Source organism: Cibotium barometz, chromosome 24, assembly GCF_041138505.1.
Source record: "Cibotium barometz isolate CiBa-2024 chromosome 24, ASM4113850v1, whole genome shotgun sequence".
In the NCBI taxonomy this organism is placed as follows: Eukaryota; Viridiplantae; Streptophyta; class Polypodiopsida; order Cyatheales; family Cibotiaceae; genus Cibotium; species Cibotium barometz.
This window is the reverse complement of record NC_141069.1, coordinates 34,626,802-34,756,818: the sequence shown is the minus strand read 5'-3', so window position 1 is coordinate 34,756,818 and position 130,017 is coordinate 34,626,802. Positions and strand designations below refer to the sequence as shown.

General features: G+C 38.2%; 1 protein-coding gene and 1 pseudogene across 3 annotated transcripts; one reads left to right on the top strand and one right to left on the bottom strand.

Annotated features, from left to right (window-relative positions):
- The first annotated feature begins 22,850 nt into the window (after positions 1–22,850).
- On the top strand, positions 22,851–27,444 carry LOC147625217 (uncharacterized). Of its 3 annotated transcripts, XM_086818484.1 has the most exons (4): positions 22,938–23,231; positions 23,700–24,305; positions 24,836–25,456; positions 27,194–27,444. In XM_086818484.1, exons 1-4 carry the CDS (start codon positions 23,199–23,201, stop codon positions 27,308–27,310), a joined length of 1,377 nt encoding a protein of 458 aa, XP_086674610.1. In that variant the 5' UTR covers positions 22,938–23,198; the 3' UTR covers positions 27,311–27,444. The 3 variants fall into 3 exon arrangements, with proteins under 3 accessions (XP_086674608.1, XP_086674609.1, XP_086674610.1); XM_086818482.1 differs by having other exon boundaries at positions 22,851–24,305; XM_086818483.1 differs by lacking the exon at positions 27,194–27,444 and adding an exon at positions 26,497–27,186 and having other exon boundaries at positions 22,856–24,305.
- An 8,832-nt stretch (positions 27,445–36,276) lies between these two features.
- Positions 36,277–74,058, bottom strand: LOC147625216 (uncharacterized; annotated as a pseudogene).
- Between the last annotated feature and the right edge of the window lie 55,959 nt (positions 74,059–130,017).

Here is a 130,017-nt window from a genome sequence, read left to right as displayed (position 1 = left end):
CACTACCTGCTATAGCAAAAAGGACAAGTCTACCTATCGTAACAGAGCAAGAGGCAAAGGAGATGAGAGAAGAAGAGCGCAGGAAGGAGGCCGAAGAAGCACAACGCAGGAAGGAAGCTGAAGAAGCAGGGCCTAGTAGAGAAGCAGAAGAAGAGGGGCGTCGAAAAGAAGCCGAGGAAGGTCAAGGGCAGCCACCGGAGATTGTTATTGAGGCCGACACCCTAGAACAGCTAGAGGTTATCTTACAGAACAGGGAGGTCGAGCTCTTGTCCTACGGCATCACGAAAGATACCATTGACAAAGAGTTTGCTCTTGTGAGGGCAGCTTGGGAGACAGAAATGCAAAAGAGACAGCAGCCCAAAGAGGACGCAAGGAGGGCAAGCCAAGCACAGCCAACAGGCAGCCACAACATCTAGGCGGCTAGTCAAGAAATGTGGTAAAAGAATGGAGGGCAAGTTTCGGGACCAACAACAAGAAGAGGAAGAGCGTGCACAAAAGAAAAAGAAGTTCAGGTCTGAACGACCACCGTGGGAGAATCAAAGACCACCACCGCCTCCACCAGTTACAAAGAAGAAGAGAAAATGGAGGCCAGGGACAGTCGCGCTACGAGAGATTAGGAAATATAAAAAAAGCACAGATCTTCTCATCCCCAAGGCACCATTCTCTCGACTGGTGAGAGAAACAATGGAAAAATATTCTGACAGGGTTGACCGCATACAGAGCACAGCTCTTGAAGCACTTCAAGAAGCTGTTGAAGATATTGTAGTTTCTGTTTTTGAAGACTCAGTGCTGGCTATGGTACATGCAAAGAGAGTTACTTTGAAGCCTGTAGATATGTCCCTAGCCCTACGTCTACGTTTAGAGCGTAGCCTTCTACCTCAATAGGCTAACCCATTTTGTAATTCTCCCTACAAAATTTTGTAATGTTCCCAGATTCCTTTGTAGCTTTTTCACACATTAATGAAAACTTTGTGAGTTGTGTTACATTCTTTGTTGAGTCCATTTTTTTTGTATGCTCAGTGCCAATGAACATTTCATTTAAAAATTATAAAAGCACTATACACACAGGACAAAACACACACAAACACACACACACACACACATATATATATATATACACACACAAACATATATACACACATATATATACATATACAAATATATATACATATGCACATATATATATATATATATATATGTACACACACACACACACATATATATGAATATTTATATATACAAAAAATGTAGATCCTATAAAGTCAACTAGAGAAACTTATAGAGTGCCTTATGAGCCTCAAGGCAAAAAAAATAAAAAAAAATAAAAAAAAAAGCCATGTGCGCTACGGTGCGTTAATCTCTTGTTTGACCAGGTCAAAATGGAGATTTACGCGCCGTAGCGCACATGGCATTTTTTTTATTTTTTTTATATCTATGGTCTGGTGAGGCTCATATGACCATTATAAATGCACCTAGAGACCCTTATAGAGTGCCTTATGAGCCTCAAGGTCAAAAAAATAAAAAAAATTTGCCATGTGCGCTACGGCGCGTTAATCGGCACTTTGACCAGGTCAAAATGTCGATTTACGCGCCGTAGCGCACATGGTATTTTTTTTATTTTTTTTTGATATCACATGGTCTGGTGAGGCTCATAAGACCCTTTAGGTGCCCTAACAGCCCTAAAATCTTATATATTTATATAAAATATTATATATATGTATATATATCTAATAATAGCCTTAAAATCTTATAATATCTTATGTCTTATATATATATATATCCTATACATCTTTTATATATATATATGTATATATATGTATATATATATCATTCAATAGCCCCAGAATCTTATATATATAGGTACACACACACACACATATATATATGTATATATATACATATATGTACATATATATATACATATATGTGAGTGTGTTTACATCTATAAATACAATATTTTTTCATACCGCTCTAACCCAATCTCGATTACTTTTTTTAATCACGATCACATTAAAAAAAAATCCTAAACAATTTTTTCTATGAACACATGAACAAAATCTTAAAATTGCGAGGCTTGAAATGGTATATCACAAGTACGCCAGGAAAAATCACAACTTACAATGCACAACAAAATTTTTTTATTAAACTTGGAAGAGAAGTTTGCATTACATCTTTTTAATAAGCTCTTGGAAGAGCTCAGGAGAGAGAGTTCTAGAGGCTGGTTTCTGGCCTAAGCTTTGGAATACATCACTCGGCTCATTGATTCCTTGAGCCTGAGAAAGGGCACAATGGCCTAAAACTGAGCCGGGATGGTTGCCCGTGAAGCAATACAAGGCAGCTTTCCTAGCTACCAAAATACATTTATTTATGTTCGAGGCTAAGGGGTTCTCCGACAAGACTGCACTAAGTGCTTTACATTTTAGGAGCTCGGCATAGGCGATCTCTGCATATTCTAAATGAAAAACCCACACTATGTCGGCCCTGAGGGCAGGTATGTAGTGCCAAAGGGATGCATCTCGACCCTCTGACTTTGGCCGCGTTCCTCCTACGCGCATAGCAAACTTGTCCACTTCAAAAGCAGTCTGTCAACATGTCAATATAGAAGTTAGGAAGTGTGAAATGATACAAAAAATAATTTGCTTTACAACTAAGAAGTAAGGACATACCTCAGTTGCATCATCACTTGCAACTAGTTGCTCATTCGTCAGGTTTATGCTTCCTTGGTCTTGAGCATCGCCAGCAACCAAGGGCATGTGTGGTTCAAAGGCAGCTACGCTCTCATAGAATTGCACTTCTTGCTTTATTTCAACGAGCACTTTGGCCACTACAACTTCCAAGGTACTGCTACCAATATCATATGCAAGCGCTTTTGTGAGGTTGTCATCTTCAAAAGAAATTTTCACTTTTCCTTTGTCTTGACCCCCAGCATTCACGGCAATAATAGAAAGTGCCTCATCCTCACGAAACCCGAGTGTCTTGGCAATGTCATCCAAAAACAAAAACTCTTTCCCATCAATAATGATTGGATGCAAAGACATGATAACAAGGTCTGGGACCTCCTCGAGTACTTCATCGCCCTCTAGAACTAGGTCCTGAACCTCCTCGGGGACATTATCTTGTAGAGCCACCAATGCCATTGAGGCCTCCCATTGTTCTGTAACATTCTCTTCCTCAGCATGGGCCTCTTGGACCTGCTCCATTAGCTTTACTTTGTCCTTTTCTTTTTCCTTGCCACTTTCTTTCGCCACACCCTCTTGTAACAGAAGGACCAAAACCATGTCCCAGCTTAGGAAAGAAGTGCCGATGTTGCCCATTTGTAGTTCCAGGAGTAAGTCTTCCTCCTCATTTCTGTAGTCCTTTTCTGTGAGGGATTTTAAAAACCTGGATAGGCGAAATCTAAAATTCTTCTCTTCCCTGATGAGGTCAACTGGAACCCATAAGCCCTCATCACCCTCAAACATGATGGAATACGTGCTGATGTGTTCATCCATATACTGAATGACATCTGTAAAAGCATCCGCGTGTAGATGCATTGTTGCACGTACATCAATTGCTCCCTCAAACATAGGGACAATCTCATCAACCCTATGAAGTAACTCAAGCTTTCCTAGCTGTGCAATAAGTGCATCAAGTAGAGGTGCCATGCTATGAGTGATTGGAGGAAATAGAGAGTGTGTGATACAGAAAGGTGTGCGAAATTGAGAGCAAGTGTTAGGAGAGAACGATAATTGTCAATTGATGTAAATGAGTAAAGTATCGTTTATAAATGGACGACCTTGTTATAAAATTTTTAAAAACTTTTAAAATTTGTAAGTACCAAATTTTTTTTAAAAAATGGTATGCGAAAGCAAGAACGTATCCTTCCATCGCAAGGTCATTTCCAATTTACTAGTGGCTCACGCCACAGATGCTTCTGTGACCAACCTTACACTATCACAAAAAGATAAAACTGCACAAGACAATTGAAAAACCTTAATAAGACAGTGAGGCAAAAAAATTGAAATTGTATTTACTTCAATTCAAGATTACATATCCAGTGGTTATCTGATAGCTACACAGCCAGGGAAAGTAATTTCTCTACAAAGAAAAGATCGTTCCTGCCTTTTGCGCACTACTCTACCATTGATTATCAAAGCAAAATCACCACAGAACTAAGTAGTCACGTAAGTTGGCAAGGGACCAGTCATCATTCACAGTAACATCTTCTACATCCCCACCTTGCATGGATATATGTAGCACACCCTGTTCTGTAGAGGTTGTGTCGGAGTCTAACGCCTCCCATTCTCCATTTGTAAGCTTCCATCGCCTGTAAGGAAACGCAATGGACAACTGTTGCTTGGCAATATGATAGCGCATCACAACCTTCTCAACAATTACTCCGCATCTGATGGTGTCTCCATTGTGTTGAACAACTTTTTTATCCCATGCAGGTGATAAGAAACAAGTCAGATCTCTCTCCCCCTTTGCAATCCATAAATTTGGGGTACGATGTGTGTCACTTGTACGGAACAGGTACACAAAGAGGTGTAGAGGTATGAAGCAGGTTATGGTTGCTTTGTGAGATCCATATGTGCACTTCATAGCATTTTGCACCTTGCTTTCGATCTGCAAACAAGCCATGGCCACTGAAGCATTGTCTGGAATTGGCCATTCAATAGATGTGAGAGTTGGCGTAGGTTTTACCCTCCAAAGATTAAACTACCAAGCTCCACATGGTATGCTTCAAAGGTTCCTGAAATTGCCTCCATAGGCTCCCATTCACTATAGTTTGAGGGAAAAATATCTACGCACAGGAACCCAAGAACAATCAAAGCAGTGCTCAGTATACCATTATTAGCACACAATTGATTTAAAAACAAGAATATAAAGTGGTGAAATAACTTACAATTTGCAGGAAATCGTTGATGTTGGTCATGGTCTGCTAGTTTCAGCTCTGTTGCCTTGTAAACATGTTGGACCTTGGCTAGCTTTCTTCCATCACGATTTTGTTTGAGCTCCAATATCCGCCCTTTCCAATGGTGACTTTGTATATCAACGTATCGCTTTGACACCTTGTGGCTTCCTCTTGTACTAGGCTACATCGTAATCCAGTTCCACTTCTCGTACTGTTTGATGTTCCAGTGCCCATCCTCATCTTGACCACTGCTACAAGAGAGAGATTGAATACTGATCGGAGGCCTTCGAGCTCTAGAAGAAGACATCAGATGTATATATTAGAGAGATTATAAACCTTGATGGCAAAGAAAAATAGAATGGTGAGAAAAAAACTTAGACTAGGGAGATGTAAAAAAGAGAAGGAGTTGTAGAGCAAGTTCCAAGGGCTTGGCTGTGCTATTACTGCACTTTGAAAGAGGATATTGGAGGGGATGAGAGGAGACAATGAGTAAGATTATGAGAGCCAAAGCATTTGCAACTCAAGCTTCCATAGCTTGGCTCCACTGTTACACTCTGTAAAAGGAGGTTGGACAAGGTAGAAGGATGTAAGTGAGGATCAAACTTCCCTAGCTTCTGAGAGGAGGTTGCAGATCAAGCTTCCATAGCTAAGCTCTGCTGTTACACTCTGTAAAAGGAGGTTGGACAAGGAAGATGGATGAAGTAAGGAAATGTAAGTGAGGATCAAACTTCTATAGCCTCTGAGAGGAGGTTGCAGATCAAGCTTCCATAGCTAAGCTCTGCTGTTACACTCTGTAAAAGGAGGTTGGACAAGGAAGAAGGATGAAGGAAGGAAATGTAAGTGAGGATCAAGCTTCCATAGCTTCTAAGAGGAGGTTGCAGATCAGAGGATCAAGCTTCCATAGCTTCTAAGAGGAGGTTGCAGATCAAGCTTCCATAGCTATAGATCTGGGTTTCTGAGTGAAGAGAGAGGTAGATCAAGAGGTAGATAGCTAAAAGAAGTAGTCTAGAGAGTGAAGAACGCCTTGCTATGAGAAAGGGGGAAGAGAGAGCGTTTTGGAGGGAACGTGGGAGAGAGGGATAGTGGAAAGTGAAGGGGAATGTGCATTGAATGCATGGGAACTCGTTTTTGGGCCTCTATCACTTTGGAGGCCTTAGTTAATGATGGCTGCAGGCTGCTGGCAGGCTGCAGCTATCCTTTTCTATATAAAATAGGGAAAAAATGCATATACGTTTTGAATTTTTGAGTTTTAGTTGATTTTGAAAATTTAAAAAGAGCCTATTTAGCCTATTATTCTAAGTTTGACCACTACCTTCTAGGCTCTTACAAACCATTGGTGTCAGTCCACATGTAATCTCCCTATTTGTCTATTTCTTAATCACCTCCATTAGGCAATGGCAAATTAAAGGGCCCAAAAGACTCCATTGAGTTCCTAATGAACATGTATTGAATCACCAGTTGTCCCAATTTCTCCTTGTTACACAATTCCACCATCAACTTGTGTACCTAAGACAAATCCAACTTTACATGAGTCTCCTTTGAGCATAGATTCTAGCACTTCAATGCCTAAATCCTCTTATCTTGCTCAAATTCCTCGACAATTGCTAACCTTCCCACCTCTTAAGAAGGACGTACCCAAAACCAAAGATAAGGCATTAACACTACAATTGAAGCTCTTTGGTAGATCAGTGTTTGAATAGTCTCACATTTACTAATGTGGTTCCTTATGCCTTTAGAGGATCGTGTTCTTTTTGAGATGATCTTATCTACAATATTTTTGATTGGGATTGTAATGATGGATATGAGTGTTTCTAAATTTCATTGTTCTACGACCAGATACCTCCTGATGGATACTTGGCGAGATACATGTCCACCATGCATTGACCCTGATAGTACTCAACCTGAACATCGCGCGGGTTATAGTGCTCCGCCTTTTCAAACTCATTCTAGGTACTTTTATGCTCCCTTAGGTGAAACTTTCTGTGGGCATCACTTTGTCACGTTATTCTATCAACAGCATCACCCATTTCCACATTGTCAAGAGTGTGCACGACTTGTATTAGGAGAAGCTTCACACATTTGTTGGATATGCCGCTCTTACTTTCGACGATATGGCACGGGCTTAATGAAACAAATTGTGGGAATTACACCCCAACGCCATAACCTTCTTAATGTGAGAGTACCACAACGAGGACCAAATCAATGTAGATTACCTGAGGAGGTTCAAGCACAACAATGGAGGGATACATGCATAAATGACTTGCAACCACCTATCTTGCAAGCCCTCTTTCCCCAAGCCCTCTTAATGTGAGAGTACCAGAACGAGGACCAAATCAACATAGATTACCTGAGGAGGTTCAAGCACAACAATGGAGGGATACATGCATAAATGACTTGCAACCACCTATCTTGCAAGCCCTCTTTCCCCAAGCCTCAACATGTCAATTTTGGATCACTATGAGTACCTATATTGAGCAGTTCCAAAATCAAAATTGTCTGCTTAACCTTCCCATAGAACCAATGCCATATTTTAGCGAAGGAAGCACTCCTTCCTCTACCACCTTCTCCAGAGGCCGGTTTTTGTACAGGGTTGTCCTTGCATCCTGAAGTGATTGATACCATCTTTCCAGCAGAAGTGGACACGGATCCACCACCAGTACAAGGGTAAGCTTATCGACTCCACAATAAGATCAACAAGCCAGGGCACTTTTCTCCCATAGGGTTTTTTCCCTTGGCTATATTCGATGATTGGCACCAATAATTAATTTTATTTTTTTCTTTTCTTTTCTTGTTTGTTAATAAAAAGTTTGCAGAGATCTCAGCTAAACAAGAGCATACAAACACGTCCCAATAGTCCACCTACCGTACACACAAATTAGGAAGGGGGGAGATATGCAATGCCTACAAAGAGCAAAGAGAAGCAATCTGCACAACATCAGCAATGTATCAATGCAAACGCACAACATCAACGAGCACTACAACAGGTGTATTCAAATCATAATCTTTTGTTCTTTATGTGCTTTTAACTTTTGGATACATTGTTTGCATGTTCACACATAGTTGGCTGGTTTAAGTTTTAAATTAGTTGTTAAAATGTGGTGAGGTGCTAGGATTAATAATTTTTTTTTACGAAAAATCATGCCCTAAAAAATATATACAAGTAAATCGAGACATGACGTGTCTACAGCCATGTGGAATGCTTGGTAGGACCCGGGGTTGTCTTAGCACCTTGAGGCCGATGCCTTGGTTTCTATGGGGTGAACACTGACGTCTAGAAGATTAAGAAAAAACCTTCAAGGACTCTATCGCCTTGATAGATGTTGGTAGGACTCTGGGGTACATTATGGGCCCTCGAGACCGATGCCCTCATCTTCATGGGATACTCCTTATTTCAAAAAGAAAGAAAAGGGTCTGTCACCCTTGAGATACTTAGCGGCCTTTAGATTCTCTTGGCGGAGGTCTCTTGGCCATTGCTTGGGTCTCATTGGGATGGAACCTTCCTCTTTATTCATCTTTTACACACACACTAAATAAAAAAATAAAAAAAAATAAAAAAAGTTATCCAATCACCATTGCTCATATTTAGGAGTAGGTTTGCCACTTAGGAATAACTTAAATACTTGTAGGACATTGAGACTGCGGTCATAACTTGAGGTGTACAAGCACACTTGCCTTTGCATAGCACTATCTACTACTTAGTCTCACTTTGACTAGTCTTTACTCACCTCTTTTAGTACTCTTTAAAACTCTAATCAGCCTTTCACCACCATCTACCACTTAGTCTCACTTTGACTAGTCTTTACTCACCTCTTTTAGCACTCTTTAAAACTCTAATCAGCCTTTCACTTGTATGCTCACGTGTGAGATTGTCATTGCTGGTTTTTTTCAATAAAAGGCTTTACTTGTATCCATTTATTTTTTGCAGCTTTTGCTTCTACCGCCCTCGAGGATGTGCGCAAAATAGGAAGGGGGAGTGTTGTGTGACGAGCTTATTTAGGGCTCTTGTAAAGAGTTCCAAGTTGTAGATGAGTGTGGGAGTGGGCTTAAGAATAATCCCACATGGGAAGTTTTGGGAGTTTTAGAGTTTTTGTATAAAAAGTGGCTCATTTGAGAGCTTATGGACACATTGGGCTAAACTCATGTTTGAGCTCTCTTGAGACTAGCTCTCCCTCTTTTTTCATAGAGGTGCAAGCTCTTCTCTCTCCCCATCTACATTATTGTATGAGCAATGTTCTTTTTTTCAATGCAATGAGATGATGTTTGTCTCTCTTCTCATGTCTATTCTCTAGTGTGCATGTTTCTTTGTTGATAGCTTCAAGGTTTGTGTGCATGCTAGGGAAGTAAGTTCTTGAGAATGAAGTATGCTTTGAGCTTGTGTATGCATTAGCTTAGCTTTCTTCTTGTATTGGATGCATGAATGAGTGGGATGATGAGTGAATGAGTTATGGCAAGATTGAGCTTGTGTGTGTGTTAAGTCTATGTCAAGGTAGTGGTGTTCTTAGCATTCTCTCCATTTGTGGATAAGCTTTTGTGCACTGGTACGGGTTGAATCCCTAGCTCCGAAAGGGATGCAAATCTCATTGTATTGAGCTACACGTGGATCATGCTACTCTTGCTACAAGTGAGAGAGTTTTTCGTCTCTCCAGTGAAGATGTGCATCTTTGGAATCTGATTCTTTGGATTCTGAGGAGGACCCTATCCAAAGGACTATGTGAACTACTCTCAAAGCTTAAGAGTCTCAAAAGGGACACATTTGCTTTTACTTTTCAGGATTATGATGGCAAAAAGGATGCACACGTCATACTCGGATGGTTGAGCCAACTTGATGATTATTTTTCTAGAAAGAATTTTTTAGAGAAGGATAAAGTGAAATGTGCTACTAATGATTTGGTAGATAGTGCAACTCTTTTGTGGGGGAATGTTATTAGACATGGCAAATGCAAGCCAAAGTCATGGAAAGAATTCCAAAAGGTGATCAAGAAGGATTTCTTACGTCCGTCAAATAAGAGTAAATCCATACAACAATGGGATATTTTTAGACAGCTCGAAAAGGAGAACGTATCAACCTATGTGGACAAATTTTGGCAAACTTTATTGCAACTTCAAGATATAGAGAAAGTGCATGAAAAAGAGTAAAGGAGGAAGTTCATAGGAGGTTTGAAGCCAATTACTAGAGTAGAAGTGAACATGTTTCATCCTCGTTCTCATACCAATGCCATCTCTCTAGTAACAAAATGCGAGAAGAAAAATGGATTTCTAAGGGACACTACAGTGAAAGATTCTCATATTCCTCGGTTTTCTCAATCTAAACATTTTGAGAAGTTTTAGCATAAAGATGAAGGAGAGAAGCACAATGGTCCACAAGTAAATGGGAAGAAAACTGAAGCTGCAAAGGGGAACAACATTGGAGATCAAAAATCTGGTGTGATTACATGTTACAAGTGCAACAAAGGACATTATGCATATGAGAGCCCAAAAAAGAGAAAGAACTGAGTTGCGGTCGTGAACGTGATTGAAGACGAAGATAACGGTAACTAACTAAATCAAGAGGGTACTCCAAATCATGATTTCTACCACTAGCAAGGTAAGCCTAAAACCCATACTTATGCATTGTTCAATAAATTTTTAAAAAAGAATTTAGAGTCATTAGGTCTTGCTAAGCAAGAAGGTGACCTTTTTGCTAAGCAAGAAGGAAAAAACTATAGTTAAATTCAAATATATTGGTCAAGATAGTTCAATGATTGATATGTACTTTCTACACGTGGAAGAAAATACATATTAGACCATTCACTATTAGGACTTGAGTGAACTAACAATCATTTCACATATGTTTTTTTGTCTAATCACACCGAAGAATATATGTAACTTATTGTTATTTCACATTCAACCTCTAAACTTTAACACCTCATTTAAAATACTTTCTTTAAATTATTCTCTTTTCTATTTCAAATAAGGTTAACGAGATGTCCATGAAAGATACTCGTGTTGGTGTCTGTGAATGAGACTCATCGAGTACTCATCTTAGTGTCTGAAAGATACATATTGGTGTATGTGAAGGATACTCTTTTGATGTCCGTGTGACGGATCTAATAATGGGATGAACTTCTTGACAATTGTATGTATACGGAACACCACTATTCCACCCACTTTTTTTAGGCTAGCTTTTATTAAATCTAAAGGTGGGAAAAGCAATGGTGGAGACAAATTATGCATGCATAGAGCTATGAATAATTTATGTATGCATGCATAGAGCTATAAATAGTTTATGTATGCATAAATGGATCATGCAGAACTCTATGTTTCTTCATTAGAAGAATGGGACAAAAGCATAAACATAGAATAAAAAAGCATAAAAGCATAAAACAAATCCATTAGGTTTAGATTTGGAGAGTTTACCTCAAGAGCTAGCTAAAGAGCGAGGATGCCCTAAAGAGTTTTCACATTATACATAAACTCGGAGCATAGAGTCTTATGCATAAGTCTATGCAGACTCTATGCATAAGATTATGTAATAGAGACATCTATGCATAAGACTATGCATAGACTTATTCTCTCTTATGCACAATCTTACCTATGGATCACTCTATGCAAAGTATATGCACAATACAAGGGAATGGTCGGTTACCAAACGGCCGTCAGTTATATCGGTGACTATTACGGATGTCGGTATAAGTGGTGGTAAATCAAAGGGAAAATGTAATTTTATGGGCACCGCTATGAACGTCGGTATCTACGCCGGTAATAATGAAATAATAATAAATTTTCAAATTTGTCTAATAGACTTCAAGAAAAATTCAATGGTCATATTTACAAATTCAAAGTTCATTGCTTATATTTATAATCAAAGTTACAAAGTCATAGATCATCATTTATTGTATCATCCTTGGCTAGATCCATGACCCCAAAAAGGTCAATTTCAAGAAATGTTTATGTATCCTTTTCAATGTCACCAAAAGAGTGTTGAACCATTTGGTTAGTGGCTTGCTCTTCTATAGGATAAAGGTCATCTATGTGCTCCCCGTTGGATGTACTTGGCTCTTCATCAAAACTCGATGAGTACATTTCTTCCATATGCTCTTGAATCTATCCCTCAGGCCGCGTAGGTTCCACAACTAATATACTCAAGGAAATCGGCTCTTGGATTTCAACATCAAGTCTATTATTTGGCTTTTGAGTTTCAATAACATCAACTCCATCAATATGACTCTGTTGTTCTTCTTCAAGTTGCTCACCTTCAAAAATTTGTTTCCTACAAGGAGCAACTTAGACTATAAACACCCACCTTTGATCCTTTGGATCTGTTTTAAAGATGACTTTCTCAGAATGTTCTAGTAGGACAAATGTATCCCTCTAGTCGGTCCAAAACTTTGTTGTGTCAACTTGAACAAAGGGCCACTCTTGTCCTTCCTTACAGTTGTATTTGGTCCATTTGTTACGACCTTGAACCGCTTCACATCAAAAATAAACATGAAAGCATCAAAAACTACTTTCATGATGTTTTGAATAGTTCCACAATGATTAAGCATGCCAACTTCTGCATTCAAGTCACTTGTACTTGACTAGATTTCTTGCATGATGTTAGCTTTGACACCACTATCAAAAGTTGTTCTTTTACGATCTATTCGTTCCACTAAAAAATGATGTCCGTGTGACCAAAGTGCACCATATTTACAATACTACAAGAACAAAAAGAATCAACATGCAAGGTGATGCATGATAAATAAACTCTCTTTTTTTTAAAACAAGATAGTAGTCAAGGAGAACTCTCTTTATTTATCATGCAAGGTGATGCATGATAAATAAACTCTCTTTTTTTTAAACAAGATAGTAGTCAAGGAGAACTATTACTTACATGCTAATCATAACCTTTTGCAAGATCTCCTCCTCCTCCTTTGTGATAGTCTCACTTTTATACTTTTCTTGTGTTATTGCTGCATCAAGCCATCTTCTCCAAAGAAAGGCAGGTAGTTGTGCAAGCTCTGGAGGGTATGGTAGGGTTCTTGTTGTTTGACTCCTTCTAAAATTTTATATTGCTACGATATGTTATTCCTTGACCTCTTGATATCTTTCAATCCATTTAACCATGGCATTTGAGTTCAAGATGCAAAATTTATTGATCTTATCTTTCGTAAGGTATTGTCCATTGCCCTTTATGATCCTATTTCCTTATGGCTCTTCCCTAACTACTTTATCATCTTCAAGATGTCTTCATAACCTAGGCATCTCTGGGTCAGATGTATTGAGATATTTTTTTATGTAAACAAGAGATTCTTGTACAAGCCATCCTTTAGCCATACTACCCTCTCGCCAAGCTCGTTGCCGCACAAATGCCTTTAAGGTTTTCATGAATCTCTCTAGAAAAAACATCCACCGACTATGGATAGTCCCTACAACTACAACCTCATCAACGACATGAACTAAGAGGTGCATCTGAATGATCAATATACTTGTTGGTAGAAACTTTTATACCATGCACATGGCTTCCAAGGAGTTTAGACGTGCCGACTCTAAGGTATCTTCCCTTATTTCCTTGGTGGATATCCAATGTACCAATGTAATAATCTTGTATATGGTAGCTCTTATTTCTTTGCTGAGGCATCCCTTTATTGCAATTGGAAGAACAAATTGTACAAATTTTTGCCATTAATCATGCGACTTTAAGCCATGAAGCTTGTCATCTTTTGTGAATGCACCCTCTAGGCTATGCATACATCCGGTTGGGGTGCGAAACTCTATAATGGTCCTCTTCACTTATGCTTTCTCCAATTTATTTAAGACCCAGGGTGATTTAGGTAGTAGGACCACCTTCCCATTGGGTCATGGTTATGGCCAAAATTCTTCCATATGACCTACAACCACCAGATCATCCCTTTGTCCCTTGCTTTCTTTGGCCCCACTTACGGTTTTCCAAAGCACCTCGACTACATTCTTGAATATGTGCATTGCCCGTCTAGTAGATGGTTTATAAGAAGATCACTCCAATAAGGAAGTCTGTGGAAAATGGAGAGACTCTTCATCCCTGGGGATGCAAAATTTCCATTTTCCCTCCATGCTTTCTTTCAGTCACTTGTCTTTAAACACGGAGGTGGTCTGCCTAGATTTCTCTCTCACAATTTGTGATTCTCAAGGAGATATCATGCATGACCCTGGAACATCTGCCTTTTGAAGTGATGTAGAGTAACGAGCATCCAAAGGAGGTCCACTAAGGGGCATGCATTGGAGGTCTGGCCCTTTCCTCACAGATAGAGGCGGTGACCCCATTTGGCATTACGGAGCACATGTGTGGTTGTTCCCCCCTGTATGAGATAGCCTTCTCCTCATAGAGTGGCCAACCAAAGGAGAAACATCCCTTCCCCTTATGAGCACTTGTCTCCTGCCCTCATATGAGATGAGTTTTTATTTAGCCATTCGTGGTTGTACTTAGCCCTTTGTGCTTGTATTTTATTTAACTAATTGAAGGATCTTTTTTTCAAAAAAGGGGCATGCATTGTATCCAGATGTAGTAAAACCTTTAAATCAACAAGAAAGGTGATTAGAGAAACCACACGTGCAAAACCTTACAAGTTTATTTAATTAAGTAACAATGCAAAGGAAATTGCAGGCTGTATGTATCAAAACTTGCCTAGGAATTCTCCATAGCCGGGCCAATTATGTATAGTCCACATTAGTATACCTTTGCCCATAGCGCTTGGACATATCATGATTGAACTTGAATGCCATACCAAAGTGTTTGAATATCCTCTACCAATGGGGCCAAGTATACATCCATGTTCTTTACTTTGTACTTCCCACGAACTATCAATGATAGTAAGAGGTGTCCCTTCTTTATTGCCAGCCATGGTGGAAGGTTATAATATACAAGGTAAATAGGCCATGTGCTTCATGATGAACTCCGTAGACCAAATGGATTCACATCATCCATTGCAAGCCCTAGATGCATGTTACGAGGCTCTTTCTTGAAAATAGGCCACTTCTCCTCAATGTATCTCCATGTGAACGAATCAGTTGGGATGCGCATGACATTGTCCATGGATCTAGTAGACCGATGCCATGTCATTAAACTTGCTATAGATTTACACTTGAACATATGTTTTATCCAAGGTATGATAGGGAAGTGTCTGAGAACTTTTGTAGGAACCTTTTTCCCTTGAACATCTTGCATGTATCTGAGCGCCCCACAACTTGGACATTCCTTGAGATGTGTGTATTTGTGTCGGTATAGGATATAATCATTGGGACAAGCAGGGATACAATTGTAGTCCATGCCAATTGCACTTAACAATCTTTTGAACTCTGCATGAGAGCTCAACATCTCATTATCCTCTGGTAAGATTTGGTCCTTTAAGAACCTGCCAAGATGAAATGGGTATGCTTAATCAACACTATGTGCATTATACATACAAGAACATTACATCATACTCATGTCATACATACTTCAATAGCTTTGTTATGCTTACAGCAGACCACCCAAACATTGATTATAAGTTCAACATAGACAGGCATGTACGTAATTTGGATATTCGAGCTAGAGGAATATAAAGTGGTAGATGTGCAAGGTTACACAATTCCTCTTCTTCATGTGTTGTATCTCGACGTCGTGCTGTGGTATCGTTCTCCTCACCAAACGTTCTCCTCACCATGACTCTTTGGTCTATTGCCAAGTGATTCTGTAAATGCATCCAATATCTCATCCATCGTAGCCTCCTCGAACATGTCCTCTCATTGTTGTTGATGTTGTTGGATGGGTTCCCGAGGAGAATTGCCCTCTATATTTTGGTTTGTTCAGTTTCTTGTATTGAAAATTGTATCTGCTAGTGTTCTATCAGGCTGGATTTCTATGTGCTCGACATGATCATCAATATTACTAGGATCTTTGTGAGAGTGAAAACATAGGTTTTGTAGATGTTCCACTAGATATATACCATACATGCGTACAAGGTTATTACAAATTCTCCATTTTTAAGTGACTAATGTGTGCACGGCCACATGCATCTCTCTTCAAGATTGATAGATTCCCCAGTGTTTCGAGGCTCCATGTCATGAGTGTATTGGGGTGCCATGTTGTCATTTTGGGATGTTTTTAATTTGGGCGAATGGGGGTCTCTTAATAGGGAAGACAATAAATTTAGAGTTTGTGAAAAATTGCAAGCGCCCGTAGCTATGCCAGTATATTTGTTGACAATTAATTTAATTATTTCTGGAGTATATATCGATGCTTATACCGACGCACGTAAAAATTATAAAACTTTGTCGCGTGACCATTTTTCTTGGTTCTTGAAGTATTGTGTTGGATTCAGAGGTGAAGAATCCTTACCCCCTCCTTTTTTTTCGTGTTTCCCTTGTTACCATAGATTTACTAATTTGTGTGTGTGTGGTGTGTGTGTGTGTGTTTGTTTTGTTTTGCATGTTTTGTTTCTTCTTCTCATTCTCTTCTACATCTCTCACTACTTAAGGTAATGGTGTCAAAATCAAGGACCTTTGTTTCCTTTGCCTTCTTGAGCTCTATTAATGGTTTGATTTGCACTTTTTTGTTTTCTTGTGTTGTGTGTATTTGTAGGTCAAGATCTTTACACAATCTCTTCACTTCCAGGTATGGACCATAAACCCTTGTTGCTTTTGTTTTTTCTTTTCCTTTTTTTACTTGTATAAAAGAGGCCCCGAGATGGAGAGGTGGGTAGATAAAGCTTATGCATAGGCTTTTTTCCTTGTATAAAGCTCATGCATAAAGCTTGCATAGGCTTCTTGCAAGATCTATGCATAGGCTTCTTGCAAGCTTGTATGAAGCTTATGCATAGAGCTTGCATGGGCTTCTTGTTGCAAACTCTATGCATAGGCTTCTTGAAAGCTTGCATGAATCTTATGCATAGATCTTGTATAAGCTTCATGCAAGCTTGCAAGAAGCCTATGCATAGCCATTGTTAGAAGCCTATGTAAGCTCTATGCATAGGCTTCTTGCAAGCTTTATGCATAGCCTTGTAAGCTCTTGCTTAGGTTTACCTCTATGCAAGCCTTTTTTTGCAAACTCTTGCTTAGGTTTACCTCTATGCAAGCCTTGTAAGCTCTATACAAGCTTTGGTTTACCTCTATACAAGCTCAATGTATGCTTCTTGCATTATTAAGGTAGATGCATAGAGCTTAATGGTTTGATTTGTGCTTGTTGGTTTACTTGTGTTGTGTGTTTGGTCAAGATCTTTACACAATCTCTTTACTTCCAGGTATGGACCATAAACCCTTGCTACTTTTGTTATTTTTTCTCTTTTTCAATTTATATACAAGAGGCCTTGAGATGGGGAGGTGGGTAGATAAAGCTTATGTATAGGATTTTTTCCTTGTATAGCGTTTTTTGAAGAAGTTCATGCATAGATCTTATCCATATAGATTACATACGCTTCTTGCAAGCTCTATGCATAGGCTTATTGCAAGCTTGCATGAAGCTTATGCATAGAGTTTACATGGGCTTCTTGCAAGATCCATGCATAGACTTCTTGCAAAAGCTTGCATATGAAGCTTATGCATAGAGCTTGTATGGGATTCTTACAAGCTCTATGCACAGGCTTCTTGCAAGCTTGCATAGAGCTTAATGCATGCATGCTTCTTGCATAAAGGTCTATGCATGCATTAAGCTTTATGTATCTAGCTCTATACATGCTTAATGCAGGCTCTATGCATTAGGCTCTTGCATCTAGCTATATGTAGGCTCTTGCATCTAGCTATATGCAGGCTCTTGCATCTAGCTCTATGCATGCATTAAGCTTCTTGCATTAAGCTCTATGCATGCTTCTTGCATACATGCTTAATGCATGCATGCTTCTTGTATCTGGTTGTTCTATGCATTAAGCTCTATGTATGCTTCTTGAATACATGCTTAATACATGCATGCTTCTTACATCTAGCTCTATGCATAGAGATTAATACATACTTCTATGCATCTAGCTCTATGCATGGAGCTCTTGCATCTAGCTCTATGCATAGAGCTTAATGCATGCATGCTTCTTGCATACATGCTTAATGCATCTAGATCTTTGCATTATTCTTGCATACATGCTTAATGCATCTAGCTCTATGCATGCATTAAGTTTCTTGCATTAAGATTTATGCATGCTTCTTGCATACATGCTTAATGCGTCTAGCTCTATGCATGCATTAAGCTTCTTGCATTAAGCTTTATGTATGCGTATGACAAACTCTAACTTTACATATGTGTGAAGGTTCATGGCCCGATACCCCGAGACATTACAGTCCCTTGGACATGCCACATCACACCTCTATCATGCCTAAAAGTAGTTCTTTGAGTTCAGCTCACAAGCTACCCTTTAGCAGAGAGCCATGGCACAGAAGTACTTTGGGGGGTGGCCCCTCCAATCTGTCCACTTGCTGCAGCCACAGCGATCCCCACTTCCTCCCTTACACCGACACACACCTCTAGCCGTCACTCGACTACACGTAGACGTAGTAGTGGTGGGGGTGGTTGTGGTGGTTTTTCTAGGAGTGGTGGCACAGATGCAGTGTCTCCTACACATCAGCGTCCACCCATCTCCTTAGCTAGTACACCAAGTACACCTAGGAGTCCTTATGCTCCTACCATGGCATCCACAGAGAGAAAGTGGATCATGTGCGCAATGGAGCCGTGCTCATGGATGACTTAAGGAAGAAGATAAAAGGGTGTATCTGCCAGCTCTTAAAGATTCAATTTGCATATGAAGTGATGAAGACATGGGATGCCCTAGATAAAGATAAGAAAAACTTCATCATTAAGGAAATTAAGAGCGAGTACACTCCCGCAAGTGATGTGATGCCAAATCAATGGATCAATAGTGTCATGGTTAAAACCATGGTATCACGTAGATCCGAGGTGTGGGATGTTGTGATGGGGGGGAAACCAAAATCTATATGGCTTGATGAGGAAGAGTGGCGAATGATCTAAGCCGATTATAGAGACACACTAAACAAGTACAACCAACTGAGGACAGTCGCACGGGCTTGGATGGAGAGTGTTGGCTCTTCACACCTTGGTAGTGAAGGTTACGAGTCCTTCCGTGAGAGTACTTTGTAAGTTTTTTTTACAAATCTTTTTCATTCGTTGTCTATGATGTGCATTGGTTGCATGCCCTAAACCTTGTGTTGGTTGGTTGATATAGGAGAGCATGGTAGGCCGTCCTCCATTTTTGTAGGAGGAGAGATATGGCTACAAGTTTGGCACGCAGGTGGTGCTGCTTGAGAAATTGGAGTCCGAGGGTATGCCTATCAATTAGGGAGCGGCAACGCATGTGGTAAGCATCCTACTACTACTTGCATGCATCTACTCATTTGTATTGGCATGTTTGCATTGAATACTTATGCATGCATTAATAGGATATGCCTCAGGCCGCCTCACCTGACTGGCAATGATTAGTGCGGTGCTACTACCCAGGTCTACATAAGGCTTGTATACATGTTTTTTTGTCGTGTTGCTATTCATCAGTGGGTCAACACATTCATATAAATGATATTACTTTGTTACACGTATTTTAGGCTGTCATTTTTACATGTACATATGATGGCTAGGACATACAGAGTACCATTATCCATGCCTTGGATCAACATCAGCATGTAATTATAAATAATGTAATCATCTTTTTAAATTAATACAAAATGCAAGTTTTCTCTCAATTCTAAGTACAGTTGGACAAGTATTCTTACCAACAAGCAAAATGGTGTAGTCAGTTGCAATCTGCAGCAGTTGGCTGCTGCACCATTTTGCCCAAACTAATTTTGATGCTGCACAGGACATTGGTATATTCGTCAGTATTGCATGCTAGTATCTGCGAGCGATGAAACTATACTTTTACCAACTCGTATACCGACACCTATACTAGCGCTAGCACCGATGCTTGTGTACCAGGGGATAACCCGATGCACATACCGACATTCATGGAATTCACCATGCCTTCTTCAGGCGCCGGTAAACCATCATTCCCTTGTAGTGGCATTAGGACTATGCATAGAGTCTAAATCAAATAGTGCATATAGAGTCTAAAATAAATAGTGCATAAAACAAATATAGTGCATAGAGTTTACAATAATAGTGTATAAAATAAATAAAACGTATTCTCCCATAGCACCTAAGGGTGTGTCATAAGAAAATATGGTGTTTTTGAGGTCCAAAATAAATATTGTATAATAAGAAATATTTCATAAGGTCTAAAACAAATAGTGCATAAAACAAATAAAACGAATACTCCCATAACAATCCGGGGTGCGCCATAAGAAAATATGGTATGTTTAAGGCTTACCCATTGAGAGCTTACTTTCTAGCTTCATGGACAACCTAGAAACAAAGGACCAAATTAAACAAAGAAGAAAACATTTTATTAACAAAAAAGATAACAAGAGAGGTTATGCTGACCCTCATGCTCTCTTGCATAAGAGCATGCATGTTTATGTATATTTCCAAGCCTAAAAAACAAACTCCTAAGTACCCGAGGGAGCAACATAACCATAACCATGATAAGAAAAGGGGATGCAAAGGATAATCTCTTACTTATGGATATCTTGGTTGCTTTAATGCTTGCACTACAGTACCAAAACTAAGAGAACCTAGAAAACATGTAAAGAAATGAGATAGCATATAGAAATATATATTAAAAGAAAACAGCATACATGCACAAGAATGATGAGAAAGAGCAGATCTTTGAGAAGGAAAAGGGGAAGGAGTCGGAGTAAAGAAACCATAACTTGTTTTCTTTTTCTAACATAAGCTTTAAAAAATTTAAAAAAGAAAAAAACAAGACCACATTAGAGAGAAGTTTAGAGAGAGGTTTAGCAAGAGAGAAAGCTCAATTGCATAATGGGAGAGTGTACTTGCATTATCCAATTTTCAGTTGAAATAGCAATGTGGGAGGGTAAACATGAGTAGAGTAAGGGGGAGAGCATGCACATTAGAAAGGAAGAAATACTAAGGCTCCTAACTCAAAGGTTGATTTACTTGTTGTAAAAAAGAAGTCAATGGTAAAAAAGGTAGGACATGGAAATCACAAGGAGGCAAATGGAATGTGGGCATTTATTGACACATGGATGGCACAAGGGTGCATGTATCTTGTGGATGCAGGCTCCTTTAAGAGCTTTAAAATCATGTAATCCTTTAAGAGCTTTAAAATCATGTAATCCTTGGCTCATTTTAAGAGATGGATTAATTAAATTTTGTGTCTTGGTTAAATGTGATGTTACTTAAGCATTCTATTATTACTTACTTTATTAGTTTAGCTTCTTAATAATGGAGTTTGTCTCTTATTATGATCCACCCTAGGTAGCACATATTTCAAGTTTTTTTCGAGTACAAGCTATCAGCATGGCTATATACATGGTTATAACCATGTTAATAGCTACACCATATTCAGTGTCTCCATTCACTTTGTTGGATGGTCCACTCTCTCACTACTTTCTTTCACTATTGCTACATGACTATAGTAGTGTGTAGCTATGTCCTCATACACTTGTAGTATAAGCTCAAGGTTTCATAGGTCTAGACCGTAAGAAAGCAAAGACTTTAAGGGTGTAAATAGGATCTTACATGCACTACACATTGGAAAGACTTTGTAAGATCACAACTTTGGCTCTAGATACTCCATTTGGAAATCACTTTTTGGGTTTAGTAGAGGTAGGTATTAAGAAATGAATTTGAAGAATCAAATGTGCATAAATTTGTAAAAAATAGATAAATCTAGAATCGAAATTTAAAAGTGGAAAAATGAGAAACTTATATGCAAAGAATTTAAGGAATATATTGGCACAAATTATCTCGACTAATGTACATCCACCCATGTAGCACTTGCAATGTACATCCACCCATGTAGCATTGACATCGTAATCTACATATCACTACTTTCTTTTTAAAAAAAGATTGAAAAAAACCTTTTACACACTTCTTGCATAAGCAATATTAATATTTGCTTTTAAAATCATTGTACATTGTGCCAAAATCTAAATTATTGATAAGCCTCAAATCTAAATATTTTAACAACGATGTAAATGTATAATAAACACTAATCTAGTAGAAAAAATCATCATCGACATTAGAAAAAAAAAATCTAATGAAACTTGTAAAAGCGTAGCTGGCCTCTAAGGTTGTTTGATGTGAGAAGAGTGCTAGTAGTGTTCAAAAAAAAAATCTCGATTTTTAAAATTAAAGGTAATGCTTAGGCTTAATCGAGATTTAGACTTGAAAATCAGATACAAATGCTAGGATTTATATAACTAAAATATACAAATTTTATCTTTTAAAATAAAAAACAACATCGAATTCCAACCGAGATTTCTGAATTACAACTGGGAACATTACACTACAAAGTGGGTTATGTGAGCATTGGTAAAGTAGAGAGATGTAGGTGGGTGTGTGTGGATTCGTGTCGTGTGGAATTGGAAAAGATGGAATTTGTTTGGAAGTCTAATCACCGGCGATTCACCAGATCACTGCTCAAAAAAAAAGTTTTTTTCAACTCTTAAAATTAAATGCAATGGGTAGGCTTAAGTAAGATTTAGACTTGAAAATCACTAGAAATCGTATAGGGATTTTTAACTGAAATGTGCAAATTTCAACAGTTAAAATTAAAGAGAACACCTAGATTTAAACTTGAAAATCACTAAAAATTGTACAAGTACGGGCATTTCTAACTAAAATGTACAAATTTCAACCCTTAAAAATAAAAAGTAATGTAAAAGAATTTGAATAGAAATTTTTAAATTTCAACCGATAAAATTACACTACCAACCGAGTTATATGATCAATGCACCAGATTAGATTAGATAAATCACGCCTTCAACGATATCATGAGGTTTGGCATAGGAGAAGGTGACTTCACGACTCCCGAAGCTTTTAGTTTCACGTGCATGGGGCGAGAGTAAAGATTGGTAGTTGATATGCGATGGTACGCGCATTCAATAGAGAGGAGGTGGGACAAAACACGGTGTTCGCGCTTTGTGTGTACGGGCGTCCCAGTGAGTAATGGTGGAGCAATGGAGTCGATCCTCGTTGACGGACCAAACCTTTTTGTGCCTGGCTCTAACTCTGGAATCAGTGTTGTTGAGATGGTGGATTCGTGTGTGTGTGTGAGTGAGAGAGAGAGTGAGAAAAAGAGAGAGAGAAAGAGTGTGTGTGTGAGAGAGAGAGACTGAGTGTGTGTGTGTGTGTATGTATGGGATTGTCGATTCTTATTTTTGTGCGAGACACTCTGAGCGAGATCTATGTGGGTATGTGTGTGTGTGGGAGAGAGAGAGTGTGTGTGTAAGAGAGACTTTGTTCTAAGGCTCCATCCCACGAGCTTCATATATGGCGTCTTCCCCTCCTACTGCTACTGTAGTGGTGGGCACTTCTAGTTCATCAACTTCCATTCTCCTCTCTAACGAATTAGATCTCAACGAGCTTTTGTGTGATCCAAACAGCCCTCAATCCCCTCTCCCTCTCTTCCCAAACGCTAACTACACTATCAAGCGTGACTGGCTATGTTCACCACAATTAGCAGCTAATTCTTGCCCTAATCAGGGATTTAGCGACGTGAAGCGTGATTGGCTATCTTGTTCTTCATCGTCATCATCACAAATTATAGCCACTAATCCTTGTACTAAGCCGGGATTAGCTCTATTATCGAAGGATCACTGGCTAGGCTCATCATCGTCACAATTAGCATCTAATTCTTGTACTTATTCTGGATTGGGCCCATCATCGGCTGATAACTGGCAATGTTCATCATCACAATTGCCAGATAATCTTCTTACTAAGACAGGATTAGGTCTACCATCAACTGATCATCATGGATTATTATTGGTGCAGAGCAATGATCAACCTGTTCGTTGCGACAGATCAGAGACGAATTTGGAAGGAATCCATGATGTGCAGCAGCGGGATCAGCAACACGAATTTCTGGCGCCCACTCACACGCGACGTTCGTACAGAGCCGCACTCCGCTTGTCGGACGTCGCAGCCGCTCTCGGAACACACTCGTCAGTGCCATTATCATTAAACGGTGCCATAAATCCTACTACCACGAAAAACCCGCTAAACCTCTCTACTAATCCTGCAAGAATTACTCCAAGCAACCACGATCTACTTACCAAAACCCTAAAAAATGTGGATGATCTGCTACAGAGAGCTCGTGGTAGCGCTAATCTTAGTGGTCGTAAAGCTGGATCCAAGCGGATTAACGCTAAGAAAGGCAAGAAATCAGGCAGATTCGCAAGCGTGACTAACAAGGGGATTAGCGACACGTTCTTGCATGGGCTTATAAATAAGCAGCTGGAACAGGTTCATTCAAATATAATTGAGGCACCACGCTCATGCAAAAGAGATGTCCATATTCACTCCGAAAGGCAACGGCGGAAGGGCATGACCCATCTCTATGCCACTCTCCATTCATTGTTGCCGGAAGCCAAAACCAAAGTAAGTTCTTTATAGCCGGCTAGTTATTGTCTGGTTACGTAATTCAGCTAGTTATTGTCTGATTACGTAAGTTCATTACTGCGGTTTAATCTATTTTAAAGTAAGTTTAGTGATAGTGCATGTTAATGTATGATCAATGTAATCACTGAAGATTAATCCGTGATGACGTTATATGATGCAGTTTAATGTATGATTGCCAGTCTAATGTTCGGTTTAGTTTAATGCTGCACATAGCTAGCACTGAGCAGAGTTTCGTTGGATGAAAGTAATTCAAATTATTTTTGTCGCTGGTCTACTTTAATTGATGGTCATTGATAGTGCGCAACATACTATTGCAGTAAATTCTTAAGTCGGATTAAACGAACAGATTACCTTGCACGGTTGATTTGATTAGGTTGCTTACAGAATTAATCATGTACTAGTCATTTGCAGTAGTACTGTTTGAGTCACAAATGCTGTTGAATCATCCCTTACATCATGCAGTAATTGGCTCACTAATCCTGGTTTTCCGTTGATGGTGCTGTAATTAGACGGACAGGTGTTCGGTGCTCACAGAGACAATGAAATACATCCGTTCTTTGCTAAAGAAACTTGAAGAATTGGGCCAACAGAAATCTGCGGTGATTACATCTATGGGCAAGGCGCAGAAAAAACACAAAAAAACCATTAGAGCAAACACTGACCTAGCACTAGCAACCCGTTTAGAAGAGAACGAAGAAGGGTTACAGTCAAACAAGGATCAGGAATCAGGAGGTAATCAAGCAGAGGTTGATTCTAAAGCTACCGTTAAGGAGGAAGTTAATGCAGAGATCAATTCTGAGGACACAGTTATGGAGTCAGTTAATGGAGAGATTGATTCTAAGGATGTCGTGAAGGAGTCAGCTAATGCAGTTGATGAGGCAGTGAAGCTGGAATTAGGCAATAAATTTGGATCATTAGGGGATAAAACAAGTGAGGTTAATGGTGATTATCCAATAACGGAGGTTGGCGTGCGGTTCTTTGGAGGGGACGCATTCATCACGCTGAGGACCCTCAAAACGAAAGGCCTTTGGTCCGGAGTGCTGGAGATCCTGCACAACCATGGCATTGAGATCATCAACGTCACCCTCTCCACGTGTCCCGAATCTGATTTCCACTGCATCCATGCAAAGGTAATTAATTGGCCATGTTAATTAATTAAAGTATTCATGATGACCGTTTCCAAACTTTAATGCCTGATATGACTGTGTCTAATCTAGTTTGAAATTAGCCTGCAAGAGAGTGGTCAAGCGTATTAATCATTAGTGTCCGAAGAAGCCATAGCTGAGGGCTGTACCTCATGATTGATTTGCAAGTCCTTCAACTCCCTCATTTAAAGCTCAATTTGAATTTGCATCAATGTTGGGCACCTTGTAGATTTTTTAAATGGCTTTCAGAAATTACACTAAAATACATTTTTAAAAAAACTTGCTATATTTTTCTAAACCAGTGAATTTTTGAAGGGCAAGCCTGCAAGGTGCCTTCAAAAATCAAGCCTAGGGCCGGCTCTTAGAACACCTTTAATCAAGGTTGCTTTTTTGATGAGAGTTATGTCTATTTATGTCCTAAATATAGGTAACTAAAAAATAAAGTGAATTGTGAAAAAAGGGACACATGCCACTTATTTTGAGCGATCATGCCGTAAATACAGCCATTTATTTTGAGCTACCTTTAAAAAAAAAAGTAAATTATTAAAAAGGGCATTATTTCTACTAAACCTTACATGCCACTTATTTTGAGCGATCATGCCGTAAACCTTCCGCATGGGATCTTGTAACCACATTTTTTTAATATATTCCACCGTTTTAACTAAAGTAAATACAGCCATTTATTTTGAACTACCCTAAAAAAATAAAGTAAATTGTAAAAAATAGACTTATTTTGAGCCAAAGAATAAAGGAAGTTGTGAAAAAATAGGCATTATTTCTACTAAACCCTTCATTTTGAAAGATGACCCAACCCCTTCTCATGCCTCTAATCTTTTATTTTTGTGTAGAAATTATATTAAATTCATAAAAGAAGAGCTCTAATCTCTTAATTGACATGCAATAATAATGATGTAGCGTCGGAATTATGTGCCAACACATCCATTAAAACTTTTTGGTCTGGATTTGTAGCTCTGCAATTGCTTTCAACTTTTTCCCCTTTCCTTATTGCATGTTATTTTTTGAAGTCTGTATGCAGTCGGAAACAGTAAAAGCACCTTCATTGTCGAAGGTTTTAACCCAAGTTCAGTTTATACGCAAGCACTGGCATGCATTTTCCCCAGACTGTTCAAATTTCAGGAAATTTGAACTAAAATCTCCCAGACATTCCAAACCTTCAACCATAATTTAGGAAGGTAATTTTCAGATTTTAAAGTTGAGAACACACTAAACCTTGGTTGTCTTTTTTCTCTCTACAGGTATTCTAGTTATAACTTATAATTATAAAAACATTTGAAGTTCTCAAATTTATCTAAATATTATCTTTTATCTTGATATATGAAGCCTTGTCACCATTTGGGTTTTTTATTTTTCCTTGGCACACTGGTAAGGATTAACTTTTTTATTAATTTTTTTGTTTGCGCTGGTTGGAGAGAAGGTGATCATTAGGATTGACAATTTTTATTTATTTACTCCCTGGTGAGCATTAGTTTTTTTTTCTTTTTTTCGGTTTGCACTGGTTGGAGAAGGCATGGATAATAATTGTTCTTTTCTTATCTAAACACTGGTTTTGGAGAAGGTGATTATCAGCATTAATAATCTCTAGATTAATCCATGCAATGAAAAATGATCATGTAATTAGGGATTATGATTTTTCTTTTAATCATATTAGTGCTACTTATAAATGAACTCGAAGCCTCTTTTTTCTTCTTTGATTTTGGACAGCTTCCGAGCAGCTGTGAGCTCCGCAGCTCTGAGCTTCACCAGGTTATCAAAGCTTTCGTGGTCGACCAACCAAAAGCAAGTCCAACTGCAAGGGATGAATGTTGTCCCCCCGTGTAAAAGAAGCTTTTAATTTAGACAAACTGATTCCTACTGCAACATGCCTTAATTTGCTTTTTTCACAACATATCTTATATAATGTTTATATTGTAAATATTTTGTTTACTCAAAGCTTTATTGATGACATTGGATGCATCTTCAGCATCTTTGCATTTCAATTATTTGTTGCATTTTTGAGGGAAGTCCCGCATGTACACCGTAAGTACCCCAAACCTCAAAGGACATGCACCTTAGCATCACAAAGGAGTAAAGTGGAAGTGAATACTAGTGTTTTTATCAAAATCCTTCCTTTCTTTGAAGGGTTGTTTTCTTTTTTAATGGTGATAGATAAACCCCTCTTATTAAGGGTATTACAACCTACAAATTCTAGTAGGATAAACCTCTTTTATGAAGGGTATTACAACCTTTTAGTAGGATAAGCCCCTTATACAACCTACAAATCCTAGTAGATAAACCCCTCTTATGATGGGTATTACAACCTACAAATACTAGTAGGATAAACCCCTTTAATGAAGGGTATTACAACCTATGAATTCTAACATTGATTCCTAGGTAGTGCCTTCATCTCTAAAGAATATTGATAAAATGCAACACTAAAATCGCCTTTACTAGTGTATAATTCAGTTTTGAAAGATAGCTTTGGCATTCCTTGAGTTGTCTTTCTTTGCTCACAATACAATATAGTAAGAGGTTTGATATTAACCATATTAAAATTGACTCATTTATTCTATTGAAGCTCACTCTTTGCTTGACCAATGTGGTATAAATTAGTGGTTAGGAAGCTAAGGATGGTTACACACTTTGGGTGCCCTAAGTTTTTAGGTATGTGCATGAAATCCTTCAAACTGGGAGAATCTTCCCACCCATGCTCATAGATGGAGTGTCTACAACATCCAACTTCTTGCCCCCCGAAGTTTCTCTAGTTTTCTAGAAGCATGCATTTCTCTACTTTTCATGTAGCATGTTTAGTGAAATGAATGTGTTAGCTGGTGATAAACATACATACATTTATCATGTTCGGTGAAATAAATGTTTTAGTTAGTGGTTGTTAAGGCTCACCCTAACCCTCCTTGAAACACATCCAAAAAGAGATTACCTGGTGAACTGCAACTATTGTGAGGATCTTTCCAATGGCCGAACTCGTAACCCTTGAGGTCTCCAAGCTCCACAACTCCTTGAGAAGCAATTCCACCGTGTCTCCTCGAGCGTTGTCATACCGCCGCGTTGCACTACTACGAATCCTCGTCCCTCCTCTCACCTCACTTCACTCACACACACTCACTAGCATGCACTAGGGAGAGAGATTAGCAAGAGCAAGACTCAATTGCACAATGGGAGCTGTATGTTGTATTATGAGAGAAATTCACTTATATACATGGCCATAAGTGTTCACACTCACTTAAACTGTGGGGCCGGCCGGGCACTTTAGGCTCATAAGAGGCCTAATGCTATTACAATAACTACTCTCATAATATATCCATGAAGTACATTGTAAGACGCCTCTACCCCCTCGGTGCATCGGATTTCCGGTTATTAGCACAGCGGAAGTAACTTTCTCTTGCACGGTGTCGTGCCATGGCACGTCTATGGTGTGAAACCGTGCATGTGAGGCCATCAAATACACATCCAGATGCATGGGGTTAAGTGCCATGACGAGTCATTATATGATGCCATGTACATATGTTCATATTGTATATGAGGTTCAATAAGATGAGCTGAGGCTCAGCCAGGTTTCGAAGCTTCTGACAGTGTGGTGTGAATTGTGGAGGATTTTTTTTTATGTTTATGGAGAATTTTGGAGCTAGTAGAGACCTTGTGCCTTGATAGGACTGGATTATGCTTGTGGTTCGACTGCTTTATTGATTCCATGAGATGGTGAATTGCTCATAAGCTGTGCCTAACATGGTTGAGTTGATACTAGCATTGAGACAGAGGACTTTATGGTACATAATGGTTGTGGTCTTGATCGTATGCTTTAGATGGCAAGGTCGTATATGCAATAAGGTTACCGAATGAAGCCTACTTTGATGTGGTATGGGAAACCTTAGCAAGGCTATGGTGTGAGAAAGTTAACTTTTAATGAATATTACTTGAAAAAAATACGCGTGGAAAGGTAGGTGCAGTGAGAAAAATTAAAATGGGAAATGCGTGATTTTAGCTGCAAAAGGTGGTATGGCGCCGACTTCCTCGCGGGAATGACCAGAAAAAACCAGAGATTTGGTGCGGTGCTTATCAGAGAGGTCTGCAGAAAAAAAAACGAGGGGAACAGAGGCGTGCCCGACCAGAGAGATTCATTTCTTGCAATCAATGACTGTCGATGGCGTGTTGGGGCTTGAATTAGAGAGCAGAGTTGCTGCTATCTATTGATATGCCTACTTCAAATTCACAAAAACCAGCTATGCGCCGGCTGTTCGCTGTCTGCAGCGAAGTGTGGGAAGAATATTTTTCAAAAGAAATTCGAATGAAAACGCTTTCCCCCGCCTTCAGATAAGTAAAAACATGATAAAAAATTTTCTCCTTCCTACCACGCTTGTTAATACATGGTGCCAATAAACCTTCAAAGGTTTGGTAAAAAAATAAAGAGTGGTTTGATATGAAGTGATGTGAGGTTATTGCATCAAGGGACATGGAATCCAAGAGTCAGAAATACAGCAACGACTTTAGTGAAAATTGACTTTGATTCTATCTTAGTGGATCTAAATGCAGGCCATGGATTTCTTTTAAAATCATGTGAATATGTTAAAGTTATGCCATATATCATTTGTGTTTGTGAGTTGTTGGAATTTTAAGCCAGATTTTCAGGTGATAAAGAACTTTATGAGATGTTGGGAATGGTGACAGTGGATGTATGGAATGAAAAGGGTCACATGTATGTTGGAAATACTTAAAGGTTATGTTATGCCTACATGTGATTAGCTGGAAAGTTTTGGAAAAAGAAGCCAGTGAATCTATGCTTGGAAAGGGATAAGCAATTGGAACATGAATTCAAGGATGGATTTGTCCTATGCTTTTTGGGAAATTTTGAATGTGAGATTCCTTGTTAGGTTTGGCACCAACTCTCACAACTAGAAGTCTCGTACTTTCCTGGCTATTCCGCACACGTCACGACAGCTTTTTGGTAAACCCGACGTGAAACTGCTGGGGTGAGAGTGTGGTGAAATATACAGGGAAGCTATGGCTGAGAATTCTGAGGGTCAGGGGGTTCATTTTGACCCCGGAGTTATGCAGATGTTTCAGATGTTTACCATGTACATGCAACAGCAACAAGCTGCTGAGAGGGGACAAATTTCCACGACCAAAGCATTACAATCAATTGTGAAAAAGGTGGATCAATTTGATGGGAAGGACATTACAAAGTACCTGCACAATTATATAAAGGAGATGGAGCTAAACAGGGTGACTGAGGAGGATATGGTTCGAAGTTTCGAGTTGGTATGTGTTCCTGAAATAAGAGAGCGCATAAGAGGATTGCAGACAGCACATGGTGGCAGAAATTGGGAGGAGTTCAAGCTTGCTTTAAAGGATGAATATTTCATGGAGGATTCTGAGCGAGTGACCAAACGAACTTTCTTGGAATGGGTCACAAAACCTAAAGTGGGAATTTCTGCCACAGAATTGCTAAGAGAGTTTGAGAAGCGCTATGCCCAGTTGTCAAGGATAGAGCGTGCAACTTTGGACAGAGAAAAAACAGAGCTCTTCTTACAAGCAGCTGGGAAAGATCTCCAAGAGAAATTGGAAATCCTCCTTGAGGATAAGGATACAGAGCAGGGATTAAAGAGTGATTGGAATGATGTTGAGGATGCAGTCACTATGTTAGCAAAGCGGCAGCGGAGGAGGGATAAAATGGTGATGGGCTCTGCAACCCCAATAACTGCTGTTACCCCTGAGAATCTATCCAAACCAGCTGCTACAATTTCAAAGATAGATGGGCCGATGGATGAGCTTATCAAGGGTATGCGTGACTTAAAATTGAAGATGTCCAGGATTGAAGAAAAAGGTCTACCATTGGGGCAGGCTTCTATGCAAAGGCCTCAAAGCAAAGAAGGGTTTACATATAGATGCATATGGTGTGATGACCCAGAGCATGCAAAGAAGGATTGTGCTAGCTATAAAGAAGCTCTTAAAAATCAACTTGTGTTTTTCAAAGATGGGAAAATCCATCTTACAGAGACTGGTCTTCCATTGAGTACAAACTTTGGGAAAGGAGGGATGAAAAAGCTGGTAGAGGATATGGCTGCTAGTCATGCCATTTCTATGGTTGAGGCAGCAACCTATGGATTAAAGGTTGGTCAACTAAAGCAAGGATTTGAGAATGATGAGGATTATGAGAATGAGGATTTTTGGCCATCAACAATGGATTTGGAAGAGCCATATGTTGCTCTAATTGATCATGGGTCTGAAATAAATCTTATGGCTAAAAATCTCTACAACAAATGTAAGTGGCCAATGGATGTGGATCATGGGTGGATGATTAAAGCAGCTAATAACTCATCTGGAGAGCTTTATGCAGCATGTCCAAATGTAAGGGTAACTATAGGGGATGTGAAGGATGATCAGAATTTCTTTGTTCAGGAGATGTCATCGTATCCCCTTATCCTTGGGCAACCCTACATTACAGCTGTAAGGATGGAAACAAAGGTTTTGGATGATGGTTCAGCATATGCAAGAATAAGGAGTAAAGATGGCAAAAAAGCTGTTCAGTTTTTGACAGTTTGCATTAACCATGAAAGGAATCGTGAGTCCCTTCGGGCACAGTCACTCCCAAAGATAAACAGAGAGTTCATGAATTACAGGGAGATGAGGGATTTTGGCCAGGTGCCATTGTAAAGCGGGATTCCAATGGTACAAGGGGAAATGAGTTCTCGCAGGACTCAATTAATGTAAATAGCTTTTCAGCAAATTTTCAGGGATTCTCCAGCTATGGGTCACTGGTTTTTGTAAAAAGCAAGGATTTGAAGCGTGGCATGCGAAAACATATACAAAATGAACAAAAAGGTTTTGAGCAGTGTGGTCTTTTGGGGAAGAATGAGTTTATTTCAGGGGTGCTTGATGAGGTGTCATTTGTAGATACTATGGATGTGCTTTTTGATATGGGAAGAGCATGCTTACAGGGTGGAAATAAAATGATAAAGGTGTCATCTGTGGAGATGTATGATATAATCCAGGAATTTGAGGGGGTGGAATGTAAAAACATGAATTGTGAGATGGATGCTCATGTTGATACAAAGTACAAAACGGTTGCAAAGAAGGTGAAACCAGTTGCCTTGCCCTTGCCACCAGGAAGCAAGGAGAAGATAGATGAAGCTTCTATGCAGCCAAATCTTAGAGATCCGAAGAAAATTGAGCATAAATTTACTCAAGAAACTCTAAAAGAGCTGAAGATTGGTGAGAAGGATTTTCTGTTGCCAGTTGAAAGGGAATGCTTTGAGGAGATGCTTGTAAAACATGGGAAAGCTTTTGCTTTTCAGCCGCATGAGATAGGCTGTGTTGATCCAAGTGTAACAGCACCAATGGTGATCTTTACTGTTCCACATGTGCCCTGGAACCTGCGGCCAATTCCAGTACCAAAGGCTCTCTTGCCAAAGTTGATGAAATTACTAAAGGAAAAGATCAGGATGGGAATCTTGGAGCCTTCATGTGCCCCATATTCCAACAGATGGTTTACTGTACCAAAGAAAAATGGGACATTGCGCTTTATTCAAGACATGCAACCTGTAAACAAAGTCACAATCAGGAATGTGGGACCAGGTCCAATTGTGGATGAGTTTGCAGAAGCATTTGCAGGGAAAGCTATATACTCTATGGGTGATCTGTATTCGGGATATGATCAGTTCCAGCTGGATATACAAAGCAGGGACTTGACCACAATGAGAACTCCTTTGGGATTAGTAAGGATGTGTACCTTACCACAGGGAGCCACCAACTCAGTGGCACATATGATGAATGGAATGAATAAAGTCTTACGAGACTTCATACCACAAAAAACTATGCCATTTTTGGATGATGTGCCAATAAAGGGCTGTGATGAGAAAGACAAAGATGAGGATTTGGATTCAAAGGGGTGCCGCAAGTTTGTGGCAAATCACATAAAGGATTGTGACATGATTCTATCCAGGCTTGAAGAAGTGAATCTTACTTTATCTGGGTTGAAATCAGTGTTTGGAGTTGGTGAAGTGCTAATAGTGGGACATCTTTGTAGTACTAGTGGACGCCGACCTTGTCCAGCCAAAATAGATGCAATACAAAGAATGAAAGAGACATGCATTAATGTTACAGAGCTGAGGAGATTTCTTGGAGCATGTGTCTTTTATGTTATTTGGATCCCACATTATGCACATGTAGCAGATCCTCTTTATCAACTTTTGAGGAAAAATCAAAAATTTTTGTGGAGTGCAGTACATATTAAAGCTATGCGGAAGCTAAAATATTTGCTCCAATCATCACCCATTTTGAGAAAGGCAGATTATGAGTGTGGCAGGCCTGTGATTGTTACAGTTGATACTAGTCCTACTGGGATAGGATGGGCAGTAGGGCAAGATGATGAGGATGATCATAGGTATGTAATTAGATTTGGAGCAAAGATATTAAGCTTTCGGCAACGAAAGTATCCACAGATCAAGAGAGAGTTATGGGGGATAGTCACTGCTCTAAAATGTGAAAAAGAATATCTTATTGGGGCATCTGTACTTGTGGAAACTGATTGCTTGCCACTTCTTGGGATGATAGCAAGTTGTACCACTCCAGATATTGCTATGCTTAGGTGGATTGCTTATATCAAGTCACTAAATCCTGAGTTTGAGCATATTGCGGGAAAAGATAATCCAGTTGCAGATATGCTATCAAGAGCCAGGTATGAAGATGAGAAAGAGATGATTAGTGACATTGATGATGTGGGTACAAAGTTCTATACTACAGCATATGCAAAAGGGGATCATATTTGCCTATCAAATGCACTTGAGTCTTTTATTGAGGAAATATATGAAGGAGATTGGTTGCTTATTGGTCAATATTTGAGTACTCTGACAAGGCAAGAAAATTGGTCTGACTCAGAATTTAAGAGGATCCGCAGAAAAGCATATGGTTATTTCCTAAAGGATGGGTATCTCTGGAAGCATCCTAAGCAGAGGAATGCTATGCCACAGAGAGTCATATGTGATAAAGAGACTCAAGGAAAGCTTGTGAAAGAATTCCATGAGAGTCTCTGGGCTGGACATAGAAGTGTGTGGGCCACCTTTACCAAAATAAAGGAAAAATATTGGTGGAAAGGAATGTACAAGGATATTTCCCAATATGTGGAAACATGCATGGTATGCCAAATGTACTCAAATGTGCGGCATCGTGATGGCTTGCAACCAACCTACCCACCTGCCATGCACTACAAATGGGTAGTGGATCTAGTTACAATGCCTTTGGGAATTTGGCAGATGCGGTATAAGGGCGTGCTCTTAGAACAAAGAGTACGGAAACAGTATGCAAATTTCTCTTGGAAGATGTGATCTGCCGGTATGGTTGTGTTGGGAAAATAACAGCTGATAGGGGTGAGCTAGATGTTGAAGAAGCAAGGGAATTCTTCTCTAGAATTGGTATCAAACTGTCCCTAACATGTGCTTACAATCCTGAGGGCAATGGGAAAAGTGAGCGAGGACATCCTCCAATCATTAAAGCTTTGGCTAAGGCATGCATAGAAAGAATGCGAGAGTGGCCAAAGCTGTTACCATATGCCTTGTGGGCTGACCGTACAACTCATAGCTCAGTGACAGGATACATGCCTGCAGAATTAATGTATGGTCAGAAGCCAGTGATGCCAGTTGAAGAAGTAGTTCTAACTTGGAATGTATTGCCCTGGGTGGAAGGATTGAGCAGAGATGACCTCCTTGCATTGCGAATAAGACAGTTGGAGAGGAGGCCTGGAGATATAGAGCTTGCTAAAGCTCGCTTGAAAGATGCAAGGTTGAAAAATAAAGAAAGATTTGATAGTAGACACAGACTCCGGCCAAAACCTATTGAAGAAGGTGATTGGGTTCTAATGTATGACAGTAGTCTTGACAACCAATTCACTGTTCAAAGAAAATTTGCAAAAAGATGGTTTGGCCCTTACATTGTCAAGCATGTGCATGGAAATGCCACGTATACTCTGTGTGAGCTTGATGGAACAGAAGTAAAGAATCTTGTGGCTGGCAAAAGAATCAAGATATTTAAAAGAAGGCATGATAGTGATCCTTTTGATTCACAAGAGACTCAGGATGAGAGGCTTGACAGTGGTAGTATGGATATGATTGAAGAGGAAGAGGATGATCTTCCTGGAAGTGCAGAAGATGAGGACGACATCCAGTTATATGTGGACCTTGATGATGATTTGGCACATACCAGAGGATGTGCAGGTTTAGAGGGGGTGGATGTCGTGCCATGGCACGTCTATGGTGTGAAACCGTGCATGTGAGGCCATCAAATACACATCCAGATGCATGGGGTTAAGTGCCATGACGAGTCATTATATGATGCCATGTACATATGTTCATATTATTGTATATGAGGTTCAATAAGATGAGCTGAGGCTCAGCCAGGTTTCGAAGCTTCTGACAGTGTGGTGTGAATTGTGGAGGATTTTTTTTTATGTTTATGGAGAATTTTGGAGCTAGTAGAGACCTTGTGCCTTGATAGGACTGGATTATGCTTGTGGTTCGACTGCTTTATTGATTCCATGAGATGGTGAATTGCTCATAAGCTGTGCCTAACATGGTTGAGTTGATACTAGCATTGAGACAGAGGACTTTATGGTACATAATGGTTGTGGTCTTGATCGTATGCTTTAGATGGCAAGGTCGTATATGCAATAAGGTTACCGAATGAAGCCTACTTTGATGTGGTGTGGGAAACCTTAGCAAGGCTATGGTGTGAGAAAGTTAACTTTTAATGAATATTACTTGAAAAAAATACGCGTGGAATGGTAGGCGCAGTGAGAAAAATTAAAATGGGAAATGCGCGATTTTAGCTGCAAAAGGTGGTATGGCGTCGACTTCCTCGCGGGAATGACCAGAAAAAACCAGAGATTTGGTGCGGTGCTTATCAGAGAGGTCTGCAGAAAAAAAAACGAGGGGAACAGAGGCGTGCCCGACCAGAGAGATTCATTTCTTGCAATCAATGACTGTCGATGGCGTGTTGGGGCTTGAATTAGAGAGCAGAGTTGCTGCTATCTATTGATATGCCTACTTCAAATTCACAAAAACCAGCTATGCGCCGGCTGTTCGCTGTCTGCAGCGAAGTGTGGGAAGAATATTTTTCAAAAGAAATTCGAATGAAAACGCTTTCCCCCGCCTTCAGATAAGTAAAAACATGATAAAAAATTTTCTCCTTCCTACCACGCTTGTTAATACATGGTGCCAATAAACCTTCAAAGGTTTGGTAAAAAAATAAAGAGTGGTTTGATATGAAGTGATGTGAGGTTATTGCATCAAGGGACATGGAATCCAAGAGTCAGAAATACAGCAACGACTTTAGTGAAAATTGACTTTGATTCTATCTTAGTGGATCTAAATGCAGGCCATGGATTTCTTTTAAAATCATGTGAATATGTTAAAGTTATGCCATATATCATTTGTGTTTGTGAGTTGTTGGAATTTTAAGCCAGATTTTCAGGTGATAAAGAACTTTATGAGATGTTGGGAATGGTGACAGTGGATGTATGGAATGAAAAGGGTCACATGTATGTTGGAAATACTTAAAGGTTATGTTATGCCTACATGTGATTAGCTGGAAAGTTTTGGAAAAAGAAGCCAGTGAATCTATGCTTGGAAAGGGATAAGCAATTGGAACATGAATTCAAGGATGGATTTGTCCTATGCTTTTTGGGAAATTTTGAATGTGAGATTCCTTGTTAGGTTTGGCACCAACTCTCACAGCTAGAAGTCTCGTACTTTCCTGGCTATTCCGCACACGTCACGACAACGGGGCAGGGTTTCCCACTCGAGACCTTGCCCTCGAATGTTCGGACACGAGACTAATCCTTGTTAGGTTTGGCACCAACTCTCACAGCTAGAAGTCTCGTACTTTCCTGGCTATTCCGCACACGTCACGACAACGGGGCAGGGTTTCCCACTCGAGACCTCGCCCTCGAATGTTCGGACACGAGACTAATCTGGTGGTCATTCCAAAACCGAAACCAAGAAAATTTTGAATGTGAGATTCCTTGTTAGGTTTGGCACCAACTCTCACAGCTAGAAGTCTCGTACTTTCCTGGCTATTCCGCACACGTCACGACAACGGGGCAGGGTTTCCCACTCGAGACCTCGCCCTCGAATGTTCGAACACGAGACTAATGTGGTGGTCATTCCAAAACCGAAACCAAGAAAATTTTCCTTGCCCGAAAACGGGGACGATTCCACCTTTTTGAATTTCTTAACGAATTTTCTAACGGGGTTAAGAGACTAAACTATCCTTTACTTGATTAAACGAGATAGAAGGAAAACTATTACTGACTCAACTTGAAGAAATCAATGCTTTTTTTCTAACCGAAATCAGGCATAGCCGTTGATCTAATCATTTGAGAAAATCAACGCTTTTTGCTTAACCAAAGTTAGGCAATGCCATTGATCTACTGATTTGAGAAATTCTTCAAGGTTTTTATTTAACACTCGAATTCTAAGCGTATTCCTATTATTTCAATTTAATTATTAAATTTTCACTGATTCTAGCCTAACCCCATCCGGCCCATGGGTTAGCCATCACCCAACCACTGGAATTGGTAGAACCAGATAATTACTCACCCACCTATAATTGAAAGCCTTTCTTAACTTTTGCTTTTGAATACAAAAACTCACACACTCCTCTTTAAAACGTTAACATATAAAATAATCCTTTGACAAACAGTTATTGGTTACAGATGTCATAACTCGAAAATTCCATCCAGTCCCTTGTTTCTCAAAAAACAATATCACTATGGACTCTCCGTTGAGACCAACTGGTCAGCCAAACGAGATCTAGTAACAGATATAATGATTTTGTCCATCATACATATCTTCCACAACATACGCATGGGTGTCCTAGGCACCGCGAGCCCGTGCATCGCCTGGTCAGAACCCTCCAGGATCCTCCTTAGGTGTCCTGGCACTTCACTCAGGAACCACTTTGTCGGCCCTCGTCCACCGTACCAAAAACGCACCATTTTTCAACCATACCGAAGCTGGTCAAGACCTGGGCAGGCCTTGCCACGTGAGTTGTCCGTTGAACACTCCCCGCCAGCTGTTGCAACCCAACTTCCCTTAGAAAAACATATACCAAATTCTCCCTCCAGCATTCTAGCGTAAGAGAGTCCTTTAAGAAAACAGGGTTTCTATGCAAGTTTTCAATTTTATTTTCTTTTGGATACAAGGAGTATTTCTTGAATCAGTATCCCCACCAAAACTTCTTGATCGGTATTCTGAATTTCATACCAGAATTCCTCGAATTCTGTAACCTTGATCCACATATCAATTCGAAGGGTCTCAAACTTAGTCTCAGATTTGGCGAGAGTTTTGAGTGTATTTTTCTAAACTAGTCACATCTTCTTTCCTCGAAACTGATGAAAGAGTTTGGTCTTTTTGGTCTTGGTCATAGTCTGATTCACGGTTCGAGTCGGATAAGATTTTTCATGAACTATCTTTCTCAAAAAGTTTGATAATTTAGTTACTATTTTATTGAATTTCTTTCTTTGAATATACACTTAACTGATTTTCTAAATTAGTTACGAATTTCAATGAGGAATAAATTAATCATTTCTCTGAATATTTCAATCTCCATAGATTTCTTGAATTTTCATTTTACAATCCGTGTGAATATAAAAAGATAGAAATTTCTCTTGTAGAGTATTTAATTATTTATTTATCAAATACTCATAGAATTTAAACATAGAATTTAAGAGAATTCTAACTTTGATATAAAAATTCTTTATGCATCTGTTTATGCATAAAAATCAACTTCAATGGGAATAACACTTTTATAAAAAAAACTCCTTTTATGCATCTATTTATGCATAAAATCAAATTTAATAGGAATAACACTTTTAAAATAAAAATAAAATTTTTTATGCATAAAAATCAAATTTAATAAGAATAACACTTTTATAAGAATAACACTTTTATAATAAAAAATTTCCTTTATGCATCTTTCTATGCATAAAAATAAAATTTATTAAAAATAACACTTTTATAATAAAAAAATTCCTTTATGCATCTTTCTATGCATAAAAATCAAATTTAATGAGAATATTTATTTTATAATAAAATTTTTTTCATTATGCATCTTTCTATGCATAAAAAATTAAATTTAATAAGAATAACACTTTTATAATTAAAAAATTTCCATTACGCATCTTTCTATGCATAGAGAAAGTAAATTTAATAAGAATAACACTTTTGTAATAAAAAAATTCTTTTATGCATCTTTCTATGCATAAAAATAAAATTTAATGAGAATAACACTTTTATCATAAAAAATTTTCATTATGCATCTTTCTATGCATAGAAATTAAATTTAATGAGAATAACATTTTTATAATAAAAAAATTTTCCATTATGCATCTTTCTATGCATAGAAATTAAATTTAATGAGAATAACACTTTTATAAAAAAAATTTATTTTGCATCTTTCTATGCATAGAAATCAATTTTCATAATTAATATTAGTGATATCCATGCATAATCATAGGTGAATATGTACATGGAGTAATTAGAATATTTCTTTTAGATGCAAAATTGGTGGGAATTACTCTTTTGGAATAACATTAAAAATAAACTTTCTTTTCCATAAAACTCTGAAAAATTTTACCATAATCTCCTTTGTATGGCTGACCATTTCTCATTTTTATCATTCTTTACTTAACTTAAATTAACCCAATTTAGATTCATAGAACTCTAATCTGCACAATTTTCTAAATTCAAGAGAGTAAGCAATAAGAAGAGTTTAATTAATCTCTTAGTTAATCTTTCTAGGATTAAGAAAGACTAGAATGTAAAGAAGAAAAGGGGGTGGCCTTTTACTCAAAGGCATAGCATTTGAATTTAATTCAATCAACTGTAAAACATAAAAATCAAGAAAATCATAGATTTAAAATTTATAAATAAGTAAGAAAATTAGCCTACATGGAGCTTGTAAGAACTTCTTTGGCTTGAGGGATTGAGGGTTCTAGTCTGGTTTGAAGCAAGAGTGGCCACCAATTCACTTTCGAGAGGATTAGGCCAAAAACAATTGAACTATTAAGAAATTCAATATAGATGGCTCTCGGGACAAGAGTAGAGTAACAGTGCATAAACACCATTAAGCTTTTACAAAGGGAGAGGCTTCTATTTATAGGAAAAAGTGAGCCTCTAACCAAGCAAACTGATTCTAGAATTTTTTAGATCAGTTTGGTCAATTTTTGACCATTTTTGGGTCAGTTCAGCTTACTTTTTGGATCTAGTTTTGAAATAGGAGAGAGGAGAGATAAAAATATCTCATTTTATTGATTTAAAATTTGGGGTAATGATGAGAAAAAGGCACCTACTTCATGAGGGGAGATCCCCACTCTCTGAGGTGTCAAAATTTAGTTTTTTTAATTGTTTTCTTTGGTCCTTAGTCCACTCTTCATCTTCTGTGAGCATTTACTCATTTTTGGGGAGTTTTTTCTTTATTCTTCAATTTATCTCCTCCCTACATTTGGATTAATCTTATTGGTCCATCAGAGTCTTATCTTTCATTAGGAACTCAATGGAGTCTTCTTGGGCCCTTTAATTTGGACGTTTAGTGAAATGCTTAAAATGCTAATCCATCTTTGACCAAGCCTAGAGGCCTAGTCCTAAAAGCATATATTTGATTTTTCACAAAAATAAAAAAAATAAAAAAAGGAGATATTCCTAGATCTGGCCACCTAGGTGACTTTAAAGCTTTGTAATGGGCTGTCAGTCAGTAATCATAGCCTGCAGCAACCTTTTCGAACTCCAAACATTCCAAAAATTCGTCACTTTCTTCCCCCCTTTTTTGTGTGTACACCAGATCTCTTTCTCTCTCTAAATCTTCTCTCTAAAACGCCCTGCACTCCTTCTCCATGGAAAAAAGCGTCTTTCTCTACTCCAAAAGCCATAGCTAACAGATCTGTACTCCTAAATGAGCCTTCTCTCTCCAAACCCACAGTAGTAGCCATGGCTTGCAGGGAAGAAGCTTACCATGAGCATTCTCTCTACAGTACTTGGTCCTCTCTCCATAGCTAGCAGGTCTGTACTCCTAAATGAGCCTTCTCTCTCCAAACCCACAGTAGTAGCCATGGCTTGCAAGGAAGAAGCTTACCAGGAGCATTCTTTCTACAATACTTGGTTCTCTCTCCAAACCCACAGTAGTAGCACAGAAGAACCTTTTCATGAAGTATTCTCTCTCTATATTGCTTAGCAGCCATAGCTTGCACTAAAGAAGCTTCCCATGATGCATTGTCTCCTTTGCATTTTTGTCTCACCATTGCCAACCCTCTCTATGTTTCTTTGGCTCCCTTTCTGGCTTCTTTCTCTATCCACAATGCAGCTCTAGAGAAGCAACCCTCATCTCCATTCTTCCCATTATTTTTTGATACCATATCCTGCTCCTTCCACTCCTATTCAACCCAAGCTTACAAGCCTACTTTCTTGTAGATGGCACTACAAGACATCACCAATAAGCCTTCTAAGATCCGCCTTCAGGTTGATTTGGAGACAGAATACGCAACCCTACGCAGTAGGCATGTTGCACCCAATATTTCATACGATCAGCTTCGAATGCAAGGAGCAAAGGCCATTGATCTTTGGATTGATGGAAATCTTTATCCACCAGATCCAATATCTGGTGCCCCTCCACCATTCAAAAGCATTACAAGTTTTCTTATGTTTGTTGGTGATGGTTTCACTGGACTTCTTGGCTATTGTAGGAGATTACACATGTTGTGGCTAGATGAGGCAGCTGAAAAGAGGCAAACACAATTTGTCTTCGACCAGCTTCAAGTGGCATCGACTAAGCAGATCAATGGTTTGATGCAGAGGATTAAAGAGCTCTCAGAGGAGCTTGAGGTGCAGAAGAATAATCTAGCGGATCGTGTGCGCACAATAAATCAATTTATCGATAATTATGTTCGTCTTCAACACTCCACTCGTAATCTTCGGCGTCGTGTTCACCATTTCACTCATCTTCCCATGGGATATCACGCAAGGCAAAGAAAACGTAAAGCTGTTGGGTTGCTTTCAAAGACAGCAGGCGCATGCAAGAGGCGTAAACAAACAACCAGGTAAAAATTTTTGTAGGAATTATAGCAGCTTTGAGAAGCAATTAATGAATAAAGCATCTCTCATGGTTGACCATTGTGATTGTAGGGCTTGTGCAACAGCTATACTAGGATGTAACAACGCTGAGGACAATGTTAATGCCTCCCTTCTTCAGCATGTCCTTCAGGAGAAGGATATTATGGAAATGATAACAGGTTCTGGTAATGATAAGCTGCGGGAGACCCTTCGTCAACATTTCTTGAAGGAAATCAAAGAAATTGTCACCCCCAAAGAGATGCTTGATATATGTGACTCAGCAGGTATTAGCCAGAAAGGTTACAGAGCAATGTACAGGTCAATCACTTTAGGGTTGCGAGCAAAGGGAGTTATGCAATCCTTGCTTCCAACACTTTATAGCTTACAGATGGCAAAGAAGTGTGCTAATGGTGATATTGCATCCATGTTCGAGGGTGGGTACAAGTGGGTGGAGGATATTATGCCAATGCCAACAATCAAACCCTTTGAATACAATGCATATAACAATGTCTACATTGACATGGAAGTGCTACAAAAAGCAATGATTCAGTACTATGGCCTCACAGTTGAAGAGGCAGGTGGAAATGCCGTGTTTGTCTTGAAGCTGGTGGTTAAAGGTCAAAGACTGGAGCGTGTTAGTTTAACCTTGATGAGCCGAGCACTTAGACGAAGGCCTTTAGAGACCCAAGAGTTGGATGCAACTGAAGACAGCAACAATAGGGGTCAAGGGCATAAGCAAGACTACTACGGCATTCAATCAGAGAAGAACATCTGGTGGCAAGCAGCATGGGTCCTCCCAAAAGAGAACCATGATACCTTGAGGTGGTATTTTGAACGGTCTGGCATTCAACATGTCGTCTCTTATCAGGTCAATGGTCAGAAGCTTGATGTTCCTGGAATAGGCTGCTTTAACGTTGAATGGCACTTGGGTGGCGATCTAAAAACCTTAAAGTGTATGTTGGGTTGTAAAACAGGTGCGAATACTATATTCTCATGTGTTTACTGTTGTCATTCCAAGACAGCAGTAGACTCAAGAGTAAAAGGGAAACAACCTAGCAAAGGCAAAAGTCAAAAACAGGTGGGTGCAAAAAAAGCAATCGTTTTTGATGCTGAACAGAGGAAAGGATCAAAGGTATGGCATAATGGCATATTAAGTTGTGACCAAAGCAAGCCACCTAGTCATGACCAGGAGGACAATGCTTGGAACCCAATCTTGGAAATTCCACTATGTCAAGTGCATGTGTGCACATTACATGCAAGACTGAGGATTTTGGATAAGCTATTGATGCTCCACATAAACTATGTCTGGAACATGGAGCCCGAAGATCGACGAGAAGAGTCAATACGTGCACTAGAGGGTGTACTTTCCTCTATGGGATTACATGCTGGAGCAGTGGTCTTGACAAAGGACAGAAAATCAAACCCTACACAAGACAACCCTAATAAAATTTGCATGGGTGGATCAAAGGCAAGACACTTGCTATCAAACCACTTGGGTTCTCATAGCCACACTGACTTTGAAATTTGGAAGAAGATATGTGATGTCACAACATATCGAGGAAATGATGCCAGGCTTGGCCTAAAACGTGCACATGTATGGGAGGTGTGTAATAAAATGGTCGATCTTCTAGAGAGACCTCACCTGGATGACCATGGTATTGAGGCACTTAAACAAGCCACTTGTAGATTCACAGAAGAAATGGTCGAGGCATGGGGAGAAACACACATTACTCACTACATGGTAATGTTGTATTTATTGTGTCCTTGTAGTATGTTCTTCATACTGTTTGTTGACTTTTTGTAATTTTCTATGCAGCATATATTGTATGCATTTTGGCCATACTTTCTCGATAGATATGGCTCTTTAGCACTTTGGAGAAATCAAGGCATGGAGAAATCACATTACCAAGCAAAGGCCGTGTATTTTAAGGGCACTCGCCATGGTGGTGGCAAAGTCAAGAGTAATGCACTCCATGAAATGTTCAACTGGTTCTATCGCGTTCTGGTTGGCAAAAAAAGGCAGAAAAGTCGCGGTAATTTGTCTCTTAGGCGTCAAATAATGAAAACTGTTAATGCAAGAAGAACTGAAGGATACAACAGATCAAATGCTAGGGAGAGACTACGGCAGTGGGTAGCAAGCAAGCGTCGGTGTGGTTCCTCATGGGCTTAAACTCTCTGATTATAATCTTTTTGTGTTTTTAAATTTTCTAAAAGTTTTAAAAAATTATATTTATAGACATATTTAAGTCATTTTTCATTTATAGCCACCACATTTCAATTTCTTCTTTGTGCTCTACTCTCTCTTGCCCTCCCACTATCTCTTGCACTCGTAAATACCTAGGCCATGCCAGAAGAACAGGAGCAAGACTTGCGGTTTTTCGATCAACTCGGCCCACTACCTGCTACAGCAAAAAGGACAAGTCTACCTATCGTAACAGAGCAAGAGGCAAAGGAGATGAGAGAAGAAGAGCGCAGGAAGGAGGCCGAAGAAGCACAACGCAGGAAGGAAGCTGAAGAAGCAGGGCCTAGTAGAGAAGCAGAAGAAGAGCGGCGTCGAAAAGAAGCCGAGGAAGGTCAAGGGCAGCCCCACCGGAGATTGTTATTGAGGCCGACACCCTAGAACAGCTAGAGGTTATCTTACAGAACAGGGAGGTCGAGCTCTTGTCCTACGGCATCACGAAAGATACCATTGACAAAGAGTTTGCTCTTGTGAGGGCAGCTTGGGAGACAGAAATGCAAAAGAGACAGCAGCCCAAAGAGGACGCAAGGAGGGCAAGCCAAGCACAGCCACAGGCAGCCACAACATCCAAGCGGCCAGTCAAGAAGTGTGGTAAAAGAATGGAGGGCAAGTTTCGGGACCAACAAGAAGAGGAAGAGCGTGCACAAAAGAAAAAGAAGTTCAGGTCTGAACGACCACCGTGGGAGAATCAAAGACCACCACCGCCTCCACCAGTTACAAAGAAGAAGAGAAAATGGAGGCCAGGGACAGTCGCGCTACGAGAGATTAGGAAATATCAGAAAAGCACAGATCTTCTCATCCCCCAGGCACCATTCTCTCGACTGGTGAGAGAAACAATGGAAAAATATTCTGACAGGGTTGACCGCATACAGAGCACAGCTCTTGAAGCTCTTCAAGAAGCTGCTGAAGATATTGTAGTTTCTGTTTTTGAAGACTCAGTGCTGGCTATGGTACATGCCAAGAGAGTTACTTTGAAGCCTGTAGATATGTCCCTAGCCCTACGTCTACGTTTAGAGCGTAGCCTTCTACCTCAATAGGCTAACCCATTTTGTAATTCTCCCTACAAAATTTTGTAATGTTCCCAAATTCCTTTGTAGCTTTTTCACACATTAATGAAAACTTTGTGAGTTGTGTTACATTCTTTGTTGAGTCCATTTTTTTTGTATGCTCAGTGCCAATGAACATTTCATTTAAAAATTATAAAAGCACTATACACACAGGAAAAAACACACACAAATACACACACACACACACACACACACATATATATATATACACACACAAACATATATACACACACATATATATACATATACAAATATATATACATATGCACATATATATATATATATATGTACACACACACACACACACATATATATGAATATTTATATATACAAAAAATGTAGATCCTATAAAGTCAACTAGAGAAACTTATAGAGTGCCTTATGAGCCTCAAGGCAAAAATAAAATTAAAAAAAAAAAAAATGCCATGTGCGCTACGGCGCGTTAATCTCTAGTTTGACCAGGTCAAAATGGAGATTTACGCGCCGTAGCGCACATGGTATTTTTTTATTTTTTTTTTGATATCTTTGGTCTGGTGAGGCTCATAAGACCATTTAGGTGCCCTAACAGTCCCAAATCTTACATATTTATATAAGATATTATTTATATTTATATATATATATCTTATAATAGCCTTAAAATCTTATAATATCTTATGTCTTATGTATATATATCCTATATATCTTTTATATATATATATATATATATATTATATATATATCTTTCAATAGCCCCAAAATCTTATATATATATATATAGGTGCACACACACACATATATATATATATATATACACACAAACATATATACACACATATATATACATATGCAAATATATATACATATACACATATATATATATGTTTATTTATATATACAAAAAAGGTAGATCCTATAAATGCACCTAGAGACCCTTATAGAGTGCCTTATGAGCCTCAAGGCCAAAAAAATAAAAAAAATAAAAAAAATTACCATGTGCGCTACGGCGCGTTAATCGGCACTTTGACCAGGTCAAAATGTCGATTTACGCGCCGTAGCGCACATGGTTTTTTTTTTTTTTGATATCTTTGGTCTGGTGAGGCTCATAAGACCCTTTAGGTGCCCTAACAGCCCTAAAATCTTATATATTTATATAAAATATTATATATATGTATATATATCTGATAATAGCCTTAAAATCTTATAATATCTTATGTCTTATATATATATATATCCTATACATCTTTTATATATATATATGTATATATATGTATATATATATCATTCAATAGCCCCAGAATCTTATATATATATAGGTACACACACACACACACATATATATGTATATATATATACATATATGTGAGTGTGTTTACATCTATAAATACAATATTTTTTCATACCGCTCTAACCCAATCTCGATTACTTTTTTTAATCACGATCTCAATTAAAATAAATCCTAAACATTTTTTTCTATGAACACATGAACAAAATCTTAAAATTGCGAGGCTTGAAATGGTATATCACAAGTACGCCAGGAAAAATCACAACTTACAATGCACAACAAAATTTTTTTATTAAACTTGGAAGAGAAGCTTGCATTACATCTTTTTAATAAGCTCTTGGAAGAGCTCAGGAGAGAGAGTTCTAGAGGCTGGTTTCTGGCCTAAGCTTTGGAATACATCACTCGGCTCATTGATTCCTTGAGCCTGAGAAAGGGCACAATGGCCTAAAACTGAGCCGGGATGGTTGCCCGTGAAGCAATACAAGGCAGCTTCCCTAGCTACCAAAATACATTTATTTATGTTCGAGGCTAAGGGGTTCTCCGACAAAGTGCTTTACATTTTAGGAGCTCAGCATAGGCGATCTCTGCATATTCTAAATGAAAAACCCGCACTATGTCGGCCCTGAGGGCAGGTATGTAGTGCCAAAGGGATGCATCTCGACCCTCTGACTTTGGCCGCGTTCCTCCTACGCGCATAGCAAACTTGTCCACTTCAAAAGCAGTCTGTCAACATGTCAATATAGAAGTTAGGAAGCGTGAAATGATACAAAAAATAATTTGCTTTACAACTAAGAAGTAAGGACATACCTCAGTTGCATCGTCACTTGCAACTAGTTGCTCATTCGTCAGGTTTATGCTTCCTTGGTCTTGAGCATCGCCAGCAACCAAGGGCATGTGTGGTTCAAAGGCAGCTACGCTCTCATAGAATTGCACTTCTTGCTTTATTTCAACGAGCGCTTTGGCCACTACAACTTCCAAGGTACTGCTACCAATATCATATGCAAGCGCTTTTGTGAGGTTGTTATCTTCAAAAGAAATTTTCACTTTTCCTTTGTCCAGCATTCACGGCAATAATAGAAAGTGCCTCATCCTCACGAAACCCGAGTGTCTTAGCAATGTCATCCAAAAACAAAAACTCTTTCCCATCAATAATGATTGGATGCAAAGACATGATAACAAGGTCTGGGACCTCCTCGAGTACTTCATCCCCCTCTAGAACTAGGTCCGGAACCTCCTCGGGGACATTATCTTGTAGAGCCACCAATGCCATTGAGGCCTCCCATTGTTCTGTAACATTCTCTTCCTCATGGGCCTCTTGGACCTGCTCCATTAGCTTTACTTTGCCCTTTTCTTTTTCCTTGCCACTTTCTTTCGCCACACCCTCTTGTAACAGAAGGACCAAAACCATGTCCCAGCTTAGGAAAGAAGTGCCGATGTTGCCCATTTGTAGATCCAGGAGTAAGTCTTCCTCCTCATTTCTGTAGTCCTTTTCTGTGAGGGATTTTAAAAACCTGGATAGGCGAAATCTAAAATTCTTCTCTTCCCTGAATATGTACTTGATGAGGTCAACTGGAACCCATAAGCCCTCATCACCCTCAAACATGATGGAGTACGTGCTGATGTGTTCATCCATATACTGAATGACATCTGTAAAAGCATCCGCGTGTAGATGCATTGTTGCACGTACATCAATTGCTCCCTCAAACATAGGGACGATCTCATCAACCCTATGAAGTAACTCAAGCTTTCCTAGCTGTGCAATAAGTGCGTCAAGTAGAGGTGCCATGCTACGAGTGATTGGAGGAAATAGAGAGTGTGTGATACAGAAAGGTGTGCGAAATTGAGAGCAAGTGTTAGGAGAGAACGATAATTGTCATTTGATGTAAATGAGTAAAGTATCGTTTATAAATGGGCGACCTTGTTATAAAATTTTTAAAAACTTTTAAAATTTATAAGTACCAAAAAAATTTTAAAAAATGGTATGCGAAAGCAAAAACGTATCCTTCCATCGCAAGGTCATTTCCAATTTACTAGTGGCTCACGCCACAGATGCTTCTGTGACCAACCTTACACTATCACAAAAAAATAAAACTGCACAAGACAATTGAAAAACCTTAATAAGACAGTGAGGCAAAAAAATTGAAATTGTATTTACTTCAATTCAAGATTACAAATCCAGTGGTTATTTGATAGCTACATAGCCAGGGAAAGTAATTTCTCTACAAAGAAAAGATCGTTCCTGCCTTTTGCGCACTACTCTACCATTGATTATCAAAGCAAAATCACCACTGAGTGAGAATCGAAGAACTAAGTAGTCACGTAAGTTGGCAAGGGACCAGTCATCATTCACAGTAACATCTTCTACATCCCGACCTTGCATGGATATATGTAGCACACCCTGTTCTGTAGAGGTTGTGTCGGAGTCTAACGCCTCCCATTCTCCATTTGTAAGCTTCCATCGCCTGTAAGGAAACGCAATGGACAACTGTTGCTTGGCAATATGATAGCGCATCACAACCTTCTCAACAATTACTTCGCATCTGATGGTGTCTCCATTGTGTTGAACAACTTTTTTATCCCATGCAGGTGATAAGAAACAAGTCAGAGCTCTCTCCCCCTTTGCAATCCATAAAGTTGGGGTACGATGTGTGTCACTTGTACGGAACAGGTACACAAAGAGGTGTAGAGGTATGAAGCAGGTTATGGTTGCTTTGTGAGATCCATATGTGCACTTCATAGCATTTTGCACCTTGCTTTCGATCTGCAAACAAGCCATGGCCACTGAAGCATTGTCTGGAATTGGCCATTCAATAGATGTGAGAGTTGGCGTAGGTTTTGGAACTAATTTTCCAGTACCATTTGCTGTCGTGGGAACCACATATGTATCCTCATAGAAGAAGATGTTTCGTGCAAGAAGTTGTGCAGTTGGACACCCTCCAAAGATTAAACTACCAAGCTCCACATGGTATGCTTCAAAGGTTCCTGAAATTGCCTCCATAGGCTCCCATTCACTATAGTTTGAGGGAAAAATATCTACGCACAGGAACCCAAGAACAATCGAAGCAGTGCTCAGTATACCATTATTAGCACACAATTGATTTAAAAACAAGAATATAAAGTGGTGAAATAACTTACAATTTGCAGGAAATCGTTGACGTTGGTCATGGTCTGAACATGTTGGACCTTGGCTAGCTTTTTTCCATCACGATCTTGTTTGAGCTCCAATATCCGCCCTTTCCAATGGTGACTTTGTATATCAACGTATCGCTTTGACACCTTGTGGCTTCCTCTTGTACTAGGCTGCATCGTAATCCAATTCCACTTCTCGTACTGTTTGATGTTCCAGTGCCCATCCTCATCTTGACCACTGCTACAAGAGAGAGATTGAATATTGATCGGAGGCCTTCGAGCTCTAGAAGAAGACATCAGATGTATATATTAGAGAGATTATAAACCTTGATGGCAAAGAAAAATAGAATGGTGAGAAAAAAACTTAGACTAGGGAGATGTAAAAAAGAGAAGGAGTTGTAGAGCAAGTTCCAAGGGCTTGGCTGTGCTATTACTGCACTTTGAAAGAGGATATTGGAGGGGATGAGAGGAGACAATGAGTAAGATTATGAGAGCCAAAGCATTTGCAACTCAAGCTTCCATAGCTTGGCTCCACTGTTACACTCTGTAAAAGGAGGTTGGACAAGGTAGAAGGATGTAAGTGAGGATCATACTTCCCTAGCTTCTGAGAGGAGGTTGCAGATCAAGCTTCCATAGCTAAGCTCTGCTGTTACACTCTGTAAAAGGAGGTTGGACAAGGAAGATGGATGAAGTAAGGAAATGTAAGTGAGGATCAAACTTCTATAGCCTCTGAGAGGAGGTTGCAGATCAAGCTTCCATAGCTAAGCTCTGCTGTTACACTCTGTAAAAGGAGGTTGGACAAGGAAGAAGGATGAAGGAAGGAAATGTAAGTGAGGATCAAGATTCCATAGCTTCTAAGAGGAGGTTGCAGATCAAGCTTCCATAGCTATAGTTCTAGGTTTCTGAGTGAAGAGAGAGGTAGATCAAGAGGTAGATAGCTAAAAGAAGTAGTCTAGAGAGTGAAAAACGCCTTGCTATGAGAAAGGGGGAAGAGAGAGCGTTTTGGAGGGAACGTGGGAGAGAGGGATAGTGGAAAGTGAAGGGGAATGTGCATTGAATGCATGGGAACTCGTTTTTGGGCCTCTATCACTTTGGAGGCCTTAGTTAATGATGGCTGCAGGCTGCTGGCAGGCTGCAGCTATCCTTTTCTATATAAAATAGGGGAAAAATGCATATACGTTTTGAATTTTTGAGTTTTAGTTGATTTTGAAAATTTAAAAAGAGCCTATTTAGCCTATTATTCTAAGTTTGACCACTACCTTCTAGGCTCTTACAAACCATTGGTTTCACTCCACATGTAATCTCCCTATTTGTCTATTTCTTAATCACCTCCATTAGGCAATGGCAAATTAAAGGGCCCAAAAAGACTCCATTGAGTTCCTAATGTGAGAGTTTTCAACGGAATCCTTGCAATGGATTGGCTCCATAAAAATCAAGCTGACATTCACTGTCACAATGAAACCATTTCCTTCTGTGACCTTCACGGGAACAAAGTTCAAGGAACTGGAATTTTTGGATCCCCAGATCTGCAATTAGTAAAAGCTTCTAGGTTACTGAAAGGACTTAGAAAGAAGCAGCTCATTTATGTTGTCAAAATGAATCTGGAAGACACAAAGTTAAAGTCTAAATAACTAGAATGGTTAAGTGAGTATGATGATTTATTCCCAGCAGAGCTAATTGAGATGCCTCCGATATACGGGAAGTAGATCATAACATAGAATCGACCCCCGTAGCATTTTGTTGTTTTTTTTATGATATTCTGATTTACTCAAGGAATGCAGCTGACCATGAAGCTCACGTCCGTAAAGTTCTTGAGATTCTAAGGAAGCACCAACTCTTTGCAAAAAAGAGCAAATGCACTTTCTCTGTCGACCATGTTAAATACTTGGGCTTTCTGGTATCCAAAGACGGAATTTCTCCAGATTCTGCAAAAGTCCAAGCAGGCATAGATTGGCCTGAACCAAAGACAGTGAAAGAAGTCAGAGGATTATTGGGATTAACTAGTTGGTATAGATTTTTTTATACCTAAGTATGCTCTCATAGCTTCCCCCCTGACTAATCTTCCCAAGAAGAATACCCCGTTTCAATGGTCTACCACGTGTCAGAGCGCTTTTGATAAGCCGAAGACCGCCTTGGTAACCAATCCCGTTCTGAAGTTGCCAAATTTCTCCCTACCCTTTGAGGTAATAACTGATGCCAATGGTTTTGCCCTGGAAAGTGCACTCATGCAGGAAGGTCATGCAGTGGCCTATGAATCTCGAAAACTCAGAATGCATGAGAGAAATTATGCTATCCACCACGACCTGGAGCTACTTTCAGTAGTCTATGCCCTGAAGTTGAATACAATCTGTCTCATGGGTGAGTGAAAATAATCTTCCCAGTAGGCCAATTCAACTTGCATAGGTTTTCCTGATTTCTGTTCTAGGACTAGCTTACACAAGCATCCTGGGGAAATAAATGAATCAAACGCTTAAATGGCTTATCCTTATACTCAGCTGGAGCATGGATGACAAAGAATTGACGATTTGGCCCTTGGTTTTCAATTGCGGCATAAATCTGATCTCTTTCCTGTTCCACTACTTCTGCTATCGTAACTGCTCTGGCTCCTATAGATTAGGAACTCTTTCTCTTTGGTTACCCCAGTACTGGGAGGGAGTTTAGAGACTACTCTGAACAGAGACAGATGGTTGAGCTGGAGTCCTCCTGGGATTGTCTTGATTTTGGCGAGACGGATCTTGATTTGTGGACCCTGATTTGACTGATACAAATTGGATGTTCTCTACACTCTGGGTCGACTTCCCTGTCCTCTTGACATGGAAGGAGTCGGGCAGTCTTTAAGCTGGTGACCGAAACCCTAACACCCAAAACACTTGTTCTCACTTCTAAGCTCATCCCTCTGAATCCTTGAAAGAGGTGGGGCTCCTGAGAAAGTGTTCTGAGGGAAGGATCTTCCTTCATATCTGAATCTCCCAGCATCTTGATTCTGATTAGGGCTTTGCTACCTCTTTGGGGGTGGAAAGTTTGAAGCACTTCTCGGGGTTTGGAACCTTTTAAAGTTTGAGGGTGCAGGCTTTCGGCAGGACCTTAACAACAAATGCTTTGGTAAAGTCCTTGAAAGAGGTGGGGCTCCTGAGAAAGTGTTCTGAGGGAAGGATCTTCCTTCATATCTGAATCTCCCAGCATCTTGATTCTGATTAGGGCTTTGCTACCTCTTTGGGGGTGGAAAGTTTGAAGCACTTCTCGGGGTTTGGAACCTTTTAAAGTTTGAGGGTGCAGGCTTTCGGCAAGACCTTAACAACAAATGCTTTGGCAAAGTCCTTTGCCATTCTGACAGCTTCTGTCATTGAGACTGGTTTGGCATTTTTCACTAAAGTGTCCAATGGCTCGTTCATCCCTCGAATGAATCTGGCCATCAACTGCTCTTCATCCAAAAGTGGAGAATATTTGAGGAGAAGGGCAAATGCCTGATGGTATTCTTTAATTGTCCGGCTATCCTGCTTCAGTTCCAAGAACTCATTCATTTTCGTTTCCAGGAAGCCCGGAGGACAAAACCTCTTCCTGAGGTAAGCTTTAAGATGATCTGACCAGGTCTGGGTATTTCGGTCGAGACGGTTTGTCTCGCAATGGTTCCTCCATACGACCCTGGCCGTTTCCACAATTTTCAATCTAGCGAGAGCCTTCTTGTTCCTCTCGTTATAACTGGTTACATCAAAATACTCTTCCATTGCCTCGATCCTTTTTTCCACTATTTCTCCTAAACTGTCCCCCTTCAACCTTGAAGGGACCAGGTTGGGATTGGTGCATGGCTTTACGAACATCCGGATCTAACTCTTCATCATTGCGGTAAGAGGATCCGGCTATCTACCACGGGCCGTGCGTCTCATGATTATGAGGACAAAACGATAATTTTTGTCAACTTAACTTTGTCATCAGATTTATGACTATTTAATTTTTAGATTTATTTCTTAAACAAATAAATATTCCATCATAATTCTTGAAAACAAGATTCACTCTGATAATTTTACTAACCAATATTCACAACCACGAAAACAATTTGGAATCTTTTACAAAATATCATTTATTATTATCAAAAGTTTTTGATATATACATAGAGCGTCTCGACTCCAAAAGTCACCGCCTCAATTGCGTACGCATAAAAAGGCGATACTGTGATGGAGACATGCTATGATATACACAATTCATCACTGATAATGTTCCTATAATTCTTCTCCTAGGAATAAAGCAGCTAAGAACTCTAAAAATACGGCAAGAAATTCTAAAATTTCGGGGTGAGTGATTATAGAATTGTTAATAATGAACAAATCCTAGCCTTATCAAGATCATGGCTAGCGAGATATTCTGTCCGAGTCTTTGTCGTTGATTGGTATTGACGTTAATACTTCGCCCTTCAGAGAACCACATATGCTGATGTCGCTCTACTGGATCAGGAAAGTATAGATCCTCAAAGTGACGAGTGAGTCTCACTCTGCTTTCTCGGTTTGTAGCGGAGTTGATGAGATTTTCAAAGGCAAAGGCAATCATATCCTGACTCTGGGAGAGTCCAGGAAAGCTAGATAGGTTTGGGGTATCCATCTAAAAATCTAGTTCAATTTATGAGTTTTCAATTTATGAAGTTTATTTCAAACATAATCTTAACAAGTGAGAACATTATTTCCTAGATTTACTTTAAAATTTTAGGCAATTTTTGCTGCTGTTTCGTAAGTTTACAACAACGCTCTGATACCAGCTGTGAGACCCCTCTGCCCCCTGTGCACCGAATTTCCAGTTATTAGCAACAGAAGTAGCTTCCTCTTGCATGGGGCAGGGTTTCCCACTTGGGGCCTCGCCCTCGAATGTCCGGACATGAGACTAATCTGGTGGTCGTTCCAAAAACAAAACCGGAAAAAATTTCCCTTGCCCGAAAAACAGGGACGATTCCACCTTGTTGAATTTCGAGAGTTTCGTGAATTTGCAGTTTTTTTTTGGTACTTTATGGGTCATCTAGGTCAGGATTTGCAAGCAACAGCTTCTTATGCGCTCATTTTTTACCTCCAGAGGGGTGAGAAGAGCATTGTTATTCTATTCTTGACGTGCTCCTAAGTCTCCGTGTATTGCTTCTTGAGTTTGTTGCTGAAATGATGTCAAGGCAGTAGGGAAGACTACTGATTGTTTGCTTGAACACACAAGCTCTTGTGTTGGTGCTAGATGCACGAGAGTGGTTGAGGGATTTGCTTGTTGTTTCTTGGGCCTCCATTCTTATTGAACTATAGGTGAAATTGTTGGGGTTGAAGTCGGTGGTGAGGTTTTCTTCACGTTGTTCGATTTTGGCAACCATATGATGGAATTACCATCATAGTATCCTTGTTGTTGAAGGACATGAACAGGCACCCATCTTTGACAAACACTGTAATTTGGTTGTGCCAATGTGCTTGGTGTTGAGGCTTTCTTTGTGCAAGCTTAGGGGACTTTGTGATGCGTGTGGGGACCCAAGCTTTGGTATTTCTTTGGTAGTACCCTTGTGCTTGCAGCAGTGTTTTTGGTACCCACACTTGTTACATTGGTGGAGTTCTTTGAGGAACTCGCATAGGCTTTTGTGGACGCTGTTGTGGATTACGTTTCTTCTTCCTTGGCTTTTGAGTGCTACGTTGAGGAAGAGAATTTGACTGTTGAGGCACCCAAATTTGATTAGCACCTTCACAGTAGCCTTGAGCTACAAGTAGTTACTTTTCCACCCACATTTTGATACTATTAAGATACCTTGATTGTGGTTGTCGTGGTGGAGTTTTCTTTTGGGGTGATGTGGAAGGTTTGGGGCCCTCCTTGACTTTGGTTTTGGCGCTGAGGCTGTAGGTTTGAGACTCATGGGCATTGTTGATGGTGAGTTTAGAGTCTCTTGCGGAGTGGTTGCTGCTGTCGATGATGAGGCCTTTGAGCATGTGGTTGTCTCCTTTGGTGAGGTTTGTTGATGAAGATACATAGGAGCTGGGGCCTTTCCTTTGAGTTCCCTGTTAGAGTTAGATGGTTGGGCTCTGGGAACTTCTTCAGGAATAGCTATTGATTGCGAGGTTTTGGCATCGAACTTCGTAGGTGAGGATGGGGTTGAAGGAGTAGAGGCTTTATCAGAGTTGGTTGTTGATGCAGATGGTAGGTCATTGTGTAGAGGGGTTGTGGAAGAGACCTGTATCCTTTTTCGTCGTTCAGAATCATAGATATCCATTAAAGTTGGATCCTCTTCGTGGGAGTATGGTATTGTCAACTTTTTATCATTGACCATCATGACTCTATCTCTAGCAAAGCATAGTGGTGCCCAAGATTACATATGCTTCCAACACATACTCAACCACAAAAAACTTGCAAGTGAGGGGGTTAGATTCAATATATATTGTATGTTCAAAGTACCCTAGACATAGCATGTTCAAGTCTTGTATAAAGGTAATCCTTTCAGGATGTGTCGCGAGTGTTGGTTGACCTAACAAATCCCATAGCTCTAGGGTCATGAGATTGTGTTCTTGTGTTGGATAAGGCTGTGCTTGAGCTGTGGTGATTTCATTTGCAATTTTCAATCCAACCAAAATCCTAGGTATCTTTTCAGTAAGATATGTTGGAAGTTCCAGATCGTGCAAGGTTTCTTCCTCCCGTAATAGCAATTATACAAATTTCATGCAGGAGTGTTCAAGGTGACCGTTTGCATGGATTCATCTAGTGAATACAACGATTCATTTATCCAAGGTCTGCCAATGATGACATCATACTCAAGGGAATCTAGGGTAACATGAAATGTAAATTCGATATCGCATCGATTGTTCAAGTAGTGTATGTAAAGTAACCTGAAACTTCAATGTTTTGTTCATTGGTTCCTTTTGCAAGACTATTGCTTGTCGGGATGAGGTTAGGTTTTCCCAATGAAACCCAAGTGTCTATTGTCATGATGCTATGACTTGCTCGAGGGCTAATCAATGCGTGCTTGCACTGAATATCATTGCCTGTAGGGAAATCCAACCATACTATGATAGAGTCTTCCAAAGGAACCATGGGTGTTTAGGTTATTGTTTCAGCTTCAGATCCTGTGTCTGTTTCATATTCCCATTCACTTTCATCCTATGTTTGGGTCTCAACTTTTTCAAAATAGCTAATGCGTACAATGGCACACTTGTCCCTCTGATAATTCCTAATGAGGGCTGTTTGGAAACTTGCAAATCGTGACAGTCCTGTTTTATGTAGTTCATTATGTTCTTATATAACTCAAGTTGTCATTAAAGGTGCAAGTGTTAATATGATGGTGGCTTTATCATGAGAGAAGAGCATTCCTCCGAATGAGGTTTTGAGAGATTGTTTTAATCTTGTAAGGGAATTATTGAATTCCTCACGTGCTTTCTGAAGCCTATAGTTCATACAATCTATCTCAAATGACTCTTCTATAGAGAGTATGTCTTCCTCTTGAAGGGGAAAGGGGTACTCCTCTAGGCTTTGTATCTTGGTTGTTGGTGTGTAGCTTTGGCATTATGAGGCTCAATCACAACTAGTGACCCTGTAAGACATTCAACCATGCTAAGCATGCACTCTTGAGCTCATTTTTTGCATTTTGCATATGTCATGTGATCATTATTATCCATTTGGGGTGGTTGGGTGGGTTCTAGTTTCTTGATTGGTCTATGTAGTGCACCGAGCGAAGAGTAAGAACTTGTTTCATCCTCAATTAGTGATGTACTAGAACTTGTGACTTTCTTTGGTTTATGAGTTTTTCATTATCTTTACCCATGTGACGAGATTAAATTTTCTTTTGGGTTTTTATATCCTGTGTCGCACATATGGATGTTGTGGTTTGTGTTGTGTCTTTTGATGTGGATGCTTTTGCATCACGTATAGCTTTTGGCTCTTTTGTGTTTATGACCCTATTTGGGTTTATGTCCTCCACAGACTCCTTTTCCCCGTCTTTTAACTCGACCTTGGTTTTTCGATAATTTTTTGTCCCTTGTTTTTCTTGGGTCTAGAAGGTTTTGTTTTCTCTTTTGGGTTTTGTTTTAAAACATATTCTTCTACCCATGTTGAGGTATTGTCTTTTACATTCTTTTTGATTGTTTGTCGTGCCTTGGCTTGTAAGCATGTAAGCACATTCAAGGGCACCATGGACAATTGCCCATTTTGTACACTTAAGATGTTAAGAGCTGTATTTTGTGAGACAAGCTGCATTGAAGAAACTCGTCTTGGGAAATCTTGGAAAATGTGATCAATTTCACATCGTTCACACATTGGTTCGCAAGGTGCCAGTGACTATGGGCATTGAAGTATTCCAAACTGTGTAGTCTGCTACCCTTGTGAGGTCCACGACGGTAGAAACACTGAAGTGTCCGATTAACTGCTTTGTGAGCAGTTTCTACCCTTTGGACAGTTTCTGTTTAGTGCACGGAAGATGGAGGTTTTGAGTTCATTGTGGATGAAGGGGGACACTTTTTAGTATCACAGTCAAAGGTTTTACAATATATGCAGTATAGAAAAACATGTACTTTGTATGCACAATGAGGATTGGGATGGTCGTAGTGATTGCATTCAACACAAAGCATTTCGCTCATCACTTTTATAGGCATTAAGGATGTTTGGTTTTAAAGGTTTACATCCTCTCTTACAGATGTTGGCTGTAAGGTTTTAAACAAGGCTGCATGAAATTCTAGGAATGTCAATTCCAAGATCGATCTTTCTTTTGCCATTGCTTCACTTGGTTTAGATGAGGAACATCTCGTAGCATGATCATCTTCTAGCATGTTGTCATCTCAACATATTGCTTTTTTTTACAACATTGATCGAATGTTTCTGGATTGGTTACAATGATCAAGTTGTGTAAGCTATTATTCTGCAAGCCCATCATGAAACATCTCCTCAATTGAACATCATTTACTATTTCCCATGACTCACAACGTGAGTCCAATAGTTTTATCCGAAGGATAAAATCTCTAATGGATTCATTTGGTTGACACGCAATTGAATAGAGTTCGGTTACTGTACTCCATTGATCACCTTGTCTGGAAAAGCCATGTATAAAAGCTGATTTCAAGGTTTTGAAGTTGGTCTTGATCACTGGTATCAATGTGCGATGAACCATCGACTAGCTTTTTCCTCTAAGCATAAGTTCAACGCATGTACCTTAGTGGGGCAGTTGGGATTTCCAAAGGCTTCACATCTCTGTTCAAACATTTGAATGAATTGAACATGGTTGGTTGTTTCATGATATTTGGCCATACTTTTGGAAATTTGTACAGTCGTATTTTTGTTTGAATCATTGAGGCCGTATGTGAGTGCTCTTATTGGAAGAGACTCAGTGAGTCCTTGGGCCAGTCCTTGGGCCACCCCCCTTCCTAGACTAGTCACTATGTCCAAGGTGTGGGCATCCAGGAAAGGGTTAGTACTTATAGGATTTTCGGGAATATTAGGCGAAGAACCAAAGCTGCCCACCGGTGGGATCGAAGTCATAGGGGGTGTAAAACCCAATGGCACGCTTGTTATAGGCAGCTTATAGGCATGGCCAATGGCATTGGGAGGTGAATTTGTGGCATAGATCTCAATGGCTTGAAGATGTCAGCCCATTGGGTTCAGTCCTTGTGTAATCCCTAGCAATCCCTCTATTGTGGCCATTTCAGAGTGCCTAAATACTCCTTTAATGATCAATCATAGTTTTTTTATTTTTGTTTTTTTCTTTTTATACTTTCCCACAGCCCGTTACAACCTCAAGAGGCTTGGTGTACTCTTCGTTGGATCAAATGGGTGTCTGTTTGCCCTAATTAGCTTAGGCGCTATACGCACGTGAATGACCTGAGATATTTTTCTAGAAAAAGCATATGCTAGAAACTTTCCGGATGGAAGAGGAGATCCTAAAACCTATTCTCCATCACTATCTCACGACGAAAAAACATTTCGAGAATTTTTTTCCTGTTTTGTTTGAGGGTGATATAAAAGGAATTTTGAAAAACTCTGTATGAGGAAGTTGTAGTATTTTGGGAGTACTACAAGTTTGTTTCCTTGAGTCGTCCATGATTTGTCATCTAGACCCTCAAAAAGTAGCCCGATCATCATCGTTTTCACGTTGTTTTTTGTGATTGTGGTTTTTGGGCTATTTTTTGCCTCGATTTTCGGGTCTAATTTTGAGGTTGCTATTAAGAGGCCAAAATGATCGATTTTGACTTTGGACCACGTGGTCCAAAAACGAAGAGCTTGATATCAGCTTTCCGATGAGCCCTAGAGCACCTTCATCGGATATACCATTTAGGAGATACGGGCCTCCAAATAGGGGTGTTTTCCAGAGAGTTTTTTTTCACGTGCTGGTTTTGCACGCTCTGAAACACTTTTCACGCGTGAACAGGACTTCACGTGGATACTAAATTTTATTTTTATTTTTAAAACACATGAACTTTTGTTTCACGCCTTCACACGTGAGCCGGATTTCACGTGGAAATTAAATTTGGATTTTTTTTCACGTCGGATTTCCGTTCATGTGGGATTTCCGTTCATGTGATTTTTTTGTTCATGTGATTTTTCCGTTCATGTGGTTTTTCCGTTCATGTGGTTTTTTCGTTCACGTCGTTTTTCTGTTCATGTCGTTTTTCCATTTAGGTCGTTTTTTCGTTCATGTCATTTTTCCGTTCACATCGTTTTTTTTCGCATGATTTAGTTTTATGTCGCAAAACAGTTTTCACGCGTGAAGCATTTTCTAAAAAAAGGTAAGTGGAATAATCTTCTCATTGAATGCTATTAGCCTTAATGAGTTACATAAAAAAGTGATTAAGGATAAATCTAAGATTAATTATTTTACTAATCTTTTCCTCTTTTACACTAATCAAGGACTTTAATTAACCACTAATCTCAAATTAATTCACACAATTGAGCATACCATTGGATAGAGCAAGGAAAAACTAATCTTTGTGTATCAACCGTTGTGTAAATTAATCTAGATTAAAAAATTAATTAGACTCTTAATTATAGTCTCCTCTTTAAGGTAAAATTAAGCTTCTCCAATTGATCAAAAAATTGATGTGATTAAGTGTTTTGATACATCTAGATGCTCTCAAAACACTTAAAAATCATAAATTCGACTACTCATATAATCAATTTAGACCCCAATTAATATATTTTCTAAATTTTTAACCTCTTGAACAAAACAATCACCCTTAATGACAAAAACCAGTCCATTAAGAGAAATTAGTCAAATTCAAAAGTTTTTTATGGTTTTAAAAAATATTTTTAAAGATTAAGCTACTCCTAATACTTGCTAACACTCTTATCCAAACAATCTCAACAAAAAACACACAATTACACTAGAATTAATGATCTTAGATCTATGTTTAAACTAAAGAGAGCTAATATTCACTAAGAAATGCATTCTCTTGCATTGTTTGATGCAATGGATGCAAACTAAGCCTAATACAAACTATGTGCAAGCCCTAAGAACATAAAAAATCACAAAAATAATAACAAATTAATCTAAAAATTAAGCAAAAAGCATTCTTTTCAAAAACAAAAAAGAGAGCTATTCTACACCAAATCTCACACAAATCACCATCAAATATACATCTTTTTCATAGTAAACCACTAATCAAGATAATAGGCAATGGGTTATGCATAGATTAGAGACAAAACAATAGAAAAAGCCAAGGGATGGCTCCCCGACAGCGGCGCCAAAAATGTTAAGGTTCATCCTAACCCTCCTTGAAACACATCCAAAAAGAGATTACCTGGTGAACCGCAACTGTCGTGAGGATCTTTCCAATGGCCGAACTCCTAACCCTTTAAGTCTCCAAGCTCCACAACTTCTTGAGAAGCAATTCCACCGCGTCTCCCACCGTGAGCATTGTCACACCGCCGCGTTGCACTACGGGTCTTCATCCCTCCTCTCACCTTACTTAACTCACACACAACACTCACTAGCATGCATTAGGGAGAAAAATTAGTAAGAGGATTAGCAAGAGCAAGACTCAATTGCACAATGGGAGAGTATGTTGTACTATGAGAAAAATTCACTTATATACATGGCCATAAGTGTTCACACTCACTTAAACTATGGCCGACTGGGCACTTTAGGCTCATAAGAGGCCTAAGGCTATTACAATGACTACTCTCATAATATATCTATGAAGCACATCACTTAGGACTTCATCCTATCTTGCTACCACACGCTCTTAAAGTGGCGTCACACCATTACGGGAGCTTGTCCAAGTTGTAGCTTTGGACACTATTGCTTCATATCATGAATATATGACACTTTGATGTATCTACCGTGACTCCTTGATGTAAGATAATCGCGGTAGCTCTTGTTAATCCTAGAATTGGATTAACAGTGGTGAACATACACTAGTTTTCTAGGAGCGTTGGCATACTCATCATTAATTGGCCTCATAAAAAAACATCTTACAATAAAGGTATATGCAACCAAGAACATTATGTTGGATAGAAAGATTTTCAAAATTGAGAAGCGAAATGTTACAACTTAGTGTTTTACCCATGCAACTTGTGTGTAATTGAAACCCTCCATATTGTTGGGGTTATATCACATGTAACATGAATGTTTTTAGAAATAATAAATACTCGTGAAAGTCTCAGAATACATCAAGGCACAGAAGCTTAAGGTACTTCTCTCTCTTTCACTCTCACTCTCGCTCGAGCCCTTTGGATTGTTGGTTCTATGCCGATAAAATGCTGTGTTAATGTAACTCTATAGTGGGCATCATTGGTGGAACGCATGTTGTGAAGGGTACAACTGTTCCATTGTGAACCCACAGCCATACCCTTCTCAGTAGATAAAAATATGGCAATTCTTGAAATGCTCAAATGAACATGAATTTAAAAGCATACTTGGAAGCAATGTTAGACTGACATCCGCAATCAATGAGCTTGAAGCATGTTCTTATGTTTGATGGGAAAATTCAAAATTTATCTCACAAATTAGAAAATTGCTAACTCATTACCACATTTAAAAATGAGTTTTGTATCATGAATCAATACGTAGGACTAATGGCCACCTTTAACCCTAAAGGTGTTTTAGTCCACTTTTAATTTCGAAAGTGCTATCTAGGAAATGCGGGAAGGGCACGTTCTCCTATGTTCTTTAACGGTGCAGATCATTTGGTTTGGAGTAACCCGCTCTACTCTTTAGTGATTAGCGCGACTTATCTAGTCTTTTAAAACATTATGATTTTTTTGGACCCAAAGAGGGCCTCTTGGATTAACTTTTGATTAGCAATGGACCAATAGGAAGAGGGCTGGGTGCACATTTTTGACTTCTTTGACCCTAGGGGGCCTAGGCTTTGGTTTGTTAATGGGGCCTAATTACTACTTTTGTCCCCCTACCTCCTAGGCCCAAACATAGAGGTCCCCCCACCTAGAATCTCGTGGATTAAAAAACCCTAAAAATTGAAAATTTTTAATTTTTTCCCAAAAGTGTGTTTTCCCTCTCAAACTTCCCCCCAACATACTCTAGGTTTGGAAAGCTCATTTCGAACCTCTTTCTTCCTCTTCTAGGCTCCCCATTGCTCTGTAGAAACTCCAAACCTCTCAAGCGCTCCCTCCCTCTCAAGCTCCCTCCCTCTCAAGCGCTCCCTCCTTCTCAAGCTCCCTCCCTCTCAAGCTCCCTCTCCCTCTTTGTTCCTCTTCTAAGCTCTCCATTGCTACAGAAACTCCATCCCTCTCAAGCTCTCCCTCCTTCTCAAGCTCCCTCTCTCTCCCTTTCAAGCTCCCTCCCTCTCCATTGTTGCAGAAACTCCATACCTCTTAAGCCCTCCCTCCTTCTCAAGCTCCCTCTCCCTCTTTGTTCCTCTTCTAAGTTCTCCATTGCTACAGAAACTCCATCCCTCTCAAGCTCTCCCTCCTTCTCAAGCTCCCTCTCTCTCCCTCTCAAGCTCCATCCCTCTCCCTCTCAAGCTCCCTCCCTCTCCATTGCTGCAGAAACTCTATCCCTCTTTAGTCTACTCTAGGTTCAGGAAGCCTATTCTCAAACTCTAACCCTCTTTTAAGCTTTCCATTGCTGCACTGAAAACCGTGAACTTTCTCTCCTCTGCACTCCCCTGTTGTAACAAGCTTTTCTTTTCCTTTCTTCTCTTTTCTTACCAACCATAGCCTCTTCCAGTAATGTGAGAAGACCTAGGGGGAAGGTGGAATAGCTTGTGCTGCATAACACAAGAGATGAGCATGGAGTTTGGGCTCCAACAAGATTCACAGTTGGGGCTTGGGTCTAAGGGACCACATCGAGTGTGTCAACTAGGAAATATGCTACATCATTGGAAGGGGTGGCTACAAGGCTTCAAGCATACTAAGAAGGAAGGACTGGTTGCCATAGTGCAAGATGTGTATACCCTTGGAGACTTTTACATTCAAGGCCAACGAGCAAGGTTTCCTTCAAATTCTTCATGACCTTGAAAAGGCAGCTGGCTTGAGAATGGATGAATGCTTGGGCATTATATGCATGCGATGTGAAGTGGGCCTTGATACGTCCAACCTCTATCCTCACCTAGATAGTGTCATATTACCCCTTGGAGAATCTATCGCAGAGACAGTTGCTTTGGTCAAGGATAGTGTGGTTGAGACCGCGGAGCAAGCCCTAGTTCCAGAGGAGGAATTCACAACCTTACAAGATAAGCTAGAGACAGAAAAGAATACCCATGCTGCTAGAGTCATGGATGAGACCAAAGCACCTAAAAAGGATGAGGCTAAGTCCTCAATTGACCTCTCGGCCCCCACCAGCACTTTGGCAAAAGAAGACATTGAGCAAGAGGTAATAATCGACCTTTTACAACTTAGAAACATTTGTAATTATGTATAGGAAAATATTTTAAATTTTTCTTTGATTGCAGAGGGTGGTTGAAAATTGACGCATTTGCTGGGAGAGGTGGCGGCAGCAACAGAGACCAGGCCAAGGTCCATGGACATGATGCTGCATTGGCACACTATCTTGGTCGGCTTCCTATGGATGGCATCACCATCATCCACAGGGACTACACCCTTCAAATTGCCTTCACTCTGTTCTTTTTGAAAGCCCTCTCTAAGGTACTCTATGTAGCCTCTATGGCGCAGAGCACCAAATGTATAGTTTTGGTTAAAAAATCCCTTTCCTTCGATGTTTTTGGTTCTGATTTAGGAGTAAGCTTCTTGCTCATATAGGTATAGCCAAAAGCATAGGCACAGAGGATCCTCAAGAAATAGCCCAATCACTCGAGCACACTCTGCCCGATAAAAAGAGGAGGAAGCTCAATATTATAAAAAAGCTTTTGTGAAGATGATGTATCACTTCTTATTATGAACACAATACAGTTTTTGCAAACTTATTTTCATCAAGTATATCATTGTTTTTTCTAGTTTGTATCATTAATTTCTTTGTAAATGCATCAGAATTGAACCTGGGGGCCTGGGGGAGCAGTGCAGAACAATGTGACTTTTGAGCCTACATCTCTACTGTAGAGCCCAAATTCGCACTGTTCTGGCACAACTTCCCCAGCCCTCCAGGAGAAATTCTGATGCATTGGATGACAAACAATGTATTTTTACACATGATCAAAGGTGTTTTTATCTTGTAAACTACTGTTTCTCACAATCAGTGTACTCAACTTCAAATGATCCTGAGTGGCTAGGGGAGCAGTGCCAGAACAGTGTGAATTTTGAGCATGCACCGCCGTTGGAGAGCCCAAATTCGCACTGTTTTGGCACAGCTTCCCTAGCCCTCCAGGAGCCATTCTGATGCATTAGATGATAAACAATGTATTTTTACAGATAATTAAAGATGTTTTTATCTTGTAAACTATTGTTTCTCATAATCAATGTACTCAACTTTATTTTATAAATGCATCAGAAATGATCCTAAGTGGCTGGGGGAGCAGTGCCAGAACAATGTGAATTTTGAGCCTGCACTACCACTGCAGAGTCCAAATTTGCACTATTTTGGCACAGCTTTCCTAGCCCTCCAAGAGCCATTCTGATGCATTAGATGATAAACAATGTATTTTTATAGATGATTAAAGGTTTTTATCTTGTAAACTATTGTTTCTCATAATCAGTGTACTCAACTTCATTAAATACATTAGAAACGATCTTGAGTGGCTAGGGGAGAAGTTCTAGAACAATGTGAATTTTTAGCCTACAGCGCCGTCGCTGCTTGGAGAGGCCAAATTTGCGCTATTCTGGCACAGCTTTCTCAGCCCTCCAGGAGCATTTTCGATGCCTTGGGTGACAAACTGGCACATGATAGACTTTCCATGTAAACAAACATGATGACACCGAGACATTGTAAGCGAAACTTAAAATTTAAATTATCATAAGGTTACAAATGAAAGCCAGATAGGCTTGTTCAAAGGGGGGTTTGAAACAAAAGAGTTGCTTCAAGAAGTAGGTTAACATCTAAGATCTCTAGACCGTATCGCGCTTGCCTTGAATACGCGCCTTGAATACACCGTGCTAGTTGCATGTCCTTGGCAGAAATGGTAATCCTTTTTGCATGTATTGCAAGGAGGTTGGTGTCTTCAAAAAGCCCAACAAGGTAAGCCTCGGCGGCTTCTTGCAATGCTTCAAGAGCAATCCCCTGCTGCACAACGGAACTTTGTTCTATATCATTGGAAAATCTCCTTAACTGTGCAAGCAAAAGGGGCTCTTCTTATCAGTAACTCAGTGTTCCTCTAATAAAACTTGATTTCTTGTAGAGCCCTATGCCCTTGGTGCATCCTTCTCCTTGGAGCTCTCCATGTTGTGTTGGTGCGTTAGCAAGGTTGGGACTTCCTTGGCTTGAAGAGCTTGAGCTTTCTGCGCTTGCACGCACTTGCACTAACCTCCCCTTGATCTCTCTCATAGTTTAAATCCTCCTCCTACTACTCTATTGTGGTACCTATGTATTAAGTTCCTCCCGGGTAGGTAGGGGACCCTGTCCGAGTATTAAGTTCCTCCCGGGTAGGTAGGGGACCCTGTCCGGGTAGTAGGGTCTTGCCACCTGTGGTGGTGCGTAATGTAGGAATGTTTTCACCAGCCCAGTCAAACTACTCATCATCGGAGTCTCTATCTTGATCTTTTGGGTGGCTACATCGTGGGGTCTCCTTCACACGCTTGCTCCCACTAGAAGGGCATGCATGTGTGTGCGTTGGTGTCACTGTGGGAGGAGGGCTAGACTCTGGTGATCCCGTTGGGCGTGTCCTAGAATCCCAGGGGTCACTCTCTTCCGTGGTGTTGCCAGTATGTGGTCGTTGGGTGCCTTACACTGTGTTTTATGAAGGCATGGTAACACATGCGGTGTTCTTGGTGCATGCCATATCCATGTACGAATATGCCTACTGTGCTAACGTGGTGATGTGCCAGTGTCCTTTACGTGGGTGCCTACGTAGATCTTGAGCTCAAGCTCTCAAAAAAAGTGAAATGAAAATGAAGTGAGTGAAGGAACTATTCATAGTTTTTTTTAAGGGAAAAAAAAACCTAACTAAACTTATTTTCTTAGCCTTATTACATCTAGATTTGTGCTGGTGCATGCACAACCCAATGCCTCCCTTGTCTCCTCATTCGTGCACGCCAAGCACCATGCCTATGGGGAGCATTGGTCTGCAACCATTCAAGCCAATCATGACTTTTTGTAGCCTTGCATGCCTCTTGCGCAAGATTTGATTGTTAGGCCCCTAACAAATACCCTTCTAAAGGTTATGCGATAAAACCAATTGAACATCTCTTGTAGATAGTTTTACGTGTTCCTCCTCTACAAGCTCCATCTCCATGTCTTGTATTTTTTAAATAAACCCCTCTTTCTTTATAATGTGATTTCTCCATCCCTTAGGTACTCCACATGTCGAGCAATCCATACTTGTTCATGAAATACACACCATGCACATAAACTATGTGCTGTACACATGAGAATAGAATTTAATTAGAAAATGTCTAGGTTACAACACCAGTTTATTTTTTTATTGTACAAATTACCATATAGTGTGTTACTTTACTTTCTCCTAAGTACCTTAGCACACTTTTGGTGAATTCTATGATATGTTGTTGGAATAATGCTCATTCTCGAGCAGTTGTGCTACTTTGATTCATAATGCGAATCATGTTATTGAAATTTATTGTTGTTATGGCTCACTTAAGGAAAAAGATGCTTGTATCATATAGCCCTAGATGTAGCTTTAATCAATCCAACAAGTAGGTGCATTACTAAGTGATCCACAAGATGTTTCAAATTCGAAAGTGAAGGTGGTGATGTTTGTAATTATCGAAGAGAGTCTTCACTTGAGGTTTTGATCTCTTCTAATTCTGGGATTTCATGAAAAACCTCACAGAGCCTCTCTAAGATAGCTAGGCCCCACGATGCATGGTGAGCAGAGGTAATGTTATTGAAATGACTAACGTGGTAAAATGAGAGAATGTTGCCACATTGTTAACACTTTCTATCGATACTTACACTAACGTATATACCAGTGCTGTGTGTGATTTTTTTTTTAAGTAGCAAATTGGAAAAAAAAATCCAATCTTTCCCATACAGGTTCTAATATAAAGAGAATAGCATTCAATCCACTCATGTACTCATAACTTTAATTTGAAAGAGATAGAACATGACCGATCATTTGTTTTTTCATCCAATGTCAAAAAGCGCCCTACAGTTGGCCATGTTGGGCAGATTGATCAAAGCATCAAGCACACATGCCTGTGATGAAGGCGTGAGGTCTTTGAATGGAAGATTGCATGGGCACGATGATGTGCCCCTGACTTTGATAGTTCTTTCCTATCCACACGATGGGCGCCCAAAGGAGGGGGGGTGGGTTCTTGTAGAAGAGAAGGGGACTCAGGAGGAAGGGCGGGTTCATGTGGATTATCTAAACTACTTAGGGGTAGTGGGGGGGAAGAGGGCGGAGGGAGAGGAAGTGGAAGAGGAGGAGCAAGGCTGGGATCATCGCCAAACGGAAAGTGTTGCTCGTTGACATGCTCTCCACTCTCTCTCTCTCTCTCTCACAAGCTACCCTTTTCCTCTCCTCCTCTTGAACTTTATGGATAGGGGGAAGTCTAGTCCTATCACGTTTCTGACTCCTACGACTTTGAGAACCCATTCTCAAGGAAGCTAAGAGAGAAAAAATTATAAAGGCTCAATGATGGGATAGTACTAGAGATAAGTGTGGGATAGTAGTAGAGATGTGTGATTATATAGGAAAAATAGGTTATCCACTTCAAATCTCATTGGATTTTCTATCTAAGATTGATTGGATAATTAAGATAAATATAAAGATAATGAAAGATAAACTATTATCCACTTAAAAATTAATATTATTATTAATATTTATTAACAAGTCTAAATATTTATCATTACTAGATATATAAATTTATCTTTAAATTTATCTTTTATTTTATAATTATATAACTGCTTTTTTTAATAATGTTTTTTTTTAATTTTTATTCAAAGGTTTATTCTACATAAAATATTTTCAAGAAATATTAAACTTAAAAATTTATTTTTTTTAATTGAATAATATAAACTTTAATAATAATATTATTGATCTAATTCCAAAATATAATCCTTTAAAATTAGTGATTTTAAATTCTTTTATTTAATAAGTTATATATATTTTATTATTTAAAATTTTATATTCTATTTCTCTAAATTACTAAATTAACTTTTTCAAAAATATATTTTTGAAAAAAAAGGGGAGGTGGGAAGGAGGTGCCACGTGTCACATGCGTGCATGAAAAAAAAGGGAAGGTGGGAAGGAGGTGCCATGTGTCACATGCATGCATGACACGTGACATTCTCTTGACATGTGGCACTATTATGGTTGATGTGGCAATTCCATGATGTGGCATGCCATGTCACCAAGTGCAAGGTGGCATGCAAAGGTGGCAAGAAGATCTGCATTAATGATGACTAGGATGATGAGGTGTGGGGAGTCAACTAGGTTGACCATGTTGACATATGGAGGGTGGAGGTGGCAAGCTGCTTATGTGGATCCTCTCGAAGCTCATGTGGACATAAAGTGGCATGCATATATAAGATTTGTGCCTACCCAAGCCTCACACATGGAATGATATCTAAGCTTTGAAGTTTACCAAGCCTAGATTTCCAAACCTTACTAGGATTGGTTTTAGACTTAAAAAGGGGAGAGTGGACACAATATGGAAATTTTCACTTGGGAGGATTGAAAATGGACCTTCCCATACTCAAATTAAGCCAATTGTTTTTTAATAAATTCATGGAATCAAGGGTATTGATCCCTAGAGTTTTTAGATTGAAATATTAAATATCTAATTTTCTAGAATTAAATTACAATTGATTTAATGGGCCTCTAATAGTCATAACAAATTTTCCAAAGTAAATCTACAAAAATCCAACCATTAGATTTATAATTTTACCTTATACCCACACTATACTAATCTTCCCCAATCTAACCATCACTAGATCCATAAGGACAAAATAGTATGTTTTTAAACAATTCTAATGCCTTTTAAATAATATAGAAAATAGTACAACACATCAAAAATTACTCGATAAATCAAGTGAAGCTCTATGTTATTTGTATTTGTGATATGCAAAGTGGGAACATCATATGAGTAATAATGTAAAAGTTATAGGCAATTTACTCACATTCATCAGTGTACCTGTCTAAACCTTTGACAGAGCCTGTATACAATTTTGGTTCCCAAAGAAAAGGGGATATGCAATTATTGGATATTCGATCATATTATAGTTTTAGGTGCCCAACTTTGCATATGATGTTTCATTAGAAGACCTTGAAGTGAAACTCCTTGGCTAACTAGGAGAGATTGGCTATTCTTCTTGAAAAAATGTTTGTTTTCCGGCTGAAGCCAAGGGCGCCCACTACATGAAACTAGATAACCTCATCTTGCAACCACCCACTTGAACTAATCCGGATTCGTCTCTTCATATGGTTGCAGTGTGACTACCTTGAACCACTTAACATCAAAGATAAACATATGATACTTCTTAAAGCCAACCTTGATGATATCTTGGATGGTTCCAAATTAATTGAGCATGTTCACATCCGTATTTGAATCACTTACACTAGTCCTGCTTTCTTGCATGAAATTTGCTTTAACACCACAATCAAATGTTGTTCTCTTCCTATCGATCCTCTCCAATCAAAAATGGCATCCATGTGACCACAGTGCCATAAATTTTTGATACTAAAAGAAAATAACACATTGCTAGATTACAGAGAAGTTGTAAAAAATATTTGGAAAACATGTGAACATATCGAGGCTTAGAATGAATGAAATCACCTACACGGTAATCACAACCATATGCAAGCTCCTCTTCCTCATCTGTAATATCTTCATCATGAAGTTTTGCTTCTTGTAAGGTTTGTTGGAGCCATCTACTTGATGGAAAGTCTAAAAGTATAGCAAGTGATGAAGGGTATGGTTGGTGAGCCATAGTCCCCAACTCCTTTGAAAAACTTGACGAGGTCGATTCCTTTCATTCTTGGCCTCTCCATACCACTCGATCCACTTTTGCATGCTCTTTGAGTTTAAGATGCAAAATTTATTAATCTTATCTCGTAAGGCCACATCCATACTTTTCTCAATCGCTTGTCCTTGTGGCTGTTCTCCAACTACACTATCATCATCTTCCGTGGACCATAGTTTAGGCATTTCAGGGTTTACGTTACCCTGTGATGTACACAAGGGATTATTGCACAGGCCATCCTATTGCCATACTTTCCTCTAGGTGATCTCTTTGATGAACAAACCCTTTTAGCATCTTCATGAACCTCTCCAAAAAGAACATCCAACATGAATGGATGACCCCTGCCCCACAACCACCTCATCCACAACATGAACTAGGAGATGCATTTGTATGGTTAAGATGTTGGTTGGGAGAAACTTCTCCACTAATGTAATTGCTTCTATGGCATTTAATCGGGCTACTTCCAAAGTGTCTTTTCTTATCTCCTTCAATGAAATCCAACGGATCACGATGCTAATCTTGTATATTGTATCCCTTATGTTGTTAGTGAGGCAATCTTTTATGGCCATAGGCAAGACAAATTGCAAAAACTTATGGCAATCATGTGATTTTAAGCTAGAGAGCTTGTTATCCTTTGTAAACACCCCCTTTAGGCAGTGCATATATCCAGTCGGAGTATGAAACTCCGGAATGCACTTCTTAACTTGAACTTTATCTTCTTTTGTCAATATCCAAGGAGCTTTAGGTAATAGCAACTTACCACCATCACCTTTGGTTCAGGGCCATAAGTGTCGCATATGATCACTTATTTGTAAATTCTCCCTTTGGCCCTTGCTCTCTGTGACCATCGTCATTCAAAGCACTACAGCCATATTTTTAAAAATATGCATAGGATCAAGCAAATGGTTAATTAGAAGACCTTCCCAATATGGTAGTTAGCAAAATATGGACAACCGCTTCATTCCAAGGGGTGGAGACCCTTTGTTGTCCTCCCATGCTCTCTTCCAATCACTTGCCTTTAGTGTAGGAGGAGGTCAACCCAAATAGCCCTCACGTAGCTCATCGTCCTGGTAGATACTTCTTGTGACCCTCATATACCATCTTTCTCAAGTCTCTTGAATGACGAGAATCTAGTCTAGGTCCACACAAAGGGTATGCATTAAAGGGTATGCATTGTATCCAAAGATTGATAGTCCTGTATTAACACATAATATTACACAACCATCCACATATATATCAATAGCTATTATATAATAACAAAATAGCTTACCACTGCATTCTCCGTAGCCTGGCCAATCATGCATAGTCCACATTAGTATTCCTCGTAATGAAAACTCCCTTTGTCCAAACTTCTTTGACATGTCATGAACATCAATTCCTTCCCACAAACTTTGTAGCTCCTCTATTAACGGGACTAAGTACACATCCATGTTGGCCACCTTGTACTTCCTAGGGACTATTAATGAGAGAAAAATATGTCCTTTCTTTATTGCTAACCACGGTGGAAGATTGTAGTTCACAAGACAAACTAGCTATGTGCTCCATGTTGAACTTTTAAGACCAAATGGGTTCACACCATCCATAGCTAGCCCAAGGCGAATATTACAAGGTTCCTCATTAAAGTCTGACCACTTCTCTTTAATGTGTCTCCATGCAAGAAGGGAAATCAGTGGTGGTGGGCACACGCATAACATCATCCGTGGATCTAGTGGTTCGATGCCAAGACATCATAGACGCCATGGATCTACACTTGAACATGTTTTGAATTCGTGGAATGATAGGGAAATGCCAGAGTACTTTTGCAGGAACCCTTTCTCCTTGGAAATCTTTCCTATATCTGGATTCTTGACACTGTGGACATTGTGCAATGCCTGCATGCTCATGCCGATAAAGAACACAATCATTTGGACAAGCATGGATAGGAATTGTAGTCCATACCAATGGATTGTAATATGGATTTTGCACGCATATGGTCCGCAGGCATCTCGTTGCCTTCTGCAAATATTTGATCTCTCATCAATGACCTGTCATATTGATGACGATGATTTTTAAAAGGTAAAAGAAAGAGATTAAAAATGGAAAGGGTGATAAGTACTTACGCAAATAGTTTTGATATGCTAGTATTGAACTATCCAAATATTGATTGCAAGTTTATCATTGTCGGGCATGTACGCAAAATAGATATACATTCACCATGATACAGAGGCATACGAGCTAGCCTACATAACCCTTGCTCTTCTCTTGAGGTCTACTATGTATGTTGATGGACACTGCCCATCTCCTGTGTCGTTACTCGCTCAATATCCCCTGTGTCATGTAGGGCGTCTATCATGTCATCCATGTCGTGCTCCAAATACGTCAGAGAGTCCACCATAGTTTTTTCTTCACCATGAGGCTGATTAGTACTTGCTTGTGTTGTTATACATCTAGTACTCTTCTCGGGTTGAAGGTCCAAGTAATCCATCTATTGCTCATTTTGAGGATACACATTCGCAACACCAAGTAATGCATTTAGATGCTCAACTGAAAATATACCATTTTTCTTTACATGGTTGTTGCAAATTCTTCATTGTCGTCCGAGAGATTTGGTACTTGCACCGATTGCAAGGACACAAGCATTTCTCCTCTACATTCGGGTGTCCCCCTGTGTTTGTAGTGTTCACACCTCCATGATTGTAAATTTGTGTTTTTTGGGAGAGGAGGAATGGCCCTTTATATATCAGACCATAGTCTAGTCGGCCAAAGTTTAAATTCTAATGGGAAGTGTGTCAGTGCGGAAAATTTCAAAGCTTGTATATGTTTTTAACAATATAATATATATATCATCAAAAATACATCTCAAAAATAGTCAATAATGACATCGATAAAAGCGTCGATGAATGATCTAGACATGTATTTTGATGCTTTTATCGACGTTTTGAGAACCGTCTAAACCGACGCTTTTACCGACATCATTTTTGACAAAATCTCCAACGCATATTCCAACACCAGAAAAAATAACAGACCCGAAACACGAACTCTATTTTTCTCATTTTTGGGTTCCCTTTTCTTATGTGTGGTGAGTTAATCTCCGATCCCCCCCCTCCTTTATTTTCATGTCCTCTCTCTCTCTCTCCTAAATCCCTATACTCTCCTACTCTAGCATCTTGCTTCCTTCTTAATTTTTTACAGATTAAATGGGTGTTTTTGCAGGTTGCATATCTTCAACCACCACTGGTGAGCTTTTGGTTTTCCTCTCTCTCTCTCTCTCTCTCTCTCTCTCTCTCTCTCTCTCTCTCTCTCTCTCTCTCTGTGCTGCATCTATGCAGCACTGTCCTATGTTTCCATCTTTCTTAGTTTTCATGTTTTCTTATTTTGCAGGTTTTTTTTTGTGTTCTAATTTTTATTTTTTGGATTTTTTCTGTAGGTTGTATATCACTACTATCTATCCCTAGTCTCTCAGAGGTAAGCCCCTTTTTCTCTCCTTAATCTCTTCATATTATTTTGATTTTGTGCTTTTAAAATGAAGTCTATTAGTGTGTTGATTAGTCCTCATCATAACTTGCATATCCATGCACATATGCAAATAGAGGACCATACATATAGCCCGAAAATCACCCCCAGCATTACCCCCCAACCAACTGTCCCACCTACTTCACACGTCATGAGCCCTGATCAATTTTTTACTTTCATTGCACCAGCCACCCCCGAGCAATCTGCCATGGCTAGAGCCTATTTTACCCATGGCGAGCCGGGTGCAGGCCCACGGCCCATCATCAACCATCACCATGGTCACACCTACACCCATACCATCCCCTACTCAAACCCCCCCCACCCTTGGGCCGTTTCTCCAATCGCAGTTGCAGTACGCATCCTAGGGGTGGTGGTGGTTGTGGTGGTGGTAGTAGTGCCATACCCCTCCACGAGAGCATCCACCCATATAGAGTGTGGCTGACACCCCCATGTCATCGCCTCGATCTAGTCGATGTTTTGGTAGTAGTTGTCATATATACTGGCCCTTGCATCGATCACACACATAATGAAATTTTTCTCTCAACCATGTCTCGGAACCAACTTTTGGCCCTTGATGATCACTGTCAGACATCTTTAACCTGGCCAAAACTGATTTAGGGAGGTATAAAGGACCTTAGCCTAAGGGTCCAGGATTTCAGAAATTTTTGGATTATGGTCCAATTAAGGTTCCTATGGACCAATAAAATTAATCCAAATGTAGGAAGGAGATAAATTTAAGAATAAAAGATAACCCGCCTCCCCCCCCGCCCCCCCCCCCCGAAAAATGATTAAATGCTCACATAAGATGAAGAGTGGACAAAGGACCAAAGAAAACAATTAAAAAAAACTAAATTTTGACACCTCAGAGTGGGGATCTCCCCCATGAAGTAGTGCCTTTTTCTCATCATTACCCCTAATTTATAATCAATAAAATGAAATATTTTAATCTCTCCTCTCTCCTATTTCAAAACTAGATCCCAAAAGTAAGCTGAACTGACCCAAAAGTAAGCTGAACTGACCCAAAAATGGTTAAAAATTGACCAAACTGATCTGGAAAATTCTAGAATCAATTTGATTGGTTAGAGGCTCACTTTTTCCTATAAATAGAAGCCTCCCCCTTGGTAAAAGCTTAATGGTGTTTATGCACTGTTACTCTGCTCCTACTGCCCTGAGCCATCTACATTGAATTTTTTAATAATTCAATTGTTTTTGACCTAATCCTCTCCAAACTGAATTGGTGGCCACTCTTGCTTCAAACAAGAGTAGAACCCTCAATCCCTCAAGCCATAGGAGAGTTTACAAGCTCTATGTAAGTTGATTTTCTTACTTGTTTAATTTTAAATCTATGATTTTCTTGATTTTCATGTTTTATTGTTGATTGAATTAAATTCAAATGCTATGCCTTTGAGGAAAAGACCATCCCCTTCTCTTCTTTACATTACAGCCTTTCTTAATCCTAGAAAGATTAACTAAGGGATTATTTTAAATTTTCTTATTGTTAACTCTCTTGAATTTAGAAAATTATGTAGATTAGGGTTCTATGAATCTAATTTGGATTAATTTAGGCTAGTTAAAGAATGATAAAAATGAGAAATGGTCAGCCATACAAAGGAGGTTATGGTAAAATTTTCTAAAATTTTGTGGAAAAAAAAGTTTTTTTTTATGCTATTCCAAAAGAGTAATTTCCACCATTTTTTTGCATCTAAAAGAAATATTCTAGTTACTCCATGTACATATTCACCTATGAATATGCATGGATATCACTAATATTAATTATTAAAATTGATTTTTATCCATAGAAAGATGCATAAATGAATTCTTTTTATTTCAAAAGTGTTATTCTCATTAAAACTAATTTTTATGCATAGAAAGATGCATAAAGGAATTATTTTTATTTCAAAAGTGTTATTCTCATTAAAATTGATTTTTATGCATAGAAAGATGCATAAAGGAATTATTTTTTATTTCAAAAGTGTTATTCTCATTAAATTTGATTTTTATCCATAGAAAGATGAATAAAGGAATTATTTTTTATTTCAAAAGTGTTATTCTCATTACATTTGATTTTTATGCATAGAAAGATGCATAAAGGAATTGTTTTTATTTCAAAAGCGTTATTCTCATTAAATTTGATTTTTATGCATAGAAAAATGCATAAAGGAATGATTTTTATTTCAAAAGTGTTATTCTCACATTAAAATTGATTTTTATGCATAGAAAGATGCATATAGGAATTTTTTTTAATTTCAGAAGTGTTATTCTAAATAGATTTAATTTTTATGCATAGAAAGATGCATAAAGGAATTATTTTTATTTCAAAAGTTTTATTCTCTTTAAATTTGATTTTTATGCAAAGAAAGATTAATAAAGGAATTATTTTTATTTCAAAAGTGTTATTCACATTAAATTTGATTTTTATGCATAGCGGAATTATTTTTATTTTAAAAGTGTTATTCCTATTAAATTTGCCTTTATGCATAAATAAATGCAGAAAATGATTTTTTTATAAAAGTGTTATTCCCATTGAAGTTGATTTTTATGCATAAATAGATGCATATAGAATTTTTATATCAAAATTAAAATTCTCTTAAATTCCATGTTTAAATTCTATGAGTATCTGGTAAATCAATAATTAAATACTCTAAGAGAGAAATTTGTATCGTTTTATATTCACACGGATTGTAAAAAAAGAATTCAAGAAATCTATCGAGATCAAAATATTCAGATAAATGATTAATCTATTCCTCATTGGAACTCGTAACTAATTTAGAAATATGTTAAGTGAATATTCAAAGAAAGAAATTCAGTAAAATAGTACCTGAATTATCAAACCTTTTCGAGAAAGATAGATCAGGAAACGTCTTATCCACCTTGAACCTTGAATCAGACTATAATCAAGACCAAACTCTTTTGTCAGTTCCGAGGAAAGAAGGTGTGACCAGTTTAGAAAAATACACTCAAAAATCTTGCCAAATCTGAAACTAAGTTTGAGACCCTTCTAATTAATCTGTGGATAAAGGTTATAGAATTCGAGGAATTCTGGTATGAAATTCAGAATTTCGATCAAAAAGTTTTGGGATACTGATTCAAGAAATACTCCTTGTATTCAAAAGAAAATCAAACTAAAAACTTGCATAGAAATGAGATGTGATGTGAATAGATGTGATGAGATGTGATGTGAATGAATGGATGGATGTAATGTGATGTGAATAGATGTGATGTGAATCAGATAGATGTGAATGAATGGATGGATATGGAGGTGATGAAAAGATGTGGATATGTATGTGAAGAATGGATGTGAATGTTTATGTGAAGAATGCATATGGATGTGTATGTGAAGAATGGATGCGGATGTGTATGTGAAGAATGGATGCGGATGTGTATGTGAAAGAATGGATGTGGATGTATGTGAAAGAATGGATGTGGATGTGTATGTGTATGTGAAAGAATGTGATGTGACATGAATATATGTGGATGTGAAGTGATAGGTTAGATAGGAATCTATGGATAGATGTGAGTAGTCGTACATGCGAACGATTCGATGGATATGGATGAATGAGATGAGATGTGTATGAATGAGATATGATGTGGATAGAATGCATGTGATATAATGTGGATAGAATGCATGTGATGGGATGGTTATGAGAATGAATGTGGTGGATATGAATGACTGAATGTGATGGATATGAATGAATGTGATGTGATGGACGTAAATGGGACATGAATAGATGTGATGTGATGTGAATCGGGATGTGAATAAATGAGATGTGATGTCATGTAAATCGGGATGTGACTGAATGAGATGTGATGTAAATTGGGATAGATGTGATATGTGATGTGAATGAATATGATGTGATGAGATGAAGATATGGGTAGATGCGAGTGGATGAAATCTAATAAATATGATGTGATGAGATGTAGATATGGGTAGATGCGAGTGGATGATATCTAATGCAGATAAATGAGAAAAGATGTGATGAGATGGAAAATGATGTGATGAGAATGGGAATACATATGTAATAAATGAGGATCGATGTGGAAAGACAAGAGTTTGTTATAGAAATTGTATTTATAACCTGTTTTTAAATGCCTGTTTTATGTCAAAAATGCTAGGAGAGTATTTTGACCGTCTTGTGAATGAGGTCGTGGGGAGACCTATCTAATAAAGTTGCAACAACTGACGGAGAGTCAATGGAGGATGTCTTGCGTGGCAAGGTCGGATGAGGTCTTGACAAACCTTGGTTTGATTTAAATGGTGAGCTTCCGGTACTGTGGATGAGGGACTAAAGAAGCGGCCTATGAGTGAAGCGCTAGGTGACCTGCAAAGGATCCTAGAGGGTGCTGACCATACGGTGCTCGGGCTCTGAGTCGCCAAAGATACCCACACGTACGTCTTGGAAGGTATTGGAACAAGGAGAAGAGTTGTTTTCTGAATTCGGGCATGGATCTAGTTGATTGACCTTGCTGGTTCTCAACGGATGAGTCCATGGCTCTTTTATATGGATCTGTTGGTTGATCTTGCTGATCTTCAATGGAGATTCCATTTTGATTTTTATAAATGAATATATTACCGGGTACTATGAGCTAAGAACTATAAAAAAGGCCCCTAAGTACTATGAGCTAAGAACTATAAAAAAGACTCCTGAGTGGACAGGTGGTGAGCATTCTGGTTGCCAATGATGCCATAGGTACACCGATGATGGAAAAATTAGAAATTAGGATTCAACCAGATATTTTGGAGGATTATGATCAGTGATGCTATAGTTTCATTAAATGATTGTGTTGAAAATAGCTGAATCTATGAAAAAGGCAATTTCATATTGGGGGTGTGTAAGTGGTGTGACTAGTTTTAAGTTTGCATGAATATCCGGCTAGGAGGCCTGGGAACTTTTTTCCCTGGTACCCGGGACCAAACCTAACCAAATTCTTAAATGGATCCTATCACTATAGTGGTTGGGCAGTTGGCTAACCCATGGGACTGGATGGGGTTAGGCTGGACTGATGGATCCCTAAAATGAGACTCAATTCTATTATGGTACGATAGATGAAGTAAATCCCGAATAAAAATTATTCTATGGAAAAGAATCAACGGTTGTGCCTCTCAATGAGGAAAAAAGCGTTGGTCTCTCTATGATCCAAGTGCAAGTCTTTTCCATGATCTGACTATGATACTTACGGGTTTGGTCAAATCAGTTCAATTAATTAAGACTCTTGACTACGTAAGAGTAAATTTATCCTGGAGGAATCGCCCGTGCTTTTCGGGCGAGGGAAGTTTTTTCGCGTTCGGTTTTGGAGGCACTGATGGATTAGTCTCTTGTCCGGATATCCATGGGCGAGGCCCCCAGTGAGGGACCTTGCCGTGTGCAATAAGCACTACTTTCACTACTAGCACTTCTGAATTCATTACGCGGTGGGAACAAGGATCTTTCAGCTGGTATCAGAGCAATTTGGCTAAAGTGGATCAATCGAGAAACCAAAAATGTCAAAAATTTATGAAGTAGCAGTAAAAGGTTGTAATTATGTGATGAAATTCATACAAATTGATATTTAGAATGAAGATTCATAAATAGGTAATTAGGTCTTCAAAACGAAGCACTTCCTTTACAGGAGAGACTTCACAGTTAAGACAGATCACCAGGCACTTAAATGGTTGGAAACCATGCCTAGGTAGAATGCATATGATGGGATGGTTATGAGAATGAATGTGGTGGATATGAATGAATGAATGTGATGGATATGAATGAATGTGATGTGGTGGATGTAAATGAATGTGATGGACGTGAATAGATGTGATGTGATGTGAATCGGGATGTGAATGAATGAGTTGTGATGTCATGTGAATCGGGATGTGAGTGAATGAGATGTGATGTAAATTGGGATAATTGTAAATAAATATGATGTGATGAGATGTGGATATGGGTAGATGTGAGTGGATATGGGTAGATGCGATATGGGTAGATGTGATGTAAATTGGGATAGATGTAAATAAATATGATGTGATGAGATGTGGATATAGGTAGATGCGATATGGGTAGATGTGATGTAAATTGGGATAGATGAAAATAAATATGATGTGATGAGATGTGGATATGGGTAGATGCGAGTGGATGAGATCCAATGCGAGTGGGTAGATGCGATGTAAATTGGGATAGATGTAAATAAATATGATGTGATGACATGTGGATATGGGTAGATGAGAGTGGACGAGATCCAATGCGAGTGGACGAGATCCAATGCGAGTGGATGAGATCCAATGCAGATGGATGAGATCCAATGCGGATGTATGAGAAAAGATGTGAAAAGATAGAAAATGATGTGATGAGAATGGGAATACATATGAAATAAATGAGGATTGATGTGGAACAATGTGGAAAGGCGAGAGTTTGTTATAAAAACTGTATTTATGACCTATTTTTAAATGACTGTTTTATGTCAAAAATGCTAGGGGAGTATTTTGACCATCTTGTGAATGAGGTCATGGAGACCTATTTGATAAAGTTGCAACAGCTGAGACGGAGAGTCAACGGAGGACGTCTCGTGTAGCAAGGTCGGCCGCCAAGGTCTTGACCAACCTTGGTTTGATTTAAATGGTGAGCTTCTGGTACGGCGGATGAGGCACTAAGGAAGCAGCCTATGAGTGAAGCACTAGGTGACCTCCGAAAAGGATTCTAGAGGGTGCTGACCATACGGTGCTCAGGCTCTGAGTTGCCAAAGATACCCACATGTACGTCATGGAAGATATTGGAACAAGGAGAAGAGTTATTTTCTGAATTCGGGCATGGATATGGTGCTCGAGCTTTGAGTTGCCGAAGATATCCACATGTACGTCGTGGAAGATATTGGAACAAGGAGAAGAGTTGTTTTCTGAATTCGGACATGCATCTGTTTTCTGAATTCGGGCATGGGTCTGGTTGATTGACCTTGCTGGTCCTCATCAAAGGACGAGTCCATGGCTCTTTTATCTGGATCTGTTGGTTGATCTTGTTGATCTTCAATGGAGATTCCATTTTGATTTTTATAAATGAATATATTGTCGGGTACTATGAGCTAGGAACTAGGACAGGGGGTGAACGTTTTGGTTGCCAATGATGCCACAGATACACCGATGATGGAAAAATTGAAAATTAGGATTCAACCAGATATTTTGGAGGATTATGATCAGTGATGCTATAGTTTCATTAACTGATTGTGTTAAAGACAGCTGAATCTGTGAAAAAGGCAATTTCATATTGGGTGTGTAAGTTGTGGCTAGTTTTAAGTTTGCATGAATATCCGACTAAGGGGCCTGGGAACTCTTTTCCCTAGTACCCCGGGATAAAACCTAACCAAATTCTTAAATGGATCCCATCACTATAGTGCTTGGGTGGTTGGCTAACCTAGGGGACTATAGGCTGGACTGATGGATCCCTAAAATGAGACTCAATTATGTTATGGTACGATAGATGAAGTAAATCCCGAATAAAAATTATTCTATAGAAAAGAATCAACGACTGTGCCTCTCAATGAGGAAAAAAACATTGGTCTCTATGATCCAAGTGTAAGTCTTTTCCATGATCTGACTATGATACTTACGGGTTAGATCAGTTCAGTTAATTAAGACTCTTTACTACGTTAGAGTAATTTATCCTGGAGGAATCGCCCGTGCTTTCCGGGTGAGGGAAGTTTTTTTGGGTTCGATTTTGAAAGAACCGATAGATTAGTCTCTTGTCCAGATATCTGTGGTGGGCGAGGCCCCGAGTGAGGTACCCTACCCATGCAAGAAGTGCTACTTCCACTTCTAGCACCCCTGAATTCGTTGCACGGTGGGGATAGGGATCTTTCAGCTAGTATCAGAGCAATTTGGCTAAAGTGGATCAACCGAGAAACCAGAAATATCAAAAATTTATAAAGTAGTAGTAAAAGGTTGTAATTGTGCAGGTGTAAGAACCTCCCCTTCGGATCTTATAATTATTCCCCTCTCAAAAATATAAGAAAGATCCTGCTTTACCCTATTTTGGCCACGGAAGAGAAAATGCCTAGAGGAAAATTGAGATATTTTTGGATATAAAAATCCTCCTAGTGTCTAAAATGGTTTCCCCTGAAACAGATATTCAAAAAGAACTTTCCAATGTGCAATTGGAATTAATTGAAAATAGGTATAAAGAAAGGACCTTAGCCTAAGGGTCGAGATTTTCAAAAAAAATTAGATTATGGTCCAAATAAGGTTCCTATGGACCAATAAGATTCATCCAAATGTAGGGAGGAGATAAATTGAAGAATAAAAGAAAAACCCCCCCCAAAAATGAGTAAATGCTCACAACAGATGAAGAGTGGACTAAGGACCAAAGAAAACAGTTAAAAATTTAAATTTTGACACCTCAGAGTGGGGATCTCCCCTTATGAAGTAGGCACATTTTTCTCATCATTACCCCCAATTCTTAATCAATAAAATGAGATATTCTCCTCTCTCCTATTTTCATCTCTCCTCACTCCTATTTCAAAACTAGATCCCAAAAGTAAGCTGAACTGACACAAAAATGGTCAAAAATTAACCAAACTAATCTGGAAAATTCTAAAATCAGTTTGCTTGGTTAGAGACTCACTTTTCCCCCTTTGTAAAAGCTTAATGGTGTTTATGCACTGTTACTTTGCTCCTGCCCTGAGCCATCTACATTGAATTTTTTAATAATTCAATTGTTTTTGGCCAGCTAATCCTCTCCAAACTGAATTGGTGGCCACTCTTGCTTCAAACAAGAGTAGAACCCTCAATCCCTAAAGCCAAAGGAGAGATTACAAGCTCTATGTAAGTTAATTTTCTTACTTGTTTAATTTTAAATCTACGATTTTCTTGATTTTCATGTTTTATAGTTGATGGAATTAAATTCAAATGCTATGCCTTTGAGGAAAAGACCACCCCCTTCTCTTCTTTACATTCTAGTCTTTCTTAATCCTAGAAAGATTAACTAAGAGATTAATTAAACTTTTCTTATTGTTAACTCCCTTGAATTTAGAAAATTATGTAGCTTAAAGTTCTATGAATAATTTAAGCTAAATAAAGAATGATAAAAATGAGAAATGGTCAGCCATACAAAGGAGGTTATGGCAAAATTCTCTAGAATTTTGTGGAAAAGAAAGTTTGTTTTTATGTTATTACAAAAGAGTAATTCTTACCATTTTTGCATCTAAAAGAAATATTCTAATTACTCCATGTACATATTCACCTATGAATATACATGGATATCACTGATATTAATTATTAAGTTTGATTTTTATGCATAGAAAGATGCATAGAGGAATTATTTTTATTTCAAAAGTGTTATTCTCACTAAAATTGATTTTTATGCATAGAAAGATGCATAAAGGAATTATTTTTATTTCAAAAGTGTTATTCTCATTAAATTTGATAGAAAGATGAATAAAGGAAGCATAAAGGAATTATTTTTATTTCAAAAGTGTTATTCTCATTAAAATTGATTTTTATGCATAGAAAGATGCATAAAGGAATTTTTTTATTTCAAAAGTGTTATTCTCATTAAAATTATTTTTTATGCATAGAAAGATGCATAAAGGAATTATTTTTATTTCAAAAGTGTTATTCTCATTTAAATTGATTTTTATGCATAGAAAGATGCATAAAGAAATTATTTTTTAATTCAAAAGTGTTATTCTCAATAAATTTGATTTTTTTGCATAGAAAGATGCATAAAGGAATTTTTTTTATTTCAAAAGTGTTATTCTCATTAAAATTATTTTTGATGCATAGAAAGATGCATAAAGGAAATTTTTTTTATTTCAAAAGTGTTAGTCTCATTAAAATTGATTTTTATGCATAGAAAGGTGCATAAAGAAATTATTTTTTTTCAAAAGTGTTATTCTCATTAAAATTGATTTTTATGCATAGAAAGATGCATAAAGGAATTTTTATGCATAGAAAGATGCATAAAGGAATTATTTTTATTTCAAAAGTGTTATTCTCATTAAAATTGATTTTTATGCATAGAAAGATGCATAAAGGAATTTTTTTTCAAAAGTGTTATTCCTATCAAATTTGATTTTATGCATAAATAGATGCATAAAATGATTTTTTTGATAAAAGTGTTATTCCCATTGAACTTGATTTTTATGCATAAATAGATGCATAAAGAATTTTTATATCAAAATTAAAATTCTCTTAAATTCCATGTTTAAATTCTATGAGTACTTGGTAAATGAATAAATAAATACTCTAAGAGAGAAATTTCTATCCTTTATATTCACACGAATTGTAAAAAGAGAATTCAGGAAATCTATCGAGATCGAAATATTCACATAAATGATTAATCTATTCCTCATTGGAATTCGTAACTAATTTAGAAATCAATTAAGTGAATATTCAATGAAAGAAATTCAGTAAAATAGTAACTGAATTATCAAACCTTTTCGAGAAAGATAGATCAGGAAAAATCTTATCCGACTCGATCCTTGAATCAGACTATAATCAAGACCAAACTCTTTTGTCAGTTTTGAGAAAAGAAGGTGTGACCAGTTTAGAAAAATACACTCAAAACTCCTGTGCCAAATCTGAAACTAAGTTTGAGACCCTTCGAATTAATATGTGGATAAAGGTTATAGAATTTGAGGAATTCTGGTATGACATTCAGAATTTCGATCAAAAAGTTTTGGGATACTGATTCAAGAAATACTCCTTGTATTCAAAAGAAAATCAAACTGAAAACTTGCATAGAAATGAGATATGATGTGAATAGATGTGATGAGATACGATGTGAATGAATGGATGGATGTAATGTGATGTAAATAGATGTGATGTGAATCAGATAGATGTGAATGAATGGATAGATGTGTATGTGAAGAATGGATGTGGATGTGTATGTGAAGAATGGATATGGATGTCTATGTGAAGAATGGATGTAAATGTGTATGTGAAGAATGCATGTGGATGTGTATGTGAAGAATGGATGTGGACGAGTATGTGAAAGAATGGATGTGGATGAGTATGTGAAAGAATGTGATGTGACATGAATATATGTGGATGAGTATGTGAAAGAATGGATGTGGATGTGTATGTGAAAGAATGTGATGTGACATGAATATATGTGGATGTGAAGTGATAAATAGGAATGTATGGATAGATGTGAGTAGTCGTACATGTGAACGATTGGATGGATGTGGATGAATGAGATGAGATGTGTATGAATGAGATATGATGTGGATAGAAATGATGTGATATAATGTGGATAGAAGGCATGTAATGGGATGGTTATGAGAATGAATGTGGTGGATATGAATGAAGGAATGTGATGTGATGGATGTGGTGGATATGAATGATATGAATGTGACGTGATGGATGTGGTGGATATGAATGATATGAATGTGACGTGATGGATGTGGTGGATATGAATGAATGAATGTGATGGATATAAATGAATGTGATGTGATGGAAAATTTAAATTCTCTTAAATTCCATGTTTAAATTCTATGAGTATTTGGTAAATGAATAATTAAATACTCTAAGAGAGAAATTTCTATCCTTTTATATTCACACGAATTGTAAAAAGAGAATTCAGGAAATCTATCCCATCTCATCACATCTATTTACCTCTCATTCTCATCACTTCTATTCTCATCACATCTATCCATCCATTCATTCCCATCTATCTGATTCGCATCACATCTCATCACATCTATTTACCTCTCATTCCCATCTATCTGATTCGCATCACATCTCATCACTTCTATTCTCATCACATCTATCCATCCATTCATTCCCATCTATCTGATTCGCATCACATCTCATCACATCTATTTACCTCTCATTCTCGTCACCCCTATTCTCATCGCATCCATACATCCATTCATTCCCATCTATTTGATTCGCATCCCATCTCATCACATCTCTATTTACCTCTCATTCTCATCACTCCTATTCTCATCACATCTATCCATCCATTCATTCCCATATATCTGATTTGCATCACATCTCATCACATCTATTCTTAGAATGCAAGAGAATCCTTATTTTTGATATAAAGATTCTTTACACATCTATTTATGCATAAATTTCAATTTTAAGGAGAATAACACTTTTAAAATAAAAATAAATCTTTTATGCATCTTTCTATGCATGAATTCAATTTTAATGAGAATAACTCTTTTGAATTAAAAATAAATTTCTTTATGCATCTTTCTATGCATAAAATCAAAATTGATGAGAATAACTCTTTTGGAATAAAAATAAATTATTTATGCATCTATTTATGCATAAAATCAAAATTGATGAGAATAACTCTTTTGGAATAAAAATAAATTCTGTAAGCATCTATTTATGCATAAATTCAAAATTGATAAGAATAACTCTTTTAGAATAAAAATAAATTCTTTATGCATCTATTTATGCATAAAATCAAAATTTAATGAAAATTACTCTTTTATAATAAAAAAATAACCAATATGCATCTTTCTACGCATAGAATTTAATTTTAATAGAAATAACACTTTTATAATAAAAATAATTTCACTATGCATTTTTCTATGCATAGAATAAACATAACACTTTTAGAATACACAAACGATGGGGATTACTCTTTTTGAATAATAAAAGATAAAACTTATTTCATAAAATTTAAGAACATTTTGCCATAACCTCCTTTGTATGGCTGACCATTTTTGAATTTTTCTATCCTAAAATTACCTAAAAATTATCCCCAATTGGTCTAAAGCATTCCAAACTAATCAAATTCTACTTTTAAAAGAGAAACAATATGAAACGTTTAATTCCAGCAATTAGATTACTTAACTAGGATAAAGAAGGGCAGAATTTAAGAAGAAGAGAGGGGGAAAGCCTTTCCAACAAGGCATAGCATCTGTTTATCATTTTAAAGATAACAAAAAAATGAGAAAACCATCTAAAGAATAAAGAAAAAGTAAGATTTCTTACTTACATAAATTTTTGGGAGCTTTCCTTTGGCTTGATGGTTTGAGGGATCTACTCTTTTTTGCAACAAGAGTGGCCACCAATTATTTAGAAGAGGAAATGGTCAAAAAACTAATGAATTGTTTACAATTTCACAGTTTTTTGGCTTAGGGGAGGAGCAGAGTAATAGTGTATAAAACACTATTAAGCTTTAACAAGGGGGAGGCTTCTATTTATAGGAAAAAGTGAGCCTCCAACCAAGCAAACTGATTCTAGAATTTTCTAGATCAATTTGGTCAATTTTGGACCATTTTTAGGTCAGTTTAGCTTACTTTTCGGATCTAGTTGAAGCAGGAGAGAGGAGAGATGAAAATATCTCATTATTTGTGAGTTTAAAACTCACCCACACATGTGAAATAGGCACCTCCTTCATGATGGGAGTTCCCCCACACTGAGGTATCAAAATTGCATCATTTCACTAAATATCTCTTCTTTTTTAACTAATATCCTTGTCCTTAGTCAACTCTTCATCTTATGTGAGTATTTACTCATTTTTGGGGAGATTTTCTTTATTTCTTCATTTATCTCCTCCATACATTTGGATGAATCTGATTGGCCCCTCATAACCTTAATTTAGAATTTTTCAAAAATCTGGACTCCTAGGATAAGGCCTTTTTGAACAGATTATAATTGATTTCTAATGCACCTTCTGAAAATCTTTTTGAACTTCTGTTTTGGGGGAATTTATTTTAATAAGAAGAGATATTTATCCATCCAAAAATATCCAAAATTTGAATAACCTCTCTCCAGAATATTTTCTCTCTCTAAGCCAAAACAGGTAGAAATAAGATCTTTCTTTTCTAAAGAGGGATTTGATTTCAGGGGAAGAAACTGGACATCCTGAGAGACTGGGGAGGAATCTTACATTCTACCCCACTTAAAAAACGCGAGATATCCTCATCTCGCAAAACTAGAGGAGAATTCTTTTCCTTAAGATCCAATTGATTCTCGGTTCCTTATAGTCTGGAGAACCCAACAAAATCCCGGGATAAAGATCCCTGATATCATTAGATAACAATTCACTCAGATCATAACATTCAAATCCTTATCACAATAATGGTCCATTAGATCGAGATTTCTATCTGAGCAGTCCGCTCATGGAAATTTTTAATTTTACAGATTTTTAATTTGACACCCCCTTAACTTGATCCGTTGGGTTAAGTGTTAACAGCAACAATCTGCCAGCATAATCCACTAATCTCATAGTGATTTGTTGAAGTCATTAACGTCATTCCAGCTACGAACATTATCACAGGGACTCGTCCCATTCATTCTCATTGTGGTTTTGCTTAGTTATTACAATTCAGCCAAAAAGAAATCTTCATTCTTCAATCCGAATCCAAATCAACTCATCATTTCTCAATCAGAATTTAAAATCATATCAACCATATTTGAATTCATCGTCTGGATAGTATTAATGCTTATAATTTCAAGTCTTAAATTTACGCGTATATACTGCCAGTAAAGAGCTGCAGTTATACCCTCGGTATATACGGTTCTTGGAACTATAAGGTAAATACCATCATGTCTAGGCCTCAAGCAAGTCAGGGATTCCATACAATTGTGGTACTTCCATCTGAAGACCCAATTACCAATTTATGAATTTCAGTTTGAATATCAATTTGTATGAATTTTATCACACAATTACAACCCTTTACTTCTTCTTCATAAACTTTTGACATTCTTGGCTTCTCGGTTGATCCTCATTAGCCAATTTGCTTTGATCCCAGCTGTAAGATCCCTAACTCCACCGCACAATGAATTCAGGGGTGCTAGCAGTGGAAGTAGCACTTCTTGTGCCGAGCAGGGTCCCACACTCGGGGCCTCACCCACGGATATCCAGACAAGAGACTAATCCATCGGTTCTTCCAAAACCGAACCCGGAACCGAACCCGAAAAGACTTTCCTTGCCCGAAAAGCACGGGCGATTCCTCCAGGATAACTTTTCTCTAATGTAGTCAAAAGCCTTAACTAACAGAATCCCATAAGTCCCATAGTCAGATCAGGGGAAAAGATTGTACTTGGATCATAGAGACCAACGCCTTTTTCCTCATCGAGAGGCACATCCGCCGTTGATTCTTTTCCATAGAACAATTTTTGTCCAGGATTTACTTCATCTATCGTACTATACAAAAATTGAGTCTCGATCTAGGGATCCATCAGTCCAGCAGTCCCATGGGTTAGCCAACCGCCCAACCGCTGTAGTGATGGGATCCAATTGGGAATTTTGGTTAGGTTTTATCCCGAGTACCAGGGAAAAGAGTTCCCAGGTCCCCTATCCTCATGCAAACATAAAACTAGTAACACCACTTACACACCCAATATGAACTTGCCTTTTTCACAGATTCAACAATCTTTAAAACAATCATTTAATGAAACCATAGTGTTACTGATCATAATCCTCTAATTATCCAGTTGAATCCTAATTTCCAATTCCTTCCTTCATCGGTGTACCTATGGTCATTGGCAACCAGAACGCTCACCACTTTACTAAGTGGCCTTTTCAATACCTCCTAGCTCATAGTACCCGGCAATATAATCACATAAAAGTATCCAGATGGAATCTCCATTGAAAATTAGCAAGATCAACCAAACAAATCTATATAAAAGAGCCATGGACTCATCCCTTGAGGACCAGCAAGGTCAATCAACCAGATCCATGCCCGAATTTAGAAAACAACTCTTACTCCTTGTTCCAATATCTTCCCCGATGTACTTGTGGGTATCTTCGGCCACCCAAAGCCCAAGCATCGTATGGTCAGCACCCTCTAGGATCCTTTGTAGCGCTTCACTCATAGGCCGCTTCCTTGGTCCCTCATCCACTGTACTGAAAGCTCACCATTTAAATCAAACCGAGCCTGGTCAAGACCTCGGCCGACCTTGCTATGCGAGACGTCCTCCGTTGACTCTCCACTCAGTAGTTGCAACTTTAATAGATAGGTCTCCACGACCTCATTCACAAGACAATCAAAATGCTTCCCCAACATTCTTGACATAAAACAATCATTAAAGAATAGGTTTCACATATAAATATAGTTCCAATAATATTTCCATCTTTTCTCATTACTCCGTATCCTTTCACATTAGTCCCCATCTTTTCTCATCTTACCACAATTTTATTTTCTTCATCGATTCCTATCACATCACATCATTCCCACATCAAATCACATCCAATCGTATCATCCACACATCAATCCATATCAAATCACATCCAATCGCATCATCCACACATCAATCCACATCATCCATACATCCATCCACATCAATCCACATTATCCACACATCTATTCACATCAATCCACATTATCCACACATCCATTCACATCAATCCACATTATCCACACATCAATCCACATCATCCATACGTCCATCCACATCAATCCACATCATTCACTCATTATACACATATCAATCCACATTATCCACATCAATTTATATCATCCACTCACATCAATCCACATCATTCACATCAATCCACATCATTCCATTAGGAAGTGACTGGGGTCTTCTTGGGCCCTTTAATTTGCCCAAGCCTAATCAAGGTGATTAAGGAATAGCCAAATGGGGGGTTGCCATGTGGACTGAAATGTTGGGTTTGTAAGAGAGGTGTAAGAGTGGTCAAAGGGTGTAAGAGTGGTCAAAGGGTGTACTTTTCTCCCAAAAAAGGGGGGAAGCAATTTTACAATTTTCGGACCTTCATAACTTCTAGATACAAGCTCCGATTTGAGTGGAGATTATAGATCCGTGATCTATGCATCAAGAGCTTTCAATAGATATGTTACATGATATGGTTTTGTCTACTAGATTTTAAATTCCATTTTCCCTCCAAAATTCAAATTCGAATAAAGTAGCCGTTTTGAAGCTTCTAATTAGAAAACGTTTCTTCTTAAGAGAAAAGGTTTGACTCCTTAAACTGCCAAATAAAAGGGCCCAAGAAGCCTTCCATTGAGGTCCTAATGCATACATCCATCCACATTAATCCACATTATCCACACAATTTCATAAGTATTCCCATTCTCATCTAATCACATCTTTTTCTACCTCAATACTTAATTCCTCATTTATCCTCATCAGATCTCATCCACTTGCATCTACCCATACATCTCATCACTTCACATACATTAACATCTATCCAGTTTACATCGTATCTTATCACATCCATTTCACATCATATCACAATCATTCACATCCTATATCATTTATTCACATCCTGATTCACAGGTTATCACATTCATTCACATCCCTTATCATTCATTCACATCCTGATTCACATACTAACACATTCATTCACATCCCATATCATTCATTCACATCCGTTATCATTCATATCTATCCAATTTACTTCCATCTCATCGCCTCTATCCTCGTTCATATCCATCACATTCACATCCACATATATTCTTCCATATACATCCACATCCATACTTATCACATACACAACCACATCTATCCTTTCACATACATCCACATCCATCTTTTCACATACACAACCACATCCATCTTTTCACATACATACATCCACATCCATTCTTTCTCATACATCCAATTCCATCCTTCACATACATCCACATCCATTCTTTCACATACATCCACATCCATTCTTTCTCATACATCCAATTCCATCCTTCACATACATCCACATCCATTCTTTCACATACATCCACATCCATCCTTCACATACATCCACATCCATTCTTTAACATACTTCCACATCCATCCTTTCACATACATACATCCATATCCATTCTTTCTCATACATCCACTTCCATTCTTCACATACATCCACTTCTATTCTTCACATACATCCATATCCATCCATCCATTCATTCCCATCTATCTGATTCACATTACTTCTCATCACATCTATTCACCTCACATTCTCGTCACTCCTATTCTCATCGCATCTATTCACCTCACATTCTCGTCACTCCTATTCTCATCGCATCCATCCATTCATTCCCATCTATCTGGTTCGCATCCCATCTCATCACACATCTATTTACTTCTCATTCTCGTCACTCCTATTCTCATCGCATCCATCCATCCATTCATTCCCATCTATCTAATTCGCATCCCATCTCATTACATCTATTTACCTCTCATTCTCATCACTTCTATTCTCATCACATCTATCCATCCATTCATTCCCATCTATCTGATTCACATCCCATCTTATCACATCTATTTACCTCTCATTCTCATCTTTCCTATTCTCATTGCATCCATCCATCCATTCATTCCCATCTATCTGATTCGCATCCCATCTCATCACATCTATTTACCTCTCATTCTCATCACTTCTATTCTCATCACATCTATCCATCCATTCATTCCCATCTATCTGATTCGCATCACATCTCATCACATCTATTTACCTCTCATTCTCGTCACTCCTATTCTCATCGCATCCATCCATCCATTCATTCCCATCTATCTGATTTGCATCCTATCTCATCACATCTATTTACCTCTCATTCTCATCACATCTATCCATCCATTCATTCCCATCTATCTGATTCGCATCACATCTATTCTTAGAATGCAAAAGAATCCTTATTTTTGATATAAAGATTCTTTACACATCTATTTATGCATAAATTTCAATTTTAAGGAGAATAACACTTTCGAAATAAAAATAAATCTTTTATGCATCTTTCTATGCATGAATTCAATTTTAATGAGAATAACTCTTTTGAATTAAAAATAAATTTCTATATGCATCTTTCTATGCATAAAATCAAAATTGATGAGAATAACTCTTTTGGAATAAAAATAAATTCTTTATGCATCTATTTATGCATAAATAGAAAATTGATGAGAATAACTCTTTTGGAATAAAAATAAATTCTTTATGCATCTATTTATGCATAAATTCAAAATTGACGAGAATAACTATTTTGGAATAAAAATAAATTCTTTATGCATCTATTTATGCATAAAATCAAAATTTAATGAAAATCACTCTTGTATAATAAAAAATAACCAATATGCATCTTTTTATCTATAGAATTTAATTTTAATAGAAGTGACACTTTTATAATAAAAGTATTTCTACTATGCATTTTTCTATGCATAGAATGAAAATAACACTTTTAGAATACACAAACGATGGGGATTACTCTTTTCGAATAATAAAAGATAAAACTTATTTCATAAAATTTAAGAAAATTTCACCATAACCTCCTTTGTATGGCTGACCATTTTTTAAATTTTCTATCCTAAAATTACTTAAAAATTATCCCCAATTGGTCTAAAGCATTCCAAACTAATCAAATTCTACTTTTAAAAGAGAAACAATATGAAAAGTTTAATTCCAACAATTAGATTACTTAACTAGGATAACGAAGGGCTGAATTTAAGAAGAAGAGAGGAGGAAAGCCTTTCCAACAAGGCATAGCATCTGTTTATCATTTTAAAGATAAATCCAAATTTATGGAGGAGATAAATGAAGAAATAAAGAAATGCCCCCCAAAAATGAGTAAATACTCACATAAAATGAAGAGTTGACTAAGGACAAGGATATTAGTTAAAAAAGAAGAGATATTTAGTGAAATGATGTATTTTTGACACCTCAGTGTGGGGAAATTTTCCTCATGAAGGAGGCTCCTATTTCACATGTGTGGGTGAGGTTTAAACTCACAAATAATGAGATATTTTCATCTCTCCTCTCTCCTGCTTCAACTAGATCCAAAAAGTAAGCTAAACTGACCTAAAAATGGTCAAAAATTGACCAAAAATTGACCAAACTGATCTGGAAAATTCTAGAATCAGTTTGCTTGGTTAGAGGCTCACTTTTTCCTATGAATAGAAGCCTCCCCCTTGTTAAAGCTTAATAGTTTTTTATGCACTATTACTCTGCTCCTCCCCTGAGCCAAAAAATCGTGAATTTGTTAATAATTCATTAGTTTTTTGACCATTCCCTCTTCTAAAGAATTGGTGGCCACTCTTGTTGCAAACAAGAGTAGATCCCTCAAACCATCAAGCCAAAGGAAAGCTCCCAAAAAAACAAGAGTAGCTCCCTCAAACCATCAAGCCAAAGGAAAGCTCCCAAAAAATTCATGCAAGTAAGAAATCTTACTTTTTCTTTATTCTTTTAATGGTTTTCTGATTTTTTCAGAACCTTAATTTAAAATTTTTCAAAAATCTGGACCCCTAAGATAAGGCCTTTTGAACAGATTATAATTGATTTCTAATGCACCTTCTAAAAATATTTTTGAACTTCTATTTTGGGGAAATTTATTTTAATAAAGAAGAGAGATTTTTTCATCCAAAAATATCCAAAATCTGAATAACCTCTCTCTAGAATATTTTCTCTCTCTACAGGTAGAAACAAGATTGTTAATCATGGATATGGAAAAGATTTGACATTATCTTAAGAGAAAATGGCTGGCCACTCTTGGTTCATTCACCTCCATGAATAATGGTTTTTGACATTTAGTTTATGACATTTAGTTTATGACATTTAGTTTTTGACATTTAGTTTATGACATTTATGCGTGGTGAGAAGATGTTACCTTAAAGGACTCGTGGGTCAAAGATGGTAATAATAAATACCATGCAACTCAAGAGAGAGATGAGAAAAATGGACCAAATCTTTCTATTCACAGCTTTGCAATGATGAAGGAAATGAGGACGATAAGAAGGTTTTACATAAGGACATGTTAAACTTTTGGAAGAATACAAAGATGTGTTCGGCATGCCAAAGGGCCTACCACCAAAAAGAGAAGGAGATCATGCTATTAAGCTATAGCTTAATTTTGTCAATAAACCTCCATATAGGCTTTCTAAGGTGGAGAAAAATGAAGTGGCTAAACAAGTCCGAGAGTTGATTGATATGGGTTAGATTAGTCTAAGCCACTCTCCATTTGCTTCACTGGTTCTACTTGTGAAGAAGAAGGATGACACTTTTTTGCACATGTGGATTTTAGGGATGTGAACAAGATTACAATTAAGAATTGTTACCCTATTCCAAGGATAGATGATCTCCTTGATGCACTCAAAGGTGTATGCTTCTTTTCAAAAATTGATTTGAAATAGGACTACCATCATCAATTTATATTGAAGGAAAGGAATGAAATAATAGTTGAGGCAAAGATGGATCACAAGCTTGACATTTGAATTTCCTATAAATTTTAGTTTTGGATGCCTTATGAGTAGTGGATTTGGAAGGGGCTGAAATAATAATTGAGTCAAAGGTGGATTACATGCTTGTTAGAATTGAGGCAAATGTGGATTACAATGCTTGTTAGAATTGAGGCAAATGTGGATTACAATGCTTGTTGGAATTTCCTATTGAGGCAAATGTGGATTACAATGCTTGTTGGAATTTCCTATTGAGGCAAAGGTGGATTACATGCTTGTTGGAATTTCCTATAAATTTCAATTTTGGAGGCCTGATGAGTAGTGGATTTGGAGGCAAAGGTGGATTACATGCTTGTTGGAATTTCCTATAAATTTCAATTTTGGAGGCCTGATGAGTAGTGGATTTGGGAATATATATGCACAAATGCCTTTATGGGAGCTATGTGATGACATTGGGCCTTATGGAGGATTGATTCTAGTATAGTTCTTGCTCATATGGATGACATTATGCTCCAATGGAGAAATTTGCAGCATCATTTTTTATCGTTTTGTGACAATTGGCTTACTTGATGTGGTGATGTGTTGAATACCATTTTTAAAAATGAATGTTAATGGTTTTGAGGAAGAAACCTATGGGTAGTGTGACACAAAGTTAGGGGTTTCATTTGGTCACTTCTTGATGTTAGAAGTACATCTGTATGAGACGAAGCAAGGATTTCAACTAACATTGTTGCTCTAAATAAGAGGGCAATCCTTTATTAGAAGAAAATCTTTCGACTCAAGATTATGTGAAAAGAAACATACAAGGAGTGTTGGTACGAATCGGCGGGTGATTGGTACAAAACATTTAGGAGTAAAAGAAGTATTAGATACTTATGAACAAGATGTATGGGGTTTGCTAATTGATAAAGAGATTATGTATCATCAGTAAGGGAAATATAGATCAAAAGTGTCAAAATAGAGATAAACATAGTATTATTATTCTCAATCCTTATGGATTCACTCAAACTGAATATATGGGGGCATAGAGATCAAATAGATATTTGTGCCTGGATATAAAAAATTTTCAAAATGGAGAACCGAATGAAAAGTTATGAGCATTTTACCTCCACAGGGATATGAAATTGTCCAAAAATCCCTAAATGTTAGGATTTTTTAATGAATTTCTAGTCAATCATGAAACATGGAATTGAAAACTTAATGACATGGATGGAAAGAATATTGAAAATTCTTATTGGCCATATAAACACTTTAAGAAAAGAATAAAGATTCATTACTAGTTGAAAGCGGAGGGTTGAATTGCTAACACTCCTTTATCTTTACGTGAGAGTTCAATTTTTGTAATGCCTCTTACCTTTCATCTCCTTGATGATAAAAACTTGAGAGCAAGGGTTAACATTGCATAGTCGATAACTTAAAGGTTTATCCATGGTTTCTAAAGTCTTTCCACATACTCACTACCACTAAAACCATTGGTACCTCCAAAGGAGGGTGGAAATAAGGTAAGAGCTACCTTGAGAAGTCATAGGCCCACCAAGATAATAACTCCTTATTCCCCTTACTATGAACCATTAAGAGGTCATTAGACATGAGGAGCTTATGCTAAATGAATCCCTAGCATATAAAGAGAGTTCTTGAATAAGGGATTATCATAGAAGAAGGGAGTGAAAATGACACAAGAATACTTAATTGTGGAGACTTCACTCATTGATTTGAAAGAAAGAGGAGGGCTTATTTTATAGATGAAGTGACCCTCTCTCACCTTATTACAACTTACAATAATATAAATCTTCATCCATTCATGACATAAGGCTAGATGTCACTATCAATTATCCTTCTTGGCTACTTTTGACATGTGTCTCCTTGCATTATTTAATCAAAAGATAGATTTTCATGCACCTTAGGGGGGTCTACTAGCCATGGAACTCGAGGGAAAAACAACTTAAATAATTGATACTCTCATTACTACATCCTACCACCTCTTAGCCACATGTTTCTTCCAAAAGATAGGTGTTGTTTTTTAACTTCTATTCACCTTGAAGGAATCTTCCTAGCATCAAAGAAGTTTCTTATCTAGATGTTTTTTCACACAATCATACCAGATCACGAAGCTTCCTTTCTTGATCTATGGTTTCTTTCTCTTCTTTGCTAAAATGCCATGCCTTGATTTACCCTATGGTTGTAATACTTCCAAACTTTAAAGTGCTTGGAGATGCTTCTCATCCAAGATTTTCAGTTACACTAGGCATTAGGCATGAGTCTCATCATCATCATCCTTGCATGCAAAAGAGGTATGAAGGTTGGTTATGAATCTCACATCATCCTTACGTGCAAAAGAGGTGTGAAGGTTGGTGATTTCTAACTCTATGGAGAAAACAAAGATCCATCCCATAGACCAACTAAAAGGGTGTGAAACCAAGAGAAATCTTATGAGTGGTCCTATAAGCCCATAGGACTTCTAGTAAATGAACATCTCATTTCCTCTTCTTAGCATATACTAGGTTAGCCAAAGATTGCATTGGCAAATGAACATCTCATATACTGAGCTAGGAAAGAGGCATGAGGAGCTGCCTATACTAGCAAGCTATGGGCCATGCCATTTTTCACTACTTGTGTTTAGGTTGGTGCGCTTTTCTTGTTTAGGGCGTGGTCAGAGAGTACCAAGAAAGATGTTCATAGGGAGGAGGATAATTTTGATGGGGACAGAATTTAGGATGAAGGTATGGTGCAAATTCTTGCCTTTAGTGAATGCATTATATTTACATGTTGTAATTGCATACTCTATGCTTTTTTTTCTTGTAGATGGAGCGCCCATTAAAAAAATCCATAAATTTTTGTACGTGCCTTTGCATACTTTGAGCATTCAACCTAGCAATGGGCACACTCCATGCATGGGCATTGCAAGTGATTACATTGCAATTAGCACCATAGGGATTTTTTTGTGGTATGAAAAATCTTGTGTACACAAAGATTCATGAGTTCTTTAAGAGCATTGTGCCTTGGGAAGGGAATATGTGCATAAAGTTTGGAGTGTGGCTTGGGCCACAGATTTTATCTTTATAGATCTTTCATTTGGTGGCATGCACCATGGATCCATGCCTCGGCCCACTTGGGATGCCTTGTTTGAGGATCATGTGCATTACAAAATTTTGGTTGTGGCTTTGTCTCTCTTGGATGTTAGATGGCTACTTGTGATGTCATCCATAGGAGGTTTGCACATGCCTTCCAGAATGTTGTTTCTTTCTATCATGTTTATGTCTTTGTAAACAAGCCCCATGTCCTCTATTTAGGTGACTATATGGGTTGGATAGAGTTTGGTGCTAGGATTGAGGTATTTATGAGTGTTGTGTTAACCATTTTTTCACATTGAACATTTTTTCTATGCTACATTATGAAATGTGATGTATGTGTTGTGATTATGAATGTAGTGCACAAAATCCATGCTCTACCTTTTTCATAGAAAGGGCATGACTCCTTCGATGTACTTGGTTGAAAATACCCCTTCTTTTGAGGCCATGCAAATGCAACCCTAGGACTCAATGGTGTCTTATTACATTCCACCTACTGCTCATGCCAAGACCACCAATGGGGAGGAGTTACATGGTAGGCTTGAGCAGAGTCATCCCCTTCTAACATGCTACATGGAGTATTTATACCAGTGTGGGGGTCTTGTCATTGAAATAAGCTATGGTACTATGTTGATTCTTAAGGCATGCCTTTATTCAAGCTGTATTGTGTGTCCATGGATGCAAATGATAGTCTTATTATAGTACAACCTCTTATGTTGGGCAAGATGAGGTTTGAAGATGGAAAGGCTAGCCCTTCGCATTTGAGGGATGAGGAGGTCAATGTCATGCAGGGGAAGTATCCCTACATTTTTTTGGCATTCTAGTGCAAGAGGATGGTGATTTCCTTTTGGTGCTTGTGGATTGTGCTAGGGTTTTTTTATTGCTTGACCTATTTGTGGCATGCTTGATATGCATAAAATGAATGCCATGACATCAAAATTATCCATTTATTTTGGTTTTATGTAACAATAAAATTCTCTAATATTATGTCAAAAGCTCCTTTTTTTTCTTCCTAAATTGAGTTTAAAGAAATGGAAATTGTATAATTTTCATTAGGGGAAGGTTGAGGTCTATAGGGGCCCTTTAAGATGCCATGTGATTAAAAGGTTATTAAGGAAAAGAGCCAATCGTGTGATGCCATGTATACAAAAATGTTGGGTGATTAAAGGTGGTCAAAAGATTCTCTAGAAGATGCCTTTTTGTACTTTTCATTTTCAAAAAGTGGGGGGGAAGTTTTTTAAATTTCGGACATCCATAACTTCTACATATGAGCTCAAAATTTGTCGCAGATTATAGATCCAGAATCTGATCATCGAGCTCTTTCCATAGATATGTTGGCATTATATAGTTTTGCTCGCTCGATTTCAAATTCAATTTTGGCGGGAAACTTTGAAATTCAAACTTCTAGCTGTTTGAAGAACAAGAAGGTATCTAAAGTCAAAGAAACTTAACGTTTTAACAAAAAGTCATTAAAATCATAATACGACAGCTTAAAGGGCCCCTATAGACCTCAACCTTCCCTTAATGATTTGTATACACAAGAGATTTTGATTATGATGGAAGAATTATTGAAAGATCCCTGCCCCTTCCGCACAACGGCGGATTCGGGGGTGCTAGCAGTGGAAGTAACACTTCTTACGTGGGGCAGGATCCCTCACTCGGGGCCTCACCCATGGATATCCGGACAAGAGACTAATCCCTTGGTTCTTCAAAAACCGAACCCAGAAAAGCTTCCCCCTACCGAAAAGCAGGGGCGATTCCTCCAGGATATTTGTACTCTAACGTAGTCAGGGTCATTACTGACTAAACTGATCCGACCGAACCTGTGAGTCACTTGGTCAAATCAAGGAAGAAACTTGCACTTGGATCATAGAAACCAATGCTTTTTTCCCCATAGAGAGGCACAACCGTTGATTCTTTTTCCATAGAACAATTACTATCTGGGATTTACTTCATCGGTTGGCTAACCCATGGGACTAGATGGGGTTAGAGGCTGGACTGATGGATCCGTAAAATAAGACTCAATTCTGTCATTATACGATAGCCCAACCACTATAGTGATGGGATCCAATTAGGAATTTGGTTAGGTTTTGTCCCGGGTACGGGTGGTTGCAGGACCAGGGTGTCCAGTTTTGTCCACTCAGGCATCCTGTAAACAATAAATAAATATGCATTTGTTTACCTTTAGTGGCCAATCACTCCGAGCTAATGAAGGAATTTCCCTTCGAATTATTTTGTTGAAACATCACATGCAAAGTTGGGGATATAGTTTTATAATCCGATTAAGCATTAGATAGTTGAAAGTCCTCATTTCCTTAGGTACAAGGTCAATGTATACATCCTGTTATCCCAAATTTAGACTGATTCCATAAAATGCTAAAAAAATCATATGAGATTCCCACTTTGGACATTAGATCTTCACATAATATAGAGCTTAACTTGATTTTTTGAGAAAATTCTAAGCTATTTGCCTATTTTATTTAAATATTTCAAGGTCTTTAAAGTGTTATAATATATGTCACTTTTTGCACCCACAATATCTACCACATAAAATGCTCAATCTTGTAGATCAAAAGAGTGGTAGATAGTGAGACATTAGTAGAATGTGGGGGTTAGTCAAAATTACAAGTCCAATGGTTGGAGTTTTTATGATCTCTTTTCGAAAATTCTTTCAGGCTATCAGAAAGCCTATAAATATTAATAATATAATTAGTAAAATTATAGTTTTGATGCAAATAATCTAAAACCTATAGAGACTAGTGTACTTGTAATGGTGCATCTATGAAAAAAAAAATGAATCACTCTAAGTATGGAAAGATCATGTTTTTATCATTTCATCATAATTTGTATCAAAACTGTAATTTCCTTGATCTCATTTGAAGTACCTTGCCCCCCCAAATTTTCTCTCCAAGCATTGTCCCAATCCAGCATAAACTGGATAAAATTGAACACCCTGATCTTGCAAAACAACTCGTACCAAGAAAAAGAGTTCCTAGGCCCCCCTAGCCAGATATTCATGCAAATTTAACGCCAGTCACACCACTTACACACCCAATATGAAATTGCCTTTCTCATAGATTTAGTTATCTTTAAAACAATCATTTAATGAAACCATAGTTTCACTGATCATAATCCTCCAAAATATCCAGTTGAATCCTAATTTCCAATCATTCGTTCATCGGTGTATCCATGGCATCATTGGCAAACCAGAACGCTCACCACCTGTCTACTCAGGGGCCTTTTCGATAGTTCCTAGTTCATGGTACCCGGCAATATATTCACTTATAAAAATCAAGATGGAATCTTCGCTGAAGATCAGCAAGATCAACCAACAGATCCATATAAAAGAGCCATGGACTCATCCGTTGAGGACCAGCAAGGTCAATCAACCAGATCCATACCCGGTTCTAGAAAACAACTCTTACTCCTTGTCCCAATATCTTCCACGATGCACGTGTGGGTATCTTTGGTGACCCAGAGCCCGAGCACCGTATGGTCAGCACCCTCTACCGCAGGTCACTTAGCGCTTCACTCATAGGTCGCTTCCTTGGTCCCTCATCCACCGTACCGGAAGCTCACCATTTCAATCGAACCGAGGCTGGTCAAGACCTCGGCCGACCTTGCTACGCGAGACATCCTCCGTTGACTCTCCGTCAGCTGTTGCAACTTTATCAGTTAGGTCTCCACGACCTCATTCTCACGACGGTCAAAATGCTTCCCCAGCATTATTGACATAAAACAACCATTTAAAAACAGGTCATAAATACAGTTTCTATAATGAACTCTCGTCTTTCACATTGTTCCACATTTGTCCACATTACTTAATCCATATCCAATTCATATGTATTCCTATTCTCATCCATTCACATCATTTTTCATCTCATCACCTCTATCCTCATTTATTCTCATCACATCTCATCCACTCGCATCAACCCATATTCACATCCCATCACACCTCATTCATTTCACATCTATCTCAATTCACATCTCATCTCATCTCATTCATTTCACATCTCATCTCATTCATTCTTATCCCGATTCACATCACATCACATCTCATCCATTCATATCCCATATCATACATTTACATCATGACATCACATCTCATTCATTCACATCTTAATTCACATCACATCACATCTCATTCATTCTTCCACATACACATCCACATCCATTCTTCCACATACGCATCCACATCCATTCCACATATGCATCCACATCCATTCCACATACGCATCCACATCCATTCTTCCACACATCCACATCCATTCTTCCACATACACATCCACATTCATTCTTCCACATACACATCCACATTCATTCTCATTACATCACATCTTATCACATCCTATTTTCATCTCATCACATCCATTCTCATCCTATCGCATCTCGTTTACATCTTATCACATCCCATACACATCTTATCGCATCCTATTTTCACCTTATCTGATCCATTCACATACTATTCCCATTTAATAGCTTTTTCTAGGTTGATCCTGATAATAGGACTTTTTCTAAATTTTTGAAAATTGTTTGGCCTAATTAAAGGTTCTTTTTCTTGAGACAACTATTTCGATATTCATTCTCAATTTCTCAAATGAATTATATTCAATATTCCTCTTTTGAATAAAAGAATTCATGGGATTTACATAAATCAATTCTACCCATATTTTCATTTTTGATAAATAATCATAAATTGAATTATGCTAAAAATGCATCTTCTTCTCATTTAATTTCTTGGATCTCAAATACCATGGGAATTCCTCTTTTTGCATTTAATTAATTGCATTCCAATGTCATGGGTATTCTTCTTTTATCATCAAATATTTCTCATGAGTGAAGAAATTTCATCTTTAAAAAAATACTCATTAATTCAATATGCTAGGAATTTCTCTTTTCCGATCTAAATGATGGAATTCCAAATGTCATAGGAATTCCTCTTTTACCATTTAAATATTTCTCATAGATAAAATAAATTTATCTAAAATTTATCTTTGAATTTAAATAAAATATCCATTAATTCAATATGCTAGGAATTTCTCTTTTTCCATCTAAATGATGGAATTCAAAATGTCATAGGAATTCCTCTTTTACCATTTAAATATTTCTCATAGATAAAATAAATTTATCCAAAATTCATCTTTGAATTTAAATAAAACATCCATTAATTCAATATGCTAGGAATTTCTCTTTTCCCATCTAAATGATGGAATTCCAAATGTCATAGGAATTCCTCTTTCACTATTTAAATATGTCACATAGATAAAATAAATTTATCTAAAAATCATCTTTGAATTTAAATAAAATATTCATTAATTCAATATGCTAGGAATTTCTCTTTTCCCATCTAAATGATGGAATTCCAAATGTCATAAGAATTCCTCTTTTACCATTTAAATATTTCTCATAGATAAAATAAATTTATCTAAAAGTCATCTTTGAATTTAAATAAAATATCCATTAATTCAATATGCTAGGAATTTCTCTTTTCCCATCTAAATGTCATAAGAATTCCTCTTTTACCATTTAAATTTATCTATGCAAAAAGATAAATTTAACTAAAATCCTTCTTTAATTTTTAAATACAATATACATTATTTTAGCATCCCAATTTTTCTCTTACTTCATTGGAATACATGGATTTCCATTGCCATGGGGATTACTCTTTTAACATAAAAATGAATTACTAGAAATTTCTCTTTTTTCTAATTAACTATTTATGCATAAACATAAAAATTAAAATTTCCATGATTATAATGAGAATCATTCAATTAATCTAGGATGATTAATCCTAGAATATGGTAGGAAGTCCTCTTTTCATAATGGTCTTTGATCCACGGTATGATGCAGCCAAAGAAGATCATCATCAAGCATGAAGAGACTCTATAAATGATGAGTATGACTCTGGGTAGGGCAAGTGGCAAAATAACTATATTGATGTAACCTTGGAATGTGTAATTATACTTAGGCATTGTAAGATTTCTCCGTCCAGCTTTTGAGGTGTACAAGTGTAAGAACCTCCCCTTCTGATCTTATAACTATTCCTCTCTCTGCTGAAATAAAAGAAAGATCCTATTTTATCCTGTTTTGGTGGACTGGAGAGAGAAAATATCTAGAGAGAGGTAATCCAAAATTGAGATATTTTTGGATATAAAAATCCTCCTAGTGTCTAAAATGTTTTCCCCTGAAACAGAAATTCAAAAAGAACTTTCCAATGTACAATTGGAATTAATTGAAAATATGTATAAAGAACCTTAGCCTAAGGGTCTAGATTTTTAGAAATTTTTGGATTATGATCCAATTAAGGTTCCTATAGGCCAATAGGATCAATCCAAGTGTTGCGCGGAGGGGGCAGGGATCTTTTAGGCACAAAGAGGAATTTTGATTTTCCTTTTTGAACTAGTAAATGTGTTTCTTTGCCAAGTCATCTTGCATAGCTACATATGTTTTGTGATTAGTTTGGAAAAAACCTTGTTCTAGTTTCTTGTGTTCGCTTATTCCTTATGTTCACTTGATTCCACTTGCTCGTTGTATGGAGTACCTCAACAGGAGTACCTCAACAGGAGAACAATAGACGCCAATGAACTATTTGGTAGGCCTCATTAATACATGCAAGATGCTCTTTGAGATATTTGATTCTTTTGAGAAACCCATCCATAGAGTCTTCCTATACATAGTTATAAAATACCGCAACACTCTACAAAATATTCATCATCATATGTACCTAGTAAAGGACAACAACAAACACATCCCTAGTCTTCTTTGCAATTTTACATGAGCGAATATGAGGAGTAATGCTCCTTTTCATGTAAAGTGGCACCAATTCATGTGTATGTGCATCCATGCCATCCCATCTTGCTTGTTCCAATGTGGGAGGTGCAGAAGCTGATGCCATAATTACATTTGAACTAGTATCACCATCCAAAGTACCTATACTCTCGGGGATTCACAAGCCATGTCTTATGGTATCAACAAGTGAGTGTAAGGGAGGGTTTTTTGGAAGGGGGGCTTAAGCTTATAAGCTAGGGGGTCATGAGGATTTCATTAGGAGACCTTTGGACATCTTTTGGGCCTTGTAAGGATTCCTAATTTTTAGGGATTAAGGCTAACTTTGTGCTTTCTTAAGGAGACAAGGTCAACCAAGAGGCCTACTTGGAGCCTATAATTTGAGCTTTCTTTCCCATAACTCCCCTACAAAAATAGGGTTTAATGTTGTCATTCTCTCTCCTCTTCTCTTTCTAGCAAGCTCGTAACTAAGGGGGGGGGCAAAATGGACAATTTTGTTTTTCCCATTTTGAAATTTGATTCTTTGAAACTGACCCCAGACCCATATATATGTAAAACATTAAATTTTTAACCTTGATTTCCCCCTAAAACCCACTCTATCTCATCATTGAATGGCTCCACCTTTTTCTTCTTCATTTAATGCCTCCACATCCCCACCAAATCAACCAAATGAGTGTGGAAAGTGTCATGAGATCTCTTGTCACTTTCCACATCATTAATCTTGCAACTAAGGGGGCCAAAAATAGTAATTTTTTTTCTCATTTTTTTAACTTTTTTGATTTAAAAGTTATCCAAATCCATATGTATGTCAAGAAATCATTTTTCAATCTCTTTTTTCTCCCAAAATTGAACCAACTCTCTCTCTCTCTCTCTCTCTCTCTCTCTCTCTCTCTCTACTGTGAACTTGGCCTGCAAAGCCTCACTCTATCCCTCTCTCTACAATTCTCTCATCTACAGCATGCAGATTCAGTGGGCTATAGTAGCACTATATGAGCATGTCATAGGCAGAGTCAGGACCAGGACCGGCGGGCTCTCCAATGAGATCCATAGCATGATAGGGGTGAAATAGGCCTGTCCTCTTTCACCTACACTATTCGGGTTATACATCGACGAGGTAGAGACTTTCATGCAGACCTTGGGGGGGAGGGATCATTGTTGGTAGGAGCTCTTATTCCGATTCTTCTTTATGCCGATGATGTGGTCTTGATCTCGTCCACTACATAGGGACTTCAGATGCACCTCGATGCTCTTCATAGGTTCTGCCAGGAGAGGGAGTTGAATGTGAACCTTGGGAAGACCAAGGTAATGATCTTCAACACCTCTTATTCAGCATTCCAGAGACATGAGGGATTCGTGTTTGGAGGAGAGCAGGTGGAGTTGGTTACACGTACCTCGGGGTGGTCTTCAAAAGGCCTTCCTTCACTATGATACCAATGGCTTGAGACAGGATGCAGAGAGGATATGCTTCACTGGCACATCTTGAGAGACAGTGTCATCAATCTCATTTCCAGCACACCCGGACACGAAGTCCCTCTTGTTCGACACATTAGTGCAACATGCCACCATGTATGAGAGTCCTTTCTGGGCCTGCAACCTCAGATTGGACGACTGGAGAGCGATCGAGAGGGTACAGGTTCTACTATTTTCTAGGCTCATCAGAGCCAAGCCTTTGGTACCCCACCACATTTTACTAGCAGAGTTTGGATACGTACCATTGGTCCCCGATGCAGCCTTCCAGACTATCATATACCTCCAGCGGATCCCCAAATTTGGAGACACAGTTGAGGGTTGCACCCGGCTTCCATGGCTTGCTTTGACTTCATCCCAGGCTCTAGCAGATGCAGGTACTCAAAGATGCTGGTTCCATAGACTCCGTACATGGTTTCACTTGCTTGGCCTAGACCTAGATAGGCTTCTGCCATTCAGATACAGTCTCGACGCTCCTCACTTATACTTATCACGACACCAGATCAATCAAATCATTCATGCACGAACCTGCTCCAACTCTACACATTCCATACATGGGTCCTCCCCACACGTTTGCCTGTGAAGATGGCTGCATACTGGACGAGGGTTTCATTGAACCTCCAGGGTACACGGGGATACATCTCTCGCATGCACTCAAGATCTCTCTTGGATAGCTTAGAGTTTCATCCCACAGATTGGAGATTGAGGTAGGCAGGATGAGATGGACGAGGAGAGGCAGGAGAGTCAACAGGGCAGATAGGATTGAACATGCTCCATATGTGACATGGGCGAGGTTGAGATAGAGAAGCACTTCTTATGTAGAAACCAGTGTACTACAAGATCCAGGGGAGGTTTCACTGTCTCTTTAGAGATGGTTTGACCCTATTTCTAGGGTCATTGACTATGAGGATCAGAGATGCCTAGCTCTATTCGTCAGAGAGGCTTTCACTTTCAGAGATAGGAGACTTAGAAAGATGCAGGGCCACCAGACTCACGATGTGTGAGAGACCCAAGAGCCAGGCAGCCCACCAGACCACACTGAGACTCACAAGGAGGATCCACAGATTCCTCCGGACGACCCGACATCGCTGTAAAGACCACTGTTGTACCCAACGAGGATGCACATATGAGATGATTGAGCAGAGACGCATAGAGCACCTACATAGAGGCCACTATGGGAGACTGGTCTCACAATGCCAAAGGACATTACGGGCATTCAGACAGAGACACCTAGGGGGAGACCCTCCATTCTCGCCTACGGATCGCGGGCTCTCGAGGAACCAGATTATCCACTTGATCCAAGGAGGAGAGGTGGAGGGGCATGACTTCTTCTACTATTATAGTGCACCTGACGAGGGGGGCCCAGCCCTCATGAGTACCTATATGGCATGACATGCTTCTCATGATGTACACTTATAGCATGCTACATAGCTTTTTGATTTTCATTTTAGTTTCAGTTCTAGTTTCACACATTTTAGTTTTATTATGCTTTTCGATAAGGCTCCCAAGCGCATCGATTTATGTATTCATGTATGTTCGACATGTGTCTCAAGGACCCGTTATGGTCCTTCGAAGACAATAATAAAATTTCATTTCATTTCTGTAGATTAGAGATATTAGAATTCAAATTGGATTAATTCAAGTCATAAATTGAATGATAAAATTGAGAAATGGTCAGTCATACAAAGGAGGTTATGGCAAAATTTTCTTAAATTTTGTGGAACTAAAGTTTATCATTAGCTTATTCTAAAAGAGTAATTCCCTCCGTTTGTGCATTCTAAAAGATTTATTTTTATATCAAAAGTTCTATTCTCATTAAAATTAAATTTATGCATAGGAAGATGCACAAAAGATTGATTTTTATTTCGAAAGTGTCATTCTCATTAAAATTGAATTTATGCATAGGAAGATGCATAAAAGATTGATTTTCATTTCAAAAGTGTCAATTCTCATTAAAATTGAATTTATGCATAGGAAGATGCATAAAGGATTTATTTTTATTTCAAAAGAGTTATTCTCATTAAAATTGAATTTATGCATAGGAAGATGCATAAAGGATTTATTTTTATTTCAAAAGAGTTATTCTCATTAAAATTGAATTTATGCATAGGAAGATGCATAAAGGATTTAATTTTATTTCAAAAGTGTTATTTTCCTTAAAATTGAATAATGCATAAATAGATACGTAAAGAATCTTTATATCAAAAATTAGAATCCTCTTAAATTCTTTGTTTAAATTCTATGAATAGAAGTGATGAGAATATGAGGCGAATAGATGTGATGAGATAAGATGTGAATCACAGATGATGATTGAATGGATGGATGTGATGTGAATAGAGGTGATGAGAATATGAGGTGAATAGATGTGATGAGATTATGAGGTGAATAGATGTGATGAGATAAGATGTGAATCAGATAGTTGATGGATGGATGGATGTGATATGAATTAGATAGATGTAAATGAATTAGATAGATGTAAATGAATGGATGGATGGGTGTGATGTGAATAGAGGTGATGAGATGAGAGGTAAAAAGATGTGATGAAATGTAATGTGAATTAGATAGATGTGAATTAGATAGATATGATGAAATGTAATGTGAATTAGATAGATGTGAATGGATGGATGGATGTGATGTGAATAGAGGTGATGAGATGTGAGGTGAATAGATGTGAGATGTGATGTGAATAGATGTGAGATGTGATTTGAATAAGATAGATGGGAATGAATGAACGGATGGATGTGATGTGAATAGAGATGATGAGAATGTGAGGTGAATAGATGTGATGAGATGAGATGTGAATCAGATAGATGGGAATGAATGGATGGATGGATGTGATGTGAATAGAGGCGATGAGATGTCAGGTGAATAGATGTGATGTGAATCTGATAAATGTGAATGAATGGATGAGATGTCATGTCATGTGAATCAGAATGTAAATGAATGATATGAGATGTGAGTGAATGTGTATGTGAAGAATGGATGTGAATGAGTATGTGAAAGAACGGATAAGGATGTGTATGTGAAGAATGGATGTGAATGTGCATGAGAAGAATGGATGTGAATGAGTATGTGAAAGAGTGGATGTGGATGTATGTGAAAGAATGGATATAGATGTGTATGTGAAAGAATGTGATGTGATGTAAAGAGATGAGATGTGACATGAATATATGTGGATGTGAAGTGATAGATATGAATTTATGGATAGATGTGAGTAGTCGTACATGTGAACGATTGGATGGATGTGGATGAAAGAGATGAGATGTGTATGAATGAGATATGATGTGCATAGAAGTGATGTGATATAATGGTGATGAGAATGAATGTGATTGATATGAATAAAAGTGATGTGATGGATATGAATGAATGTGATGTGATGGGATGTGAATTGGGATAGATGTGAATGAATGAGATGTAAATGAGATGTGATGTGAGTGAATGTGATGTGGTCTGAATGGATGAGATGTGAATGAATGTGATGTGATGAGATGTGGATATGGGTAGATGCAAGTGGATGAGATTTGATGAGGATAAATTGAGGAAAGATGTGATGAGATGAAAATGATGTGATTGGATTTGAATAGGAATACTTATGAAATGGTTGTGGAATTGATTAATGTGGTTTGATGTGGAGCGATGTGGAAAGAGAAGAGTTCGTTATAGAAACTGTATTTTTGAACTATTTTTAAATGACTGATTTATGTCAAGAATGCTAGAGAAGCGTTTTGATCATCTTGTGAATGAGGTCATGGAGACCTAATCTGATAAAGTTGCAACAACTATGACACGAAGAGTCATTAGAGGACGTCTCGCATGTAGCAAGGTCGATCGAGGTCTTGGCTGAGGTCTTGACCAGCCTCGGTTTGATTAAAATGGTGAGCTTCCAGTATGGTAGATGAGGGACCAAGGAAGCGGCCTATGAGTGAAGCGCCACCTGTGAAGGATCCTAGAGGGTGCTAACCATACGGTGCTTAGGCTCTGGGTCATAACGATACCCACACGTGCATCGTGGAAGATAATGGAACAAGGAGTAAGAGTTGTTTTCTGAATTCGGGCATGGATCTGGTTGATTGACCTTGGTGGTCCTCAATGGATGAGTCCATGGTTCTTTTATGTGAATCTGTTGGTTGATCTTTCTGATCTTCAATGAAGATTCCATTTTGATATGTGAATATTGCTAAGTACTATGAGCTAGGAACCATCAAAAAGACCCCTGATGAGTGGATAGGTGGTGAGCGTTCTGGTTGCCAATGATGCCATAGGTACACTTACGAAGGAATGATTGGAAATTAGAATTCAACCAAAAATTTTTGGAGGATTATGATCAGTGACTATGATTTCATTAAATGATTGTTTTAAAGACAGCTGAATCTGTGAAAAAGAAAATTTCATATTGGGTGTGTAAGTGGTGTGACTAGTTTTAAGTTTGCATGAATATCTGGCTAGGGGGCCTGGGAACTCTTTTCCCTGGTACCCGGGACAAAACCTAACCAAATTCCTAATTGGATCCCATCACTACAGTGGTTGGGTGGTTGGCTAACCCATGGGACTAGAGATGGAGTTAGGTTGGATTGATGGATCCCTAAATTGAGACTCAATTCTGTTATGGTACGATATAGATGAAGTAAATCCTAGACAAAAATTGTTCTATGGAAAAGAATCAAATGCCTGTGCCTATCAACAATGAGTAAAAAAGCGTTCGTCTCTATGATCCAAGTGCAACCTTGACTATGGAACTTACGGGTTTAGTCAGATCAGTTCAATTAGTTAAGGCTTTTGTCTCTACATTAGAGAAAAATTTATCCTGGAGGAATCGCTCGTGCTTTCCAGGCAAGGGAAGTTTTTCCAGGTTTGGTTTTGAAAGAACCGATGGATTAGTCTCTTGTCTGGATATCCGTGGGTGGGCGAGGCCCCGAGTGTGGGACCGTGCCCTGTGCAAGAAGTGCTACTTCCGCTGCTAGCACTCTTGAATTCATTGCGCAATGGGGACAGGGATCTTACAGCTAGTATCAGAGCAAATTGGCTAATGAGGATCGACTGAGATGTCAAAAATGTCAAAATTTTATGAAGAAGCAGTAAAAGATTGTAATTGCATGATGATAAAATTCATACAAATTGTTATTCAGACTGAAATTCATAAATTATCAATTGGGTCTTCAAATGGAAGTACGGCAATTGCATGGAATCCGTTGACTGCTTGAGGCCTAGACATGATGGTATTTACCTTATAATTCCAAGGATCGTGAGACTACCTGTATATACCGAGGGTATAACTGTAGCTCTTTATTACTGGGCAATATATACAAGTAAATCTAAGACTTGAAATTATAAGCATAAATGCTATCCAGATGATGAATTCAAATGTGGTTGATATGATTTTTAAATTCAAATGTGGTTGATATGATTTTTAAATTCAAATGTGGTTGATATGATTTTTAAATTCTGTTTGAGAACTGATGGGTTGATTTGGATTCTGATTGAAAAATAATGATTCTTGAATTTTGATTGAAATGTAATAAGCTGCTGAGTAAAACCATAATGAGGATGAATGGGACAAGTCCCTATGATGATGTTCATAACTGGAATGACGTTAATGACTTCAGCAAATCACTATGAGATTAATGGATTGTGCTGACAAATTGCTACTGTTAACACTTGACCCAGTGAATCAAGTTAAGGGATGACAAAAAAAAAAGTCTGTATAATTGAAATCCTCATGGAGGACTATTCAGATGGAAATTTTGGTCTAATGGACCATTATTGTGTTAAAGATATGAATGAGATGTTCTGAATGAATTGTTATCCGATAATGAGTTCTATATGAATATCTTTATCCCATGATTCTGTGAGGAATTGACCAATCTAAAGAACCCCAGAATCAGTTGAATCTAAAATCAAATTTGAATCATAAATAAAGGGACTTAACAAGAATTTTTGTATTGATAAGAGCATGGATCGAGGTCGTCGTGGTAGAAATGATAACCCTCAACTCGACGAGGAAGAGCTCGACTTGGGTGTTCGTAAAACTCTTCATAGATTGCAGCCTCGACCTTTCAAGGGTGAAGGGGAAAACTTGGGTGAGGCTGTGGAAAAGTGGATCGAAGCAATGGAAGAGTACTTTGATGTCACTGGGTACAATGAGAAGAGCAAAATGGCTCTTGTAAGACTGAAGATAGTAGAAATAGCCAGAGTGGCATGGAGAAACCATTGCGAGACAAACCATCTGGATCGGAATACCCAGACATGGAATGATCTCAAAAATTACCTAAGGACGAGGTTCTGTCCTCCCGGCTTTTTGGAAACAAAGATGAACGAATTCTTAGAGTTAACCCAGGGTAGCAGAACTACTGAATTATATCACCAAGCATTCGCTCTCCTCCTCAAATTCTCGCCCCGCTGGATGAAAAATAGCTGATGGCCAGGTTCATTCGGGGACTGAACGAACCTTTGAATATCCTGGTGAAGAATGCCAAGCCAGTTTCCATGGCTGAAGCCGTGCCGAAGGCGAAGGATTTCAACAAGGCCTTTGATGTCAAAGTCCCGTCGAAGCTAGCACCATCACCTTTCAAAAGGTTTTTAATTCTAGAAGGTGATTCCAACCTTCTGTCGCCTATAAGATATCAGGGTCAAGCCCAGAACATGGGAAGTTCTAGAATGGAAGAAATGCCCTTTTCCCGAAACTCAATCGCTTGGAATTCAACTTCAGAAGTTCCACCCTTAAACAAGGGAGTGAAATGCTATAATTGTCAAGGATTTGGACATCACAGTATGGATTGCCCAACACCATTTGGATCAAGGTTTTCGGGGCAGGGAAATCAGAGGGATCAAGATTCCAAACTCCAGCTCCTTCCTTCCAGAGTAATCAGGTTTCTTTCCGCCAAAATCAAGAAAATCCCAGAGGTAGACCCTCTAACCAACCTGCAGTCTCAATCCAAAGTAATGCAAGACCTCCGCCTCAGAATAGGGGAAGGCAAAGAGCGATATTTCCAAATCGGCCATCCACTTCCAAGGCAGTAACGCTAGAAGTAATTGAAGAGGAAGAAGAAGATGAAAGAGATCCTACTCCACCTGCGAGATGAGGACGTCTCGTGCTTTTCAAGTGGGAGAGAATGTAAGATTCCTCCCTAGCCCCTCAAGATGTCCAACTTCTTCCCCTGTAATCAATCCCCTTTTCAGAATAATAAAAGATCTTGTTTCTACCTATTTTGGACTAGAGAGAGAAAATGTTCTAGAGAGAGATAGCTCAATTTTTAAATATCTTTGAATGGAAAAATATCATTTCTTATTAAACTAAATTTCCCTGAAACAAAAATTCAAAAAGAACTTTCCAATGTGCAATTGGAATTAATTGAAAATAGGTAAAAAGGACCTTATCCTAAGGGTCCAGATTTTCTAAAAATTTTGGATTAAGGTTTCTATGGACCAATAAGATTAATTCAAATGTAAGGAAGAGGAGATAAATTGAATAAAAAAGAAAATGCCCCAAAAATGAGTAAATACTCACATAAGATGAAGAGTTGACTAAGGACAAGGTTTATTAGTTAAGAAAGAAGAGATATTTAGAGGAAATGATGCATTTTTGACACCTCAGTGTGGGGAATTTACCTCATGAATGAGCTGCCTATTTCACATGTGTGGATGAGTTTTAAACTCACAAAAAATGAGATATTTTCATCTCTTCTCTCTCCTGTTTCAACTAGATCCAAAAAGTAAGTTAAACTGACCTAAAAATGGTCAAAAAGTGACCAAACTGATCTGGAAAATTCTAGAATCAGTTTGCTTGGTTAGAGGCTCACTTTTTCCTATAAATAGAAGTCTCCCCCTTTGTAAAATCTTAATGGTGTTTATGCACTATTACTCTGCTTCTGTCCTGAGCCATTTAACATTGAATTTCTTGATAATTCAATTGTTTTTTGGCCTAATCCTGTCCAAGTGAATTGGTGGCCACTCTTGCTGCAAACAAGAGTAGAACCCTCAATCCCTCAAGCCAAAGGAAAGATTACAAGCTCTATGTAAGCTTAATTCTTACTTATTGTAAATTTTTAAATCTATGGTTTTCTCAAACTTTATGCTTTGTAAATATTGAATTAAAATCTGATGCTATGCCTTGATGGAAAGGCCACCCCCTTCTCTTCTTTACAATTCAGTCCTTCTCAATCCTAGAAAGTTTAATTAAAAATTTGATTAAACTCTTTTCATTGTTTACTCTCTTGATTTTTGGAAAATAGAGTAGATTAGAGATATTAGAATTCAAATTGGATTAATTCAAGTCATAAATTGAATGATAAAATAGAGAAATGGTCAGCCATACAAAGGAGGTTATGGCAAAATTTTCTTAAATTTTGTGGAACTAAAGTTTATCATTAGGTTATTCTAAAAGAGTAATTCCCTTCGTTTGTGCATTCCTAAAAGATTTATTTTTATATCAAAAGTTCTACTCTCATTAAAATTGAATTTATGCATAGGAAGATGCATAAAAGATTGATTTTTATTTCAAAAGTGTCATTCTCATTAAAATTGAATTTATGCATAGGAAGATTCATAAAAGATTGATTTTCATTTCAAAAGTGTCATTCTCATTAAAATTGAATTTATGCATAGGAAGATGCATAAAAGATTGATTTTTATTTCAAACGTGTCATTCTCATTAAAATTGAATTTATGGCTAGGAAGATGCATAAAAGATTGATTTTTATTTCAAAAGTGTCATTCTCATTAAAATTGAATTTATGCATATAGGAAGATGCATAAAAGATTGATTTTTATTTCAAAAGTGTCATTCTCATTAAAATTGAATTTATGCATGGGAAGATGCATAAAAGATTTATTTTTATTTCAAAAGTGTCATTCTCATTAAAATTGAATTTATGCATAGGAAGATGCATAAAAGATTGATTTTCATTTCAAAAGTGTCATTCTCATTAAAATTGAATTTATGCATAGGAAGATGCATAAAAGATTTATTTTTATTTCAAAAGAGTTATTCTCATTAAAATTGAATTTATGCATAGGAAGATGCATAAAGGATTTAATTTTATTTCAAAAGTGTTATTTTCCTTAAAATTGAATTATGCATAAATAGATGCATAAAGAATCTTTATATCAAAAATTAGATTCATCTTAAATTCTATGTTTAAATTCTGTGAATAGAAGTGATGAGAATATGAGGTGAATATATGTGATGAGATAAGATGTGAATCAGATGATGATTGAATGGATGGATGTGATGTGAATAGAGGTGAGGAGAATATGAGGTGAATAGATGTGATGAGATAAGATGTGAATCAGATAGATGATGATTGGATGGATGGATGTGATGTGAATTAGATAGATGTGAATGAATGGATGAATGGGTGTGATGGGAATAGAGGTGATGAGATGAGAGGTAAATAGATGTGATGAGATGTGATGTGAATTAGATAGATGTGAATGGATGGATGGATGTGATGTGAATAGAGGTGATGAGATGTGAGGTGAATAGATGTAAATTGTGTTGTGAATCAGATAGATGGGAATATATGAATGGATGGATGTGATGTGAATAGAGATGATAAGAATGTGAGGTGAATAGATGTGATGAGATGTGATGTGAATAGAGATGATAAGAATGTGAGGTGAATAGATGTGATGAGATGTGAATAGAGATGATAAGAATGTGAGGTGAATAGATGTGAATAGAGATGATAAGAATGTGAGGTGAATAGATGTGATGTGAATCTTGTGTGGCGCATTGTCTTGTTGTGGTAGGTGGAGCTGCGGGTGGAGACAGAAGAGAAACAGAGGACTATGTCGAGCAATAGGACCATTTTTTCCAACAATTCAAAAAACCTTCAACCACAAACTTTTGGAGGTTTTTTCCTAAAATTTGAAGGTTTTTATCAAAATTAAAACTGAAATCCCTTAAAATCTGACGTGGTATAACTCAAGCCAATGAAAATTAAGTGGCACATATTTCTTCATGATGGCTAGAAGGGTGCAAAAATGCCCTATGCAGGGCCTACGAACAACCCTTATTTGCACCCTTCTAGCCCTCCTCTTTTCTAGATTACAAATCAATCACATGTACTCAAATTCCTATAGGTTTTATCCTAAAAAATGAAGGTTTTTATCAAAATTAAAACTCAAATCCCTTAAAATCTAACATGGTATAACTCAACCCAACAAAAATTAAATGGTACATATTTCTTCATGATGGCCAAAAGGGTGCAAAAATGAGATGTTTCATGATGGGCTTAAAGAAAAACAACTTGCACAACTTGATCATTGTATCCAATCTAGAAACATTTGATCAATGTTGTAAAGAAGCAATACGTTTAGATGACAACATGATGGAAGATGATCATGCTATGAGATGTTCCTCATCTAAACCAAGTGAAGCAATGGGCAGTGTCATTCCCTGAATTCTATGCAGCCTTGCTTAAAAGCTTTCAATCGACATCTCTAAGAGAGAATGAGATCCTTCACAACCAAACATCCTTAATGCCTCTATAAGTGAGGAGCAAAATGCCTTGTGTTTAGTGTAATCACTACGACCATCCCAATCCCCATTATGCATACAAGGCAACTATTTTTATGTACTTCATATCTTGTAAAACCTTTGGTCATGACACGGCTCAATGTCTCGGTTTCAATTTTTGGAATGACCACCAGCTTAGTCTCGTGCCCAGATATTCGAGGACAAGGCCCCGAGTGGGAAACCTTGAACCACGCAAGAGGGAGCTGCTTCCGCTGCTAGCAATCGGGAATCCCGTGCGCGGAGGGGGCAGTGGGATCCCACAACATGGAGGTGGCAAGACTTGATCAAACTATCTCAAAGAAATGTTTGATTGGTTCTTCTGTTATACCTTTGGAAGAAACCTTTCAAGGGAGAGGGCTCAAATGTCCAAATTGTCTCAAATTGCCAAAATTAAAAGTAAGAGTCACAAAACAACAAGGTGGATGGTAGGGACAAGACCTGCATGTCATGTAGCATGGAGGGTTACACGTAGGAGAGTTGGTAAAGTATGGGTGATGCCTAGGGTTTATGTGTAGATGATCTATAGGGATATTATCTATCAAATGTAATTAGATGTTATAAATGAGAATATAAATGGTTCTTTTTTGCCTAATATGGAACCATGTTATATCTTTCATGTTTAAAAACCCGTTTTTTTGGTGCGTGACATTTCTTTAAAAACTAGGGTTTGGTGTAATGATTACGTTGGCCACTGTAAATGAGCACCCTCTCTCTTTTTGTCCATTTTGTACAAGCACTTTGAGATCACACAATCACTCAAATCCTCATGGGCATAATCATTTCTTCCGAACTCGCATGACACATTCTCTATCGAGGCCCCCATCCAACCTGATGAGGATGCCCTCTCAGCTCAAGAGCTAGAAGTCAAGGATTTGCACAACCTTGCTGCCCGGATCGATAATTTTGTTTTTGCATGTAGTATTAGCAGGGATCAGTTTTCCATGCTAACAAGCGCGAGGCCATGTAATGACCCCTCCATACCACAAGCAGACCACATGAGGGTGTTACGGTTTGCTAGAAACATTGCAGAGCACCGACAGTCTATGGTGCAAATTTTGTCAAGATTTTTGGAGTCCCCCTTGGTTTTGAGGATCGTGAAGTCATGCGTCATTACCAATTTTTTTAGATTGATATACTTCCCTTGCTAGGTTTGATTGGTAGTGAGGAAGCTTTGTAATACCTTCAAATATGGTTTTTTTGATGACTTGAATTGTATCCCAAAGATTTACAATGCTTTGCAATACTTGAACAAGTCGAAAGATGTTGATTTTTAAAATACGACATGCTTTGTATTCCACATGTTTGTGTGTTTTGATGCTTTGTGATAAGTGTCTAGAAGGGTGCAAAAATACACTGTGCGGGGTGGCCGGACATGCTATTTTTGCACCCTTTCAGACCAATAAAAATTTGCTCGATTTTTTCAATATTGTCTCCAGTGAACGCTTATTCTAATGATGCCCCATGCAAGTCGACATGTATTTAGCATATGTACGATTTGTTCGCACGTGTGAATGACCTCTTAAAATTAGGGTTTTTTAGTTTTATTACAATGATGGCATTTTCTTGTATAAATAAAGGTCGACCTCTACTTTTTTCCATTCCTTGCCAGTAAGAAAAACACACTAGAGCCTTCCCATCCTTACCCTTAGCTCTCCTCACCATGGCGTGTAATCACATCATGTCACACCCCAAAAGAGGCGAGACAATGAAATCTCATTGGAATGAGGCCTCTTGAGCTACAAAGGCAAGCTGATATGTCTTGTGAGATAGGTGGGTGCAAAGATCAGGTGTGAACTCGTCCACATCCAAATGATAGGGCACTAATCTCATTGGAATAAGGCCTCTTGAGCTACAAAGGCAAACTGATATGTCTTGTGAGATAGGTGGGTGCGAAGATCAGGTGTGAACTCGTCCACATCCAAATGATAAGGCACTAATTTACAGCTCATTTTGGTAGCCAATTGGCAAAAATTCCCTATGTGGGCCCCCCAGACAACCCTTATTTGCACCCTTCTGGCCCTCCTCTTTTCTAGATTACAAATCAATCACATGTACTCAATACTGCCCCTCAAGCTCAACTCCACCTCATGAACTCCAACCATATCTTGAAATTTACGGAGGTTCTCAATTCCCAAGGGCTTCGTGAAGATGTCAGTGACCTCATCCTGTGTGCTGACATAGGCCAAGTCAATGTCGCCTACCAAGACTCTCTCCTTGATGAAGTGGTAATGTACCTCAATGTGTTTCTTCTGTGCATGGAAAACTCAGTTCTTCCTGGCCAACTCTATACTGCTAAGATTGTCACAATATATGACAACCTTTCTCTCCACATGCAACCCTAAATCAGTAATCTTGCATAACCAAGCTACCTCACATGTTGCCACCGCAACTCCTATGTACTCTGCCTCTGTACTTGTTGACCTAGAAACTGTGGGCTATTTATTTTGCTGCTCCATGTCATAGGAGCACTCCCCAATGACAACATAAATCCACTGGTAGATCTCCTGTCTAAGATGCCATACTTGCCCAATTTGCATTTGTGTGCCCATAGAGCTCCAATGGTACACGTGCTGCATAAAACAATGAATAATCAACATTGGCCATTAAATACCACAGTGTGCATTGCACACTATTAAGATGTGGTTTGCGCGGAACCTGCATAAACTGGCTCTCTAAGCCCCAACAGTGTAACTCAAATCTGGCTTGGTGTGATCATGACATAGATCAAACTCCCCACACAATCTTTCTGTACATAGTGGGATCCTCCAACACATAACCTACATCCGCACTAAGCTTACCCTTTTGATCTAATGGCACCGAGATTGACTTACAATTAGCCATCCCATACTTGAGCAGCATGTCCAATACATATTGTCTCTGTTGACAGCCAAATACCATCAGGTGTGGGAATGACCTCAATTCCCAAAAAGTAGTGTCCCAAATCCTTCATCTCAAACTTCTTTTTTAGAAGACTTTTCACATGCTCAATCTCATCCAAAGTCGTCACCCCCAACAATAAGATCATCTATATATATGGTGATGCTCACAATACCCTTATCACTCTTGTGCACATACAAAGAGTGATCTGTATCTGCCATATGAAAACCAATAGTGACAAGATACTTAGCAATCTTTTTATGCCATGCTCCTGGAGCTTGCTTCATCCCATACAAAGCCTTATGAAGATTACCTACATACTCTGGGTGACCTGTATCCTCAAAACCTGGTGATCCTACAGATACACCTCTTCTTGCAAGTCACCATGCAAGAGCGCATTTTTAACATCCATTTGATGTAAAAATGCATTTTTTACATCCATTTGATGTAAAAATAGCCTTTAGTTGTAGCCATCGCAAACACAACTCTCACAATTGCCATCTTTGCAATTGGGACAAATGTCTCCTCATAATCAATCCCCTGTGTCTATGCATATCCTTTCGTTTTACCAATCTAGCCTTGTACCTGCTTATGCTACCATCACTGTTATGTTTCACCTTATATACACCCACTTACAACCAATAGCTTTCTTGCCTTCAGGCAATGGCACCAAATCCCAAGTCTCATTTCCATACAATGCATCCGTCTCCTCATCCATAGCTTTCTCCCAACAAACATAGCTTTCTCCCAAGTCTCATTTCCATACAATGCATCCGTCTCCTCATCCATAGCTTTCTCCCAACAAACATTTCCAATAGCCTCATCAAAAACATGTGGGTTCTACAACCTGCACAACTTTTACCATATAAGCATATTGATGTGCCACATAACCATCAAAAGTCAACCTTTGCACAGGGTTTTTGACTCTTCCAGATTTTTGTAGCTTTGCATTCATGGCTTCGATAGCCTTATTCACACCAGGTGTCCTCATTGTTGGAATCCAAAGCTCCTCATCAAGGTTCATCTCTGAGCCACTAGAATCTCCATCAACAAGAGAATGCCCTACAAAAATATCAGGCATACCAAAGGACTCAACCACTTTCTCTTTGCCTTTATGTGATGTACCAACTACATTTTCAAGATTGGTATAAGGACATAGCCTACCACTCCATGGTCTATCAATAGAACTGCTGGATGAGGACTCTCTTGGTCCACTCAATGACTGTGGTTGCTGACATGCATTCTGTGCAACCACATTTCCACTTACATCAGCCCCAAAAACATCTTTTTCAGTAGCATACCAACTACTCATCTCATCAAATACAACATCCCTGCTTACCCTCAATTCACGTGTAGCAAGATTATAACATCTATATCCCTTTTTCTCAAGGGAATACCCAATAAACACACATTTTTTTACTTTTGGATCCAGCTTAGTACACAACTCATCTGGCACATGCACATATGCAATACATCCACAAAAACTTTCAAGTGAGACAAATAAGGTTTCTTGCCAGTAAACTTCTCCTCTGGCATTACATCATGTACGGCTGTAGTAGGAGTCTTGTTCATGATATAAACTGTTGTAGACACAGCCTCAGCGCCTAATAGCTATGCCGCATATTCTTCTCTGCCAATCAATGCTCATGCTATCTCTGCAATGTGCCTATTTTTCCACTCAGCAACTCCATTTTGCTGCGGATTATATCTACATATGTAAATTGTCTCTGAATGCCATTCTTTCATAAGAATTCGGAGAACTCATTGGAGAAGTATTCTCCCCCTCCATCTGACCTTAAGCACTTCACATGCTTTCATGTCTTTTTTTCAGCCATCACTCTGAAATTCTGAAAATGAGTGAACACTTCACTCTTCTCCTTCATGAAATACACCCACACTTTCCTCCTGTGGTCATCAATGAATGTTACGTGTAGTACCTGCAGTCATCCATAGACATAGTCTTTGTAGGCCTCCATACATCTGAATGCACAACATCTAGTACATTCTTGCTCACATTTCTATCATGTGGAAATATATGCTTTGTTTTCTTTTCAAATTGACATGCTTCACAAACTTTCTGCTTACCTTCAACTTTAAACTTAGGCAGCCCTGTCACAATTTCTTTAGTCTGCATAGACTTCATTCCTTGCACATTTACATGGCTAATTCTCTTATGCCAAATGTCTATATTTGCTGCAACAACTCCTGAACCATTTGCAAACATTGCAACACTCACTTCAAGCATATTTACATTCAATGCAAAAATTCTGTCCCCTCTGTTGCCTTTTGCAACCAGGCTACACTTACCTTTAAAGTCTTCTACATAACAACCATTAGGGTTAAACCGGACCTGCAAACCCTACTCAATCATATGGCCAACAAAAACTAAATTCTTTGTAATGTTTGGAACATGAAGTACATCTGCAAGGTACTTCACCTTACCATCCTGCATGGACAATGGCACACCCCCAACATGGGCAACGGATGAGCAGTCTCATGCCCTGTTTCAACACAACCTGGTCTTTTAAGACTCTTCATTTCCTTGAACCACTCACCGTGACTTGTCATGTGGTTCAAAGCACCTGAATCTTTACATGCTGCTACATCATTTCGTGACACAGCATTAACCACATGTTGCATAACAAATAACCTCTCATTATCCTCATTATTTCTGCTAGAGGATGCATAGTTGTTTTGCTGCACTTTTTCGTTTCGCATTTCACTCTGCTTCTTATAGCAATCTGCCTACACATGTCTAGAATTATCGTAGTAAAAACAACCTCGTGTATCATTATGTTGCCTTTGCCAACAATTACCACATGACCTCTTTGACTCCCCCTGCCTCTAAACTGGCTTCTTCCACCTATGTGTTATTGTTGTGAATCCTGGTACTATTGGTGCTACTACTAATAACCATAATTTTGATTACCTGTTTGGCCACCACGTCCACGACCTCTACCTACACTTGTGTAGAAAGTGTGCTGCTTTGAACTGTTTTTGTTTTGTGAAGACTATTAATCTTCACCCAAATTCTTCTCTTCAACTATTAGCATTGACACCAAATTTGTGAAGTTGGGAATATTCTCTCGAGTCTAAATAGACATCTTGAACTCCTTGTATTGTGGCCCAAAGCCACATAGACACACTTCCACCTTATCATTATCATCAATCGAAACACTAATTGATGCAAGGGACTCCACGATGCCCTTGATTTTCAAGGCATAATCATTCACAGACACATTCTTCTTCTCCATAGTATGAAGCTCATTCTTCAATTGTGTCATCAATGCCATATTCTCAAGGACCCTTCCACTTAGCAAGAAGAGGTGCAAGACTGTAACTAGGCATCTCAAGAACATGATGAGTTAGCTTGAAAATTTATCGTATAGATACTGTGTTCGGCAATCAATGTAAATCCTTTTTATTAATACAAGTGGGGTTTTTTTTACATAATAATGTCTACATAAAGTTTGAATAATGTAAGTTTTCATGATATGAGAGATAGAGAGAGAGAGAGAGAGAGAGAGAGAGAGAGAGCCATTGTGGATAACATTGGATTGTATGCATGTTTAGTTTGTGGTATCAGTAATGATTAATTTGGGCCAACTTCCCATGATGTCCCCCTTGTCCTCTCTGACCACAATGAGTGTGTAGTTCTGTCTGATTTAGCCAACACCTAGCTCTAATTGATAGCAAGGCCTATGTGTATGTGAATGTGACTACTTGTAAATGCTTGTACATGACAATTGGAGGCCACCAAATACAAAAATAGCCCCAACTTGAACAGGGCGACTTTTTCCCATACATGCTTGCTGTCTAGGCTAAAGTCGTCCTGGGGCTCCTTTTGTATTTTTTAGCCTTCAGTTGTCATGTATAAGCATTCATATAATATTTTCTATAAACTAGGTGCTTAAAATTAAAGTTATATAGTTCCTTATAAAGTAATATTAAGATCATAAAAGATACTCTTTTACATGATAAGAGAGTTCTTACACATGGAAGGAGAGCGCTTTTACATGAGTGTAGTTCTTACATGAGTATAGTTTTATCTAATTTAGCCAACACATAGCTTTAATTGATCGTAAGGTCTATGTATATGTGAATATGAAAACATATAAATGTTTGTACATGGACAATTAGAGGCCACCAAATACAAAAATAGTCCCAACCATCCAAAAGAATAAAAGAAAATACCCAAAAATGAGTAAATGCTCACATAAGATGAAGAGTTGACTGAGTACAAGGTTTATTAGTTAAAAATTATGAGATATTACTAAAAAAATGAGATATTTTAGAATAATGATGCATTTTTGACACCTTGGTAAGGAGAGGGGGACTCTTGAGGTAGGCACCTTTTTCACATGAGTGGAAGGGTTTTTAATTCAAAAAAAATGTGATATTTTTATCTTACCTCTATCCTGGATCAAACCAAATCAAGAAGGGAGCCAAACTGGTCCAAATCTTGTCCAAATTGAGTCAAACTAAACTTGGGAAATTCTAGAACCCAATTGGACTTGGTTAGTGGCCTCCCTCACCTATAAATAGACCCTCAATCATTTGTTAAAAAAATATTGGAGCTATACTATGCCAGTATTATATTAAAATAATCACATTTTCTATTATCCTTTAAATTTTTCTCTCTCTTGGGAGCTTGGAGCTCTCTCTCTCTACAACAACTCTTGGAGTTGCTCTTCTCCTCTTGGTGGATCAATTAATTGGTCAGGGGCTTCACTGCTAAAATAGAGAATCAAGCCAAACTTGGCGATAAAATCAAATTTTATGATTTTTTCCAATTTATCTCAATGACTTTCTTCTTCTCAACCCCTCTCAAGCTTGAGAAGCTTTCTAAATAATTGTTTTAATTCAAATCAATATTTCCCTTAAAGTCTTAATGCTTAATTAAGAGAAAGTTAATCTTTATGCTTATTTGTAATGCTTTCTTTAAATAAATCTCTCTCTCTAAAAGAATAGCCATCCTTATGGCTAAATCCCTTGAAAGAGGATGCTTCTCAATGATAGTCTCTTAATTCAAAGCTAAACTCTAGGCTTGATAGGCTAGAGATTAAGAAAATTGTATTTTTATGATTGTGCTGATAAAATAATGGTTATTTCTTTTAGATTATTTATAAGTAGTTAAAAACTACTTTGATTGATTCTAAATGAGAAATAGATTATCCTATCAATTTGGAAAAAGAGAAATAATGGAATTAGCTTAATCTAGTGAGATAATCATAATTAAGTTTATGATTATGGTTAAAAGTATGATTTAAATTCATAGTTTGATTTTAAGTATAAAAGAGGAACTACTATCATATTTGCATTACAAACTTTTATTCTTTATAAAAAATTAAAAATTATCAGTAATAGCAACGAAGCTATGGTAAAATTCTTAGAAAATAATACATATCTTATTTTTATGCATAATGCTAAAAGAGGACTTCCTACCATATTCTCGGATTGGACATCCTATGCAAAAAGAATGATTTTTATCATATTCATGAGAAATAATTTTTTTATAATTATGCATAATTAATTGATTATGAGAAAAGAGTAAATTTTGGTAAATTTATTTTTATACAAAAAGAGGAATTCCCATGATATTTGAGATCCAAGTAATTAAATGGTAAAAGAGAAATTTTTGGTAAATTTATTTTATGCAAAAAGAGGAATTTCCATGATAATTGAGATCCAAGAAATTAAATGGTAAAAGAGGAATTTTTGGCATAATTCAAATTATGAGTATTTATCAAAAGTGAAATTTTGAGTATTATTAATTTTATTGGGAAATATGGGTAGAATTGATTCTCGTAAATCCCATGAATCTTTTACTCAAAAAGAAGAATATTGAATATATTTTACTTGAGAAATTTGAGAAAGAATATGAAAATATCCATCGAGAAAAAGTACCTTTAACTAGGCCAAGCAATTGGCAGAAACTTAGAAAAGTCCCATTGGTATCGAAAGTAGAAAACGATACTAAATGTGGATGTGAATGTGATGGGATGTGGATGAGATGTGATCTGATGTAAATGGATGTGGATGTGATGAGATGTGGATGAGATATGATGTGGATGTAAATGGATGTGGATGTGAATGTGAGTGGATGTGGATGTGGATGAGATGTGATGTGGATGTAAATGGATGCGGATGTGAATGTGATAAGATGTGAATGTGAGTGGATGTGATGAGATGTGGATGAGATGTAAATGGATGTGGATGTGAATGTGATAAGATGTGAATGTGATGAGATGTGAGTGGATGTGATGAGATGTGATGTGATGTAAATGGATGTGGATGTGAATGTGATAAGATGTTAATGTGATGAGATGTGAGTGGATGTGATGAGATGTGATGTGATGTAAATGGATGTGGATGTGAATGTGATGTGAGGAGATGTGAGTGGATGTGATGAGATGTGATGTGATGTGGATGTGAATGTGATGAGATGTGATGATATGTGAATGGGAGTGATGTGATGTAAATGGATGAGAATGAGATGTGAAGTGATAGATGTGCATGTGAATGAATGGATGGATGTAGATAGATGTGAATGTGAATGAATGGATGGATGTGGATAGATGTGAATGTGAATGAATGGATGGATGTGGATGAATGTGATGAGATGTGAATGGATGTGATGAGATATGGATAGATGTGGATGTGATGTAATGTAGATGGAATGAATGAGATGTGATGTGGATAGATGTGGACGTGATGTAATGTGGATGGAATGAAGGTGATGTGATATGGATGGAATGAATGTGATGTGATAAGGATAGATATGGATGGAATGTATGTGATGTGATGAGGATGCAATGAATGTGATGGATGTGAATAGGTGTGATGGATGTCAATGGATGTGATGAGATCTCAATGGATGCGATGAGATGTGAATGGATGTGAATGTGATGTGATGATATCTAAATAGATGCGATGAGATGTGAATGGATGTGAATGTGATATGATGATATCTGAATGGATGTTAACTATGTAATGTGAATGGATGGATGAGATGTAAGGTGGATGAATGTGGATCTAGGTAGATGTGAATGGATGAGATGTGATGTGGATAGATGTGATGTGATGTGATGTGGATCTAGATAGATGTGAATGGATGAGATGTGAGGTGAATGGATGTGATGTGGATCGGGGTAGATGTGAATGGATGTGATGTGAATATGGGTAGATGTGAATGGATGAGATGTGATAACGATGGATGTGACGTGATGTGATGAGAATCTGAATAGATGTAATTGGATGAATGTGATGTGATGTGGATAGATGTGAGGAGATGTAATATGATGTGATTGGATGAATGTGATGTGATGTGGATAGATGTGAGGAGATGTAATATGATGTGATTGGATGAATGTGATGTGACGTGGATGAATGTGATGTGATGTGGATAGATGTGAGGAGATGTAATATGATGTGATTGGATGAATGTGATGTGATGTGGATAGATGTGAGGAGATGTAATATGATGTGATTGGATGAGAATGGATGAAGACGATGGAAATACATATGACTGGATGTGGAATAAGCAATGTGAATTGATGTAGAAGAATGTGGAATAACGAAAAAATGATGTGGAACAATGTGGAAAGATGAGAGTTCGTTATTAGAAACTGTATTATGGCTTGTTTTAAATGACTGTTTTATGTCAAGAATGCTGAGAAAGCATTTTGACCATCTTGTGAATGAGGTCATGGAGACCTAAGTGATAAAGTTGCAACAGCTGACGGAGAGTCCATGGAGGACGTCTCGCGTAGCAAGGTCGGCTGAGGTCTTGACCAGCCTCGGTTCGATTTAAATGGTGAGCTTCCAGTACGGTGGATGAGGGACCAAGGAGGCGGCCTATCAGTGAAGCGCTAGGTGACCTGTGAAGGAGCCTAGAGGATGCTGACTATACGGTGCTTGGGCTCTGGGTCACCGCGATCGACGAAGATACCCACGCATGCGTCGAGGAAGAAAAATGGAACAAGGAGTTAGAGTTGTTTTCTGAACTCGGGCATGGATCTGGTTGATTGTCCTTGCTGGTCCCAACGGATGAGTCCATGGCTCTTTTATATGGATCTGTTGGTTGATCTTGCTGCTGATCTTCAACGGAGAGTCCATCTGGATTTTTATAAGTGATTATATAGCCAGGTACTATGAGCTAGGAACTATTGAAAAGGCCCGTGAGTGGCGTTCTGGTTGCTAATGATGCCATAGGTACACCGATGATGGAATGATTGGAAATTAGAATTCAAGCTGGATATTTTGGAGGATTATGATTAGTGATACTATGGTTTCATTAAAATATTATTTTAAAGACAGTTAAATCTGTGAAAACAGACAATTTCATATTGGGTGTGTAAGTGGTGTGACTATCTTGAAGTTTGCTTGAAGCATCGACTAGGGAGTCTGGGAACTCTTTTCCTTGGTACCCGTCGGGGCAAAACATAACCAAATTCCTAAATAGATCCTATCACTGTAGTGGTTGGTGGGCGGTTGGCTAACCCATGGGATTTGATGGGGTTAGGCTAGACTGATCGATCCCTAAAATGAGACTCAATTCTTTTATGTTATGATAGATGAGTAGTCTTTGTTCTATGGAAAAGAATCAACGGTTTTGCCTCTTGATGACGAAAAAAGCGTTGGTCTCTATGATCCAAGTGCAAGTCTCTTCCTTGATCTGACCATGTGACTTACAGGTTCGGTGGGATCAGTTTGGTTAGTTAAGGCTTTTGACTATGTTAGAATAAAATATCCTGAAGGAATCGCCTATGTCTTCTAGGCAAGGGAAGTTTTTCCGGGTTCCGTTTTTTTGGAAGAACCAAGGGATTAGTCTCTTGTCCGGATATCCACGGGCGAGGCCCCGAGTGAGAGGCTCTGCCCTGTGTAAGAAGTTCTACTTCCCCTGCTAGCACCCCCCGAATTGGTTGTGCATAGGGGGGGACAGGGATCTTTCATGCACGACATGTCCTGCTCTTGAACTTCCATTCCACTTCTCTATGTTTGCGTCCTTCCATTTGAGTCGTGCAGCTTTAACAATTGCTGACATTCGAGCCTTTTCCCTAGTAACATTTCTTGTAAGATTGTTGTGATAGAACC

What these genes read in the sequence shown, in the direction of transcription:
- LOC147625217 (XM_086818482.1), top strand. Translation starts at nt 23,199, where the DNA reads ATGGCGTCTTCCCCTCCTACTGCTACTGTAGTGGTGGGCACTTCTAGT. An exon ending in TGCCGGAAGCCAAAACCAAA is followed by an intron (nt 24,306 to 24,835) that starts GTAAGTTCTTTA and finishes TGCTGTAATTAG; the next exon opens with ACGGACAGGTGTTCGGTGCT. An exon ending in TCCACTGCATCCATGCAAAG is followed by an intron (nt 25,457 to 27,193) that starts GTAATTAATTGG and finishes GATTTTGGACAG; the next exon opens with CTTCCGAGCAGCTGTGAGCT.